General features: G+C 39.4%; 3 protein-coding genes, 1 long non-coding RNA gene and 1 other non-coding gene across 6 annotated transcripts; 2 read left to right on the forward strand and 3 right to left on the reverse strand.

Moving 5' to 3' along the window:
- The first annotated feature begins 39864 nt into the window (after positions 1–39864).
- Positions 39865–48468, forward strand: tbx3a (T-box transcription factor 3a). 2 transcript variants are annotated; one of them, XM_067484691.1, is made up of 7 exons: positions 39865–40992; positions 41991–42273; positions 42781–42927; positions 43837–43913; positions 44439–44596; positions 45092–45732; positions 46704–48468. In XM_067484691.1, exons 1-7 carry the CDS (start codon positions 40601–40603, stop codon positions 47148–47150), a joined length of 2145 nt encoding a protein of 714 aa, XP_067340792.1. In that variant the 5' UTR covers positions 39865–40600; the 3' UTR covers positions 47151–48468. The 2 variants fall into 2 exon arrangements, with proteins under 2 accessions (XP_067340792.1, XP_067340793.1); XM_067484692.1 differs by having other exon boundaries at positions 41991–42258.
- A 20370-nt stretch (positions 48469–68838) lies between these two features.
- On the forward strand, positions 68839–86693 carry tbx5a (T-box transcription factor 5a). The gene is made up of 9 exons (XM_067484920.1): positions 68839–69274; positions 69975–70147; positions 70786–70880; positions 72224–72343; positions 72989–73136; positions 78584–78736; positions 81495–81586; positions 82986–83218; positions 83527–86693. The coding sequence occupies exons 2-9, from the start codon at positions 70004–70006 to the stop codon at positions 84117–84119; spliced, it is 1578 nt and encodes a 525-aa protein (XP_067341021.1). The 5' UTR covers positions 68839–69274; positions 69975–70003; the 3' UTR covers positions 84120–86693.
- A 3525-nt stretch (positions 86694–90218) lies between these two features.
- On the reverse strand, positions 90219–105902 carry LOC137104238 (uncharacterized). The gene is made up of 3 exons (XR_010911650.1): positions 105789–105902; positions 90972–91183; positions 90219–90859 (listed from the first exon to the last, which is right to left on the reverse strand). It is a non-coding gene; the product is annotated as an uncharacterized lncRNA (long non-coding RNA).
- Positions 105903–114339: 8437 nt separating this feature from the next.
- Positions 114340–121199, reverse strand: ddx54 (DEAD (Asp-Glu-Ala-Asp) box polypeptide 54). The gene is made up of 20 exons (XM_067484713.1): positions 120919–121199; positions 119999–120125; positions 119848–119918; positions 119574–119762; positions 119357–119406; positions 119232–119273; positions 119022–119117; positions 118809–118930; positions 118551–118612; positions 118016–118147; positions 117724–117934; positions 117446–117577; positions 117106–117327; positions 116946–117019; positions 116648–116851; positions 115775–115923; positions 115562–115675; positions 115334–115444; positions 115140–115237; positions 114340–114952 (listed from the first exon to the last, which is right to left on the reverse strand). The coding sequence occupies exons 1-20, from the start codon at positions 121036–121038 to the stop codon at positions 114690–114692; spliced, it is 2589 nt and encodes an 862-aa protein (XP_067340814.1). The 5' UTR covers positions 121039–121199; the 3' UTR covers positions 114340–114689.
- trnac-gca (transfer RNA cysteine (anticodon GCA)) lies at positions 120705–120776 on the reverse strand. The gene has a single exon. It is a non-coding gene; the product is annotated as a tRNA-Cys (tRNA).
- Positions 121200–121896: the final 697 nt, after the last annotated feature.

Raw genomic sequence — 121896 nt, forward strand, 5'->3', positions numbered from 1 at the left:
TATTACTTTGCCCTGCGTTGATTGTTCCCTTGGAGTTTCCTCACAGAAGCTGAAAACGTGAAAATAATCCTTGCACATTCATACAATATTATATATTATTAGTTAATCTGTTAGATTAAAGAGATACTTTCTTAAATAAACAAGTCAATTTTGTCTCAACCTTAAAATATTTCATGTTAATGGATTTTTGTTTGTGGTGCTCCAAACACCAAACCATTTAAAGTAGAATTGGTTCCTGGTGCTGTAATTTTTCTTTGGTATAAAGTTTGTTCCAAAGAAAACTGAACAGTGAGATCAGTAACTGCCACTCTGATTCTTTAAATGTAATTTTTATGTTGTTTTTAAATGTTATGAAGGTCACTGATAAGAATATGTTCACACCTACTGCATTGAGTAGGAGATTGATCTCAAAGCCTGTCTATGTAAAGGTTATACATATTCATGGCTACATACCGGGGGAAATTAGAATATATGCTTTGCTTTTGTATTTAAATTTGGGAGAACTTATCTTTAAAGAAATAGTAGGATGAGAGAATATCAGAGTTAAACAGATGTGGCCATTTTACAGAAGCTCATCTTTTACAAAGCACTCCATTCCTCTCTGGCAGGATTGAGTTAACGTCCCTTCCCTCCCTCTCATCCCTCCCTTGCTCCTCCCGTTTCGCAGTGACTTGCTGGCTTGATTTATCTGATGGAAGGAATTCTGCACAGGGCTCTGGCTCTGGTGGTATCCCTATACTGTAACCTTTTCCCCCCGCCAGATGTTCCTCTCTCAAAACACGGTAATGTTCATCCTCAAATCCCCGTGCAAACATATCAAGTGGTCGCTACATGTTTACGTGGGCCATGGCCGACAGAAGTGACAGGAATGGTGACATGAGTTGCGGGGGGTTGGAGGGCAGACAAGGAGGGCAAAGAAAAGAGAAGCAGACAGACGGAGATGTCAGACACATGCTCACGCCAGCTGACGACACCAGGATGACCTGGAGGAGTAAGTGGAGATCGGGGGCAGAAAGGGGTTGATAACTCCCACAAATGTTGTAACGGGTGATACTTTGAGTTTGTTGGGATCTGAGTGCCTGAACTGATTTATCTTATCCTACATTTCTACACAGAAATTTCCTTTTATATGTTTGGATTCTGTGCTGTGCTTTGTGCTAAGTACTTTGAATTTCATTAACCTACACAAATAAAGTTTGATTGATCACTCTGCTCTGGAAAGATTTAAAATGAAAGTTCGGAGAGGCACATCGTCAAAAGTCAAAACTACAGAAAATCACTTCAAATTAAAAACTAAATATTTTCATAATAATAAACAAATTTAGTTTTCTCTTTAAAAAAACAAAAATCTTCTGAATCATATCTTGTTAAGTGTTCTTGACAGCAAGTGTACAGTTATGACCAGTATGGAGTTTAATGACTATTCAGTTCTCACTGGGAAGAGATTTAGAGTCAAATGTCAATAATGGATTAAAAAATCCAAAATTCAGCTTCAAGCCTTGGGAGGGGCTTGGGATTCAAATTTCAATGCACCAGACAAGGGTACAGACTGGGTTCCAGTCTCGCTTTTAGACCCAGCAGTACATTACAGTGATCTGCAGCACTACACAGCATTTGTGCAAAAGTGTTCAGACACGTGTGTATGTATGAGTTCTCTTTATCAAGAAAGCAACACACATCACCAGCAAGAGTAGAAAAGAACGATGGTGACAAAAGTGATGATAATGATTATGATGGGGGGTAAGCTATGTCAAGGCCCTGACAGCTTTGACCGCCTCAGCCAATATTTGTCACTTTCAGCGTGCATGAATTCTTGATTTGATGTGCCTTAATTGATTCAGCTGTGCCTGGCACTGCCTGACCCACCTCACTCCCCCCTCAGTCTCTTTCTTTAACTCTCTATTTTTCCATTTAATATCACAGAGAATATGGAGTCTAAGCAGAGCTAAATAAATGGATTGGAGAAAACAGAGCAGCTAGGGATGCTGCCCTCCCTGTGACCTCGTACATGGCACAATGAGCCTCAAATGGCAGACATGATGGAGGACCAAGCGCTTTAAAGTAAGACAGGCAGAGATAAAAACCAACAGGCCCCACGGATGATGAACGAGATTTCTAGCAGGAACAAGCCATCATGTAGCTACCATGACACCAGGGCTCTGGTGAACAGGCACAACACATGTCTCTAAAGGAGGGGAAAAATGGAAAAGGAAAAAAATTTGTCCAAGAGTTCAGCTGGGTGTTCGAATAGAAGGACTGTTGTATATTGTATATCTGGTGCCAGTTTTGAGTGTATTGTGCTAAATTGTTGAGATTAGCAATAGGATCCATTTACAATATCAGCACATCACATTATAATAGTCCATTAAAAATACATGTGTGCCCCAACCATAGATCCCACCCCCCCAATTCAGTTACGCATTATTTTTTCTAATCGGTTTTAAAGGTGTTTAGTTCCCAGGTTGGATTTTAAAATATCACCATCAGCTCTATGTGTCCCGTTACCATGGTGTTCAGACCAAGGTTAACCATTCTTTCTAGGTTTCTCACAATGTCTTTTTTCAGGCCTGCATTGTTGGAGGGTACATTTACCTTGGTTGTTCTCAAATAATCTATGACCACTACAGAGTGAAACAGCCAAAATTGATTTCCTCTTCCTTTATTGTAATGGCAGAAGTATGCAAGGTTGGAGTGGTTCCCACTAGAAGTGACGCCCTCCTCCTCTCCTTATCCTTGAGCCAAATGAATGGTGAGACAGAGAGTAGGACCGTGTACATGCATGTATGTGTGTGTACACGTCTTTCTATGGTTGTGTGGACAGTTTTTAGTTCTACACTATTGTTGTGTGGACAATCATTACCAGAGGGTGCATACATTGGGATTAGGCATTTAGTTTAGTTGTGATGGCTTAGGTTAGGATAAGGAACTAGGAAATACATCATGTCATTGAGTGCCCAACAAATTGTGTGTGAGAGAGAGGTGTGGTGGTGGTTGTCAGACTGTTTCTATGACAAGGAAAACTTTAACCTCATCATGTTGAAGTACTGCATAAAAACACCTTTGAACACTGGTGAGGATTACTTGGGGCACAAGGTACTTCAAAAAACATAGTGTAAGTGCTTTATACAGCACAACACCCATCCATTGTGCATGTGTTGAAAGCTGGTAAATTTTCCCCTAAGACCCCTTTGTACAGAGTGAAAAAGGTTGAATCTGCCCAGATGAGAGCCCCACCATACATGCAGAAACACCCCTAATAAATGTGAAGATGTTTGCATGCTTTTTACAGAAAGCATAATTCTACTTTAGCTGCCGTTTCATGTTGAAGTGATTCAAGTAATGTGAGATACCTTTAATCTCAAGGCAAGGTTCGATGTTTTATGATGAGTTGTGGGTAACACTCAAGTGGAGAAACAGAAGGAGCAGCCCTTTCTTTACAATAAAGCACAGAAGGCCTGTGCTGAACCTGTCAGCTTGAAATTTAAATGCATACTTGATTGCTTTTAAAGTGGGTGCCATTGATATCCTGCCATGATGTTAAGGCTTCACTGACAGGTGGTAAAAGCCAAAGAAAAACTTTGAGGCAAAGATCGGGAAGGTGTAATTGCAAAGGAACAAGTCACAGTTTTATTTAAAAAAAAAAAAAAAAAGGGGGGGGGGGGGCATTTTATGTTCCTGCCCCACTCTACTCCACCCCCGAGTGCATTATGTTACTGTGCTGATGTCACATTGATTATGCTGATCATAAACTCCCTTTGTTGGTCCCTGGCTGCCTCCTGTCAGTCATTCATCTGCAGGGATGAGCAGAAGTCACACTAAAAGCCATCTTTCCCATGTTTGCTGCATTTTCAGGTCATGTTGCAGATAATAGCAGTCCCACCGGTGGCCAAGGCGACTCCTCTTTTCCTTCTCACTGCAGTGTATTAATTGGTTTTTAATGTTTCCCCTTCTCTCCTGAAAGTTGTTGCATACCAACAAATCAACAACAATAAGGTTCTTTTTACTGTAGCAGAACACAGCAAAGACTAAAAGGGTACAGTCACTGAATAATCCATGTAGGATGCGTTGGAATGAAGGCTCCAAGGTGGTAACAGAAGAGTTGTAACAGGAGGCCATTTGGCTTTCTTTCTGCTTTGTCCCAAGTGTCCTCTGCTCCCAGCTGTGTGCATGTCGCAGAATGGGTCTCTGGTGTGAGCGATGATGGGGAGATGTAATACTGATCCATCTAATCCAGCTAAAGCGATGAAGCATTGTGACATGCCCTCATCCCTGAAGCCACAACTTCAGGCAAAATTTGAGTTTTTAACATTCATTATTAATCTACACAGTAATAAAGAATAGCTTCTCGTTTCTGCAAGCTTTTACATGAAATTTAACAATCCATTATGCCTGAATTTCAAGGAAACAGATCACATCTTATGCCTTTAACCATTATATTTTAAAGACATATGAAGGAAAATGTTTAATGTTTAGTCATAAATAGTTATTTTACTCTATAACATGCTAAAACAAAAAGTTTTTCAAAAAGTAAAAGGTTTTCAGAAAAAGCGTAAGAGCCCAGGGCATTCGCATAGACAAAGGCAACATCAGAAGAGTCATTGTTCATAAACTAGTTTACGCATGTCTGGAGGAATTAAAAGGTTTGCCACAAGGGTGCATACTTGGGCCTCGTCATCCCTGACTTTCATCGATATTCCTTCCTTCCGCTTTTCCAAGCCATAAACATAAGACCTAGCAACACTTTAAGAGGGTAATGTTGAAATCAAGGCAAAGAAAACGACAATATTAATGACAGGTAAATGGATGCAAGTAGTTTTGGACAAGCGCTGAAAGTTTTTCCAGAAAACTTTCCACTATTATCGTTGTGGTTGAAAGCTGCTGCCAAGATTGTTTGACGCTGCCCCACTAGCATAACAGGATTGGCTCTTGCATGTGTGAGCGATAATTTCTGATTCTGATCTGACATGCACAGCCGATGCTTCATATCTACAGAGGCTATGCAAGGGGCCGTGTTGAGTAGGAATGTCGTCCAAAGTATTTCTGACATTTAAAAGCAACATGGTGGAAAAGTGTTTGGCACTCCTACTTCACAGCTAGAAGCTGCCCTTTATGTGTGGAGTTTGTTCTTGGTGTAGCTGCGAGGGTTTCATCTGGGCACCTTCCCACAGTTCAAAGACATGCAGTTCGGTTAATAGGTGAATCTAAACTCTGTATAGGTGTAAATGTAAGTATGAAAGGTTGTGTGTCTCTCTATAAGTATGCCCTATGGTTTGACGGCGGTCTGTTCAGAGTGTACCCCTCTTCTCACCCAACCATAGCTATCAGCTCCAGCCCCCCTGCAACCCTTAACAGGATAAGGGCTACAGATATTGGATGAAAGAAAGTGTAACAGCCTTATTGAGAGTGTGGGATTGGATTTTATTGTTATGGAACCATTGTCAGCTTTTTCACAGCAGGGACTCCACCATGTATCTGGGAAACTGTTGTAAACATACTTCTATCTAAAACTCTAGGATTGAGATAAAAGACTAGTAACAAATGACGTGATAAATTCATTTGTCGCAGGCTTAAGCAAACCTTTGAAATTTCTGCTCAGTAGCCTGCAGCAGAAACGAGAGCTCACTCCTTAAGCTGTTAACCTACAACTTGCCACTGCATGTAACATGATTCGTACCCATAACATTCAAGGGAAGCAAAGGCGGAGGTAATCAGACGTAAGTATACTTACAATTCTGTAAAATAAAGAAGGTCATAACCTAACTACATGATTAGCAGACTTACTGTAAGTAATGACATTACACATTCAACTATATCTTTGATTCTCCGAGTTGACTTCCATCACTTGTCTCTTTTCGATTCTGACATTCAATGGCCTAACATGCAGTGGCAGATTAGAGTGTAGTGTGGTTTGCTTAGTTTGTATACTAAATATTTTTCCAAAATTATGCAAAATTGCAGAATAAAGCAGATTATCTATGTCCCCTAATTAACTAAAGTCCAATTAGCTTTGTACAGCATCATTGAAATTTTTTAACAAAGCTAAGAAGTTTATCAATTGCAGCACAAATAAGTTGTCAGATTTCATACTATTCATACTCATATGCAGTAACAATAACTATGTAGCGTATACATATCTGGCAAGTACAAGTTTGCAAATGCACACTCAAGCAGAACCATTGCATTCAGTGAGGAACGCACGGGGTGCAAGGGGGGTCATCAGTGAGTGTTTGGAGCTTGAGTTACAGGGCCAGCATCTGCCATCCGGCCATCAGGCCCTCATATCCATCACTGACCGATGGCGTGGTGCAGCCCGGCGTTTGTAAAAACACCCAGAGGAAATGGAGTCTCTGGGCCAGACAAGAATAAAATTAGCTTGATGACTAAGTTCCTCCTCAGGTCCCAACGGGAATAGAACTCTGCCATTTGTTTTCATTACTTCCCTTGGCTGTAGATGGGAGGACAACATGTGTGACTGTGTTTGTGTGCATGTATGTTTAGAGTAGAGGGTTTTTGTGTATGTCTGCGTCTGCTTCAATTCCTGACAAAAAAATTTAAAAATAAAAAATAAATAAAAAAAAGCACTGCACGAAAATTGCCATTTTGTCAGTTCCAGTACTGTATGGGTTTAATCAAACATATTCACTCGTAAAAACACCACTTCGATTCCAACCCTTCTACGTATATTTTTTTTGTTCAGTCTGTAGAGGTGACATTAGTGTTTGGAATTGTTCCACCACCCCTCATGACATACAATATTGGCTTTGGACCTTTTATTGCATTTGCCTCAGAATATCTAATAAACACACAAAGGTTATAAAAATTGATTTGCTCGCAAATGTGTTTTTATTCATTACCAATGCTATGACCTAAGCTAAGTTTTGCTGAATTAAATGTGCAACCATCTTATTTTGGGTGCTTGATATATATGTCATTAAAGAAAAACATGTGCTTTGTCGCTTATGGCCAAATATTAAGTCATGAAATTTCTAGAAAACTATCCTCCGTATACATCCTTACATTCCCAGAACATAATCAATTACACTTTAAAAGATTACTGGGCTTTCAAAGATTGAGACCATTCTGTTTATGCAGATCACTGAAACAGAGTGAAGACACAAATACAGTGTAGGTCCGGAAGTAAGAATGTTGTATTAGAATTATACTATATGAAAAATATATGTATAATATATACTATACTACATGACAAACTATGCACAAGTTTACAAACCTAAAACATTGGTTGGGGGCTAAACACCAACCTGTGCTATTTCAGTGTCAGCTCGCTCAATGGTGCAGAATAATTGGATTTGTTTGTAGTAAAAAAGCACAACACAGAATTCCAAAAAAGGAAGGAAGTAAATGTCCCTCTTTTGTTAACAGAGAAAATTCAACACTTCAGAAGTAATGCCAGCCATATTCAGTATTGTCAAGCTGTCACTGTGTGCCTCTAACTGTAATGTATTTACAAGTATATTTCTCTGCTTTGAATACTTTTCACTTGGTTCTCCTCTCTCTCTCTCGCTCTGTCTCTTTGAACACACACACACACACACACACACACACACACACACACACACACACACACGCGCGCACACACGCACACACGCACACACGCACACACGCACACACGCACACACGCACACACGCACACACGCACACACACACACACACACACACACACACACACAGACACAGACACAGACACAGACACACACACACACACACACACACACACACACACACACACACAGACACAGACACAGACACACACACACCTCAGATTAGTTCCAGCTTTTACCCAGGGTGCCTGTTAGAGCTGAAGTGAAGACATCTTGTACTTCTTTAAAGCATGTAGCATTAACACCTTTGCCCCCTGTGTAAAGCCTGAGTGCTGACCCACAGCAGAGAGTGAGAAGTACACAGCTCTTTGGGATCCAGCGGCGTGTAACTCCCTTACCATTGTGCAAATGTTGCTACAGCACGGAGCAGCAGTTTTCAGTCAAAGCTCCATAGAAAGGAACGTATCAGGAAGGACAATATTGGAGATGATGGAGTAAATGAAAGTGTGTGAATGTGTGCATGCATGTGTGTGTTCTTTGGGAAAAGGGCTGACTAAACAGATTGGTGAAGTAGGGGCCTTGAACCAGAAGTGTGATCCACTCACACGTGACACAACTACACATTTCTCTTTTTTGTTTTGTCATGGATTTTTCCATCTGTATCTTCTTTATATGAAGGCAGATTTTTTTTGTCTAGCAAGATTATTCTAGGGTTAGTTTATTCTACTGACAAATAAATAAATCTTACCATGGCTCTTTTTTTTTTAAACATTTTGGGTAAATTGCTCACTGTAATTTTTTCATTTATATCTGCATGATGATTTGAGATACATTTACCACCATGTATTCAGGTCCCAGCAAAAATCTAGAAGATGACTATTGCAGAAACTACCAAATAATGCCAAATTATTCACATGAGCAAATGCCACAAAGGAAAATTAGAAACCAGATAAATGTGTGATGCATTTAGAGTTTGAACAGAACACTTAACAAAATAATTATATCTATGTTTATTTTGACCACAGTATATTTAAATATGCAGTTATGATGACAGAAAGAACGCAAATTACAGATAAATTACACAATTACACTTTCGATAACCAAAACTGGCTCAGAAGGCAAAGGGATTTTCTCTGATAAATCTGCGTGTTGTGTCCTTGTGCTCCCATGAGTGGCTTGCACACCAGCAGTTAGGGGTCCTGTAAAATGCAGGTCAAGGCGAGTTTGTGTCAGACAACAAGAGAAAGAGTGAGAGTGGGGGGGTGGGGGGTTTCGCCAGTGACAAGGAAGTCAAATAAAGGGAAGAAAAGCTCCATTTCCCCAGCTAAATGTACCCTTGGGAGACGTAAGGGAGAGAGAGAGAGAGCAAGAATGAGAGAAAGGTTATGAACCAACAGTACTGGAGCAAGGCTCCAGATTTACAGCTACCAAGCCCTAAGAGCTCTGCCATGCTTATTTCTACAGCCAGTTAAAACAAATTGCAGCCATGTTTCAATCAACCACATCCTCTTCTTGCTCATCCGCTCCAAGCTTTTCGGTTGCTGTTTTTTTTTTTCTCTCAATTACTCCTGAATAAATACTTTCCTCTAGTGAGGCAATCTTCATCCACTGGAGAGTCACCACACACTACACACCCACACTCTCACCAACACTCAGTACTTGGTCTGGTCCCTCTTTTTTTTTTTTTTTCTCATTAGTCAGGTTAAACTTGGAAGTCCATACAAGTTTGCACTTTTGGTTTTACTTATTTGCACATTGCTCTTTTATGTTTTCATACTTTCAAAGAACAAAAAGATGCAGTTAGTTCTCTAGTTAGGTCTTGCTCTATGGAAGTATGGATCAGAGCACATAAAACAAATAAATGCTCCTTATTTTGTATGTTTGATTGCAAGTTGCCGTGGAAGCCTTTCGTAACGTGATACACTACAGAGCAGGGTGGGGGGAGAGGATGGTTAAGGGCAGGTATGGGGTCATAAGAGTGTCTTTTTCATGTTGCAGATTAGAAACAGATGTCTGTGGGATTACACCAACAGTGTCATCACTCAACCCACGTCTGTGGTAGACACACAGAAGGTTAGAGAAGTTTAACAGAGCTTTCAACCATCCACACAGCTAAAGGCTGAGCAAGAAATATCAGTGACTGATGTGAGGCCACAGTTAAAGAACCCTATTATGGAAAAAAAAAACTTGAAGTGTAAAAAAATATATTGAGTCTAAAGTCTTATTTTTGAACAATTTATTATGAACAAATCTTTCAATTGAACATGTCCTTCAAGTACCAATATAAAAACATGAACAGTGCAGATACACATGCATGGATGCATGCGCGCACACACGCACACACACACACACACACATTCCTTTAGGGACTACTGGAATGCATTTATTGTAAAGTAACGTGTGGAATGTGATGTACATGGATGTGTTTAGCCACTGAATACTGACGTATTGCTCTATGAAACTTAATCCTAATCTAAATTTGTACATTTTGTTATCATTTTTGCTGGTGGATCAGTTTGAAATATTGCCATGGAGGAATGGATTTAATTACAGCTCTGAAAAAGCATGTGAAAGATAAAGCTTTCTTTTTTAGACCACTGGGAGAACTGAGCCTGGCATAAGGTAGATGAATCACGTTCATGAATGAAAAGATCAAATTTGTTTGACCAACTAGTCAATCTCTATTTGATTAAAAAAAAACTCCAACTGGACCAAATACATCCCTTAATAACACAGTGACACAGATTTCTTTCATGAATAACAAATTCAAGTTTGATCAAAACACTCATGAAATGGACAGAATTAATTTCCTGCACCATGTACAATACTGCAGCTCATGCTACTTGCACATTTTTAGACAATAAAATATTGACAGGTTAACACAATCTAAGATTAATTAATTGTTTAATGTGAATAAGTAGCAATAAAAACCTAGTTTCATATTTTACGACAACATCATATTGGCAAGGATAATATCTTTTACAGTGTCAAGCCACTGATTGACATTTAGTGGTTAACACTGGTAACCTCTGGCACAACAGGTTTGCGTGGCTTTCAATAACTTCAGATAGCCATCAAACTTTTGGTACTATCTGATGATTTTACATTGCCATCTTTTTCAAAATTTTATGATTAAAAGTCCAAGTGCATCTCTCTCATGTGTCTACATATCTGCGCCCATATCTGCAAACCCACCCCCACCACTGACCTCAGTACCATGCACCTCCCAGGCCCTTGAAGTGGTCCTGGCCTGGAAGATAAATGAAGTGAGTGAGGAACTGCTGTCTACTGAGAGCTTATTGGAGCATCTTTGAAGGCTGATGTAGAGGACCAGTGGAGTTTAAGCATGAGAGGGCTGGAGAGATAGTTTTCCTGCAGCTTAAAGTGTGTGCGCACATGTGAATCTTTTTTCTTCATTACTTCATTTCACTAATGTGAAATAGGCAAATCAGCAGACTAGAACATACTGTGAGATCAGGCCTAGAGTTTGCTTCATAGAAACACAGTTTTCGTCTATTAACTTAACATTAGATCGCTATGGAAGTTGATAAATGTATCAGATATAAGACACAAGCAAAACATATCTGATTTCCCTTAATCACCACTTGTCCCCTGCAGGGCACTGAAGTGCACAATATGAAAAATGGCTCTAATACCATCAAATTAATATTTTAACATGCAGTAATTAGCAGGGGTAAGATATTTAAACTTCCTCATGACTGACTTATGAATATAAAATTAACATTTTATGTTTTCCCCTGAATAAAATAGATATGATAGTTTTTCTGCTGTGTTTACAAATATATGTAGGCATCATATAATATAGCAATAAAATAAGCTCCTTTAGTCTGTTGGCTGCTTTTGCTTTAAAATTTGCATTGGAATGATAGTTAACGTGTGCACCAATAGTGCTGAGTGTGACGTTAACCATTCACTCCATTAGCCATTATGCCTCTGATGTGCACCACCCCTGTGTGGCATTAGTAGGTGTGGTCCTATATGCCCAGAGAGTTCTAACATGCCATCTTGATCGCCATCTATAGCCCTCCCTTTCCCTCCTCAGATGGTGCATTAACGTCATTAGTATTGTTTTTATTTCATTTATTATTACTGCTCTAGCTGGGTTTTTTCTTACCTAGTGATCAGTAGTTTGCATTTGTTTATTGTCTTGGTTTGGTCGGAGAACAGCTGTAACAAGGCAACACATTTTCCCTATAGGATCAATAAAGTTCTTGAATCTTGAATCGAAGCTGTGTGATGTCAGCAGACTGATGCTGTGTGGTGTCTGTGCACTGGACAGAAGCCTAGAGTTTCCGTAGGAGATAGCTGTGAGGCCAAAATGTGGAAACCCACAGCGCTTATTGTTTCTGACAGGAACCACACTGGGGCTGTGAGTATGATCATAGCTGCTGAGAAAATCATCACATCACAATGTGCTTTTGTTATTTTGACCACTGCAACTAACTAGTGAAGCCTCCCAGCTTTTTTGTTTTGGTGGTGGTCAGAGGTCTTGACCAGATATCAAAAGTAACTGTGGATCAACTTAGGCTGTAGGCACTCATAAAGGATTTTGTAATATGAATATGGAGACAGCTTTTGAGGGCATTTTGAAATTTACAAAGAAAATAATAAATCTTATTCCATGAGGACCTCCTATACTTAAAAAACTGAAAATAATAATGACAGTGACTGTTGATTTCTGCCACTTGGGTTGAATCTGTCCGGTCATATATAAAAGGTGTTTGATATGATCAAACACAATAGTTCATTTGTTAACTTTCAACAATGCCAGATAATCAGAGCAAATCATTTGTCCCAACTAATGTGTGAAATATGTGTATGGTGTTAAAAGACCAATTAATTCTCAATGTAAGGATGTCAGACTGCACTCTCAGGGACCCCTGACAACCTAATGATGCCACAAGGATCATTACAGCTCCTACACTTACTTTTTATGTTAAAAAAAATTGCTCACATTACTGATCGTGGTTGCAACTGGATACTATCCAATAGATAAAGGAATATTTATTTTCCAATGACTATAAAAAAATATTTCAATTACAAGTTCATCGCATCCAACTCCGTCATACGCAAAGAAAACTACCAAGAATAGAACCTTTACCCGCGGGGTATATCAGGAAGAGGACTTGGAAGGACAGAAGTGACCTCGATGTGTGCATGTGTGCGTGTTTGGAGATCACAGAGTGTGGACAGTTGAGGTTCCAGTCAGTGTCTAAAGATGAGAGGAGATTTGAAGGTGCTGCTGCAGCTGAGAGACTGGCAGAGATTAAAGAACTTAAGATAAACAGATATTCAGAGGAGTTCAAAGACTACAATAAGGCAGTTTTGAGAGGATGTCTGAAGATTGACAAGCACAGCAGCACAAACTTGCAGCTCAACGTGCTATTTGGCTTATTTTACAGCAAGAAATACCCAAGGCTATGTGTTTCTGGGACAGTGTGACTTGGGCCATGGATCAAATCCACCCTTTTTTGTTGTGCCTCTTTACAATATTGTTTTCAATCGTAGATGCTAAAATATTTCAACCAAGATAGAATCTAGAAGTAGAATAAGAACAAAACCAATGTCATTGGCACAAGACAACCCAAGTGCTGTTCAGTATGACCTATATTTAGTTTCAAAAGGTAACTCTGTCCCCTCTTATCTCCTCCACTACATGGTGACTGCATGCAAGCCTTGAGTGCTTTCTGAGAACAGCTCTAGAACCCAAAGAGCCTACTCTTGAGTGTCTATCTCCATGCTCTTGACCTGGCAGTACAGCATGTAGATAGCCTTAACTATGGTTACTGATGCACAGAGACAAAGTTCACCTCTTAAAAACGCCTGTTAGAACTCTTCAAAATGTGCAGTAAAATGTACTTCCTGTTTTTCAAGTAGTTTGTTTTGGTTTCTGCTATTATTTGGGTCATGATTAATTTTTTCAGTGGATATAATAATTACACTAAAAAGGGAGTAGAACATATGCAGGTCAAGACAAAAAACTTTTAGAGAACACCATCAACATATCATACATGCATACCCTGTGACAGAGTAAGGTGGAGGGATCATGAGACACTGACACAAACTGATGTCATATTTTTAAGATGTTTTATACAGTCATTCATAATTTCAAAACAGCTGATACAGCATCATATTCTCTTCACATGCCATCTGTGTGGTAAAAGACTGAAGGGATGTAAAGAAGGGATCAGCCTTATTTAGCCATGTGTGAATGCTAAGAATCACCATGTGCAAACCTCCTACTGTACCTCAATAGATGAGGTTTTCCTAAAAATGAATTGGTAATATTACCAGGAGAATTATAGCTTGAGATAGACTAATGATAATGTAGCAAAACATATTGTAGAAACATGTCCTAACAGCAGTTATTGTCGCAGCAATATAAATTCCCTTCATTGCCCTAACCTGTACCGATATCATGGATTCATATTCCAAACCCTCTGACCTGCAATTATCCTTAATGAAACCAAGAAGACACACAGTCTTTGTAGTTCTATATGCCTCTTAATTGTGCGTGTACATGCATACATGTATGTTTTTCTACATCCTCTGCCTCCTCTCTTTTCTTTTTAGCTCCTCTATGTTACTTTTCAGCAATTGAAATCAAGGTAATGACTGGGCAAGGAAAAAGAATGTTCTTTCAATAGATAATTAGGGAGATTGGTTTACCAGGGCCACTCAAAGCCTATTCAGAGGGCTGAGGCCAGGCCTTGTTGTCTGTGAAGCCCAAAAAGCTCCCAAGAGAAGCATTCGCCTTGGCTTCATTTCTCAGAGCAGGTGCCTGGCAGGTAGTCAATGGAGAGGGCCAGTGGAGATATATAAGAGACCTATCCACTGGACATGGGGTCAACATCACAGGTCAGAGGTCATGAACAGAGGTCACAAGGTCAATGTTTAGCACACAGGACTGGCTAGATGACTGAAAATATAACCTGGACAGTTAGCCATCGCGTCTGTGGAGGGACTACTGTTGACTGGCCATCACTTTTCTTTAATCTTCGTCTGAACTTCTCACTTGGAAGTAACAGCATACCACATTAAAGGATCCACCTCATGGGCTTCAGCTGCCCATCCCAAAATTCTTTATTATCTAAAATGGACTAATTTATGTTTGTGTCCCACAGTCAAGTGTGTCACATTTTAGTAAAGACACAATGCTAAAAATATGATTTCTTTTTAAAAAACTCACAAGCTGAGGCATTAAAACCAGGGGCTGTTTTATAAATCCAAATTAATGTTTATTTTTGTTAACTTTCAATGTTAACTTATTAAATAAACTTAAGAATCAATCAATGATGGGTGCACTTAAAATCTTTGTCCTCACCATGGATTTTCTTATGATTACATCAGTTCTCACAGCTTCATAAGGGCTTTATTATTTTACATTAGATAAGAACTGGTGGTCCCAGTTCACATAAATCTGCTTAAGATTCCTTCGCATAACAAGATGGTTCAGGACTAGAGGTCAGAGGTGATGTGCACTCTAATTTCTACTTAAATCTCATTGTGGAGAAGTGATCTTTCACTGCCCACAAGTTAATTTTGACAGGGCCTAAGCTACCATGGATTCACACATGAGGGGATCAACCCCTCCACCTTCATAACCTGATCAGCCATCACCCCTGGACTTTAGCTACCTTGAGCTTGCTGCACCCCAAGGGAAACACTATATAAATGTTAATGCACTGGAAAAGTGCTACTGAAGGAGTCACCACCATCATACAAGAGGGGATCACATAGGGCTCTGTCACTCTAGTGGTGGTTCCTAGAAATGCAGCAGTGATTCAGGGTCACATCTCATGGAGCAGTGGTTCTGAGCTTCTGTGACAGGCAATAAAACTTTGGGTTAAGGAAATATGCTTCATCATCTGCACCCATGCAAAAGTAAATGTTGATTACAGAAGATACTACACCACACAGATATGTCACTAACCCCACTGTATGTTTTACAAACTGTTCAGGTATTTACGGCCTGTTGTGCATTAGCATTTGTGGCAATACGCACAGCAACATATCCAATATGCATGTCAATTTTTCTCTCTAATCAAATAGAAAGCCTGTGAAGTAAATATCTATTTTCTTAGAGCCAGGCTGTTTACAACACAAGGGAGCAGCTATATAAACAGTGTGTGGCAAATGAGGAATTTCTTTTAACATATCAGCCTGGCCAGCATATGCTAGATATAGGAAACCCATAGCTCCATATTGGCTGCAGAGGTCAAAGGCTAGGGAAGGTCAAAGGTGTCATCCTCCTTTCTCATCATGAAGTGCATTAACATCTTCTCCTTGTCCTGTCCTATCCAGATGGCTGACCAGGCCATCAGACATATGCCCTATTTTTAAAATATCTCAGTGATCCAAAATGCACCATCGAGAATAAATATGGCTCCATCTTTAGGACATCATATTTCAAAGGAATATGGTTATGGATACGGGTGGATCTAGGGTGTATAGGCCCTGGCTGTGTTAAGCATGCCTTGATTGATTCACTCCAGTTGTGACAGCTTGCTGTTTTCAGTTTTTAACTATGTAAGTTTACATTTATTTATAGAAAAATCATAATAGAAAAAAGTAGACAGTGACAAGAAAAATAGTGTTAGATTTGAGATTGCATGTAATAAGTGGAAAAAAAACCAAAATTTTCATCTTCATCACACAATTCAGGAAAAAAGAAAAATACGGTAAGAATAAACAAGTAAACATCAAAAGAAAGAAATTACCAAGAAAAAAAAATAGCTGAACTTTATCAAGATCATCACACTGGATGGAAATGTTAAGCATTTTTCAAACATGATACAGCACTACTGTTGAAATCAGCAGACTAGGCGTGACTGTTGCTGTTGGCAGCAGACCATGATCCATGTTCAGAGAAAGACAAGAAAACAGGTACAGCTCTCACCAGGAGGAAGTGACCTCAGTTGTGTGCCTAGGTAATTCAATTACAGTGTCTTGGAGAACATTTGTGGCACTCTTCCACTTTTTGTGTGAAAATGTCACATAACAGCCAAACCCATATGATTCATTTAGTAGAAAAGTTGTGCAGCTGGGTTGCTTTATAAACTGCCAGGAAAATTGTCCACATGTGATCATTTGTCTCCAGATTTCCCCAAAATAGGTCAATCAAAACTCATCATTGTCCTCCTTTAACCAATCAGCGCACCTCAACCACAGTTGATTCCACCTCTCAGAGGTTGTCAGTTTTACAGCACTGAAACACTCCCAGGCATGCTCACAGACAAACGAATGGAACCCCTCCAAGCCAAACAGAGCAATGCACCCTGCAGAGAGCTTTGGGTTGGCCCTCGTGCAGCTTTTCAGACATACAAACATTTATGTTTGCAGAGAGCAGCAGTGACTCATACACACATTTTCATACACCCATTCAAACACACACAAACACATACTGCACGTTATCCTGCCTAGAGACCTCTGACTTGAACCTGCTGCTCTCACTCAGCAACACATAAATCACTGGGCTCTCAGCGGCACTGCTGGCCCTCAGTGCCATGCTGAACTTGACTCCACGGGAATAAAAATCTGTAACTGGATACAAAAACTAATCCAGGCTAGAGACAATTGCTGGCATACAGAGGCCCTAGAGGTGCTGATACCCCCCTGTGACTATATGCCATCTCTGTCATGAGACCTCTGACTTCTGCACTAAGGCTACACAGGCCTGCTACTGGTCAGAGAACAGAGATGCAGGGAGAATGAACAAGGACGTGAGGGAATGAGGGTGATGAAGACATAACTTGTCAAGTCGTCCTCATCCTTGGTCTTACCATCTGTTTCCATACTCCCCCAACTCTGCATTAGACTAAAAAGACAAAGGCTTGTGACACTTGTTGTTTTATCCACTCTTTTTCTTTCACTCACTTCCCCTCTGTCTCACACACATGGGGTATCTTTTACTTGAGCATGTATCTCCACTTTTACACTTTTATTAGTTACTTTGCTGATTAGGATCATTCATACAAAAGTGTAATGTTTTGTTTTCTATTATGAAACAACTGTATAGAAAGCAGTAGCAATTACTGTAGCTTGACCTTGCCCTAGCTACAACATTATAACAATGTTGATATGTTGGTGCATCTACAACAAGAGTTCAAAAAAGATAGTATTTAATTACACTGAAAGAGGCTGTTTCAAAACAAGAACTTCTTCTTTTCCTTTCTGCTTTTCCTTTTCAGGGGTCGACAGAGAATAGTGTGCCTCCATCTAATCCTATCTTCTGCATCCTCAAAAAGAACTTTTTTTAATACTTGACAAACCTTTTGAATGCAGACACAGTATGTGTACACACACACACACACCTCATGTTTTCAAAGCACTGTAAAGATTATGGCAACAAGGGAACAAACAGTTGATTTGTACAGCATAATAGGTAAATTGTAGGTCCGTCATGTGACAATTTGCATTTGAAACACAAATGTCAACATAACAGCAATGCTTGGAATGGAAAGGACTGGTGAGTGTCTGGTGTGGTTTAGATGAGAAGAGTGAAAAGAGATCGTTTTTCTGAGACTCTTGATGTTTGGGCTGAGCCTTCTGCAGGTGTTGGCTTATGGAATGAAACATGGATGAAGAAAGGTGTCCATTTGATAACCACAGCTGCTCTCAGTGATTAATGAAAGATAGGGTGGCTGCCTTTGTTATGGTCCTAGAGATTTATGAGGCTATATTGAATTCCAAAATGTCATTTAGGCTTCTGAGTTTTTTTTTGTCGCCCTGTCTCTCGAGTTAAGCTGCTGACAAGCCTGCACAGCAAAGCAGCTTGTCCTGTACACCACTCCCTAACTGCCCTCCTGCAACATGCTCCAAGCCACCATCTCCTCCCCCTGGCCACAGCTCTGGGACTGTCACCAACTCCAGTTGTACAGGAATGCCTCTGTACTTCTCTGTCCTGATAGAGTGGCCACTGTCTAACTGATAACATCAGGCACCAGTACCTGCACAGCCAAGGGGCCCTGTGACACACTTTTATGGCTTAAGTATCTGGAACTAATATCTGCAACCATCAGCTCAGCCTCATCACATACTTACTCAGACAATTGGACGCTCTTTGAATCTGTGCTAACATACATGCAATTTGACCATTTATCCTACCTGACATTTTTGTGCAGACCTTGATACACACATTTATAATTTAATTATTATATCTTGAGGACAAATTCTGTTGTATTTGATTAGCTGCCAAATAATTATGGGTATTAAATTTTTCTATTCAGCATTCTAATCCAACAAGAAACTAACAAAGTACCGGAGTCACTGTCTGATATTATCATCACTAGATGACTTTACTAAACAATGTTCAGTTGATTCAGCGACAACTGACTTACAGAAAAATAAAATGTTCTTAATTTACTGTTACTTAATGATGTGTGTTTGCAATTTTTTAATCATGATTTTTATTGTTTAATTATTTAATATAATTTCTCTCCATCTCATGAGCTTGTCTGTGAAGGGTGTGCTGTGAGCCACGCTGTTCAGAGCTGTACACTTTTGGGGCTTTTCATTAGTACTGGACAGTCTGTACCAACACTGATTTAAGAATCTGCTCTGGGACAAACGTGGATGTGCGTGACATTTCACAACCTCTCTCCCAACTGTTTTTTTATTCACATGTTTGAGAGGGTTGTTTATAACTCTAATTTATATGGTGACTTTATTTGTGGAAGATGGACTCCACAATTCATGCCTATAAAGATAAGCCTGAGCGTTCCATACTTTCTTCTTTTACACAGTCGTTATACACAGAAGTTTTTAGAGAGAATGTAATTTTAGAATAGGCTTAGCTTTTGTGCATTCAGACAGATAAAAAGATGATAAAAGTGCTTTATCAGTAACTAAGCAATTTTAAAGCTACAGTTTAACTTGTATTGTGTTGTTAGGCTTATGCATCCAGTTAAAGACAAATGTTGTCTTAACCAACTGTCACTATACTGTCACTATTGTGGAGACACCACACATAGCCTTCACTCCTCTGTGACCCATGAAAAGGCAGCGGACGCCTTTTGATAGACAGCACCACTTCACTCTTTCACATTGATGGTCAGTCACACAAACAAAAAGAGGGATGAGATGAGTTTCTCAGGGGACTGAGGATAATAAAATCAGGGTGTCTGTGTGTCCTGAGCAGAGGCCATATTTGATGCTCTAACAGAATGAAGGTCTTTGGCGGCCCGGCCTGGCAGTCTTTTAGCTAAAGCAAGCAGATTTCTTTCAGGTCTGGCCACCTTGGCTGAAGAGCCATTACTCCCAGGCTTTTCTATACATTAACCATGCTACAGAAGCACAAGTGCATTACGGGCTGCCGCCCCAGCAAGACCCAATTGTACTCCCTCTTGTTACATATTACCCCAACAGAGCTTTTGATTTTATTTTCATTTTTTTTCTCCCCATGCCACTTATCCTCCTCCCCTCCCCGATCAGATTAGGATCGATTGCTGCGTGGCAGAGCTGGCCCAGACATGAGGACCAGAACAACGCTACAGCGTGATTGTGCTCCTTAGGCCCCGCCTTGGAGACTATTCAGGCGACTAAATAGAATGATTTGCCCTTAGATGTCAAATTTCCTTCGAGACAAGGATGTCAATACCAATTAGATTGTCTGCAGTTGCCTTAGTTACGCCAGCCTGCCCCACACCACCACCACCACCACCCCAGCCTTTTTCCCTCTAAAGATACACTCACTCTCTTAACATCTCTCTCACATCTCTTTTTTGTAGGCAGAGTGGTGGTCTCGGCACCAAGCCTTTAGCCTCAAATCAGTTTTATGACTGGCGCTGTGCAGACATTAAGCTAACTCCATTAGCCTCTCTGAAGGGGATGGCCTGAGGGGATACTGAGGGGCCAAAATGGGACTGTGTTTGTGCATATGTGTTCGTCTGTGTCCATGTGTGTAGCAAAAGGGTGAAAGGGTAACATTGTCTTACAGAGTCTTTTGGCATCTCCTTATAGGTGACCGTCTGCTGGTCTGAGGAGCCAAAAGCCCACTGGAGCAAGAACGTAAACAAGAAAGAGAAGTGGGCAGAAAATGGATTAATGAACAAATGTAATTAGGAGAAGGGGAGGATGGAGAGAGTGGGAGAAAGGACGCTGTCTCCACTTAGTATTGTGGCTCCTGCAGGCGCTTAAGTGCTAACATGACAAACAGATGTGGCCATGGCTAGCCAGAGAGAGGACTGCGCACTCTCTCTCAGAAACACACAAGTATAGAAATATGCCTATACATACAGATGCCACCTGTGTTTTGCGCTGATTCTCATCCTCACTTCATGCATAAGAAAGAAAATATAAACTCTTCTCTATAAACAACAAGTCCTAGAGCACATTAGGAATCATTACAGGTAGATTATGACTAAGAAGATTTCTATTACTAAAGTGCCATCCAGCTTGCTGTCAAAGATGTTATCTCAGTAGTCTTGAATTTGCTTGAAGGTCAAACGAAACTGGCATTTCTAAGTGAACAAACTAATAGATGAAGAAATTTATGCTACACACCACAGCCTATAACATTACATTTTTCTTTTAGCCTTTCGTCAATGAGGTTTGTCATACAAAATCTTTGCTATGTCTAGAATTCAGTATACAGGTAACTACTTAGCTTAAATTAATGTTCATTTAATAACATATTTTCTCAAACAAATTTTGTTAAATAATATGTATATGAATTAGGGGAAAAAATTGCGATGAAAGTTCTTTTTTTTTTTTTCCATTGTTATTGCTACAGGAATATGAAACCTTATACTTTCTTTTCCAGGTTTCAATCAGCATCTACAACATTAACTATTGCAACGGACTAAATCAATAACTTCCCAGAAAGCATCCAAATCAGTTCGAGATAAAGTAATCAGCTCTGTTTGCAGATCCCTACAATACATTTAAGCATTATCATGAGTATTGAGAATCGGTACAACTATAACCTTGCAATACGTTAAACATTGGTTCGAGATTTCAAGTAATACAATTTAACCTTAACCACTGGTTGAAAAGTCTGAGATACACAGGAAACATGACTTCACTACATGTAACACAAGCCAGTATTTCTAATGTTGTTCACATATCTTGCCTCAGTTTCCTGTCAAAGGTTCACTGTACACAACAGGCAGACACTGGCAATCTACTGGCAAGACCAGGGTTGAGAATGTTTTTAGTCTTTTTTTCCCCCTCTTTTCTAATGGCACACATCACCACACATTCAATTCAGGAGTGAGGTATGGAAACTTGTATTTTCAAGTTAGTTTAACCTTGCAGTGACACCTATTGCAGATGCTTTGAAATGGTTGAGAAGAATAGTTTCCGCATGGTGAGATCTGCAATTAGGCAGCACATCTGCACCAGTAGAAGCACACCAGCATCCTCTCAACCTCCAGATATGCCATTCTCAGAGGTTAGTGTTGGTTGGGTGCCAACACAAACAGTTTCCACTGCATAACTGTGAATAATTTTACGAGATGGATTTTAACTGGGCAATTTGATGGGTTTCATCTGTGAATATTGTGAAGATCACCATGCAGTTCACATCCTAATCAATAAGAAAGGGGACAGTTGAAGGGAGCAAGAGAGACAGGGACAGGAACAGGAGTTGCGAGGGGCTGAGAGAAGCGAGGAGACAAAGGATAAACAGAGAGAACGATGAAAGAAGGGGAGGAGGGATAGTGACAGCCATGAGACCAAAATTTACAACCAGATCATCAAGTAACCACTCCAATCACAATGGATCAAGCCATTAAATGTGCATTTCTTCTAAAGGACCTCCTGACTGACAACAACTACAGATCATGAGCTTGTATTGACGGCTGATGGAACACTATGCAGTCCCAAAGTCTGAGAAGTTCGCTGTTTGTCAGTTAATTCGGCACATGCGGTCAGGAAGAAAACAAATGTCTGGCCTCTCAACTTACGTCCGTCTCATTAAATGCAATGCAGTTATTTCAAGCTACAAGAATAATGTCTTGTGCTCTCAAGCTGGCATGTTTACCTTGCTCTGGTTTTTCTTGTGCTGAATAAGCACAGAATGTGACCATTAAATATATTGCTGATGGAGAGACAAGGGGAGAGAAACATCAATATTAAAGTGAACTGGAGTCACTGCCAGCTGTATTGCCTGATGGGCTGTCCCGGTGTGACATCAACAGGTAAGATAAAGAATATGAATTTACACACAACGTTAAGTTATGAATGACTTTGACTTAATGTTTACTTACAGTACATGTGAATCTACTAATGCTCTGTGAGATTAAATGTTGTAGTTTGAATCTTTTCAACATATGCTTATCTCCCTTAATCTGTTTCAAATTCAAAATAGGAAACAAACAGAACAGATTCACTTTCCCATTATCATTGCAATTAGACTAATGAAAAACAAAAAAAACAATGAAACAAAGAGACCTAAGGACATGGCATACTCCATAAAATCCTGCTTTCAGCACCTCAGAAATTAGACCTAGTCCAAGTCCCCCCAGAGGGGCCATACAAATCCCTACCATTGACCAGGTTCTGCCCTCTGCTTGCTATTGAATGATGCCCCAACTTCTTTGAAGTCCTTTGCCACAGCAAGACCAGCACCACTTCTCTATTCGAGACAAAATGTGAGTTGTCCCGACTTAGGACACCAGAAAGGAGAAGGAGTTTGTTCAAAGGAAATAGAGGGAAAAGGGGCCCACAACATTCAAAATAAGCCAGATGTTTGCATCCCATGCTAACATGTGGAGACATGCGTGGGCCTGCATTAATGAAGGTAGAGATCCATGTGGGTGGGGGGCTGATAAGCGAGGGGATGCTGCCTGATAGGTCGTGGCACATACACACGCTCTCCCGGTCACATGTGCTAGCAATAAGTTAGCCTCGCTGCCACTCTGGTCAGACAAACAGATGGAACTGGGCTGGGGCTTTTTTACGGAGACGGGAAATAGAATAAATAAGCCTGAAAAAAAAGAAAGAAAAAAAAAAGAAGTGTGCTCTACGGAAATGCTGCTGCTGGACTGCATCGTGGCTTTTTTGCTACACAACAGAAAAGATTTCAATTATTCCCTGGTCACACTAATGACTAACAAATGTATGAATAGCAGGTAGCGATGTGACAATTTGTATATATAGAACAATATGCTCTAAACTAAAAATATTTGAAAAAGCAAAAAGAAGCAAAAGAAACGTCATTTAATCTCGATATCAGTACTTTTAGATAAAAAAAAAATGCTGCACTTTTTAAATAGAAAATTACTATGAATCTCTTCATCTCCATGTCATTATGTAATAAATGAATTTTCCCATTTCATTGGACAACTTTCAATATTTAAGTCTCTCAATAAAAATGTCACATGCTGTAATAGAATATCTAAAATGTGCAGTATGTTTGTACACAGTATGTACAGTATAAAGAATACCATGTGTCATCAGTGCTCACTTTTAAAATTATACTTATATTTGGCTGTGGAGCAGTATAATTATAGGCACTTGTCAGTTACTATATAACTTACTGAGATATTGTTAAAAAGGAAAGCATATGACATGATAATGATATTTTCATGGGCATTAATTATGCGGATTTAAAATTCATTATGCTATTTGACCAAAAGAAGGGTGGCATCTCAGCAAAAGAAGTGTTCTACTTCATCTGAAAGGACAATTTGTGCCACTGCAGAACATTTTATTTTCTAATGTCCTATTAATATACAGTTATCTTTCCTCTCTGTTGTCTTGTCATGATGATATATCTATTCACTGTGGGACTAAATATTATTTAATAAAACACAATTACATAGGAAATTCAATGTCATTCAAAAGCTGCAAACATTAAAAGGATTCCGATTCCGAAGTTGCTTCTTTTGGTTCTAGTTTGGGTAGTACATGTGAATAAATGTCATTAAACTTCCTTTTTACTTCCATACATTTAAATATCTCTACATCTAGCTGAAAAATGCCTCCAGATGACATCAATCGGAGGAACCTTCAAGTTCCGATTATGCCATCTCGTCACTCTTACTATGGAGTTTGTAATCGTAGTCAACAATATCTGAACTCCTCTGGTTGATCTCCTCTGGAGGAGTTTTTTTTAGCTAGAAACAGACAAATATTTTAATATAGGGGAGTCAGAGGGAAGTTTAAAAGCATTAATGTGCATTCATAGCCTAAACTAAAGCCATAGAAAACAAGTTGAACATTTCTGAAGTCGCATTTTAGTTAGAAATATAACAAAAACGCTTTAGCTTCTACATTTTTTATGCCATTACTGGCATAGATAAAGTTATTTTCTGTCTGCATCTTTGTATACCTATCCAACTTTCTGCCCTGTTTGCTAAAACAGTTCATAAAATATCTAAAGCATTTGTGCAAGGTTCAACTCACAGAAATCAGGAGATTGATGAGCTGCTCGTGTGACAATGGCTTCTAGAGTTGTGGTTGGCAGAATGTTTGACTAATATCATATAAAGTGCATTTAAGAGATATTTTAGTGTAGGGAATCGATCGATTTTCAGAAGCGACAGTATGTACATTGTATTGTGACTCATGTCTTTGTCACGGCAGTATTGCTCCTGGGCATTCACTAAAGCATGCACAACATACAGTATGTCAAGGTTCTCCAGGTTGTGAACTGAAACGCAAATGGAAAAAGAGCGAATAAACCATGTGTAGATATTAGCATTACAAAAAATAAAAATAAAAGAAAGAACTGTATTATAGGTGAAAAAAGAAAAAAAAAAGAGTAGTGGGGAGAGAGTGAGGGTGAATGGAAATGTAAAGACTGCATGGTATGCTTTGGTGTGAACTGTAAATGAACCTCTAAACCCCAGTCTCAACCTGACAAAATCTGTTGTTTGCCTGACACAAATCCAGCGTGCATACTATGTTAAGATCACAATTACCTCTTTTTAAACTTTATAATAAATATCTCCCTCCTAGGAGAGGTTGTGGAAATATTAAAACAACACAAGTCTAAGAATCTTTATACACTAAATATTTCATCATCCTGCGTCTCTGATTGCATTGGGGAAACAACTTAGCATCACATGACTCTGATACTTGAATTATATGCTAAGGTTTCATACAAGAAGTGTTGACAATTTGAGATTAGGGTGAGCTTACTTTGGAAACAAGACATAAACAGTGAATGCCTATTGGTATGTAACTCAAAGGAGCATAATGTTCTATTCTTGGTTTGAACTTAGTGACCAATATATGCAGCAAAATTTTTTTTTTAAATAATAAAAAAAATATCAACACCTCTATAGTTTGTAACCACATCATTGGCTTCCTGTTCTCCCCTCAGCTGTCATCAGTGGCACACACATAGCATTAAAAGTGTGACTGAACTGCGGTAATGATAACCACAGTTGCATGGGTAGAATGGTATTTAAGCAGCCTAATGCCCTGTTTGTTTTTCTATGTGCTCTCCCAGAGGTGCTCTCAACCCAGTGAGAGTGTGTTGAGTGCTGGGATTGGTGTGTTTTTGTCTGTGTGTATGCTCAGAGACACTCCCTCTCCTAAGCTGGGCTCTCTGCGTGTCTCCCTCCTTTCCTTTCAGTCACTCACTTTCCCTCACTCACTCTTTTCTTTCCCTTATTACTTCCCCTCTGTGTGTCTGCTTGTTTCCTCCAACTCCTCCTCCTCCACTACTTTTCTTCTACCTCTCTCCTCCCACAGGGGCTGTATGCATTCCTGCCAGGAGGGGCGGAGGTGTCTGTGATCCATGCACGATAAGGACCAGGCCTCCCCTTACATGCTACCCTCCTTCGTGTTCACCCTCACCCCCTCCCTGGGAAAATGGGTGCAACCTCCTCTCTGGCAGGGCACCGGCTCCCCTTTGAGTGTGCTGCCAGCCGTGGCAGCAGAGACTTAACATGATTTGTTTGTCTGCTGCTGCGTGTTTGCACCAAACCCTAGCGCCAACCCCCACTACTCCTGCCAGAGAATCAGAGGGCTGGTTAGTTGGTACAGAGCTACACCCCTTTAACCCTCAGAAAGTGGGGGGGCAGAGGGTTAAAGGGGTGTTAAAGAGGGTGAGATGCCATGGGTGGGGGATGTAGGAAGAGATCAGTGTGAAAATAAGTTGGGAATATGACCCACAGGCTGGAAACATTCAACATTTCTCAAAAGTCAATCTTGTTGCAACTGGCTGAATTCAGCAAATATGAGATAACCAGAACACATACAAACAATAACGCAGAGAGAGAGAAAAAAATACAGCATCCCACTAATCTCTCCATTTGCAAGCATCATTTTCCCCCTATTTCTTTTTAATAATTGGCTTGCTTCCCAGTCCAGCAGCGGACACCAGGCACAGCAGCGTCTGCCCAGTCTGCCCAGTGTGCCCATTGATCTTTCACCAGCCCATAGAGTTGAAGCTGAAGGCATGAGTGAGAGGATGGAGGGGCAGACTGTCTTTTAATGGCAGCCCGCTGGAACCTACCTAGGATTGTTCCCAGTTTCCTCAGATTGTTTTTCATTTAGTCAGGGTGCAGCGCTGTGCCGCTCTGAGGAGGTGAGGTGGAGTGTCACAGACATTTAAGGGAGCATGTAACAGCTACAGTCAGGGTAGTTGGATACAATGGTAAAGCCGGGCTTGTTAGCATTTAGGTTTCCGTGTGTCACGGCGAGTGTGTGTTTTTAGTCTGGATGTTACTTTGAATGTATGGGTTGTGTGACATTTCTCTGGTACAGTATGTTTCTTCCTGTTGTAAAACACACATTAAATACACCCAACATTCAGAAGCTTGGTGGCAGAAAAATTGCACCTTAATAAATGGTTACTGTTTAATGGTTGAGCTAATCAAAACAGAGTTTTGTGGCATGTAAACTGACGTGATAGTTATTTGAATGTTTATATTTAATTGCGGAAATCAGACGTTTCTTGCCTAAAATACTGGCAATAAACTCTAAATAATTTAGTATAGGAGATACATTAAACTGTGCACTTGATAATATTTCTCTAAGGAATTTCAAACTATTAATCAAAACCATTTTACATAAAGAAAAAGTATCTAGAGCTCTTAACGCAAATCAAATTTCACTAAAGGGGCTAAAATTACCTTCATCAATTTGCATGAAACCCATGGCAGTGGTCAAGACATCCATGTGATATCCAATCAGACGGTCTGACCAGTATGTGGGTGTGGTCCATTGTATCCCCAACAGTATTCTATTGATCCGAGCTCCAACGCTGAGCTGCAGCAGTTGTGCAGGGCCTGAACTTGGTCATCCAACTGATATGTGATATTAGGATTTTTCTTCAAGGCAGCTCCAGTGGGATCTGGTCAGAGAGAAAGAGAGAGAGTGAAAAACAGACTTCAGATCAGCAGATCAATTTTCACTGGACCCTGAATATTTCATGTAGGGAGTCTTGCTGCAGACACACAGATGGGCTAAATAACTAGCCAACAACCATGTCCAGTCACAAACATCTGACTGTGCAGTCTTACAAAAATGCACACACACAGACACACACACACCCTAATAATGCTGGAAATATACACTTCTTTGAACAAAAATAAAATTAGTTGAGAAACATAATTTCTAACACACGAGTAAACCATACTGACTCAGAGTGCAAAGTGAAGTCATGTGTCCCAACATTAACAAAAACACTGACCCGAACCCATAACCCCCAAGACTAGAATTTCTGTGAGAAGATGTAGGATAGGCACACACACACACACACACACACTTCAACCCAAAGGTCTGGGTGGAAAGAATCATGTCTGGATCATGTTCATCATCCCAGTGAACATGTGGTCGATGAAAGGCTATGATACTAGTGGACACAACATGCTCAAAAAGCCCATTTCTACACACAGAAGAGATTTACCTACATAAGTTAAATTATTTGTTCATTTACATGTTTTATGGGTTCTTAGTCATCCCCACTAAATGGTGAAAGAGCATAACATTTTAGAACATAAATGCCAGATAATTCTAAAGATAAACTTAAATTATGCCCTGCATAAAATGGAGAGTAAATCTATCAAGAGCATCAGAGGCAAACAATGCAACAAGAAGACTTGCTCTCACAATAACCCACACCTGACCCCTAAACCTTCACCCACAGAAAGGATGTTTTCACCGAATGCCTTCAAATACTTTCCTCTCGGAAAGACATCAGTGAAACCAGAGCTTGTCAGGCACTGTATTTGTTTATTAAGTATGCTCTTGGACTGGCTTACTCCCAAGATGGCTGTAACTGAGAGATTTGTTCATGTAGGCATTAGGGCTGGCTATCAGTGGTGAATTATTTATTGAAAAAAAATCTTCCCTTCCTTGACGGATGAGAGAATATGTAGGGCTGCTTAGTGACTCTGCCATATATTAGAGGAATGATGAAAAACATTGTTCAGCATTGCTTACTTCCACTAAACAAGAAAAAAAAATTAACAAGGATATCGGTTATAAAAAAAAAACAACAACATAAAAACACTAGAAATACAATAACATGTCCAGAAAAAAAATTAACAACTGCCAATACTTCTACCATAGCAGAGCCATTGTTTGGCGTTTGATAATTCTGTGAAAAATATTTGAGTTAACACGTTTTAATTACAAAAATCGACTGCTACACTACAATTCCTATACAGTACCTATGCATCATTAGGCATCAATTATTTTTTGTCGTCCCACACAGCTCATTATCTCAAATCTCTGCCAGAGCGACATCAGGCTATCAGTGCCTCCTTACAATGTTCAACTAATAATTTTTTTTTTAAATACCATCTTGTAAAATAAATATGATAAACATATACTCCATTCCCACTGAGAGGATTTTAAGGGTTTTCAGAAGAAGAAGCAGTTACCGCAAAACGTGTTGATGCGACCTCCAACCAACATTTTTGGTGCCATAAGAAAATGCAACAAATAAAGATGCAGAGCTGGACAATGAGAAGCTCAGTTACCATTCATCTCCCTGCTGCCAGATGTAAATCAAATGATTTGTTCAGATCAGAATAAATCACATTTGGTAATTTTCTTTGCCTGCTTTATTATTTTAGTGTATGTAGACTGCAGCAGTGAAAGAAGGAGAGACAGGCAAAGGGGCCTGGCTATTGTCATTCAATGGTCCGAGCCATTTTGGAAATCACCGCTCTCGATTTGCTCCTGCTGCCTCCCTTTCTGTATTCCCTTATGGCTGCACTAGATGGAAGGCTTCCTTTTATAATTTCCAAGTTGCACAAAAGCTACCAACCCCCTGCTTGTCAGAATAACGTACATATGTCAAAGGTTGAATTGCAGGATTGAATGAGTCACTGAGAGAAGTATAAAAATGAGGGACAGGCAGTTCACATTTATCCATTAACTTTCAGTAGACAACAGGATGTGTCGATATTGATTAAACTATTTAAAGCCTTATTTAAAATTTCACAACAAAATACAAAATGCGTTCTCCCAAGATAATTTACAGCTGCAGATGTCTGCATATCGGTGTTTAAGCTAAAAGCCCCTCCATTACCAGCAAGACTAATAATTGTGATCTATGTCGGCTCACTCAGCAAATAATCAATCATGTTTATTTAGTGTTTAAACAAAGATTTTGCTCTGAATTTATAGAAAATAAAGGCCAACCATTGTAAGCCTACATTATGTTCAGAAAGTATTATCTGAAATAAACTATTTTATGGGATATAATGGTGATTAGGCTGACATACGGAGACTTTTATGTGCTTCAGATCTAATTGGAATAAAATCACTCTGGCCCAGTGACCCCAGCTCATCTAGACATTTGCATTGTCACACAAAGGGCCACTAAAAAGGGGGCGCATGACCTATTTTAGGACTAGGCCCATATTTCAAGTATAAGATAAACACAGCCATCAGTGAGTCAGCATTGTCAGGGGGAGACGAAAAAAAAAAAAAATACCACACAGAAAAAGAGAGGAGTGTGGAGAAGCTAAACAGATTTGAAACACAAGACAACTGCACAAACTAGAAAACTCTGCATGAAATCTAACATTCATGGAAGTGTTGAGCATGTGGATGCTGACAGCCTAATGTAACTTCAGACGTATTTTAGAACAACTTGCGTGTTCAGACTTTAATATGCAGAAATCAGGCAGAACCTCCACACTGTCAATCCTACATTAAGGACACTTGCCTGCCTGTTTTAGGGCAACAAAGTGGCCACTGATGTGATGCAGCAGAGTTAGAGAGTGTGCATGTAAATTGTGGCTGGGAGAGACAGAAGAGAAAAAGGAGAGAGAAAAATGGGTTTTTGCAGTAATTACCTGCATGTTTCTCTTTTTGACAAGTTTCACCCTCGTGAAATTTTATTAAGCAGTCTGTCAACTTAAGATTTGCTCAGATATAAAATTTAATCTGTGTGGCTTAATTTGTCAATTTTAATGTGTATTTTCACACTTAAAAGCTCAGATAATGGCATAACACTGCAAAAGTTCATTTGAAGAATTTCAAAATGCATTGATTGCATATGCATTTATTTTAATGCAACCATTATTAAGGAATCGTAACTTGAAATTTGGCCGCGTGTAGGACACTATACCAAACATGTACTAACATAAGTGTTTAACCTGTTGAAGCGTAATTTGTTGTCTGAAGGTGAACAACTATCAAGTGATGATGGGAAGATGAATGCACCTTGTAAGATGGTGCCTAAATAAAAGGAATGCTGTAGGACAGGAATGACTGTCAAGATCTCCAGGCTGAATACCATGAAGTAATGGATTAATGTAATGTAACAGAACACAGCAACAGGTTAAAAAGAAGTTGGATGTCCCCGTGTGTACTTGAGTGACATGAGACACTGCCCCAATGCAGCTTTATGAATTATTAAACCTTGGGGAGAACCTTACATAAAAACATCTACGACATACTTCTGTCTAAATAAGATGTCCTGCTGCATGTTCAAACCCCTCAGAAGGAGTTTTGGTGGAGAAATAACTTGTCATCTGGTTACAAATGTCCTTGAGCAGCCTCCCAAACTCGCAGCCACGACTTCAAACGCTCCTATTTACATGACCGGGAAGTATCCAGAGACGTGCGTGTGAGTGACTGGGGAATAAAAAGGATGAGCAGGCAGAGCTATCCACGCTGCTGCAACACATGGCTGCTGGATGCGAGTTGCCTGTAGTGTGTAGTTTGTGTGTGCCAGGCGCCGAGGAGAATAATCTGTTTACAGTGTGCGCGTTGATGGTCATTTTTATGATGTTGTTTAATCTACAGTGGAGGAGGGGGGGAGATGTCTAGCAGAGCCCCAGACAAGCTGGCTCCAGTGGCCATCTCTGTAGGCTATAGGCTCCTCTATTTGAGCAGAGAGACAGGTGTAAATCTCTCCTGCGATCTTTACTCTGCACTCTCTGCGACACTCACCTGAAGGTAAATAAATGGTTTATGACCAAGTAAATGAACCACCTCTATCGTTTTGTGCGCTTGTGCACAGGAAGAAAAAAGCCCCGGGCTCGTTGTCCTCATCCTGCACCGAGATGTACAGGGAAAAGACATAATCTATACACACACACACATACACACACACACACACACACACACACGTTAATGCATCAAGTTTAGAAAATAACCATTTTAAATTTTTAAGCAGAAGCTGACAATAAATTTACTTATAATGGAATAAATTAACCCACGAGACATTTACCTAATCGAAAAACAGTTTCTATTCCACTTTTTGTCACAATATTAAAAATAAGGGGTGGAGTTTAGAAAGTTTTAACATATAAATTATTTGTGCTTCTAAAACTGGTAGTGATATTTAAACTATGACCACACAGTGGTCAAACAAAGGGTTTAAGTGAATTTATTGTAAGTTTCTAATCAGCCCACTACCTACATATTTAATGTCGGATATGTTTTGGTTTTAATGTTATGATACCCAAAGGTAATCTCAGTGCAACATTGTCACACCCCACGTCACGCAAAGTGTGTGTGTGTTTGTAATGAGACCCGGAGAAAGAGGGAGGCTATTATACAGCAGTTCTGCAAAGTAGGTCTGTGCCACACTTGATTAAGGATTTTTCTCAAAAGATGGTTGCAGACATGAGATAATGAGGTCCTGTGATAACGCGGGTCTCCTTTAAGTTTTTCCCATGAATCGAGACTGTCGCCAGTCCACAAAACGACACTGTGTATCGGCACCACGCTACTCACTTCTCATTTGTCGAGTACAAAAGCTGATCCAGCCCAAATCCGCACTAACAAACCAGGGGCCGGGGGCAAATCATATAATGTTCAATCATATTCGCTTCTTCACTAATTAACTGGAATCGCACCTTATTCTTAAATACAGTGACCAATTGAACTGCCGTGTTTGCCAAAGGTCTCCGAGGCCACACTCGGTCGCCAGGAGCATTTGTGAAGGTCTGCAGCTTCACTATAGGCAATGGATCTTATTAGGTGGTTGACCTCAGCGAGGAATAGTTGCAGGCTTTTTCACTGTCCTGGGCTGGCAAGCTAAGAGTTTTACTAATCGGATTTTAATTGGTTGGTTGGGTGGTTGCTGCTTGTGTCTCATCCGTGTGTGCACCGCGATGAATTTGATGTTTATATATCCACAAAAATGCTGCGCATGGAAATAGAGTGGAGCGATGCAATGGGCATTTACGATCAGTCTTATTTTATGAGCGTTTATATCGACATAGAGCTTTATATACATTAGTAAAATCGACAGGTGTTGGCAGACTCAAGGTTTTCAAACATTAGTTTAGTCGATAAATTTGCAGTCAAGTTTAACAGTCTCACTCTGCAACCTGAAACGGCGTCTGTTGCACTTTAACATTTACAGATGACCAACATGAAGGTATAACAACGACCTAAATGACCAGCAGACACAAACCGCGCTCCACTGTGGGCCACGTAAACTTTTTTCTCCTCGGGAACGGGCCACTTTGTTGCATTAGTTTTTTGTAGAATCGTATATGTTAAGCCAACCAGGTTCAGCTTACGTTCACATAATCCCCCTCATTACCCCAAAACTGTCTTTATGTAAAACATCTGTAGGGACTTCAATAAATGAAAGCACAGCTCCTGACCGCATCCTACTTATTTTGATTTTCATGTGGTTTTCGTGTATTGTCTAACTTAGTAAATACGGCCTGTCTCATATTTCAAATGTCACAAGTCTCTGACGATTTGCAATTTGAACATGAAAAAGGCAGCAAAGGCAAACAGCTAGTTAAAAAAAGGGGGGGAAAAAAGGAAAAAAGGTGGCTCCTAAACTGTCTAACCTGAGTCATATTTAAGTCATAACAGATCTAAAGAAAGTTTTAATTCCACTTTGGCATAAATTTTAATATGGTCGACTTATAAAGTTTGACATGAAACTACACGTTATTCCAATAGAAAGCCATTTTTGGTCCTACAACCAGGAGTGGTTACAGTTTGTTTCCTGTGCTGCGGAATTACCGGGACTACTTTGAATTAGTGAAAAAGTTAGTAAAGAAACAGTTAGGTTTGCCCTTTTTTATGTGTAAACATTCTTAAACAAAATTTTACAGACACACACACACACACACAAGAATTAAAAAGAGATTATGTTAAGTGTTTTTTTTTTAAATATGAGAATTAGTGAAGAAATCAGACACACATTTTTGAGAGATTCAATTGAGCGCACTCATCTTTGCCGCATGAACTTCAAATTGTTGCTCTCGCTACTGACAAAACAGTTAATCCACCCAGAAACGAAAAAAAATTCAGCTATCATCAAAGATCTAACACCTGTTGCATTTATTATACTGTGTGCTTAACGGAAAACGACGTCTGAGCTAATAGAATATATATATTGAATTATAAATGAGTATATGAATGAATTTGGCAATTTCCATTTTGGAACAATTTTGTCATAAATACATTTCTTACATAAACCTAAAATAATTAGTTGTGTTTTCAAGAAAACTGGACTTTTTATTTTATGTGAGATACAATAAGATTCCCAAGAGTCCCAGCACTTTCTTAACCTACCACTTTACAAATTAGGTTAAATGGTAACAAGAAATGTCGATGCACTGCTCAAAAATGCATTAAACATATATGTCTGAGACTTTAATGCTGCAGTTGCTGCTTTAGCCAAACAGTAAAACAAAAATCAGTGGGATGAGGTGTAGAGAAATCTGCTCTGAAAAGGGAGGATTATGGGCTCATGCCTGCACACAGCACCTGTAGGGAGTGGCTGACGAATCCTTCTCAAAATAACCTAGACAACCTATCCCAGCAGGTCTGCAATGAGGTTCAACAGGAAAAATGACAGACCACCCGAGGCACAAACCCAGGAAGACCTGGCTTACCTTAAGGTGAACTGACACCTATAGGTGCGTTTTTACAAGGTCATTTAGGGATGATGTGCTCTACTGTCTATGTGGAATAAGTGTGCTGCAAAAGTTCTTAACTGCATTTAGGCAGCTCCCTTGAAGCCATAGTCCCAGCTATGATGTGGTATATTCGAGCATAACCACAATGTCTGAAACCTCCTTATTTCCTATGTCCATCATAATACTTAACATTGATTTACTTTAAAGGCTGGTTTTGCACTTGATCCATTTACCTCAATCACCACTCTTGGTAACAAAATGTCTGATTGTGCAGCAGAAAGACATAAAAGACATGTATTCAACCGTCCCGTCAGTGGAAATCAGTGCTGGTTTCTTTTACCCAGCCTTTCAGACTGCATGGCACTTGCTTTTCCGCCTATGGTTTTCCATTTCAAAGCCCTCTGTCTCCATGTAAATGCCAAAACACAGTAATCCAATCTGACCCCATTGCAAATTTTCCAGAAACTATTGGGGGGTAGTGGGGTTGACATGAGCCACGCACTTATCCCACTTAACCTCTAGAGAAAAGCCACCCTAACCCCTTAGACCAAAATTCCCTTGGTGGAGGAATGCACTGCTTTTTACCACTCTCCTCTTAAAAGCACTGGATCTTGAGGTTGGACTCAATAGCAAACCTTGTAACTTCATGAGACTGTAAAGTCAAAGCAGTACAAAGCCGATGCTGATGGTGAAGAAGCTAAATGGACAGCAGATACCCACATTAGAGCACCTCCCTGCCCACTGCACTGTGCAAACCTAAATACTTTCTGATTCAAACGCAAAAGAGGCCCAACTGATGCCTCTCGTGAACATAGCAGGAACATATTTATACTGTGCTAACTTGATGACAAATAACCTGAGGATTTTTCTGTTTTCCATTTGCTTTTGTTTGCTTTTTTTGCATGCAAAACTGGTTCCAGTAAGACTTTCAGTGCAAAGAATTTAAAGGGAAAGATGCTTATCTCTCATGTTGGTGGGTGGTGGCACGTAAGGCAAGCTAAAGACTTTTGACACATGGTCCACATCTGAGGCATTTACCATGAGCATCTTGATCACACAGCTTGTAGCTGCAGAGAAAGCCTGATGGCTGTTTATGGGGCTGAGCAAACAAATCTCGTGCATTATGCTCTACAGGTGATGCATGCCACTGGACTGGTTTGTTCTAATAGTGTTGTGTACAGTGCAGCTTTGAAAAGCAGCTGTTCAGTCCTTACTCTAGTCTACAGCAACAGGCGATAATGAGCATGACTTGTTCTACATGAAAAGTAACCATTACACGGGCATTCGATGGACTTTTGGCTAGACAATACAATGTAAACATATCCATCAAAAACAGACTCTTTTGACATTTGACATAATTATGGTTTTAACACCAAAATGTATTTAATCCAAATTTCCAGAATGTGAAAATATGAAGTAATTGTGCAGTAAACAGCATCATTTTACAACGTGCATCACCATCATCTGATCTAGTTAATTCACACATTGACGTGACACTGATTTGTATTTGCTTTCATATTAGGAATTAACCAGGTTGTTCTTTAAACTTTGTAACAAATTTTTTTTCTTCAATTTGTAGAAATTAAGATCGAGGGATTTGGAAACAAAATTGCTAGATAAAGATAATAGATCAAAAGCTAAATATGCCGTTATTTACATTTCATCTGCCTTCTCAGTAAGTCAGAAATCAGGAGCCTGCGTCACTTCTGATGAAAATCTTCAACCAAGCAGGCAAATGTAACCCTTCGTGCTGCTGCATTTTCTTTGTCAATTTGTAGTCAATGTGCTGCCATCAGTAAGCACATCCCCTAATTAACTAAAATTGTTTTTCCATCAATACCCATAACTGGCCAGTGCAGAAATTGATGAGAACAAGGGTTGACTGGACTAAAAATGCCTGACAGGGACAATTCATCGACATGTAAAGAGTTTATCATTCCTTCAACCAATTGACTAAAGTGTGTGATTGTGGAAAGTGCATTTTACAATATGCACCCTTTTTGGAAATATTGGTCCAATGGATCAATTTTATCCCCACCTAAATCTTTGAGGTAAATGATTTGCATAGAGAAAGTCATTGTGCTGTCAACTGAATATCTTCCCCTCCACTTCGTGTTAGGATGCCCATAATGAAGTTTGTGGTCATTAAAGTAGCTGAATATACTAATCTCGTGATGTTTCCTTTCCCCATCATGTCGTGTTAGGGCTGATGACTGTCCAGACAGACAGCTCCTCCATTCAGGAGTGGTGCCACCAAGTCTGTCCTTGCTTATCATTAACAATCTGCAAATAAACAGGACAGCATACATTACATCACTTGCAGCTCCATGATCAATTCCAGGAATGTCTTTGAAGCTTCGCTTAATGAACCTACACAGTACAGCTGCTGTGTGTAGTGAGGGCACTGGGGCTTCATTACCCGTGACCTTAATAGAGTTTTTCTTCATTGATAATATTAGGTGATTAGCAAAGGATGCAAATTAGAAAACTCAACAATTACACTGTGAACGAAGTTAGAATTGAAGCGACTGCAGAACCATACAACAAGCTGCTTCTCCACATAAATGCTTCATATGCTGCCTCAGCTTTGTAGCATGTTGTTTGAAGATAACTCCTGAAAATCATGTACACAGTTGTGCATGATGTTTTTATACAACTTCCAAACACAAGCCATCCATTTGCAGAAATCACCCACCCATGTGGAGTGAGACATTTTAGAGCCTGTCCAGTCAGATATACTGGCCCCTCTGATTTTGATATGCATGATCACTGTGGATGTATAAAAGAGAAGCGCTGACAAAGTTGGCTTCATCAATCAGTAGTGTCAGCTCAGACCTTTATATAGCCTCTTGGAGTCCCTAAGAGCCCTAACCCAGTAAAAGTTTATATAGTGTATTGACCATCTTCTACTTGCTTAGCTAATGAAGCCAGCTTGGCCACAGAGACTGAAAGGCTGCTGCAGTGTCAACACTGCTTCCTATTTGATGACACCTTCCACTAAATTGAAATGTGCTGCTAATGGGGATGAGTGTTTAAAGAAGAATAAGCCCCAGTAATTGACACAGACCTGACCTCACTTACACAAAGCATGGATAAACGCACCACGTAGACTGGTGGCAGGCAGCATCTTAATTTTGGGGCTTATGAGGCTGTACATAAAGGTTTAGCTACTGGCTGGAGCTAAAAGCTTGTCAACAGGTATAACATTTGTTATATCTAGCAAATCATGTTTCATGGAATGTACTGTATGTGCATATAGCCCATCACTGTGTGTATGCACGTGTACGTACACACACACACACGTTAGTTACAAAATAAAAGTAAATAAAGGCTTTATAATCAGTGTGGAAAGAAGTACAACACACTTTGCTTCAAATATTGAAAGGATAACTTTGAACATTTTGCAGCTGGAGTATATTGGTGTAGTGATGCAAACTACCGAAGCAACATTTTGTGACGAGTCGTTATAAGCCTGTTGCTTCTTTTGTGAGAATTGGCTCTACATGATCCTGCATAAGGACTTTGAGATCCTCCACAACCCTGGTCCCCGCCTGGATCCACGGAGACAGACAATTGACTGAGAATTGATGGTCAATGTTTGTCCAAGGCGGTCGAGTGGCCACGGCTCTCTAGTTTACTTGTGAAACTGATGTTAAACTGTGTGACTTTGTATAGTGTGGACATAATTTTAGATGCTATGCAGCGAACCAATATTTTAGCACCTAACAACAGTCACTGCACATTTTCACTTAAATGTTTAGCCGAGTATGAAATCAGTGCTATTTATTCACTATTCAACGTAAAGAAAAGTTGCGACTGACTCCACCCCAGACCTGCATAGGATTTTAATGATTATACTTTCAAGAGCTAAAACACAAAAACAATATTACTGTTGATTATCTGTAACACCTAGGCCTACTTGGTGTAGCCCGTGTAACTGTCACTTTATAAAGTGGGACTAAAGTTGAATGGTTTCCCAGAGACAGTTGTGTCGGGAAAGCGTGCTATATTTAACAGAATTGATTGGTATGATTCAAAACATGGTCGTTTTATTACAAGAATTGGTAACAGAATCAGCAGTGAACGTATCCTCATAGCTTCCACTCTGCAGCACAAGTGCGTGATCTACAACAACAGGGCTTTCATTCGGGTCAACTTTCAAGTCAAACAGAAAATATCCACTAGACTTAAAGATGGTCCGCCACCTATCCAAGAGACTTCATCAGCTTTGCATGTTTACATGTATTTCCACAGACATAAGAAACTTAACTCACTCCGACTCAAATCAATATTTTGGCTGGAGGGGAAAAGTGGAAATGAAGAGCCAATAGCCGAGAGTGCCTTAATGTACAAGAAGGCAATATAAAAATAAAACAAATAAACCATAAACTTTCAAAATATATATTTTAGTCATTACTTTTATTAACATTACATCGACTTATGATCGAGCGCCTCATCCAGTAACTCGGGAATATTTTTCCTGAGCTTTGATTTCAAAAGAGGCTGTGACAGGAAATGTTGGCTGCTCGGATGTTTTCCGGCGCTGTTAAATCTGTGAGAATCCACTAGAGCGAACTTAATTCTGTACGAAAAAAAATAATAATAATCTAAATATATAGATAGATAATTGTGAACGTCTGAAATCATATTCGCTATTTCACAAGCATAAGAATGCATCGGTGCTATGAGAAGGGAGGCAACAGCGCAACACATCCCAACACCTCGCCGACAAAGCGAGCCGGCTCTCCGGCTTGGCTTGTTGCTCTCTGTCGCCCTTCGCCGGCTCTCTCAGACCGAGCGATAGCGCAGCATCTATAACGATGTTGACATATTCACACTGACTGAGGTAGGGTGGTGTTTCACGGCAAAGTCCTTTTGAGTTTCCAAACACCTTTTTATAAGTCTGAAGTCTGTCCCCTCCACCCGACCTGTTAAAACCACGCCTATGCGGCCACACAATTGGTCCGAAAGCGTCAAAGAGCCAATCAAACGCAGCGCTGCTACACGTAACATGCAACACATCCATACAGTATGAAGCCCTATGGGCCACAGAGGCGCTAGGAAAATCACGGAGCTGGGACCTTACCACCTCTCTCTCTCTCTCGCTCGCTCTCTGGCCGTCAGCGGACTCCTTTCTCTGCACACGTCTTTCTCTGAAATGTGCGTGTGCGTGGAAGAGAGGAGGAATAAAGTGTGTGTGTGCGTGTGTGAGGGTGCATGTCCGGAGCAAGTAAAGGCAAAGGGGGGAGATCATTCGGCGCTATCGAAATATTTCAACACGTCGACCTCGCTGCAAGGACTGAAGCCAATAAGAGGGAACGCATTTTAACAGGAATGCCGATATTGTAAACAGCAGCAGAAGAGAAAGAATGCACTGCGGTCAATTAAGTGACTCACCCGAGCTGGTTTAATTCGACTAATGTCCGCAAGCCAGCGAGACACAGAAAGGTGTCCGACGAGCGTCAACATCTGAAGAAAATCGCTCTCGCAGGATTCTTGAAGATTTATGGACATTTTCTCATTTCTCTTCGCAGACTTTTGGTCAAAACGCAGCTAAAGACTGTTGAGGTGTCCCGGCAACTTGTGACAAATACGTTGATGCTTTTATCTGCAGAGTCGAAGGAGGACTTTGAAAATCCTTCCGACTTTACTTTTATTTTTCCTTTGATTTTGTTGTTATTTGCTCACGTTGTACACGGACTTCACTGTTAGAAATATTGTTTCACATCAAACCAGTCATCTACATTTGTTGCCTGCACTTGGATGAACTTCCTGATGAGAGATCCAGTCATACAAGGATCAAGTATGGCTTATCATCCGTTTATACCTCACCGGGGTCCGGAATTTGCCATGAGCGCAATGCTGGGTCACCAGCCTCCTTTCTTCCCGGCCCTGGCTCTCCCTCACAGCGGCTCTCTCTCTCTGCCGGGCGCCCTGGGAAAGCCGATCATGGACCAGCTGATGGGAGCCGCAGAAACCGGCCTCCACTTCTCCTCGCTGGGGCATCAAGCTGCTGCCGCCCACCTCAGGCCTCTCAAGACTCTGGAACCTGAGGAGGAGGTAGAGGACGACCCTAAAGTTCACCTGGAAGCCAAGGAGCTTTGGGAACTCTTCCACAAGAAAGGCACTGAGATGGTGATCACAAAATCCGGAAGGTGAAACATGTTTTTTGCGTAATTATTCCAAAAAATGTAGCATATTATCCAACATGCAGAACCCTCTTATGCACATAACTTATGATGGAGAGATTTGACATTATAGGCTACATACTGGCATCGGGTTAGATGTGTTTTCAAAATTCCTCTGGACAATATAATTATTGTCATGCAACACCCTCGAGCCTCTCTTAGCCTGATTTGAATGAATTCAATTTAAATTGCACATTAGAGCAAGTGTCCCGCAACTGCCGTGCAGACACATTACACGACATGTTCACTACAAAGTTAAAACAGGAAAATAATTTGTAAAATCTGTGATAAAGCTTCGGGTTCCTGTGTTCATTTTACAAACGCAGGAAAACATGTCTAATCACGGGAAATCAGTTGTTACCAGTTATTCTGTTAAATAAAAAAAAAAAACTAACCTGTACCCGTTGTAATATTAATAACAAACTTCTTATAAAACTGGCACGCTTAAAACAAAAGGCAAGCTTCATTTAAAACTACTGATAATTTTAATCTCCCGTTTTCAGAAGTTTTCGACAATTGGCAATATCAATATTTTAACTCTGGCCGTGTGGAGCTGCGATTAAATTATTTTCATTACCACTGTGACACTACACCAACATGGCTGCCGTGTCTGTCTGCAGGCCTTTCTGGGCATTAAAAATAGTATAGTATGGAGACATCATCCATGGCTCAGAGACTTTACGTGTCGTCTTAAGGCTAAATTAGGAATAGTTTATAGTGGACTTTTCTCCGGGCAGGTCATACACACTTATCTGTAGCAGATAAAATAGGATCAGGCTACAGGCAACTTCACTCGTTTAACTTATAACTGATGCAACACACTCAAAGATCTCGTCAAGATAAAATGCATATATGTGTGTGTATTCTGAACGTTGGAGTTTCTGCTTATTGTATTGAATATTTTACCCAGAGTTGCATTTGCCACCACACCGGAGCTTATCAAGCCTTGTTTTCCTTCGTCACAGGCGGATGTTCCCACCGTTCAAAGTGAGGTGCACTGGTCTGGACAAGAAGGCCAAATATATTCTCTTGATGGATATAGTTGCAGCAGACGACTGCAGGTACAAATTTCATAACTCCCGCTGGATGGTGGCAGGGAAGGCCGACCCCGAAATGCCAAAGAGGATGTACATTCACCCGGACAGTCCGGCTACTGGCGAACAGTGGATGTCAAAAGTCGTTAATTTTCACAAACTGAAGCTGACAAACAACATCTCCGACAAGCATGGATTTGTAAGTTCAACTAATGTATGTCAATTTTCCTATTTACCAATTTACCCTTTTAGTAGCCCATTTCCAAATAATTTACTTTGTGATGCTTTTTACTGTTTTATTTAATTTAAGAACAGGAAGTCACATTATATCAAGATTTATATTGTGAGGACATCCACGATTTGACACAATTGCAAATTCTATTTTAGATAATCTCATTTGTCACATATGTACAATTTTTATTAATGTTAAACAAGACAATTGTGCCTGATTCTATATTTTTCCCATTATGCCCGCATCTATCCATATTTGATCAGCGCTTTATTGAATTATTCAATTTATCCGCCAGAACTCATTCCCATCATGTTATGTAAAATATTTTAAGTGTTATTTACATAGCATTTACAGCTTTCATTACCTCACCGTGATGTGACTTCCTAAAAGTTAGCATTTTAAGTAAAACGTTGTAAATTAACGGTGCTGATCACAATTGTTGTGCAACATTATTAGGGCTCTAATTTTTGCACTTATTGTGTGTTGCAGACCATTCTTAACTCTATGCACAAATATCAGCCTCGTTTTCACATTGTGAGGGCCAACGATATTCTCAAACTCCCGTACAGTACCTTCAGGACTTACGTTTTTCCCGAAACGGATTTCATTGCCGTGACTGCTTATCAAAATGACAAGGTAAGCACAATCAGGCCAATTGCTCACAGGCTTAACGTTTTATCCTGGACATTTTCTCAAACAGAACTTGTGTGTCTCCTGCCTGTCAGACGCTGCCTGTCTCCCCTACTCTGCACCATTTTGTTATCATAAAATATGAAACAGGTCATATTTGTTTGAGTCTGAGTGCAGTATCATAGTGAGTGTGTAGGTGTGTGTGCGTTTGTGTGTGTGTGTGTGTGCGGTGGGGGTGGGGGGGGGGGTATGAGGTTGCGAGTAAAGTGCCATATTCACCAGCTTGTGGTGGGGAAGCAGTAATTCTGAGGAATGTTATACAGGTTATCTTCATTTTGTTTAATCACGTGGAAAGGATTTGGCACCGACCCAGAATCCCTCTCCTTTGTGGTTGTGTGCGCGCAGAACTAAAGGTTAGGGGGGGGGCGTTGAGAAATGGCAAAACGATGAGGCGCAACACTATGCGGTTGAACGAAGAAACAGAAAACAAGGGTCTTGCGTCAAACTGAACTGCATAGTAGTATTTTATTTTCTGTAGCACTCAAAAGCAGTGAGTATAAGCTCCCAGGCTCTTTGATGTCTTTTGGAAAACCATGGCATAGCCCCCCCCCCCCCCCCCCCCCCCCCCCCCTCCCCCTTACTATGTGTAACACTGCGGAAATTCAGAGAAAGTCGGCTTGAAGTAAAGTTATTCAAAAGTTAAACATGCAAATACATTTAATTTTGACTTAGCCTGTTGGGACAATAATGTAGGCAAGATCAGCCCCTGCTTCGGCGCTTTACTTGCTACTGTTTTTTGTTTACTTAAAAAATCCAAAACAAAACAAACAAAAAAAAAACAAACACGGAATGAGTAAAGCAAAAGTGAAAATTGGGTTGTTGTATTTTTACACGCAATTGTATTTATTATTTCAGATAACTCAGCTGAAAATTGACCATAATCCATTTGCCAAAGGATTCCGTGACACCGGCAATGGGAGACGGGAAAAAAGGTAAGACAGAGGGGAAAAGTGCAACCTTCAGATGTTTTAAGATTTATTCACTGAGGGACAGTGATCTGGGTGGATTAACCCCGTGCCAACGTTTGCACATTAACCCACAGGGAGCCTGGCTCTCAACAGTTTCTAATCAAATACCTTAATAAGATTGAGTTCACTATAATTCTTAGGTCTTTGTAGCTCTGTGTTGGACAAGAACCTGAACAACTTCTCTGCTCTCTATTCACTTCGCTGATTTATGTAATAAATGTTAAATTATTAGAATTATTTAATTTGGAAAAATAGTTGCTTGCACGTAAATTGGGCGATTTGATCTGCAAAGACAGAAAGACACACGGGCCTGCTAAAGCAGAAGCACAGGGTTTTTCTCACCTGCCGCACAGGTGAGGCAGCTCGAAAGTCTGGGCATCTGTATCTCGAGTCTCCAGCGCAAATGGGCTTTCACACTATTCACCGTGCTGCAAATATTGTTTCTGAGCTGTGACCACGACCAATTATAACCTGAGCACGTGTACACAGGAAACAGCTGGCTCTGCAATCCATGCGTTCATATGAGGAGCAGCAGAAAAAGGAGAATGGTGCTTCAGACGACTCCTCTGGAGAGCAGGCTTCCTTTAAGTGCTTCGGCCAGGCCTCGTCCCCTGCAGTGTCTACCGTGGGCCCCCCACACCTGAAAGGTAGGCTCACAGACCCCACATTTAGTTACTGGTCCAATCATACGTGTTTAAAAGCGGTAAAAATTATACCGTTTTTAATTATTATCATTATTTATTTTTACAAGGTATGTGTAATGTTTATATTATGAACTAATTTTATTAATGCAAAGTCGTTAGAGTGATAGAATAGCTTTTAAAATTGGCTAATTGTTCATATTCAGCCCATGCAGACCCTGAAAAGTGTCAGGGCAGTCCTCTTCATTGACTGAGATTTATAATGAAACATCACGCAAAAATGATTATAGTCCACTTACTAATTGATATGGTCAGTATCCACACAATAGCGTCATGTAGTCTACTAGCACACACACTCATTCACGTTATAGTGGCGAATATCTAATTGAAAAATGGTTTCTTATTCCACCTGCGAGAACTAAGTAAGACACGGCTGATAATGGATGTTATTTTCATGACTCAATGTGCAGAAAGGCAACTGATTTTCTCCTGCTTCTGCAGATTTCTGTGACAGCGATGAGGACAGCGATGATGAGAGCAAAGATGGACACAAAGACGGTCCAGACTCCAGCAAGATTTCCACTACTACAGAGGACGGGAAGGATCATGAGGCGAGCCCAGCTAAGGGGCACTCGTTTAGTAACAGTGACTCTGGCAGCAGGACCCGCGACAGCGGCCCTAGGACTGAGAAAAGCCAGGCAGACTCGCGACAGAGCCCCATTACCGTAATCTCCAGCACCACTCGCTCCGGAGAAGACCTCAAGAGTCCGAGCCTGGACCAGCCCAAAACGGATGAGTGCAGGTCAATAAGCAAGGACAGTTTCATGCCTTTGACTGTTCAGACTGACAGCGCGCACATAGGCCACAGCCACTTGCATAATTTTGGATTTCCAACAGGTCTAACAGGACAACAGTTTTTCAACCACTTAGGGAGTGCGCATCCGTTTCTCTTGCACCCCAGTCAGTTCAACATGGGAGGTGCATTCTCAAACATGGCCGCGGGCATGGGGCCACTATTGGCAGCTGTGTCAACGGGAGGGGTGAGCACCATGGACACGACGAGCATGGCATCTTCGCCGCAAAGCTTGACGGGAGCGCCAGGCCTGCCCTTTCATCTGCAGCAACATGTCTTGGCATCACAGGTAAAACCTGTTTTCTTGGGCCTTCACGGTCTCGTGTAACGCAAATATTAAGTTATACATTATTATACATATGAGGCCTCGTCTCATCGCACACTGAAATGTAATAAATGCTATTCTCACGTTCACGTGTGTGTTCAAACACAAAAGGGAAAAAGAGTTCGCGCGCACGTGCTTTTTTGTCCTTTTATTTGTTTTGTTCCTATGCCAAATATTCAGAGTAAAGTAAGGCAACTGCATACGCCTGACCAGGCCATTAGAGCTCACGTTTTATGATCTTGCTCTTTACATATTGGCCTGTTAATCGTTAAAGAAAACAGACGCTGAGAGACAGAGACCCCCTTGCAACACCTAGAGGTGTTAAGCAATCTTTTTCATATGAGCTCATCGAGTCTGGGTTTTAGAGCCACAATGGCAAACATAAAGACGCCACGTTCGTTCAGAGAGGAACACATTGTTTTATGAGACACAAACACATTTGTCTTTTTACATTTATTGCCAAAACACGCGTTTTCGCTCCAAATTCTCTTGCTTGATTGCATCATTTGACATTATTTTTTTATGTTTATTACAAAATCCTGAACAAACTCCAGAGCTGTTACCAAGCTGGGTGGTAAAGCTTTACTGCACATTATTCTAAGACTCTATTTGTTTAAACACATTGACAGATTGACACTACCTGAATAAGATTTTCACTTTTAACCACGTTTTGTTGTCCATAGCCGAAGTGTCATTAGCTGTACAGCCATATCGTAGACTATGACCCAAATCTTCATTTGTGTTTGAAGCAAATCAATTTGAAACATTCTTAGACATTTGTTCCACGATGTTAATCCATAGAAGAGCTACAGCAGGCTGGAAAAATATTTTTTGGTTTATTTATTTTCACATTTTTACAGTAGTATTTGTATTGCCTGATGGCAGTAGTAGTACCAGCCTCGTGGCTCACACACAGTCTCTAAATGTCTCCACAGGGCATTGCCATGTCTCCGTTCGGCAGTTTGTTTCCCTATCCGTACACGTACATGGCAGCAGCAGCGGCAGCCTCGTCTGCTGCTTCCTCTTCTGTTCATCGACACCCCTTCCTGAACGCAGTGCGCCCCCGACTCAGGTACAGCCCCTACTCCCTCCCCATGACGGTACCGGACAGCACCCTGCTCACCACCGCCACGTCCTCCATGACAGGCAGCGGGACCGAGCTGAAGGGGGACGGCATGGTTCCCGCTAGCCCCGTGCCGGCCGTCACCCTGGATTCCACATCGGAGGTGACCAGTCACTCGTCCGCCGTGTCCTCCGGCTCAGTGTCCTTGTCCCCAAAAACTTGCACAGAGAAGGACGCCGCCAATGAGCTGCAGAGCATCCAGCGTCTGGTCAGTGGACTTGACTCAAATCAGGACAGGCCACGGAGCGGGTCCCCCTAGGAGTCACCCCCTCCCCTTTTTTCTTTTTCTAAACACACCACCTGCTTCTTGTTTTGTTTATGTCACGAACAGTGAAAAGTTTTGACGGTGATGAAGACAGGAGGACAACCTCGTAGATTTATGCAGGTTTTAGAGAGAAAAAGACTACAAACATGAACTGTTGGACGTTTTAGTTTCTGAAATGCACTTTGGTTATTACACATCTGCTATGTATATTTTTTGTCTTTGTTAAGTTAAACAACACTTTTATCATGTCATTTGAATACCGTACAAGTATTGAAACTGAAACGTTGGCATGGGTGTGACTTGGGAGAAGTTGCTGCTGTGTCTTTTCTCCTAATTTTATAATACACGATGAGAACTGTGTTTTAATATGCACTCTGAATCGATTAGACTTATTTAAATTCACTAGCGCTCAACCTACCTTTTAAAGACTGCTGTATTTTGTTGTACAATAGCCTATTAGTTGACTGGCCAAAAGTTGCATGACCCCCTCAAACCCCAACGAATGTTATTTTTCATACTAAACAAATATAAATAACAGGTCCCTTTGCTTAAGTTTATTTGTAATCCGTTATATGAATTGAAAAACAAAACTTGTTTTTCTTAATTTCTTTGTAGAACCTGATCAGGCCTTTTGACACGACTGGTGCTCCGGGACAAAACCATTGCCCAAGCATGCGGAAATTATCCCAAAGGTCCAACAGGCAAAGGGAAGCAGACTTAAATATTAAAATTAAAAGGTAGTATTGATTATAGGTGTACATACGGATATATAAGATATTTATGTAATTATTTCATATTGTTATTGCGTGTACATACAACGGAGTAGTTCGTTTCTAGGGATCTGTTCTTAATTTATTGTCGATATACCTGTGTAAAGATAGTTTGTGGGCTTTTAGCCTTTTGTTGCCATTTGCATTTATACCCCTGTTCAAATACGGACTTTATTCCTCCCCAAATATCCACTGAGCTAGTTATTCACACTCATGTGCCATTGTATTTTCACTTGTTGTCCCCGTGTGTGGAGTGCTACTGTTTAAAACGAATGAAAAAGTGACAACGCACTGCACCAATGGCTTGAAAAAAAACTTTTTTGTAATGAGCAAAAGAAGTGTCGTTGACGTGTGACAAGTGGATTTCTTTTTCTGTTATTCAAATACTTTGCGAACCCGATCGTAAAAGTGCCGCATAATCGAAAATATGAAGGTTTATTTTGTGTTTCTTAAGTTGTCAATGGGTTATGTTGTATTGGAGTTTGTCTAGTTTACAACATCGACATTGTGTTCTTGGAAGTTTCAATAAAATATTGAGAATCCGTTTGATCCTAGTGTGATTTTAAATCTAAAATAGAGAAACTGACACCTTTATTCGTTTTAAAAGGAGGGAAATGTGTTGTAGATACGGGACAGTCTGGCATCAAAAACAAGCTAATCCGGCACTTTTTTTTGCTCCAGTTTGGAAGGTGCAGTTTTCTTCCACATCAGAGTAACTCTTAGAGATACATGTCTAGCCTATGTTCAAACAGTCCAACTGAGATGAGTCAGGGCGAAGACCACCTAAGTTCCACAGTCCCAGGATGCCTTCACCTGAACAGGACACTCGGCTCATTAGCGTCATTTTCATGTTAAGACATCTAGGCTATCACCTGTGTTGGAGGAGGAAGGCTGTGTTTTCTTTTGTTTGTTTTTAATCAGGATTTTATACTTACGAATCAATATTATCAATAGCCACTATTTACTTTGAGGTAACTTTTAGTCTCATCGACCAAAGACAGATTATCCACAACTTTCCCTTGTGTTGTGTTGTTTAGTGAAATTCATCAGGAGGCTACACGCAGTTTTCGGTAAGAGTGAAATTGACACAGCCTGTACCTAAGAGGCTACTCCTGGTAGTAAAAGGGAAATCTGGGAAGACTATGACATCTCTTGATTACCGTCTTTATTGCACCTCCAGTCATGAGTTTATCAACACCATATCTTTATTTGGATATTGTCTGGTTAATGTGTAGCGAGGCTGGCGCTAGTGAATAGGCGTAAACATGACACAATCTGTCTCAGTTGGTCTGTCTTATTGCTCACCTGGCGCCTTCGATAGACATATCTACCATTTTATTGCACGGAAGGCGACAATGCGTCTGTAATCGTAGCAAGATGCGACGCCCCCAAGCGGCTACAAGGCTGGTTTATTAACAGCCCGGTGATACAAAGCAAAGGCCACATCCAAGGCGAGAGCTCACTGAGGGGTAAAGATCAGCCTGGATGACTTGGACACACGACCAGTATAAACTCTGCTCATGTGCTGTGAACTGCGCGATGGTTCAAAGACCAACAAGCGTATTCAAAGTGGGACTGTTCTCACCTATGTTTAATGGGCTCATTTCAAAGGGCTGTACAAAATTATGACATAAAGGCATGGAATAATATTTTAAAGAAGAAACTCAAAATGTGCATTCTTTGCCATTTAAAAATACCCCGTCATCGCTGACAGTCTATTAAGTTTACAGAAAATTTTGTGAGGTGTTTTTTATAAAAAGAGCAAAAGTAATAAAACTGGGCTATTTCTTCTATTATAAATTAATCTGCATCTCTGAACGGAATTTGTGTCTTTGGTTACAGCTTGTGACAGATCTTTAATTTTGGGGGATATTTGAGACTTTACAATTTGACCCCAGTTTTCTCCTCCGGCCAGTAGTTCCGTCGATCTTAATAAAACATTAAATTTTTAAAATCCGAGGCTTACAGTCTCAATTTATGACAAGTCTGGTGATGCTTGACGATGTTTCCTGCTCTGGCCCAAAGTCAAGCGAGTCGATTTTGAAAGTTGCGTTTAGCGTCACTGGTTAATTTTAATCCAGTGTTTGTGACGTGTCCCTGGCGCCATCTAGTGCCTGAAAAATCATGAACGAAGGGACAAACTTTTGGGTTCTGGTCACTTTTTTCTCCCGTCAGTGACGCAAAATCTGTAAGGAGTCAATAAGTCACTCTTACAGTTTTCCAATACTTATCCAATAAAAACGGGCAAATTCAAATTCTTCAATCTATCATTCTGAGGTTGCTTTGGGTGAATAAAAGTTTGAAATGATCTAATGTGTTTGTATTGAAATACCTAAATATTTGTACAGCTTCAGTTAAAAATATTAATAGGAAAGAAAAAGAGAAACTGCTTTATCATCATCACCTTTAAGTTGCGGTCCTGGAATATGGATCAACATGATTTAAGAGGTTGTTTACTAGATCACAAATTACACTGAGGGAGAGTATGTTTAACTTATTTCAGTTTTGGTTTCCTTTTTATGTTGTTTTGTTTTTTTAAACTTGCCGTAAACATTTTTCAAATACACTAAAAACACATTGCATCCATTTTTCTTCGGAAGACACTGGGAAGGTAAAAACAATTTCTGTAATTCATGTCTTTTCATATTGGAATAATTACACATACATCATGCTGCAGAATAAACACGAGGAAAATAACACTCTATACAAATGAATATGGTCACCAAACAAACACACCTAATCCGGTTAACTCCTAGGTTATAAGTGTTTTGATTGGTACGTCCCTGTTTTAGGTGTTTGACCATGTAACAAATAAGACGTTGTTTTTAGGGGGACAACGCTTCTCTGTGGTCAGCTTTCAAGATACTTCAAAGGCAAATGTTCTTTAAAAGAAAAAAAAAAAGAAGTGGTAAAATTTCCCTTTTGTTTGTATTTCAATTCTTTCGAATAAAGCTAACAGTTTAATTATAATGACACTCGGCAGTATGAATTTGTTTTCAACATCTCTAATTTCATAAAAAGTAAAATAGTAAAATGGTACACTTGCATGCTGCAAAAAGTTGGTGGTACACTGAACAGTAAGTATGTTCAATATTTATTGAACAGTCAGTGACTGTATTAAAAACTGACAAAACCTTGGAACAGTTTAATGCAACTGGTAATTAGGATTTCTTTTGTCAAGAATTTCAATGAGAGCTTAATTTATAAATCGTTTCATTGTGGCAATACAATCACAGCATTACGTTTTTTTTCCTTTTTTTTATGAATGAAATACTCTGTGGGTGTGCCCGTCCTGTTTGAAGAGCACAAGTAGTCTGAACATCACAGTAATTGTACTATATGCCAGCTGGAAATGTACGTTTATGATATTACTGTAAATTTACACACACACACACACACACAAAGAATAGTGAGTCTGCTTAGATTTATGCACTTGTCTGCCAAGAAAAAATTCCTTTCCTTTCTTCAAACACCCGCTGGCATGCTTTCATGTGCATAAGAACTAAGAAACAGTTCGCTTAGAAAAATGTCAAGTTTTGGGAATATTTCCATAAATTCAGTTATCTGATTCAATTATCAATACTTCCTTTGTGCATTTCCAACATTATTAACATGCTTTGTGTAATACAAAATTGTTGAGGTTAATAAAAAAATTAAATAAACAACATGAATATATGTTATTTACTCTCCACAAACACCAAATTGTATGAACCTCAAACATGCTGGGATAAATGACAATGAAAAATAGTGGAAATTTATTGATCTCAGGCTAGAGATAAAGGGGGAGGGGGGGTACAGGAAAAATAAGAAATGCACAGCCAGACAAGAGGGATCGTGTTTTTTTCTTTGTTTGTTTGTTTTTTTTTTAATTGTATTAGTTTTCCTTTACAGGAAGGATGACTGCTTCTACTTCAGTCTGCTTTGTTAGTTGGGTGAAAGTCACTTTCATTTCCCCAACTTCGTCTTTTTATGATGTTGCAGTGCACTCTAGTGTCCAAATAACATTACTACAGTTAAACTGTGGCATCAGTATGACCTCCAGTCTTAAAGATTATTATTTGTCTCTCACTGAAGAAAATGAGCAGTGGAAGTACGGTTTCTTCATGTATATATGCTTTTTTCCATTAGTTATCGAAAAAGTCAATCACCACACAAAGAACAGTAGGGGCCTTAACACTTTTGATCTGTTTGAATATTTATTTTTAAACATTTACTGGATTATTAACTCTATTAAATTGTTAGGGTCAAAACCAAAACATTCAAACCTATTTACTGATGAAAAAAGTATGACCCACCACCATTTCTGGTCATCAAGAGGAAAAAATGAGTACATCTCTGCACACCTGAAAATGTGACAAGTGCATTGGAAGAAAAAACAGACCAAATACACTGTCCTGTTTTAGACTGTAGTCCATATTAAGTATCAGTTAATCAACTTTCTTCAGGAAAGTCCTCAAGTGTCTAGGAGTTCTTTATATTACATTTAATACATAATAAATGAATAATGGTCAGATTTATAATTGTGACTTTAATTGTTGGCAACGTCTTTTGGCAACTGTGATTCTACTTACAGAAAATTCACAGGTTTCCAAAAAAAAAAAAAAAGTGAGCAATGATGTCAAATAATGTAAAATGAAATTAAATAATCAGCATGCTCATGCCTGAGGAAAGACAGGGAAAAAAGGGGCCTGTGTGCCAGGGCTCTAACATCAAACAGGTGTTAATGAAACTTGAGGGCTCCCAAGAAGTTGTGGAATGAAAGCAGGATTTCTACCTGATCGTTTGTTTGAAAAGAACAAGCCCAGGAGGAGTAAATTAGCCTTTGTGTCAAGGGAAGTTGCACCTCAACATATCACATCAGCGGATAAAGTTACACTGTTGTTAGGATTTTGCAGCTCACTGACGTTCCCAACTGTCAGCCATGTAAACTCTCCCTTTCTGTTGCTGTCAGCCCTAATACTACTCCATTACGATGCGCCGCCCTGAAGCGGTCGAGCTGTGTTGTGGCTTGCTTAAGGACATGACCATACAAGAACCTGTTCACATCATACTGCAAAATGTGTGGGTGCCTTTTTTTTTTTTTCAACTGTGCCCTGACATGTCATTTATACTGCAAATTAGAATCAGATGCAAAATTATTTGCATCTGAGACTGTCATTTAAATGCAATGGGGGTCCAGACAAATCTTATTGGTTGGTTCACTTCAATAATTAATCCTGTGTTCTCGGTCCAAAACTTTGTACTTACAGAAGCAAAAGCATGGATGCTACTCAAAGAGTTTACTTCCATTACACTAAACAGTTAAAAATACCAAATGCCTGAAAATAAAGATTACAGTACCCACGTTAAACCTTTGTCAGGAGAGTTCAAAAATAATGCTTCAAAGCCTAAATTCAATATATGACACAGTTTGCAGTTTATCTTTACACAATGTATCTTAATGTGAAACATTACAAACAACCAAATATGGATCTATATCTCTGTCATTTTTTAAATTGTGTCGTTTTTTTATCCCAGGTACATTTTCTTCTTAAAAGATGTTAAATCTGCCAGTTGCTCCTTTCTGTTCTCCCCATTTGCACAAAGTGTGCAACAGATGCCCAAACGATTAAGATGACAATGTAAATGCCATATGATGAATCCTTCCAATAAATTCCACAATGTAGTAATTAACAGAAGTGACTGACAACAATTACAACAAGACTGTATCCTCCTGACAACATACTATGTAGCCTATAGCCAAAATGTGCGGAGTGCCAGCTGTATTAGAAAACCAGGCCACATGTGGTTTGCCGTGTGATGCATGATACATTGTTTGCACACGCAAAGCCACTGCTATTCTGTTGTCTTATGTTAAATGGGTTCTTTACATGCTCTTCACTCATTAAAGTTTCTTTAATAGCAGCCACAAAATCCCTCCTCTTGAGAGAAGATATTTAATCTCAACCATCAAGCTGGAAGTTTGAATGTGCTGTGGGGAAAAGGAGAAGACAGCCATCTCTCCCTCGCAGGCCTAATAGTCTCCACCATCAGCAGCACTTCATACACAACTGCTTGCTGGCAGATTAGAAGGAAGGCTTACCACAAACACAGACTGATGCACGCACCAGTTGACATGCCAGTGGAGTTTAAACCTCATGTGCGTGCTCCTTTGTTCATAGTATGCTGCAAATTATAATGTATACACACACACAGTAAGATGTCCTTTCACTGGGTACTGCAGCAATTCACAAAAACACACATTTCCTTTGTGCTGACTGTAGTTGGGTGTGCGATCGCAGCCTTGCTCACATCACACTTAGTTTTTTGTAAACTGATATCACTTTTCTATATAAAGAAATTTCTGGTTATGTTATGCACTCTCACCATTTACTTACAGGAAAGGAAGAATGCACATTTCCTTCAAGCAGTAAAAACACTACATGCATAGCCACACTCGTTAGATGAACAGAGGTGGAACCATTACAATCCCACTCCAAGACCAAGTCAATCCTGAACCTAAGCAACACAGGATATGTGCAGGTACTAACAACTGACCGAGTAGGTGGAACAAACAAACAAAATGTGGAGACACAGTGGCTCATTAGACTAAGACTTTGACTAAACTCACTAAATGAAGATAGTCCAATACTAGCCACCTATGACTGTAAAGAGATTTTGGAGCAACCCTCTAAAAATGTAAAAAATAAATCCATTAGAATATCGCCAAGAGAAAATAAATGTGCTGCTTTTTAAAAAAATATAGAAACCACATTTGTGTATTTGCACATTTTTCTACATTTGTTACTTTCACATTGTAAAGATGTTTTCATGTTTATTTCTACTTTCTTTTCACAATTACTCATTTCCATATTTATTTACTTCCATTTTTCCTTTTTCCAGTATTATAAAGAATGCTGTAGTGCACCTATCTGATGACCCACTGATGTTCTTGTTGGCTGAGAAGTCTTACCATGAAGGTCCTGATTACTTCTGTCGACTTTAGACTAAATTGATTGGTTGCACCAATACACAATGGTACAATACTTGAAGGGAGTCAGTGAAGTGGGTTCCTGTTCCTGTTCGAATCATGTGTCATTATTTGCTTTTCATACCATTTTACATTCATAGTGTACATTGAAAATTTACACATGACCTTCCACTAAGGGAAAGCCTACATGGAATCTTCTAAGATAACAGACAAAGACCAATCCCCAGAATTTAAAAACTGAATGCAGGGTTTTGTCAGAGGCTCCACTGCACAGAAAGTTACTTGACTGGTGAGTTAAACATTTAACTATGTGGGTCTGTGGGTTTCTGTGGTCTTGCTATATGTATGATGACTAAAACATTTGTCTGAAAAGCCCAAGTCGCAGCTGTCTTTATGATCAACATCACAAATGAAAATGGCAGGCAAACAAACTTCAAACCAACGCTACTTCTTTTTGAAAATGACTAGCTGCTCTTCATCTCTGTGGGTACTAGCTAATGTAAGACTGAAATTTCATCCACGTTTATGGTAAATATATGTAATCTAGTCTTTGAGGTCACAGCGATACTAGAGTAATTTTAGCATGTACTTTATTAAGCTCCAGTATGACATTTGTGTTAACAAACATGGATGTTATCAGTGCCTTGTGTATGGATGAAAACTAAAACATTTGATCATATAATAGCAATAACAATATGCTGCATGCCCCATTTCTCTCTTTAAATCCACAAAAACTGGAAAAACACACCCTCACTGTGGATAATGTCACTCACCGAAAGGTGCTTGTTTTATTTCAACACATGCTGCTATTAGAGCTAAAAACTACTTAACAAGAGACAGCCCATATCATTTATTTCCAAGTGGCTTATTAAAGACTTCTAGGAAGTTAAATTCGGAGTATAATCTTTTTTCGACATTTTTTTTATATTTCATGAGAATACATCAACTTAATTTTGGATTTAAACACTGTCTTCAATATAAATTACTGGATGATTAGGAAAGTATGTACAGTCCAAATACAAATATTGGTTCAGTCTCATTCAAAATATATATCAGCAATATTATCTGGGTTGTCAAAATTCAGATTTACAAATATTTGCAGTGTTAAGGGGCAGAGCACAGTCACTGCTTGTTTGTAATCAAGATTAAAGCAATTGTTCAAGCTGGTCTTAATAAAAACTACACTTTATACAAAATGATGTTGGTCACTGGTTTCCAGAATGTTTGTGAATGTTTCCACCCTGAACGCGACTACACTATGGGAATAGAAGACCATGATTCCCTGGTAAAAATGAAATTCAAAGTTCACCCGAGACATAAAATGTCAGTAGTCCATCAGTCAACTTGAATAGGAATCTATCAAAGTTAGTGTTTCAAAGAAAGTTATATTTTTTTCTCCACAATAGTCTGCAGCACAAAAAAATTAACTGTGTGTCAGTTTGTGAATGGAGTAAACTTGAAAGCAGTAACACTAGGCTTCTGTTGTCACTAAACGTCGACTGGAGTCAGATGTTCACAAACCTGCAGTCCAATCAATGAAACAAGAATGGAGGTATGATTTAGAACTTCCTTTATACCAAGGAAATCTTAGACCTACAATCAAGAGCTGCTGATTTACATGTAGCTGACATCATACTGTGGCTATTTTATCAACAGGATAAGGTCAGGGTGGATGTCTGCAAGCTGAAGCTCAGAAAGAGCTGGGTAATTCAGCAGGACAATGACCGTAAATATCAAAGCAGAATGACTTCAGAGACACAAAATCTGCCATTTGTAGTGGCCCAGCTACAGCCAAGAATTTAAGCTAATAGAAATGCTGTAGAATGACCTCAACATAGCCGTTCACAACAGACATCCTAAGAACAGATTGTTCTGTAAGGATGAATGGTCCAAAATTCCTCCTGAACACCGTGCAAGTCTAATCCACAGCTACAGGAAGAGATTGCTTGAGGTTATTGCTGCCAAAGGTGGTTTAACCAGTTATGAAAACACTGTTCCCATCACTTTTCCCACCTTCACTTTGTATGTTTAACTGCTGTGTTCAGTAAAGACATGAAAAATCATGACTGTTTGTGTTCTATCAGCATATTGTGTGAAATGTGTGGCTTTGGTGAAGATCATATCACATTTCATGACCAATTTATGCAGAAATCCAGGAAAATTGCTTTTTCATGCAAGTGCATCTTCAGCTCAGTGGTCCGACTATGGTGGAATGAGCTACCAAATTCTGCAAAATCAGCCGCCTCACTCCCAATAGTAAAAAAAGAACAGTTGAGAAGAGAATGATTCTTTAGCTTTTAATGGACCTAAATCTTAAAAAACAAAACAAAACACAAAACAACCAAAAACAGAAAATCTTGCGCTTTGGAAGCACCTCCCAAATGGCTAATGTAAATGTTATAAAAATTACTTGATATTTCAAAACCAGATTGAAAGATCCAGAACTATTCCTTAAATGCTTTATAATCCTATATAACAATAGTAACACTGTTCAATACTATGCTGTGATAATTTGACATTGTGTGATGGCTACAATTTTCCAATCCAATCCTGAATCAAATCTTGTTAAATTTACCTGCTCCAGTACAGGTGGACTATGGAGAATAGGTTAGACCTGCTAAAGTCAGCTTTATTGTACCAGGAAATCTGAATTGGGCTCAAAGGAGATTAACCCAATCAACCCACTTTTTGGTACAGGCCCAATGGACAGTATTTACAGTGATGTGATAACTAGAGCCGTTTAGTCTTCTGTCCAGTTTGATCTCGACTTGCATTGACATCATGCAGAGATAGGTAACAGCAGACTGCCTTGGCATTAAATAGGTTGCAGTTTTTGGAGCCAAATGCAGCAGTTGCTCTACACTGATTCCAAAACAAAAACAGACATTAATTACTTAAGTCCTATTCAGTGCCAAAGAAACCTTTGGTAAGTGGGATATGAAGATCAATGAAATACAACCTCAATTCCAAAAAAGTTGGGAAGATGTGTAAAACGTAAATAAGAACAGAATGCAATGATTTGCAAATCTCATCAATCCATTTTTATTTACAATATAACAAACATATCAGATGTTGAAATTGAGACACTTTGCAATTGCATGGAAAACATTAGCTCATTTTGAATTGGATGGCAGCAACACTCAAATTGATCAAAAATAAAAGAAAATCACAAACAAGTAATAAGAATGTGCTTTACACCATTTTACAAAATGAAGCATGTTTTAACTTGACAAAAAACACAAAAAGCAGAGCAACTGTCAAAGGGTGCACACACCCTCACTATCTGTCTGCAAAACTGTTTGACTAGTCCCAGTACTTAGACTTCCATTTCTTCTTTTTCCTTTCTTTTTCTTAAAATTTGTGAAATTGTTATGTATTACTAAGGAAGGAAACCAGTCTTCTGTTACTTTTGCTGGTGAACTGTGAGGTAGTTTTTTTTGTAGATATGCAGAATTTGCATTTGGTTTGTGTTTGTTAAATGGTGAAAAGTTCTATATTTTGTATGAGTGCTTAGTCATGTCATAGCATTTTGGGTAATTTGAGTCACTGAATTTGTTAAAATATAATTACAGAATGTGTTTTTCCTTTGTGTTTTTTGTGATTGGGATGTGTTCACTGCAATTGTGACTTGTTTTGAGTTTGTTTTGGACTGATTTGCTGTGGGAGTTTTTTTGTCAAAACTTGTCCTAATCTTAGATACACCCATGTAATATAATAGTGGCAGATAGTGCTGGTAAAATAATTTGATGTTGGATCAAAAGTATTTAATAATCATAAACCATTATGGCCACACCGTGTACTAACAGGCCTAACACAATCTGAACATCTTCAGGCGAACAACAACAAAAGGGTTCAGGCCTCACCTGAACCCCAGTCTTCTAATAACACTATATTTGTTCCTCTGGAGTCTTGCTTGCACAGCTGGGTGGTTGGGATTAGTTCTCATTAGCACATTTCACTAATGCTAGTAGTCAAACTGGCGCAGCTCGACCATGCTACGTTTTATTATGCAACAATATGGTTAAGAAAAGTCTATCTATCTACCAACTAAAGCACATGTTTAAGTCTTGTTGTGAGTGACGACCACTACATTCAGGCGGTGGAGTAAGCTGGACTCGTCCTCTCTGCTCAATTTGCCTAGTTTTCCAGCCACTGCATTGGCCCTATTACTGTCAGGCACCTCATAAAACATTGGGCTGCTTCATGATCATTTTAAACTGGTCCTCCCGTAATGTCACTTTTCGTTTCTTTGAGAAATCCAAATAGTCACATATCACTAATCTAAACTTCATGTCTTATAGTTGTCTAAACCTATGTTAAAGTCTTCGCAGTTTTGATCTGTCCCCACAGAAGCACTCTGAACCTAGAGAGGCTATTTTGTTTTAGAGCTTCTAGGGCATTTACTTTCCATCGATATTTTATATCAATATATCTGCTTAATATCAAATTCTGCCTCTTGCTGATTGGTCCTTCTCATATATTTTCAAGCTTTCTGATGTGCGGTTTCCTTTTGTGTCTATTGCTCTGTCTTCTGTTTCTCCTCTTCTTACTAAATAGTTTCTAGATCAAGAGCTTACACTACAATACTCTTATGGCCAGTTTTGCCTCAATTTCTTCCAAGGCAATTTCCTCTTGTCTCTCTTTAAGCTGGGTAATTTTCTCAATTTGCCACATTAACTTTTCTGAATCAGAAACCATTATGCTTACTTTCCATTTGTCAGTGCACAAAAGACTGAGCAGTTAAGGCTGTAATCACATTCAAAACTCAACCTCCAAACACACACTGCACAAACAGGCCCCAACAAGCCCAAACAGTATCATTAGAAAAGTTGGTTTACATTCACATCAACTGTTAACTTAATAATAAAAATGCAAGAACTAAAATTAATGCTTTACATACTTTTGGACTGCTTATAAGCATCCTGCAGCAAATGCATATGGCAAGTCTACTAATAGCCTGCCATCCACTATATATGAAGGTTTTTTGGCCAGAGAGCCAACTCATAGGGTGCACATCCTCCAAAACTGACAAAAAACTAAAAACTGTGCATTTTGTAGTTGTGTTTAAGGAATAGCTAGGACCATCACCATGTGTTTAAATGAGTACTGTAGGCCAAAGTCATTTTAGGATCAAATAAATCACAGGTGAATGACAAACCTCAATGTCCCACTAACTTCACATGGAAAGAAATTATCTGCAGTTCTGAAAACAATATTTTACGAAAAACGTACAGAGAAGACCATGGTGCTTTTGTGCTCAGTTATGTGAGCAGCACTAGTCATTATTGACACATTATTCAGAAACATAAAGGTCAACTTTAGGATTTTTGATATTTTCATGTTGCTTTTGAGTAAGATTAGTCTTGAAATATAACACTGTTAGTTGTCTGCGCACATGAATTTGTAAATAACGCAATTGTATATTGATTTCTTTCTCTTACCTTCATGATCAACCGGTCTTATAACAGCACTTCCCCTTGTGCAGAGCAACAGTGGTAGGCCTTCTCCCCACAGGAAACCAGTCCATGCTGCAAGTCAGAAATAATGTTTCCTCGTTACCAAGACATTTAAGTGTCACAATTATTCCTTTTAGTGTACATATATGGATGATGAGGGACAGCTGTGTAAATATTTTCTGGGGTTGATTTTTGACGTTATTTTGGTGTAAATATTATTCTCAGGTCAATTTACAGCCTAAGCGGCGTTGTCCAGCACTTTACCTGCAGCAGGTGTACAGCTGATTACACGGTGAAAGTACAAACATGTCTAGATAGCGTTTCTGATTTTACCATTTGATTTGCAGTCTGCCTCTTTAAAACGTTTTGCTTTAAAACAATTTGTAATATTTTGTCAGGAATGGCGAGGATAACTAGTACAGCTACAGCGTGCCTTTGCTAACATTGAATGACCCATGTTACACTGCTACCTTTATAACCTGTAGCCTTCTATTACACCTATTAAAAAAAATCAAGACAGTCAAAACGTAGCAAATCTGTTGCTAATTCTATTAAGATGATTCAAATTTTTAAACAAAGTAATCTGTCAAAAACAATGAAAAGCGTTGGATTTCTTTAAATACATTAACGCCTCCCCGTCCCTACTCAACACTTGGTGCATTCCCACAGGAACACCTGCATAAAAGGAAGTAAAGGGGTCGTGGATAGAGTGGGCTCCTAATACAGTAATAATTAACATTCATTCAAGAAGAGATTGAATGAGGAAAGAATTAAATATTTGGATTATAAAGAACCCTTCCTTTATTAGTATTGGCAATAGTCCCCTACGTGTTATTTGCAAGAAGCTGGACTGATATCAAGACTTTGTGGACGATGTGGTCACCACTAGGTGGCGGTAATGCTCCTAGCGGTAGTAGCTCGTCAATAAAATCAAAACAGAAGAAGAAGTCAAATTCGCCTTCTGGAGCTGATTACAGCCATCAGTTTAAAAAGGTAAGAGACTCACATAAACTGGTTCGATAAAATGCAAAAGACCAAATATGTGTCGTAATTTCTGATCTAAAAAAATGAAAACTGACCTCAAAGTATTCATGTTGAGAAACAATTGTGGCTTTCTTTATGTTTAATATATTTTAATGCGGTCTCCCTCCTCATGTTGTGCTTTCAGTTTTTAAGAAGTCCTGATCTTCCCACAACCTCCACATTCCAGTGAACATTTTTTTCTGCATACTGAATTTCCTGTATGTTTTTACCACAAGCATGTACTCAACGGGTTCGGATTCTTGACAGTTTTCAAAAAATCCAGGTGACGTGGGCGTCTTTGGAATAAGCCCAGTAGCCCCTCTTAGATACATTTCTCTCAAACACTATATGCTTCTGTTTGTCCTTTTTAAAGTTCCTTGTTCCACTTTTAAAATTGCTTGTTTAGCCTGTTAACAACTGCCTTACATGATTCATTCAGCTTGATGTTGGAATTAAATGAAAATAATCTCAGTACTACAACACTTAGTGTATCTTTAATAAGTTAACCTTGAGAAACTTGTCATCAGAAAAGAATATATTTATAAAAGTTTTACATTTTGCTATTTCACATTGGTACAATTTTCTATAATGAACATGTGCAATACTCCCCAAGCTCTAGTCCCTGATGTATTAAGGAAATTTGAAGACTGATGAACTCTTAACAATTCTTAGTTTCAGATTTTATTCTGTTTAAGGTTTAGAAAGGTTTGGCTTTTATCTACAATATGTTTCATCTTTTATTTTCCTGGTCATCTCTAGACACACCAAAGATGCAAAATGAGGCAAAGGAAATACCTAATTCACAATTTCAGAATTTGACAGAGTCATAAGTTGTGTATTTGACATGCCACGAGTTAAAGTTTCTTTGACCTCACTGAAGTGAGACATGATGGCCCACAGACCACCAGGGTCTCTGATGTGGCCATGGTTGGAGGAGACCACACCACATGATTCCCATGCTCATTACCTCAGCTTTCTAGGTGGCTTGGTGTCTGTGCTGGTGTCAGTGTCTCTGCTTGAATAAATGTTTGTGCTCATGACATGTTTCAGTGATAATCCTGTATATGGCCACCAGGTTTAAGGGCTTAATTTACTCTAACTGACTCATCAACGGACCTTACAGTGAAATTACAGTTTTGTAACTTGTATTTTATGTAACTATAAAGCCCTAGGCTTTCAAGGTTGTCTTCTTAGTTTTTTATTTTTGAGGTCATATTAAAATACAGCCCAGTATTCACTGCAAGCACTGCAACAATTATAGTCTTGAAATACAATATAAAACAAAACACTTCCCCATTACATTATTGTCATTAATAAACTATAACCCTCTATCAGCATGAATATATTTAATCTGTTTATGATTCAATAATTCAAACATAGAGACACTACATCCCCTATTACTATACATGTTATATTCTCTTTTATTTACGTTACTTACACCTTTAAAATTAATAAATTTTAAAAAAAGGTAACGCATTATTCAGAAAGTATTCAGAAAACTTAAATAAATCGACATGCAATTCTATACATTATTTAAATTGTAGTCGCTGCAGTGAGACATAATGTTATTGGTAAACAATTGGAAACCACTAGAGGGCAGCAGAGGACATAAGATGCTATAAATGCACACGTTTCACTTAAATGACTAGAAGATGAACTACATCCAGATGTTTGGGAATTTTGTTAATTTTTATAACCTAATTTGACAATATTGCTAAACAGGATGTTGTATTTGATTTCTTTTAAGCAGACCTGCTCAAACTGACAATTTATTTCCTAAAATTAATATTTGTCACCTCATATTGGTGTAAAAATTCCATGAATAATTCAGTTACGCTGTTGGCCACTAAAGTCTACACCTCAGCTGCACAGTCCTACCAAGACCTGTGAGGGGAGGAGGAGGATTGTGGAGGTATCCCAGGGAAACAGGGCGGTCGGTGGAGGTGGGGGTGGGGGGGGGTTGATCAGGAAGTTGGAATGTGGGTCCCTGTGTGTGATGTGATTGTTAGCAGAAACGTGTCAGCTCCAAGCCCACCGCCAACACCACCACCACCCCTGAGCACACAGCCCTGCTCAGGTTGTGAAAGTATAGCTCTGTATGTGAATATGCGTGTGCAACTGCTTACACACAATTTACCTCTTAGCCCCGCATTGCCATGGAGGCGCAGATACCTTATCATTGCTTGTTCTTAATGGAACAAGGGTAAACTCGCACACGAGGTCGCAGCTAAAAGCGGTGGGGGACTAAAAAGACAGCCAGCGACTCTGGGTGGAGGCCAGACCACAAGGCCCCTGTGTGACCATGGATGGTGAAACCATCCTGCAATAGGAGGCAGTTTATAACTCTCCATCTTTATTCTGAGAAACCGAAAGAGAGAGGAGGATGGCAGTGGCTCATTGGGAGTGGGCTCAACAATCACTAACAAATGAGGCTTCAATCACTATGCATTAGTTTCCTCTTATTATAATAAAAGCTACAGACTTGTCATGGTTTCTGTTGTCTTTGGCTTAAAAAGTAATTGTTATAAAGCTCAGTTTGGTGTTTCTAGTCAGATTAAATTGTGCAGTGCTGTCACTTCCTCTAAGAGGAGTTGTCATTTTAAACACAAAATGGTATGTGAGTGTCACTGCTGGCTGTTTGGATCTATTTTAGAGTGAGGGGTGGGGCTTTCAAGGTGCAGTTTGTAGAGAAGAATTCAGCTTCTATCATCTACCAACATTTGTCTGTTCATTTGACAGTGGAATGTTTGCTGAATATACAAACAGCCGAGAGCTAAGCATACATAAGAACTTTATCCACACAAGCATGAGTCATAATATTCCTTTGTTTATTCTTTAGAAGTTGGTCATTAAGGCCACTACATGCTTGTGTGAGACTCATTAATTCTATGTAGCTCGAATGAAAACCCACTGCAGACAGGAAGCAAATACATCTTCGTGTCAGGAATCCTGTATGTTAGCTTAACTAAGTTTATTAATATCAGGTTCGTATTTATTTTATCAAACTTAGGAGTTTTCACAGTTCCACCTGGAAGAGGGATGGCCAAACAAATGTGCTTTCTCTTCAGCTTTTGTTTTCCTTCGATCCTTAGCTCAGTATTCTGAGAGCCAAGCTGTGGATGGGTTTTCAGCCACAAACTTCACAGTTGGTCTCTGGTGCAGCACATCTGGGCAGACTCCCGTCCCTGATCCAGGATTCCTGGCTGGACTGGTGGTTAGCCACACCAGCACTTTTACCTGGCTGTCTGCTGAAGTCTCATCAGACTTTAAACAGCTCTAAACAAGCGTTAACATCAGACCACACACTTGATAGTGCTGGACAGCAAGGAGGTATGAAGTGTTTAACCTCTGTGAGTGTACGAGAGCGAGAACTTGCACACAGTTCAGCATTAAGTTCACAAGACAGTCACTGCTGTTGTCGTTCACTTGAAGTCATCTTTTTGTCACATTTTTTTTTTCTCAGGTGGTGCTTCAGACTAATGTAAATGCAGTTTTTTGCATTTTGTTATTTGCATCTAGATGAGTGGGATTTGTAGTTTTTCAAGAGGATGTTTGTGACTGTGTTTGTTCACTGACAATGTTTGTGACAAGGATTATGTTTTAGGAAATGAGATGTGGTGTGAGTGGACTTTAGACACTTTTTGCATGACGTTCCTTGACTTTAACGCTGCAGATTTACACTCTATGTCAAGAGCAGAGGTGAAGCTGTTTACATGCCACTGGTCTGTTGCTTACTGACTAATGTGCTTCATTTACATTTTGTGTCTCAATAGTGAAGTAGCAACATGTTTAGATGTATGCTTTTAGCAGTAAGGTCAGGTGTTGTATAAGCAGCATTTTGAGTGGCTTATAATGTTCTACCACAAAACAAATTTGATTAATAAATGTTGATGCTGGTCCCCCTTGTTATCCGTTTTATTAGTTGAGTTGTTTTGCTTTCCAACACCACTCAGTGTTCATCATAATATTTTGTTCTTGCCTAAACTTATACTGCAGTAGACTTTTGACTCAACTCAGATGTTGAATAAGTGAGAAAAACAATATACTTTATAATTATGTCCTGTCATTTTTAGACGTGTATTTATTAATTATATGTCTACCATTTCAAAATCATTCATTATTGTAAAATCTTTACAAAGGATGAAATTTGTTGCTGTCATTCATATTGTTAATTTAAAAATCCTTTATCAGTAGAAAAATGTAATTTCTACCTCTCTGGGAGCTGTCTAATAAAATAAAGTGATATACATTGTGTTTGTTTTATTGAAACGATTGTTTAACATGTGTTTTTCTATAATGGTGTTTATTGTTTTCTTGACACTTAAATTATAGATGATATCTAAGGAGCTTTATTTTAGACCTTCTGGTTTTTTGTTTTGTTTTGTTTTCTACAAACTATTAAAGGAGGGCACCGCAAAGTTGTTTAGTATTTTTGTCTCCAGATAACAGGTAGGCTATACACTGTCGCGCAAATAATCATAATATTTTATACCAAAGATGCAGTTTGAAACAGTAGTCTGAGTGAGTATATAGAGTTTAATATCTAATTATAGGCTTTTATTATATTTTATTTTGTACTTAACATTTTGTACTTAAGAGCCTTAATATCTGGGCTTATTTCAGATTAGACTGGCACGGAACAGTTTAATAATTTGGACTAACCCAGATTTCACGGTTTCCTTTTACACATTGATTATTCTTGGAAGGGATTTTTATTATTTTTATTGTGTAGATTTTAAATGCTGATGTTGTATTTAAGCATTAAAATAAAGAACCTTTCGAAATAAATCGATTCTGTTTATTTCTTGACTTTAAAAGAATATTATAAACTCTCTTCCCGTGTTTATTTAGCCGCCCAACTGCTTATATTTATTCGCATATATAATTAGTTCAATATTACGCTTCCTCGGATGTTTTTTTATTTATTTTTTTTGTAGATCCTGTAAGGTTGGACACACTGTTGTGGCAACAGACTGGTTGAGTAAAGCTTTTATCCTGCACCTCTACATCCCGTCATCTCTTGTGAAAATTCCCTTTAGCTGTTTTAAAAGCTCAAAATCTCGTGTTTCGAGCAGCTGAGTTTTGCCTTTCTTTTACCTCATTAAGTCTTCGATCAATTTGCACAAGGTCATTTCCCCTTCAACGGCTGAGGTTCGTTAGTGAAGTCTTTGCAGTTTCTTAATAAAAGCCAGTGAGCAGATTGTTTCTGTATTTGGCTATTATTTATCCACCTCAAACTGAGACAGACAAATACACCTCATACTTCCTAAATGAGTTCTCACACCACTGGTAGTTGGCAAAAACGGAACAATAAAAATGCAGATGGCGGTATAGGACAGTTCACATACATACATGTGATGGGCTATATATAGATAAACTACCTGACGTGTTGTAGACGTTTTATAGGGGGAGTGTTGTTATACCTTTACATTATATTGGCTTCACAGAGCAAGACTGGTGTTTTTAGCCATGAAACACGATGGTGAGCGTAATAAAAGCTATCATTTAGATAAAAGTGCAAAGTGTAGTTGTGTTGTTACACTAATTGAGAAGCCTGCCATGAGTCCCCCAGAGCTCTGTCTGCAGCTGTGCGCGCGACATGAGGAGGGGAAGAGAAACTTACTTATAGATTAGAAATTCAGCACAAAGACCAATGTTAAAAAACTATTTTAACATTGGTCTTATACATGATTGTATCTTCAGTTTCTTTAGCACCTCATTTAAACAAATCAACTTTTTTGATTAAAGGCATATAGTTCAACTACCACAGACAAAAACGTTTTCAGAAACCCACATTAAAAAAAAAAATATGTTGATCTCGTTTTAATTATTATTTCAAACTATAAATTAATTTGTCCAGAAGAAAGCTGACATGCACATGTTACACCCTATGCATCTTAAGAAACTTTGTTTTATACTAATAAATTTGTGTTTTATCCTAATAAAAGGAATAACAAATCCTGGACGTTTACTTAAACAACTCAGTCGCTGTTTTAGTAACAGAATAATAGTTCTGAATTAGTTCTGTTAACCGTTTTAGTGCAAACAAATAATGTTTTTACTGATAAGTGTATATTGTCGAAATAGTAGCAAAACAAGTAGTTTGGGTATGTCTCTGTGTCACAGCGACTCTTGGGGAAATGACTCCGTGGGCGCCTGCGTAACGAGATAACAGGCCAAAATGCAAATGGGACGTCTTATTGCTCGCACTGCAAAAACTGACAGCTGACAGCTCTGGCAAAATCTCATGATACTCCTGCGTTTCGGTGAAGTCAAAAGTTGTTCTTATAGGTTGTGATCAGTCTTTTGATTCGGTTTTGAGCTTGTTTCATGTGGATCAAGACAAACAAGCCAGAGTAAAAACCTTCCAGTGCAGCTGAAAGACAAAAATACATTTTAGCTACGTGAAACGAACGCACCATCATGAACGATTTAATGTTCTCTCTCTTTTTTTTTCTTTTTCAACTTTAAAAAGTGGCTATTTTTGCAGCTATCTCTTTGGCCTGAGTCGATAAGGTTAGATACGTGTATTTGGTGTGGTATCTGTAAGCAGACACACAGTGGAAACACAGCTCCATTTCAAATAATGTTTACACCAGGCCACTGGTATTTAAAATGTAATCTTCAGCAAATGAAAATGTGCTTTGACAGCCAGCTATGTGAGTAAGTCAAAAAGCCTCAAAACCAGGTTAAACAATTTCAGACCTTAGAAGACAGACTATTGTGGAAAATGGCTGTGATTTTTAATGTATTTATTTACTTTGTCAGAATCAGAAGTCCGGTGTTGTTAGAAACGTTTTGCGGTGTGCAGATTAAATCTATGTGAAGCCACAGGCCTAAAGACAGCCCACATCGACTGTTGGCCCACATTTGTTTGTTTTTTAATCGGGGGAAATCTATTGAGATCCAATCCTCTTGACTCGTTTTACCCCCATCCCCACTATAGATTTACTGTAAAAAAAACAAATGGACACAGTTTTTTTGTCACAACATTCATAAACAACCTGTTTTTTTTTTAAAATGACTTCATTTGTATTGTTAATTGCCCAGACAGGCAGAAACATATGGTCGATTAATCAGTTAATGATAATCGTTCCGCTGGTGAGGCGCAGAGACGTGTTGGACTACAATATGGTGATTGTGCTCCTGTCAATTTCAAATGGTGTTGTGCTTAATAAACCTGATTCCTGCATTGTTTGGAGGCATCGACTTTGGGCAAGAAAATGTTGCGCGTAATGGCGCATGAAGCAGCACGTATGAAATGGATTCCTTACATCAGACCTGGATTATGGAGAGGTTCAGAGCGGAAAAATTGGATGACCCGGGGTGGAGACCTGGAAGGAATTATTATTTAGGGTATAAACCAATGCTATGGCTGCACAGGCTGCCACCCCCCATGCCCATATCGCCCACACCCCCCGGCACTGCGTCGCGGACTCAGCTTCCGCTTCGCGTGGTTGGTCATTGATGCGCAGTGGTGGGGTGGAGAGGGAGTGCGCGCGAGAGAGAGTGGGAGACGTAGAATTGACAAGCCAGAGGCTGGGAGAGAGAGGAGGGACGAAGGAGGTGACGGACCTGCTCCTCTGGGATTCGGCTACAGCCTACTGCCAGGTGCTAGCAACTAGGTCGCCTCAGAAAACGGTCTGCAGCTTAAAAATGCAGAAGAAGGCACTATAGGAGCGTTTTGTAGCTGTCCCCGAGCTACGCGAGGATCTCCAAGGTCGCGGGTCCGCTTCCAGGAGAACTGGACTAAGTGTGAGACAAAGCGAGGATTCATGGAGATTTCGTGCAACTTCGCCGAGGCAAACGCGTGGATTATCTGATTGGAGACGGGCCACTGAGCATCCGAAGGACGGGACGGCGTTGTTCTGTTGTGCCCCGACGTGGTTTTGTTTTTAGGTAAGCTGACCCCGCTCTGATCCGGCTACGTGTATTCGCTGCTGGTGTAATTTCCCAGCGGTTCACGGCGTAGTTAAGGCTGCTCTGTGTTTCAGGGAATCTCTGCTCTCAAAAGAAGTGACACCGTTAGAGGAGAGTTGTTTTGGAGAGACACCAAGTGTGTGTTGTATTTGGCTCAGGGCATGTCGCGATGTCACAACAAAGCTCGTGTCTTTTGATTTCGGAGCATGAATAGGAAATAGCGTTTCCCAAAAGCGAGAGGCCTGCGCCAATGTTTAGCCTCGTTCTCTGCAAATGAGTAGTCACAGTTCTAATGTTTGGGGGGAACCTACCCACGGTGCATTTCCATTTTCATGGATTAAAAACTTTGTCGTTGTTATAAAACAGACCATATTTGTGACAAATATCAGCCATAAGCTACTACAACTTCAGTTTATTTTAACAATTTACATTACAGTTATTAACATCCTCCAATTTGAAATCAAGGTGCTGTATTCAACTTTCGTCTGTAGTCTGTTTTGATGTGAAATGCTTGTCTCCCTCAGCTGTTTTCTACTGCAAGGCGTTTATCGCATTGTATCGCAAAATAGTAAAAAGAATGTTGCCCGCTTGTAAACATAAACTTATTAAAGTCATTATGTATTATTGTTATTAAGCATGTCCCGTTCCGGACACTGACATTTCTGCTTGGATCTTCCAGCTGGGACGGTAGCTTTCGGAGCTCCGGTCATGGCGGACCAAGAAGAGACATTTAGCCTTCAAAATTCTCCTGGCGGCTCGGATTCAAGGGAAGTACAAACCGATAGTAAATCAGAGAAACAGACCGGGACCTCAAACAAATCCCCATCATCACAGACAACTTACATCCAGCAGGTCAGTAGGCCTCACTTTCACTGCAGGCTACCACTATGGTGTTGTTGATTTTGTGGTTGAAATATTCACAAAATTCTTAAATTAAGAAAACAAAGTGTCTTCTTGCGGCAGTACCACTTTTTTAAATTTCCATATGTAACTTTTTGGATGCAGTATTTAATCTGTGGTTTTGTCACCAAGATGATCCAAGTAACAGACAACAGACAAATGAGTTTGTGAATTCTAACAATAGAAAAACTTTCGGAACGTTTCTGTTTATTTCTAGCCAAGATTTAATGACAGTGAAACTCTGTAGGAGAATATAAACACTGTCACTGATACTCACTGCGGCTCTTTACGCTGTACTTTGTAGTTTAAGTGCGTAAAGCCCAGTCAGTTTGACTGCAGGGCAGTCAGATCTTCGGTTAAGTGGTTACACGAGAATTACAACGTCAATACATTATTTATTCGTTAGACTTGACTGAACAGCATATCAAAAAAATGTCTCCCATCAACCCATTTATAATTTAATCTTCAGCAGCTGGACACATGTTTTGAAAACTCCCAAAACTAGATTAAATTTGTGCATAACGCCTCTGCCGGAAACCTACAGGGCTTTGAACAAGGAACGTGTTTTTATGTTTAATGCTTTTTTTTAGGGAATGGAGGGAATAAAAGTCTACCTGCATGAGAGGGAACTCTGGATGAAGTTTCATGAAGTGGGGACAGAGATGATCATCACCAAAGCCGGAAGGTAAGATACCAAATTATAAATATCTTTATCATGAAATAATAAATGAAAACAAGGGTTTGACTGCACGTCTGTTTGCTGTTAGGCTCGACGCCCTATTGTATGACAGTGTATGACATTTATCTAGGCCTATTTGTGACTTAAAATCTAGACTTATGGGCCCGACTGGAATTTTTTCTTGCGTAGGGATTTGGAAATATACACTGCGAGGAGCAACAGAGAAAACACAGAGCATCTGGTGAACGATTTAGCGCTTAGTAACACCATGAGAGCGTAGCCTATATTTTAGTCTGGGTGGCCCTGCTGAGAAATGCAATACCATCGACCAGTCTGAGAGATTAAATGGGCAAAACTGTCGCCTGGTGCAAATACTGCTCACTGTACGTGTGTTTTACTTTTATGATCGGGAGAAATACATTTTAGGAGCATGTGCTCTACCATTTGCAGTCTCTTTGTATCTGCTGTGTGCGTAATTATATGCAGACTGTCTCCAGCAGACGCTGCGTACAACACGTTTACATGCAACATGTGGGCACCGTCTCGCTGTCATCTCCACAGTTGCCTTCAGACTGAATGCAATCAAAAAAGGCGCACGTCGGCTGAGTGTGAACCTGCATACCTGCAGAATTGCCTCGAGTGTCTGCTCATGTCAATCGCCCGCTTATCCACAAGTGTGTATTAAAAATGATGCATATTTATAATTTAACAGAGCTGTATATCATTGTGTTCCCCGATGGTGGAAGAAGGCAGTTGTTTTCCCACCGCTGCACAAAGTCTCCATTATGTTCCCGTCAGTCATTTCACTTCTGTTTTTGGCGTGAATTGACATAACACAGCATTCATCGTCGTCCTCAGCCCTTCCCTTAGACTCGCGAGATTGCTTCACACACATTATGTGTTTTTGTCCAATCTGACAGCTACCAAATGTCCCAATGAGATACTACACAAATCTGGCCCACGGTGGAAAAACATTTCATAACGCAGGTCTCACACAGACCTAGAGTCCTGACCCCAGAATAGTCTCTCCAAGCCAAATAAAGGTATTTATCTGACATTTTCAACCATCCGATCATCCAATATGATTTATTTTAGTTTCCAATTTGAATTCTTGCAATCAACAGTTTGGCTCTGAAAACACAAATTAGATGTTTTTTACGATTGTGTAGAAACACAATGGGATGGGAAAATGGACACAATGGGATGTAAATTCTGTTTATATTACTGCAACAGAAAACTATGACAATACACTAAAGTCTCTCTTGTGTGTGTGTGTGTGTGTGTGTGTGTGTCCCTTATTTTGACATAAATACTACACAGCGCTATAAAAAGTATTTTGTTCTTTGCAGGAGAATGTTTCCCAGCTTCAAAGTGAAAGTCACAGGATTAAACCCAAAAACTAAATATATTCTCCTGATGGATGTTGTTCCTGCGGACGACCACAGATACAAATTCGCCGACAATAAATGGTATGTAAGCTATAACACCAAAAAAAGAAATTTTCCTTGCAGAAACAATCGTTTCTTTAATTTTACGCGCAGAACTTGTGTCCACAATAAGGACCATTGTTTCGGGGGTCTCAGCTACTCTCTCTGGAATTTACTTAAACAGGAAATTTTTTATTGATGTCGTGATGTATAAGAATCGGAAGTGAACAAAATTATTGCTCCAGAATTATGAACTGCGTGTTTTCTAATGGTTGCCAAGAAATGCTGTCAGGGAGAAACGTCTCTGCCGGACTTGACTTTTTGGTGTTGAATGAATGTTTAATGACTTTTCCTACAGATACATCAGCCTATTTATGACCCGCCACAGGGCTTTCTTTTACAGTGGCGCGTAAACATATTTGTTTAGTGTCATTTCGGTTTCTCCAACCTTGGCTATGAAAGTCGTGTTTTGGCTCAGTGCCTTTCAGTGAGGAGATACGCAAAGAGAATATTCCTTTACCACTATTGCCGATTATGACTGTCCAAAGCGTGTCTTTGTTGGAAACACAGTTCAACTGTCAGTATCCCGGTGCCCTTTAAATACATTGCGTAAACGAGAACAATTAACATAATGAAAAATGTGGTCGGTACAAGTTGTCACAGTGTGACTGTGTTGCTGTGATTCAGGTCTGTGACTGGGAAGGCAGAGCCCGCTATGCCCGGGAGGCTCTACGTCCACCCGGACTCTCCCGCCACGGGAGCGCATTGGATGAGGCAACTCGTCTCCTTCCAGAAGCTGAAACTGACCAACAACCACTTGGACCCGTTCGGACACGTAGGTGCCTATAGGCCCATCATCACTACAGTTTCACCTCAGTTCTGTGTCTCGGTGAATGTATTAATAACCTTCCTCAGTGGCACTTCAGCAGCACGACGTTTCTGTATAGGCCCTGTGATCAGACTGTTTATTTTTTATTTTTTATGCTAAATGAATTAGTCAAAAATGTTTGCGCTCAAAGTTTTAAAACGATCAGACATTTTACTGCCCCTCCTCTACTTGCCTCTGAACAACTGTAACTTTACAGGATTAGGCTGAAGGCGGTCTGTTAAATTTATTTAAAGATCGAACACATAAAAAATACTGCACTTCTCCAGCGTTAGGCGCAAGGATATTATCCTTCTTCATAAACTTTTATCGGATCCTTAAAATTTGTTTATTCACTAGATAGTTTCTATTTAAAAGTAATACATACAATTTATTTTGTTCATCATTGTTGCTAAAAATATTTTTCTCAAACCTCCTATATTTTACATATTTTTGTGAAACAAATTCTGTCCACTTCTCTAATTTCTTTTAGAACCTAGTTTAGAGAATTTCATTAAAACTGTGAAACGGATTATAAATCATAGTGTTTTTCTTCTGAAGTAAAAAACAAAGAAAAAAAAATATTTTCACAGTCAAAAAATAATTACTTTAATTTCAGAAACTGTGGTCCAGTTTTATAAATCTCATGAAGAAAATGTGTTGTTCTTTGACGGTGACATGGAAAAGCTATGAATTAAACTGGCATACAATGGAATATGCTAGAAGACAAAATTGAAACAATCTGTCTAACCAAAAAAAGTGAAACAGCGCAGTATGTTAGGCCCACACAGAGTTTTGAAACAGCTCAGTGAATGATGCAGAGTCTATTTGTTTTAAAAGTACAGTTATGATCTTTTTTCCTCAAAAATCCACATTTTGCACAATAAAAAAAAAAAAAAACCTGCCCATAATTTTCATAAGTTTAAACTTCATTTTGAGAAAACCATAATTCCTACAACTGATAAAAGACTATCCTTTAAGACTCTTCACACCCTGCCAACATTGATGGTATAAATTGGTGGTTAAAACAAGATGCTGGAATGTTTTGGTCATTTTGGTTTATTAGACTGTAGCAGCCAAGACTGCGGGCATCCTGTAAGTCAGCTTTCATAAGTAAAGGGCAGCAGTTGGGAACTTTTAAGCAAAGAGAAAATAAGCAATTTCATCCCCACACAGCACCTTCTTTTCCCCCCTTACCAGTGAGGGGCTCAATGGTACCGATTTTCCTAACTTTAACTCCTCGTTATTCTGAACTCCCCTTCTGGCCCAGGGCTTTTGTGATTCCTGTCTCACTCGAAACAGAAAACAAAAACATCACCCACTTCACCAACGTGTTTCCATTCTACAAATTGGCTTGCTGGAAGCCGGTTTAATAACATTTTGAGTTGATGGGCACATAGAAGCCTAATTAGATGTCTCACTGTAGAAACAAAATAGACACAATTATTTTTCTTACTAGTAGTTGTTAAGGGGGAAAAAAATTATGAGCTTGGTAAAAAGGAATGACAATAACAGTCATGACAATAATATTATTAGGTAATAATAAAATAACGTTTTATCTGCCCCAGTGACTAAATAATAAACATATTCCATTAATCTGCTAATAACAATTGTTATGTTCCTAGTGCCAGTCTTTTACAATCTCCTGTATCATTAGCTCCAGTGACAATAAATCTAAAATAAGACTTAAGTTTTCAATTGTTCTGAAGCCAAGAATGAATATTTAGTCTTACACACACACACACACAAGCCACTATCTATCCACATGGCACCCATAGTGATTGTTGCCTTGCCAAAGCCCAGCTGGTGAAATCAAAGTGGAGCTCAGTCCGAAAATGAGTGGCGTTGTAAATTTTGGGTAAAAGTGCTTTTTTGATTAGTTGCAGTGGTTCCTGGCTCACCCTCTTTCATGCTAGGAGACAGCACCATGGGATTCATAAATGAAAAGTTGGTGGCTGGCCAGAAATATAGTCCGTCAACTTGTTGATCCAGCTGGTTTAAATACCCTGTAGATGCTTTATAATTACTAACAGTGTGATATGAGAGCATACCATTCTAACGTAGATTGGGCTAATTCAGGACGAGACTGGAGTGGTTACATTTCTCTAGAAACGTCTGGTAATTAGATGCAGATCAGTGGACTGAGCAGGGCCGAGTTCAGCAGCTCAGGCCTGGAGAGAGTAGAGGAGGCCTCAGTGTTTGTGTTCACTTACCCGTCTACTCTTAGCTCTGTTGTGTATGTGTGTGCGTGTCATTCAGACATCTGTGTTGGCAAATATTGTCTATGAAGTGGCTTAGTCGTGTTTGTTTAGTTTCTGCAACTTTTACTTTATTGATATTTTCAGGCAAAGTGCGTTGACATGAGTAGCAACAAGATACATTATTGTGTTTCAGTAATGTAAAGCATCTTATTTGCACATGTAGTCAATTTCATCATACTAAAGGTCAATCTCTCCAAATAGTTTTTCCATTGAATAATTTGCATCAGTTATAATGTGATTATGTAACTAAGCACATTTAATCAAATTCTTTTTGAGTAATTCTATGAGATGCCTCTCTATACTTTGATTCCACTACTTTGCAGAATATAAAAATTTAATATTTTTATTTCAGTATATCTGCATGAAAACTAGTTACTAGTGTTTTTTATTTACAATATATATAAAATAGGATTTGTTGCTCTCAAATTCCTTAAAGTGTGTGGTTTAAACTATTCAAATGGTGTGTATAATGTATAATTAATGCACTGGTGATAGTAATCCATTAGTATGATATATAGAAATATATATACCAACATAATATTGTTGAAAGGACCATTTTGCTTAATGAGTACTTGAGATATTTACCCATCTCTATAGCTATCCTAAACTTTTTTGTGCATAACTTTTACTTTACTTTTTAAGACAGTTTAGGATCAGAGTATGTCACCCACTCCACTAGAGTATTTTGTTCTTGTTATTATGGATTCAAGTTACCAAATTGGTGTTGTTTGTGTATTTGAATTCCTAAAAATTTGTCTCAGGTTTTAAATTGAGCTACAGTTTTGCTTTGCTCTCCCCCTCCACTGCCTGAATATTTCTCCGTGTTCTTCTTGCCCCCTCAATTTGCTCCTGCACTCGTCTCCCCATCTTCCCACACATGTTTTGGTGAGTGGGGTGGAGTGTGAGGATCACACTGTTTATATTTGAATGGCAGTGTACGATGAGCAATAGATGATGGTGTATAAAGCCTGTTAATCCCAAGGCTTGTGGAAACCCTCTGAAGTGGTGGAACTTGAAAGCAAAGGGCAGCGGCGTGAGACCCAAAGTGATCCCTCACTATCATTAAATACTATCATTCAGAGGCTGGGGGGCAGAGATACAGGGACCCAGGCTGGGCAGGGAGATGAGGCGTGTGCTGGGGCCCCAGTGGGTGGTCTACAGCTACACCCCTACCCCCACAAACGGCCTTCTAACACACATACTGGACTTTGGAAACCCACAGTCAGCAGGCCATGCTATTTTCCAGGGTGAAATGCAGTTAGAGTTTGCCTTGCAGCTTTTAATGAGTCTCAGTGGCAGACATTTTTAGGTTTCTGTGGCTGTATTGTGATGAATGGTGTGTTTGCATTGATGGGTTGGTTGTTGTGGTTTGTCCCAATCTTGGACATATCTCTGCAAACCTCAAATAAGCGAATAATGAATGCATGCATGGGAGAACACTTTGTTTAAGCTCATTCTTCTCTGCATTTCGCTCAGATAGTTTTGCAGGAGAAAAGCTCTTTAATAGAACGTTGAAGTCTAAAAAGACTCTGAGCAGAATGGTGGGGCTGCTTTCTGGTTGCTCGATGTTTTAAGAATAATGTTTCATTTGCACAGTGACATATGCTGCACAGGAACCAATGCAAACTAAAACAAATAGACTGGGATTAAAGTAGCATGGTTTAATTTCAATTATTTTCGGACTAATTAAACTATGCTCAACACAGGTCCCAAAAACCTCTACTTCATATATTTCATCCATGGTGGTTCCACTTCAGTTTATTCACCTGGTATTTATAGGGAGCAAGCTGGCAATCAAAACACATTTTACCTATTATCCAATTAACTAAGGAAATAAAGAAGTAAATATTCAGTTAAACTATTATGTAACAATGAATAACCATTGTTATCATCCTCCCAAAATTATTCAGTTTACTCTAGGACTTTGTTTTATGTCTGTGTAGTGTTTGATGCTCCCACAGGCACTGGAGGTCGGGGTGATCCCTTGTCTCTTCTTGTGCTGGCAGTGAAAGGCAGATACAAAAACAACCTTTAAGATAACAGATAAGAGGAATGCCTATGGGACAGAAAGGTGGGGTAGCAGGGTGTAAAAAGAAGTGGGGGCTAAGTGGAGGAACGAAAACAAAATTACTGTTTTAAATCTTTAGATGTTAATCATTTAGAAACAAAAACATTACTTTCTCAAGGCCAATCACTCCAATGGTCTATCCAGATAATTAAACTTAATCCATGCAGAATAGAGGGCCAAAATAGAGAAGTTCAAGGCTCAAGTTCAAGCCGTGTGAACAGAGTCATGTTGCAAAGCTAACCGCTGATAGCAGTCATCACCCAGCACAGACTAGGTTCTTCAAGTTAGATGGGCAACAACTGAGAGGACAAGTTTAAGGGCCCATCGTATAAATCTTCTGGGATCACTCATCTAATCTAGTAATTACAGTTACTAGGGGAACAGTATTGCAGAGAATTAGACCCCTGCTCAATGACACTCATGAGTTCCAATAATTTAGTTTTTCCTAACTCTTCAGGCTGCAATAGAACCATTCATACTAGAAAGTTCATAAGAGGCCTTGTACAAAAAGAAAATTGTCTTAGTCTAAATATATTAATAAAACAATAAAACTAATCTAGTTGTTACTTTTAAAGCAATGAAAGTTTAATCTTTGGTTAAACGTATAATTTGCCGAAAAATCTGTTATTGCAGCTTTGGACTGAATCTGTTTATTTTATTCGGAGCTCCTGAGGTTCTGTGAAATTAATGGATTATAATGGATCGCCTTAAGTAAAAGCTGCCAAGCTTTTCTTTCCGTCGCCTTTGTGTCTAATTCCTGGAGTCGTACAGAAATTAGACTAAGCCATTAATATTCTTCGCTTTTTTTATCCTTGTGAGGCATGCTGGCCTATAAATGGGCTTTGCACCCGCGTGTCTGTACAGTATGTATGAAAATGTAGTTTTTGGTCAAGATGTGAGCAATAATGAACAAGGCCTCCAAAAATAAACAGTTATCATGCATTCGGCTAAATTGATTTAGGTATTTTTGGTTTACATTCTCTAACCGCTGTAAAGCGAAACGTTGTCAAAGCAATGTTTGGTCTGCAGGTTTTGTTTCCTGAGAGGGGTTCTCATTAGTATCTAAATCTATTTCTTCTTTAAACCAGATCATCCTCAATTCGATGCACAAGTATCAACCGAGGATCCACATCGTGAAGGCGGATGAAAATAACGGCTTCGGCTCCAAAAACACGGCTTTCTGCACGCACGTTTTCACAGAGACAGCTTTCATCGCCGTCACGTCCTATCAGAACCACAAGGTAAAGTTTGCTACTCTTGTTTTTTGTTTGGTTTTTTTGGTTTCACTTGACTATGTGACGTAGTGGACAAGGTAAAAGCACAACCTGTAGGTAATTTCATTTTTAAAAAGATAAACGGGGCAAAACGTATAAATGCAAACATATTTAGGCCTATATCTCATAAATCTTTGTTTGTTTGTTTTTTGTTTTGTTTACATAAATCCAACCCTCTTAAAGTCTAAATTCCTCTTCAAACCAAAAAAACCCAAATAATTAATATGTGACTAGTAGAGCTCATCTACACGTGGCCCGGAGCCCTGGCAGCGAACTGGACAGGTCCGTGGGTCTGCAGGAGAAAGCATGAAAGGTCTGGATCTCACTGAGGCTGCAGGAAGCCGTGTCACTCTCAGCTGAAAGCTTCTATCACAATGAGTCACTGACAAATGAGGGAAAAACTTCAGATACCCGAGTAGACGACGTCTGACCCCAAGAGACTTTTTCCAAGTTACAGGCCCATAGTGCTTTGTAGAGTGAGGCAAGCTGCAGATAAACCTCTGGTGTGACTCACTACTTTAATAAAACCCCGATAATAATAAAAATAATATTAATAATAATCTGATGCGTGTTTGTCTCACTAAACAACAGTTAACTATGCAACTAAAGTTTTTCAGCGATGCAGCACTTTGAAATTGGGTTTATGCCGGTTGTTTGGGTTAAGTAGGTTTTTACTTGCGCTGCAACGTGCGGAGCAGCCCCTGCTAATTTGAAAAAAACCTTCGTAAGTTGTTGAAAGATGTGCATCTCTATTTCCCCGCATGTTACTAAGGGTGGTTAGGTTAAAAAAAAGGAACATTGTAAAACAAATGTTAAAAGTCGTTTAAATTATTTTTGCACACGCATTGTAAATATAATCTATATATTTACTGACGATTCAAATGCTAATTTGTTTGTTTCTCGCTTTAATAATAGTTAATAGTAATTATTAGTAAGTGATTCGTTTGGCTCTTTTTGCTTAAAAGGTGAAAACGCGGAAGATGTCATTATTTTCACAGAGCGTGATTTCCTCAGGCCGTGCACCCTCACTTTTTTTCAGAGTTGCGTGTTAACAATTGAGGAAAGAAGCAGAAATAAAACTCTGTATTTTCCTCGTCCACATTTCTAAGGGAGAAGATTCTTGGAAATACAGAAAATCTGTAAACTGCGTCTGTTTAACGTCACTTAACCATGCATGCCTATATGTTTTTAGTTTGGGGAATATGGGAGAAAGGGGCGAAAGCTCATAATGTCTCCGCAGCCAATCCGATTTCCCCTCTATTTCTGGGAACAGGAAGCACAAATGACTGACACTCTGTAGAAACCATTCATTATTTTCAAACATGTTATTGGGGGCTGAGATCGTAACCAGGGGCTAATTATTGGGGCTTTCCAGACCTGCAGAAAAACAAGCATTTCTGATTTCCAGGCACTTTACCACAACTGCATAATCAGTCTAACATCTGCCAGAGCAATGTGCACGTTCTGCAGGCATGTGTCCAGTTCACCTGTTAGACTCTTAGCTAATGAAGTCACTGGTTTCAACCTTTAGCTGTTACAGCTGTAATTAAAAACATTTTTTTAATATATCTGTATATTTTTTTGTTACTTCGTTATAAAAACTCTGTAGCCTATATTTAAGTTATATTTAATAAATCATATTTTAAACACTGCATGTCCTTAAACTAAAGGCATCTGGAAATATGTTTATGTAAACCTCAGTTATTTTAATGATCACTGTTTGAACATAGTCAAGTAAAACTGTTCAGCCTTTAAAGCTGTGAATGAATTTTGCTTGATTATTCTTCCAAATTATTTTGAAAATATTCATATTTTCTGCTCTCATGTGTTTTGCAAATAATTTTACTTTTCTGTAAACTAAACCTGGCTATCCCTTGGGAATGGGTAATTATTTGTGTAGCGGAGGGTACATAGTGCAACAGGACTCTAAACTATTTATTCCAAAGATGAAACAGTTTGCAATGCTCTGCCAGGCTGCATGTATTAACAAGAAGTTAGCGGAGTGTCACACAGGAGATTTTACAAGGTTTGGTGAAAGTGTCAGCCAGCGTGCAGACAAACCTCAAGCCTTGTCAGAAAGCAAGAAGCACACAAGAGCTGCCAACTACCTACCGGCCAGAAACCACTGCTCATGAGAGGGATATCCCTGGATTGACTCTAAACAGTTTGGGATTAACTTACTTTTTTGAGATTTTCAACATAAATCCTTCTTTTGTTTAATGTTTCTAAGTCCTTTTTCCCACAACACAAAATAACATAATAAATCACTTTATTTGCATCTGTCAATGTGCCAGACACCATCAAATGTAACATTATAAATTATGCAATAAAAAGGGTTTATTGATTGTATGTTGGCTAATTGTTCAGCATGGGATCCCCAAAAGAATTTTAGGTTAGGGAAATCGTGATCCTGGGAGAGCTGTGAGGAGCATGTAAGAAAAGTTCAAAGCTCAAAAAGAAGCTGTAATACGGTCATCATATTAACCTCAGGCTGAAGGGGGCTTGTCTGTTGTGAGGGTCTAGTATTTACAGAAATGTTTAAATGACAGCAATTTGGCGGCTTATATGTACATGTAAAAGTGAAACTTTAATGGGCTTATGAAATGTTTTAAAGTACTAGAAAGCTACATATTTTGTAATGACACAGCATGGAAAGCACAACAAATGGCTTTTATTGAACTATTTTTCTCTGTGTTACTTATGTCAAATGTACTTGCTGCTCCAGATAACTCAGCTGAAAATTGAAAACAACCCATTTGCAAAAGGATTTCGTGGAAGTGATGACATGGAACTGCACAGGATGTCCAGAATGCAAAGGTACACATTTTTTTTTAAATGTTCACTCTGAAGAGTGTACATATCTATATTATCCTAATAATATGTATTCATGTGTATATTTAATGATCCTGGGTTCTGATACATGGAAATGCTGACATTTGCTGACATGATCCTGCAGTTAGTCTGGGATTACTGACTTCCTCATCGCACTGTCACTTAACAAGCTCCACTTTAATCTTTCAATCACCCCAGTGCGAGCCAGCTATGAGCATTCTCAGTTAAATGTTATTTTCGGTGATGTAAGTGTAGTTCTTGATCTTCAGCCACTTTTCATGCTGAAGACTTTTATGGCTGATCTGGCAGTACCTCTGAAACACAACTGCAACATCTCTCTTCCACACAGCTCTACAAGGATGTTCCAACTGCTTATGTGTCTGCTTTGTCTGTGTGTGTGTGTGTGTGTGTGTGTGTGTGTGTGTGTGTGTGTGTGTACATTTATTCATGTTAAACTGGTGGTATCGCTTGGTCCAGCAGCCAAGGCAGTATATAGTTGCTCTCTCCCTCTCTGTTATTCTGTTATTCAGTCCAGATGATGGATGGAGCATGGGTTCATACTTTGTGGAAAACACTTTTTCAAAGGAGAAAATCTGGTTTTGAATCTCACAGCCCACCCACTCCCCCTCGGGCAGCTGATACAGACGTCTGTATTCAAATGTAGAAATCCCAAATCATAAAAAAAACTGGAAAAGCTGTTTGGCTTTTCCCCATGTGCTAAAATCCTACCTCCTTCTCGTAACCTTTACTTCGAGCCAAATCATAAAGGTCTTTTTAACTAAGCATTTCAGATTAAGGTCATGATTAATGCTGCAGGGTAAAGCCCTGTACTTTCAAGTATTTTTTTAAAAACATTACTGAGTTGATTGTTTTAGACACACATTAAGATATTTTAAGTAGGTGCGTGCCAGGAGATATTATAATGTTTTGAGTGATATGCATTTTACCTATCAAAATTTGCAAATATATAGAGTCTGTGGAGAGTCCAGACCACACTATCAATCTTATATGCCACTGTCCAATCCTGCAAGTCTGCTCTTGGTTACACTTTTGAAGGGAGAGCTTATTGGAAAACCAGGTCTGTGTTTCAACTGAAGCGATCCCTGAAATCAAAGAACCAAAAGTAGCGAAATGATCTATTGTTCGATCTTGTGGATTAATAGGAGTCAAAAATACACTGACATTTTCAGGAGTCAATCTCTGTGTGTGTCCTGTTGTTGATTGGGGAGATTTACTTTTTCATTAAACCGCTGATTTTGTTGTTTTTGCATTAATGTGTTCATACAAAACTCTATTATTAATAATCCCTACAACAACATATAAAATGCTTTAATATTTCTGGTCAGTTTACATAATTACTAACAACTGTAACTGTGCGTTGCAGTACCAAGGAGTATCCAGTGGTGCCTCGTAGTACAGTGCGACAGAGAGTGGGTTCCAGCCAGAGCCCATTCAGTGGAGAGGTTCAGGGCATGGGCACTCCCAACACCCTGAGCTCCCAGTACTCCCAGTGTGAGAATGGGGTCACAAGCACCTCACAGGACATGCTGCCTCAGTCAGGCTCCTACCCCCTGCCTCATGAGCACAGCCAGGAGTACCAGTGCATCAAGAGGAAAGGTAGGAGAGCTGAAAGGACTGAATCATACGGAGTTGGCTTACAAGGGGTTTTATCTAGTCGGGGGGAGGGAATTCACATGTTAAGAATTTCACATGGTTACCTTCTTTATTTGCTTTGGGGACACACTTTTTATGTAAATGTTTTTACTTTCATTGAGGTTTTATACAAATCGTGTTATCATAAATCACCTTTTTTTGAGTGAGAGCACATATTCATCATGATGTTAATTTGCTTCCCCTTGCCAGTTCATTTTGATCATTTTTAAAAAATTATTAACACTTTCATTTCTCTGTGGTTCTACTCGCAGTGGAGGATGACTGTCACTCGGGTGAGCACAGCTATAAGAAAGCCTATCTTGAGAGCTCGTCCAGTGAGGAGGATCATTACTATCGCCCTGCTGGCTACACCCAGAGCCTCGGGCTGGCCAGTGGGCCCTACCGCAGTGAATCCAGCCAACGGCAGGCCTGTATGTATGCCAGCGCCTCACAAGGTGCTGAGCCTGTTCCCAGTTTGGAGGACATCAGCTGCAACACTTGGGCCAGTGTCTCACCCTATGGCAGTTGCTCTGTCACCACCATGCAGCCCATGGAGCGGCTGCCCTACCAGCACTTCTCTGCTCACCTCGCCTCAGGGTCTCTGGTGTCCAGACTTGGCGGGGTGGCAGGCCATGCCTCTCCACAGCTGGGTGATGGCCACCACGCGGCCATGTACCAGAGCTCTTTGACCCATCAGACTCTGGGCCGCCAGTGCAGTCCTGGAGCTGGGATCCAGTCGCCAACAGCTGGCCTACCGGGAAACGAATACCTCTATACACACAACATACCGCGTACACTATCACCACACCAGTACCACACTGTACATAGTATCAGCATCATGCCAGAATGGAACGATAACAGCTAAAGGACTTTTTTCACTAAAATATAAATGGAAAAATAAAGGATGGACCAAAATGAGGCAAGCTTTGATGAATTTATGTTTCTTTAACCGTTATTTATTCAGGGTAGATTCACGGAGAGACCTCTCTATTCAGGAATGCCCTTGATCATATTCAAACAGTTACGCACACACACACACACCTAGAAGCTGCCCAATACAACCACAGTCTGATCCATGACCACATCTGGGGTTAAAGGCCGTACTCAAGGGCACCAAAAAGGTGTGAATGAGGGAGGAGACTGGCACTGCATCTTCGTTTGCCCCACCCAGATTTTTCAAGTGAATAAATCTGCAACCCTCTGGCCACAAGTTTGCTTCTCTAACCTTTAGGTCACCACTGCCTCCATTAATATATTTAGAGGATACATCATATTATGATCACTGACAGCAGTGGTCATTCAAAAGAAGGCAATGACAGCAGGACAGCAATCATCTCATCATTAAACTTGTTTTGATAGCATATGCACTTATAAAATTGTCTAACAAAATAACATTCAAATGAACAAAGAGAAACTGGACCACAAAGACTGATCATGTGCAGAGAAAGAGAACACAGTGGAAAATGGAGACACTGATCAGAGGAAAAATTGCTTTTGCCAACGATGCCCAGGTTGGTGATGTCTTGATGATGTTTTTTGGATGTCAACATTTCAAAGGCAAGGGAATACGAGTTCATCATTTTTCTCTTGTATGTATTTCTGTCTCAAAGTTGTGTAAAAAAAAAGATGTTTGTTTTCTGGGACATTAGCCTGGATTCTTATGTTCTTTTAAGCTTTTGTAGTTAACAACGTTCTTTTCAGTGAAATGCTATAAGTTGAAAACAAAGAATAAGCAGATGGGAGCTATTGTTGTGGCTCTTTGATGAATTTTCTTGCTTAGAACGGTTATTTGTTTCCTGTTGCTGTCTCAAATGTAATGTTGATGCCTTGAGTACTGTAGAAATCAGATGCAGGAGAGCACTTCAAGAATTTATTCGTGCAGAGATGCTTAGAGCAGATGCTCTCTCTTAGCATGCAAACAGGCAGCGGTGTTAAAATCAATCATACACAGTAAGGTAATGAAATCTAGAACGTGACAGCACAATAAAGAATAAAGTAATAACTGGATTTTAAAATTGAAGCTTATTTTTCAGTTATCCTCATGATCGGAGTCTACCAACAATAAGTTCAGGATGCCCTGCACTCTAATGTAGTGGAGTCGAGCTGTGATAACTCAGTCATATGCCATTAAACCTGCCTGTCCAACTCTCTATTAACGTTCAGGTATATTTGTACTGGTACAAAAAAGCACAATTACAAAATTGATAGTTTATTTATGGGTACTTTGTGATTCATGAATATATATTAGGACCAAAAGCCCCATTTAATAACTATACTACTAATATTTATTAACTATATCCACTGATCAATCACAAATGAACATATCAGTGAATTAGACACCAAGGCATCGGATGTCCATAAACATAGCTGTAGTGAATAGTCAAGAATTTACCGACAAATTGCAACTTTATAAGGTTGGGGGCTGTGGGTTTGACACCTTGTTGTGGAGTTCCCCTGCCCCCCACGGGGCTAAAATAACTTTAATGTGGCTTTATCTTATTCAGTGACTGCTATATAAAATTTAGTAGTTGACAAAGTGACTCGTTGTGAGAAGGCATCGCGTGTCCGTCACTGTTCTATTACACAGCTTTAATCAAACTATGATCATGACTATGATAATGATCCCACCATAGGAGACAGCAGGAGTATAAAAGTAATTACAGTAATTCGGTATCATATTTCCAGGTAATGTCACTAGTGAAATAAACTACAAAACAAATTAAAACAGCGTGTATGTTGCATCAGAGTAATCTTCAGTATAAAAGTCATATTTTGAGCGGTAGAGACTAACTAAAGCATTGCCATGTTACACTATAATTGGAAATAATTTGACAAAGGTTTTTGCATCTATAACACAAAAGAAACAGCCCTGTTAGTTTTATAGGAGCTTACTTAGTGTATTTTTGTGTAAGTTCTACCTTTGTGTTTTATGCAGTCTCATGTTGTACACTGGTGAAAGTGTGTAACCCTCAAAAAGTATTGTCCTCAAAATGGCACTTCTGTGATAATCAGACTAAGTCAACATGTAAAGTAGCATTTGGACACCGCTTAGAATGTAAATTTACTTGATAAACGGTAGGAGGAGTTCGTTTTCACCATATGAACGTCTTCTTGTTAAGCTAATGTTTTACATGGGGACAGAGGCAAATTCCTAAATTCTTGTAGTCAATATTATGTTATTTGTCAATAGTATTTATTTTTCAACTATGTAAATCAACTTTCTTCTGCATGTATTAAAGATAGATGGACCCATTTCTTTTTTATAACCTGTTTTTTTTATGATTGTTTATAGGATTTTCTAATCATGCTTATATAGAAAACAGGAGATTATCAGACAGGTGTCAAAAGGTGTCCAAGTACGACTGAAACAAGTGGATAACTTTGTAAATAAACATGTACATAACAGAATACTTGCAATAAATTTAAAACATAAATGTTAGTCTGTCTGTTGTTGCCGTATGTTTCCATCTTTGCTCCACCTTCAGCCTGAGCAGATGTCTTATGAGACGTCTAAAACAGTTTGTGTCTATAAATCAAATATTTACTTATGACACACAAGCATCCGGATGTGTGCCAACATCAGTTACATGCAGTTGCTTGCTGCGAGTAATTGTGCTACTGCCACATTTGTTTTCCAAGTCAGGTTGCATTTTTGCCAATAACCTACATTAAGTGGTAATGTCACTGCTTACGATGGCTGATGGAATATCTACCTACTGTGAGATCACTGAGTTATAGCCACTGTCAGTCTTTATACTGTTGTTTTAGAAAGCACTTTTCTTTAGGGAAACCTCTTGGGATCTTGGGATTCACTTTGTGGACATTGAATGGAACATCTTTTGGTTTTTTAGTAGGAGGGCAAATATTAGAGGATACTGAAGGATCACACTAGGCAGATGGGTCTGAGTCTTAATTAGGCACCGATTCACCACATCTGGAAGATGTTTGGATTGGCCCTTTTAACAACAGAAATGCACAGCTGTTACCACTAACATTAATGTTGAGTCCAGAACAAATTGAACAAAGACAAACAATAATCTCTTCAGATCTAACATTTAACAAACAGAGCCAGACCCTCAGGTTGCAGGTATGTCGTACAAGGAAGGTAGTAACATTTAAAAGTGTAAGAACTTTTCACTGTCATAAAGGGTGCAGCATTTGAAACTCTTGTCTCTGAAGCATGATAGTTACAATTGTGGTGTCCCGTTTTATACTCAATTTACTGTATCTGCTGCCTGCTGAAGAAAATATGAGGCTTCATGAAAATCTCTTTAATATCAACTCCTTTACCAGTGCTTAAATTCTACTATCCTCTTTCTATAGGTATTTTCGTGTAGTACTGGCAGGCTTGTGAACGTACGCGACTTGAGAGGGTGTGGTTGGATGTGACCCTAACCCACCTTGCTAAAGCCTGATTCATTTTTCCTACAGAATGTGGCAATAAACCCCACACACACAGCATTTACATCATCGTATCTGCTGTGAGAGTGCTTGGCTTATCAGTCAGAACAAACCCTGACTCAACCCCTTGCTCCTGTGCCTCCTTCCAACCATCCCATTCATATTCCTAAGGTGTCAAAAACTGGCACTTTGTCCAGTCCTTCAGCATTACAGGCTGACGCTAAAGGTTCCCTTTTGCATTGGTAAGAGACGTCCAGGGCTGTCAGCCAAGTACAATGGAAAACCTAGTATATAAATGAAATATTCCTTGTGGGAAGTAAATCATGGTGGTTGGTGTTTGAGTAGTTTCGCACTTTAATGATTATTGTTGCACATGCTTATTTAGAGTACATGTGTAATGTTTTCATTGTATTTGGGTATGTTTAGTTTTGAATTTATGTATTTTATCTTTTAACTTGTTTGTGTGTAATCCTAACCCAATTGCGTGTCGTGTGTGTGTGTGTGTGTGTGTGTGTGTGTGTGGACCAAAATGTAATGTTTTCACACCTGCGACGGAGCATTTTTTGGTAAAAGGTGCATCGAGCAGACACAATTATTGTGGCATCAAATAGGTGTGCTCCTGGGGCTGATGATAAATGGGACCTGTGGCATCTATATGAGACACGGAAGAAACCAAAAGCAGAAATATTTCACACTTAAAAAAGCAGCATCCTGTGTGCTGCTGGTCCACAGCCCCAACTATTGTGTGATGTTGCTACATGGGATTTGGTGGCCTGGCCTTTCCAGGGCAGGTATAAGCAAAGTGTAGCAGTGAGTGTTGAGTGACAGCTGGTGGCCCCAGCAATACAGTGTCAGTTTCTGTTGACAAACTTCTCAAATTATTAAATTTAACAAGATCTCAAATAACATCCTTCACAGCCCAATGCAGCCACCAGATTGATCACCTGAATAGTTCCTCCTTAAAACAATGGGATTCCTCAAGCCCGAAACTCAAGGATCTTGATGATCTTGATGTTATGTTTGTTCCTTCTCTCTCTTTACATCAGTACATTAAAGACATCACAAATTAGTTTCCTAATGTATGGCTGTTGGAGTGATTGTAATTCACATCTTTCTATTCTAGATTTTATTATTATTGTAATACTTTTTTCTCCTTACATTCTCTGTCCTTTTCTCCCCAGTGTTTCCTCATGTCCTCTTTTCTTTTCCTCGACTGTTGATGCCTTATTTTCAGGTTGTGAAATTTGTATTTCTCTCACTTCTGTTCAGGTTGTCCTTATCTTTGTTTCCACCCTTGTGTCTTTCTCTAATATGTTTGAATGGCAAAAGTGGGTTTTGCTTCTAGTCTGTAGTCTTTCCAGGTCTTTGTGGTGGATAGGAAGCCCTGTGGCTCAAGTCCTAACTGTTTGGCTGCATCTGGAAGTTGCACAATAGTTCAACATTTTCTTCATGTCTGATTATGAAGGATAGATTTGTCATCCTGATTGTCCACATTTTAATCTACTAAGTAGTTTTTTGTAAACACATCTATGCACTTCTGTCCATCATGGGACAGAGACCATGTTCTGTTGTTTTTGTAGGTTTCCTCTATTGTTTCTCCATAGCAGATGGTGTTGTATGCTGTACAGATTGTAAAACCACTTCAGATAAACTTGTGATTTATGATGTTGGGTTATGTAAATAAAGTTTGACTTTACTTGACATATGAAATTGCAAACCCTGCACTGTCTATTTCCCTCCCTCCTATTACTTGACCCTCACAGGCTCTCGGTTTCTCTCCTATTTGTCTTTCACTGTCTCTGCCCAGCCCTTTGCATCTCCTTTACTCCCTCATGATCCTGTTCCTGATTCTTCCAAATACCCCTCCACTCTCTCCACCACCCCATGGCCAAACATACTGACCTAGACTCCCCAGCCTCCTTTGATGTGAGCGATGTGACCCCTGTGCTCCAGATGCCCCTATACCGCCAGTCTTATCCTCACCGAGAGGCGGCACAGCCCACAGAAAGGGGCCAGTCATTAACCTCGTACAACCCGGGCCTCCCCTCCACTGCTTAAACACATGATGTATCACAACACCCACCCCAATGCATACCCCAGGATTCACCCAAACATGCATGTGTGGGCGAGGACTGATGATGCAATAGGCTCTTTAAACATTTAAAGAACAGGTCAGGTTTTCAAAGGGAGGAGCTGGAACCTTTGGCCACTGCTTCAGTTATCATGGTCAGTGGTTGGAAGTCTGGTGATATGTCAGAACGAAAACAAATGAATGTCTAATGAATGGAAAGTCAGGATGATGAATGAAACTTCTCACTGGTACACTGATGGTTTATTTGGATTATGAGTGTCTATCTCTGTCATGCCTGACCTGATAGGGTAAGAAAGGATGGAAAGAAACAATGCTTTTATCTAACTGACTGAACAGCATTAAATGTATGGAAAAAGCTCATGTTATAAAATCTGTTTATTGACCCATGTTGACATTTCAATGAGCAAAAGTACATTGAAGCAGCATTCCTCAATTTTCAGTAAACTCTACATCATTTAGTTACTTCAGCAGTGAGGAAAAACAAGTCATCTCAGAGTAATGATGAGTCATGGCCTCAGTCAACCTTAAATCTGAAACCTAAACAAATCACAGTCTGGGTGCCACGCATGACAAAGGAGAAGAGCAAAAGAACAAGAGCATTCCTAGGAGTAGAAAAACGAGGGAGAGGATTACTTTATTAAGATGTACTGAAACACAGATCACCACAGATGGATGAGCGCCAAAGAGGGTTTTCAGAGAATCAAATCCATCTCGTGCAGAAGTCCAAAACATTTCTTTAAAAAGTCAAACTGTTGCACATTAGGCTTTCATTAGAGACTGACCTTCTTTTGAAAACCCTTAGACAACAAGCTCAGAAATCTATGTGACAGGGCACAGTCTATGCTTATAAAGACAGGGAGAAAAAGGCTCAACGAGGTGAGCTCCCATAAAAACCACAGGAGAATGTGATTGTCCATGCAATTTCAATAAAGAGGCGCCAAACTGGGCCTCAGTCAACACAGCATCTGGACCATCCATATAAGGAGGCAAGTGCTAATATTGCTCTTGCTGGCAGATAAAATAAAGTCTAGTACCCAGTTCTTGGCATATTCCCAGGGCAGATGTTTGGTACCTGGCTTGAAGCTTGTTGTTCGATGGCAGTGGAGATCGACCTGGAATTAGGAGAGCCCTCCATCAGATAACACATTTTCTGGTTCATGTAAAAACATCCACCATATCAACAGAGACATGCATCACAGTGATGTGAAATCTGCATCTGTGCACCTCGGCCTTTTTTTGTCTCTGCAACCGACCACAGACAGGAGCGCTGAAATGGGAGCACAGACCCTTCCATCTCCCACCATTCAGTCTTTCAGCACCACTCCTGGCCAGACTCTTGGGAAGAGAGAGTGGGAGGAGGGTGGGGGGGGCCTCTGGGGGAGACAGACGGGTATGGTGCATTGTTGATAGAGTGAGAACCAGAGTGTGTCTCAAAGCTAGAAAGCAATGTAAAAGCTGTTAAGCTGTGTCCATACAGTAGCACAATTACTTTCAACAGGAAGTGTAACAAGTAACCTTGTGACAAGAAATTCTACTGGTCACACTGTGTTGTTGCGTTGCTTGTGCAGCACTGTTGTGTTCAGTCCTCTGGAGGACCCCTACCTTGTTCAGTGCTCAGTTCTTCTTTATTTTTCCTTGTTTTGACGGAGCATCTAAAATTACTGAGCAGGCTATGAAGTTAATTTTGTGTTGCAACAATGGATAAATACATCAAATTTGTGTCTGCACATAAAATAATTGTTTTATTCATGTAATTATTTTGTACAATGTCTGTAATCATCATTTTTTTGCTCAGCTACCAGGGTGCTAGATTTTGAACTTCTGATAAAAAGCAACATTACACTGCTCTCTTTGCAGATTTGCCCAACATTAGATTGTGGATTGAATTATTTTGTTAATGAAATGCATGGATCAAGATGTTTCTGCTTACACCCATTTGCTCATTTACAGTCTAAAAATATATTAAATAAAAACTTTCCGTACATTAATAGAATACTGAGAAGTGATGTGTGTTTCTGGGCCAAATCAATTTATAGTAACTGATGAGAAGTCTTTCCATAACAGGTAAATTATGACTCTGCAACAGTTGTTATCCTGAAACCCAGTTCAGCTGGATGAAATATGTGCTGTACCAACCATGCTATCCACTTCAGTGCAAACAACACATATCTATTCAGCACTTATGCAATGACATCTTGGAGACTCTTTTTAATCATAGCTTGCATTAATCAGGATTGGACTTTAACAATATGCTTTCATCAGCGAAACTGATTCAGTGCTCTGCGATGAAAACTGTTTTTTTAGGCTGCTCTCAACTTTGTAGTATGAATGGAAGATAAACAAAAGTTTGTGAAATTATAGTATTTGCTCAGTAAAATCATCATATCAGATTTGAATAGATGGTTAACTTTTGCAGAAGTCACAATCATCCTTGTCATGGGGAGACTGGGCGAGCAGACCATAAGTGTTTGAATGTCAAAGCTGAGCCCAGCTGGAAAATGGCCTCCAGCTGTCTCATCATTAGAGCTGATAAGGCATCGTGGCCAGGCTCCCTCCAGTTTGTGGGAATTACAGGTACAGACTCTGAGTAGAAAACGATTCTTTCTCTCATCCACCTGGGTAGCAGTTCCTCCATATGGAACACATTTAGACTCAGCCCTTTGAGATCTCTTGAATATGCTGTGGTGTTTCAATATAAACATCCCAACATCTCTTATCTACTTTGTCCTGGGAAGATCTTGTACAGAACAGAACAAATATAACATACTGAACCATTATACAAGAGGCCAAAAAATTTCACGAGATATTTCTATGAGCCATCATTTAGAAGATTAAAGTAGGGCGTATGTGTTTTTTTATCATCATAAATTTAAAGTACTTGCACATCTGACTACTTTAACTGACAGTTCTGATTTATTACAACATCAGTGTTATTTTTCAGGTTATTTTGCAGGTTAAACCACCATTTTCATCAGTAGTAATAACTTACATTTTGGATTTAGAAATCTCTGGAAAGATCAGGAAATTCTTCAAAGAGGCAGAGAATATGAGAAGTATGGTAAAGGAATGGCAACATTATTTCTTTTTACATCAAACACTGTTTACAGATTACCTTAGCTGTGACCCATCACACTTGCCACAGCTATCTGCATAGTTTGTCTGTGAAATCAGCATTTTAAAGATGGTTTCTCATTAAATTGTTGATTTGTTCACAAGCTCTCAGTTCACCAGATCGGTTGTGTTTATTACCACAAATAAAATGTTAGCATTATCTAAACAAAATTAAGACCCTAGGTAGAATAAAAGGGACTTTAATAGATTGTCTGAGTGTGTTTGTGGTTCATAAATCTCAAACAAATCCTGTGAGCAATTTTTCATTGGCTATGTACAGTTGCCTGTTTTCTGTTGCATAATAGGCGTTAAACCTATAGTATCACGAACAAGTTAGCCAAAACTATGAAATGATGAACTGATTACAAAAAACTGTATTTTGAATACTTTCTGATTTTACCTACTACACTTGGTGATTTAATTTAAACATGTCAGATGAAAACGGACCCATCCTAAATGTTCAAATTGATTAGGGCTCTTGTTGCATTAACCAGCACGACACAGTGGGCGTAAATAATCTGGCGTACAAAGCTGTCGATTGAGTAGCATTGCGGCATCGGTGTACCACACCCTTGTGCAAAAACCTGGCTGCAATTCATGCACTTGCTATGGGACACCTCTGCTGTGAGCACCACCATAGCTCTATAGGAATACACAACAGGGAACTCTGTCACCGCTGGGGAATCAATACTATACCTACAGCATAAATGAACCCAAGGGTAGTGAGGAAATAGCCCTGCCTGACCCCTCTAGGCCTTCAGAGACCGTGTGCCAACACAGCAGGTCAATATGTCTAGATGCAGCAGTATGGGGCCATCACATTTTGAGACAGTAGGTTGACTTTTCATGCGTACCACAGCCAGTCTACTGCCAGACATTTTATTAGAATAGCAATTATTAATTGTGTCAAATCTGTCAGATAATCAATTTTGGTTTGTTACAATTTACAAAATGTTGTAGTTCGTGCTTTGATTAATAACAAAAACGTTTTGCTTCAATATAATTAGGTTTTAATATTGCTAAGCCTGTAATTCTTACATTACAAGATGACAGAATTTCTCTTACAGAATTACTACAATTTTGCTTTGAAAACATGAAAAGAGCTGATTTGAGTTAAGAATATCAGTGATATCGACTCTTTCTATTAACACCAGTTTCAAATCAATAATTGTTATTCTCCAGAGACACTCTTAGCTGTTTGTGGCAGGGTATCGATCCCTCTAAATGCAGATGTCTGCAAGTTGCTCCTGGAGAGACACTGTGGCTTGTTTGTGTGCCAGTATACCCCCAGACATCCACCCCTTTTGCTCTTCTCTTTCACTCCGCATCTCTCTATCTCTCACCACACAGGCTAAGCAGCCACGGTAGCACCTCCACAGAGGCCAATGTGTGACTTGATGCCATCAATAAAACCATCATGTGAGATGGACTTCTATCGCGCCCTGAACTGTTAGTCAAGCCCTCCGCGATGAATCACCTTGATAGAAGCAGGCTCTTGAGGAGAAAATCACTCAATATCTCACTGGTAGGTTTTCCTGGATCCATACTAGTTCACGTTTCTGCCTCTTTCCTGTTTTTCTTTCTTTTTTTTCGTCTTTGTACGTTAGGTTTTCAGTCTTCTGGGTTAGTCAGCAACCTCACTCACCAGATGAAGTGTTACAGTGACCCATGAATGAATGACTGCAAAAAACTCAAACAGAGAGGACGTTCTAAAAAAAATGTTTTAAAAGTGTTTAGTTGCAATGGTGAGGGTAGAGGTGCATTGCACGATAAGTGAGGACTTGGAATCACCAAAGCCTTTTTGTGTCTGTGAATCAGCTGCTCGGTTTTTATCTTATCCCTGACAGGTTGTTTGGTTTCTGTAACAGCTTATTATCTACGCATGTGAAAAAAATCTCACTTTTGTAAATTCACCTTTGTCTGTGTGTGTGTGTGTATGAGAGAGGCAGAATCTGGGAGAGGCTGTGTTATCATGGTGGTCTTTTTCTTTCTCACACTTGAAACAACAAACTGGTTCTTTGGAAAGATAAAACCTTGATCCGTGCAACACCAACACCCCTCAGCACTTTTTGATGAGCAAGCATCCGGATGCCACTTTTTAAACTGTGTAATTCAAAGAACAATCCCACACATCTATTGTAGTCATTACGATTCCATTGTGCATTCAAAGCAAGTAGTTAAAAAGTGGCACAATGACAGTTAACGGTAACTATATGGAAGACACCCTATGGTCCTATATCTTAACAGAGCACCTTATCAAGATGGATGGCTCTGAAAGGACACTAAATTGCTAAACTTACTGATAGGACAAATGACAGACACCAGTCACGATAGCTAGTCTTTAAATACAGACCTAAACTATAACTGTAATCTCTGTTATTTAGTAGTACTGACCTTGGAGAGACATGAGCTACTAGTTAAAACAATCTAGGCGACCAAACACCCAAAGTGACTAATGAAGTATTTAAACAGAAATGTCAAAAATGAGGTCTTAGAAATGCCAAATCTTGGGATTTATTAGCTCCACTAATGTCATTACAGTCTGGAGAAAGGTATGATGTTTCAGAAATTCCCATCAGGGTTACTGCTATATCTATGTATATCCTTGCTGGTGTAGTTTATACAATCTTTTTTTCTCTCTCCTTTCAAGACCCAGACTGACGGTAACCTACTTCTGAAATTTTTGGGCTCTCAGGGAGCAAACCGCTGCGGCCGGCTTTGGTCCAGAATGTAGCTGAGATGAATGAGTGTGTGAAAGCACTCTCCCTCCACTCTGTTTATTGGAGGCTCACACTTTGCTAGTGTGTGTGTGTGTGTGTGTGTGTGTGTGTGTGCGCGCACAGTCATTGTATAAACTTAACCAGAGGGACCCCAAGACTGGAGGAGATAAAGACCTCTCCGAAAAATGTAAACACTCTGTGAAGTGGCGAGTGGGGCAGCTGTAGTTGAACACACACACATTTAGAGAAATGCAATCCCAAGGTCAAGGTTAAGCGGTACACTCTTTCAAGATTCACTTTCCCTCTTGACCTCTCTAACTTACTGCTGGCTCTGCTCTGGAGTGAAACATGGGCCATTTTGACAAAAGAAAAGGCTGTGAGAATGTGGAGGGTTGCTGTTACAGAACTGTGGAACTACAGGCACATTGTGCACAAATTTGGGATTAAGAGTGACTACTGTATAACAACATCAAGAAACAGGAAAGCACATATTTAGACCAATAATACAAACAACCGTATATTTTACTTGCAAGTGGGAAAAATGGGGAATTAGACAAATTAGTCGTTATTTAAAGTAATGGCATCAAAACTGGAGGTATAGATTATTAGAAACTAAAATATTAAAATTGTTGCTTCACGTTTTTGAAGGCTCAAAGAACAATGAGATGCTAATTTGAACATTTCCACAAGGTTTTCTTGATGTGCTCCTTATCATACTGGTCTTTTAAAGATCTGCTTCTGATCTAAAGCCCAGTTCATGTCCAATGCAATTGATGGGGGTTGCAAAGTTCAAAAGTCTGAAAGCTACGATGAGGCTACAGAGCTCTGAGTAAATTAAATCAATTGAGGTTCCTAAATGTTACAGTGTTTTGAGTTCATGAATTTGTCCTGTGTTTTCATATTTATTTGATGAACTGTGTTGTAGGGACATCAGCACAAAGAGAGAAGACAAAAATGAATCCACCAAAAAAAGTTTTCCACAGTTACTGTCTAGACTAATTTTCACCAAACACTTCACAGTTCACAAGGTCAGTATTAGAATGAAAGTCATGTAATATTCTGTACTAACTGTATTCCAGACCAGGTGAATGTGTGGTGGTCAAAAATGGCAGAGAACAGCAGCCACCTGGTTTAATGATATAATGATTCCTCAAGCATCACTTTAACTCTGAAAACCGAACATTTGTCAATGGATCCTCTTTCAAAGATTAAGCTAATGAGGGTTTTTGTTTGTTTTTTTCACAAACAAATCCAACATGCAGTACCGATCTATTCTGCATTCACACTTTTGGCTAATTTTGAGCCAGGTTTAAAATCAGCTTCATGTACAGATTCTGCCAAAATGTACCAAGAACAAACATTTCACATATGTGCTTTTTTCTACAATAGCAGTTAAAAGCAAGTGAATAAAAACTAATTAAAGGGTATTAAAAGGCTATGAAATAATCGTCTGGGGGGCTGTAACTCAGTTGGCAAGTCAGTTGTCCATGGACAACAGGTTCCGTGGTTTGATTCCCGGCCCCTCCTGACTGCTTGTCAAAGTGGGAAGATATACACAATAATACCAACCCAAACTTTCAAGTGCTGCATAGGTGTGCTATTGCCAGGGGGATGTTTGTGTGCACAAAGAAAACACACTTAACAAGTACTTAACAAAGTACGCTGTGCACAGCGAGAGTGAAAAATGAGAGGGGCTGGAAGGAACTGCTGGTAATCTTTGCTTGAGTCCATCTTTATTATCTCAGTCAATGGACAGAAGTGGATCTTGAGGTAAAAATACACAAGCCTGCTTCTCATCAATGTGATGCTCTTATCTGACGTTTGAAATACATTCAGCAGGATGAGCGAGTGCGTAATATATGGAGCCATGGCTGAGATAAGTCTACTGCATTTGTACTGTAAATGTATCTGCGTCCTTTGCAGTTTAACTAATGATACACGTTCTATCTCTCAGGAGTGAAACTCAAATTGCAAATCTGTAGATGATACAACTCAAAAAATAAGTTGTTGATGTTGTTTTTATGTTTACATAGAATAAATGTTTGTACATGATAAGAGGCAATTTATCTCTTTTTATTGCTGTTTTTTGCTACTCTGCGCTGTAAAAATTAGGACAAACACAGATGGTTCATGATTTATAAAGTTCAATTCCTAACTGGCAGACAAAGTGAAAGGGGTTATAACAACTATCTCCATCTCTGAAATGCAACAGATATCAATCCAACACAGGGAAGAGATGGGAAAGTACATTAGCTGTGTTTCAGAATGACAAGGTGAGAAAATTTTGCTTACAATCTACAATAGTTCCACTCTAGTGAGCTATTGATTTTGTTCCCAGTTTTTCTAAGGCTCTGGACACTCTGCGGTCTTTGGTGGCACTCCTTAGTTCTCCTCTGGGATGCAGGATGAAAGGACACCGCTACTGAACAAGTAACTCAAATGTGTGGTGAATCGTTCAGGGAAACACCTCCAGAGATGACTGCCCTTGTTTTTAAACTGAGACAATGGTCCTCTTTGTTTGCTGTCTCATCCCTAAACTGTCCAGGGATGCAAACATTTGCTTTGAGTCAGTGAAGTGCAAAGAGAAAGAAACAAGGACTTGAGGGAGGAAAATGAAAAATGCAATAAGTGCCCCTTGTGCATCTACACAGACATACATCAGGAAGAGTCAGTGACACGCAAAGAAAGGTAAAGCAAGAAAAGCAGAGAGGAACTGGAGTTTGAATCCTCGCACCACAGCATGTCACAACACAACAACTTGGAAACATTAGTGACAAAAGTACTTAAGCTCCCTGAAAGTTACAGTACAAAAAAGTTTTTGTTATTTTTTTAAAGCACTAGTTTTTTAATGTAAATAAATTTGTTCAGAATTTTCAATAAACTGCATGAAAGTAGTTGGTGCACAGTTTTAGTCATGTATCATGGTGGTGCCGTCACCTGAACCTAAACTTGTTTTATAGATGTTTACACTGACATCATATCTTCCCATGTAGCAGTACTTGTAATAGTTTTGTTTCATTTTAGCTAAATTGTAGGGGTGGAACAATGAGTCACAAGTTAACAGACATGATCAGTGGTTTTCAGTACTCAACAGATCCCAGCGAACGAAAAGCCGCAGCAGTAGCAGCAGCGAAGGCATTAAGACAGCAGGCAGGCAGGCAGACGGGCAGGCGGCAGATAAAGAGTACTCTATTAGTCTCGGCTCATTGTGCCACTATGATTTCTTTCTACTTCCTAATTGGCTGGCTTCTGTAGGCTTGGCGGCCATATTTCAGTTTAAAGGCGAAAGCTCCGTGGGTCACAGGAATAAAGGGGCCCATTTGACAGGTCAGCAGGCTGATGTCTATGGCATAGTCTTAGGTCAAAGGTCAAACTAACATCAAGATAGGCCGTGGCAGTGCGGGTCAGCTCCTGCACTGGAGAGCCCAATAAGTAAGTCGGCAGACTGACTGGAATGTTGTATCTTAGCATTTTTCAAGGAATACCTTTGCAAAGACAATATGGTAAAAAAAAAAAAAAAAGCTGCTTAGTATAAGCCACAGTGTGAACTTATAGTATGTGATTTCTGTGATAGCATTTAGGCAATAGGCAGTTTTGGAAGAGCCAAATTAAAAAATGACTGATTTTACCTTAGATGTTATAAAGAAGTTCTGACAATTGGTAACAATGTTATGAAGTGATAATTAAATATTGAACGTTTTAGAAATTAAACTAAAACATTCATAATCAGCCTAAACATCTGCACTAAGTAAAGGTTTAATGATTGAGCCTTCAGTGTTATTGCCAGAGCTTTACTCTTAATCCAATAGCTACTGGCTGGTAGGAAAGATTAGTGTTTAGGATCACATAAGCAAAACACACACCTTCACACACAAACACACACACAAGCCTCTGTAACAACAACTCTGCAGGGTGCTGATAAGTTGTTTACTATTCGGTTTGGTTAATCTAATTATAAAAGTTGGATTTGCAGATGTAAAATGCTATTTTTATTAGACATGAGATTCAAGTGAGAAATACTGAATTTAAATAATTTTAAAGAAAATAACTTGTTTTTTTATTTTACTTTTTATTCCACATATTATAGGAGTACAGAAATACAAAAATAACTAAAGTAATCCAATTATGAGTAATCCGTAAATTGCAGTATTTAGAAGGCTTAAGTAAATGACAACAGTGTTGGGATTGGTTTGTACAACAGATCACATTGGAACCAGCACCCTCCTTACTCAATTAGCATTAATTTTCACCTCCAGGAGATGAGTATCTAAAAAACACGCAATTCACCATCCACATTTTTACACACCCACATATACATGTGCACAAACACACAAGTGCAGGACAGTCTGCCTGGCACCAGACAGCAGTGTACAGCCAAATGAGATGTGTGAGAGCCCCCTGCTGCCAAGAGGCGGACAGGAAGAAGAAACAAACCCTCTCTAATGGAGACATGACATGCTCAGTGGGGCAGAAACTCAAACAAACGATTAATGGGCCATAGAGCCTTCAGTACAGCAGCAGAATACCCCCCCTGTCTGTGGATCTGGCCAAGGGGGTCCAACATTTCAAGACCCAGGCCTCTACCCGGAGGTGACATGTTTCTGCTGCCCCCTTCCTCTACTTCTACCACGATCTCTAAATTAAATGGACAACACAACATCAATTTCATAAACATCTCAGAAGAAGCTCGTGTACCACAGGAGAGTGATTTAGTCCTAAATCAAACTGACTCCTCCATTTTTACTTTCCGCTCTCAATCTATTACTATTGCAATATTTTAAGCTTAACATCAAGACATGTTTGAGTATTTTACAGCTATTGTAGGCAAATATCCAACTTATCAAAGTATGAGTTGAATGCAAAGTTTGTGAGCAAGAGCAGAAAAGTTCTGTCCCTATCTAGACAAGACAAGGGAACTGTGATTATGTCTTCTGGTAAAGAGCAGCTCAGCCCTGTTTGGATCCCAGTGCAGACAGTGACCTAACAACAGTGGCACAGCATCAAGTGAGACAACAGAGCCTGGGAAAAGCTAGAGAGCAAAAGGTGCAAATCCCCCAAAGCTATTTTATCAGTATGATAAAAGATATCAATAATGAGTCAGTGACAGAAATGCTCTGTGGTGGAAGCTGTTGTGTAATTGTTTTGTAACTTCGTCCAATTGAAGTCAAAAAGTGGGGGTCTTCCACTATGATGGGACCACTAAGGTTCATCCAGTCAAGAAGCTGGTGCTGTCTCCTTCTTTGTCGTTTCTTCCATCTCCTCCAAAAGAGAGGGGAAGAAGGGAACCCCCTTATGTTCATGTGTTTTGATTAGCAGGTAATGATCTTTGATCTAATGCGCTGACTGGGAAAGTGCGGCTCCCATTGAAATCCGGTGGATGCTTGGCCGACCTGGAGCCAGTGTCACTTCTCGTTAGGGCCTGCAGCTCCATGACCTCCCCGTTGCCAGTTCCAGCCCCTGTCCTCTCAGCATGAGCACCCTGCGTAATGATATCAATAGCAGCAGGGGTGCAATGAATACAAATCCGCGTGCAGAATGTTTGGACAAGAATTCGCTCCCAGTCCTCCCTCCTCCTGTTGCCCCACTCACTAGCCTCTATCCAGCCTCTATCCCCCACACAAAAAGCTAAGTTAGGCTGTGGTCTGCATGGTAGATTTCACATAAAATAGTTGCATACTACAAAGAACAAATACCACTGCTGAAACTGTATTCTTTAAAAAATGTACTAGACGGTCTGAAAAATAAAAGTGAATCACACTGGGCATAAACATCAGCGTGTGAAAATATGTGCAACTACACTGAATTGTTTAAATGTATTCATGCATGCAACTACATTCATTCAAGCTGCAAAATATATAATGATTGTTACATGCTTAATTGAAAGAATACAGTTGTTCATTTAATTGAAATAGGCCAGGTCGCACAGTCTGATGTTCATCACATGATGGCAAAGTTTACATGTGATGCTAAAACATTTATTAATCAATATGTTAAAATTACTCAAATAAGTAAATTTCAGGGTTCCCAAGTTGTTAGAGTTTCATTGCAGCAAAACTATATTTTACTACTCTATATTATATCATTAAACACACAACCAACTTTAAAAGTAAATAACGACTACGTTTTGTGACCAGGTCCACGGTCATTCCCTATCGAACACACCAGTGTTGGAGCGAATATGGCAACCACCCGATTTCCGTCTCTGGTATTGACACAGTCGTTTAAAGCAGCCTGCCACCAGTGCCCATAACAAAGGTATGTTCATGAAACCAGCAAAAATTAGCTTCTAATAAATCTGGAAGGAAATAACCAATGCATTTCTTTTCTGAATGAACAAGACTGGACAGAGCTATAAAATCCCCTCTGTGAGACCTGTTTGTTTTCAATTACTGCAGCACAATGCAGCCACACTGTGAATGTGCATACATGTGCTGCAGCCATGTGCCTCTCTGCAAGGACTGCATGCCATGTGCACACACCCTGTGCACACAGAGTCCTCTCTACTTCACTTGCCTGATTCATTTCATTACTGCTGTCTGAACACACCACTGGTTTGTCTACAAAGTTTCTAGTTAAATGGTTCAGTGTTCACATGCAGCAATGGCAAGAAAACTGTTCAAGATGCCTTAGTTTTATTTATCAGTTTGGAAAAAAAGCATAAATAAAGCAGAGGAATTAATTAAAAATTCAGCGGTTGCCAAAATACACCGTATCATAAAAGTTCTAAAAACCTTCAATTAAATTATGAAACTTTTAAATTTGGTCTAATTTTAATTTCTTGGCTAAAATAACACACACATATATATATATATATATATATATATATATATATATATATATGTGTGTGTGTGTGTGTGTGTGTGTGTGTGTTTTGTAGGACATTTGTAGGACATTAATTAGTTTACAATTAAAGTTAAATTAGTTAAACTTATATATAAATTTCTCAAGTTGTCAAATCGTTCCTACTGTATATCAAACCAGTATGTGCAAGAAGAGTAAGTGCTTCTTGTTGCTGACCAGCCTCCAAGAAGATGTAAAGGCCTGTCCCCTGAACATTTTGCTGCTGTGCTGTAACAGTTTTCTGTGGTGGGTCACTCGGCCCCTCAAACCCATTGGGCAAGAAAAAGAACCTAATGAGAGTTGACCCGGACCAGAAGAGCAGGTTGGACACTCCTTCACTACTCTTTATTTCAAGCGTGGTTCAGATCATCTTGTAACACAGATATGACATGTACTGTGTGGCATGTTCATTGCCACAGCTTGACAGAAGTTTTGTTGCCTGTGGTCTGTCATCACTGAGGATGACACTGTTTAAAACCTGTTAACTGTAAACACACAAGAGCACATGCTGTCAATCTGTGGTGCAAGAAGGAAATTATTAACTTCTTGCAGGAAGTATGACTTGCTGCACAGTGACTTCCTTCTACATCTTTCCTTAAATGCTCTGTGTGAAAATACATTTTGTGAGAGATTACATGTTGTATAAATCTGTTTGTATTAATATAAATTTGGATTTTAATTAAGCTTCTTAGATTTATAAAATGTTCTGATATTAGATCCAACTTACATTTGAGACCACAGATCAGACACATATGGGCTGTGTTGAATATTTAATCGTGTAGTTGCTTTAAAAAAAAGCATGACATTTACATTAGTGTGAGAAGTCCCATCTCTGCTAACGCAACACTCAAGGAATCTTTGTATTAAACACTTTTTTTTATTCCACTACATATCAAATGCATTAGCATTAATGTAACTACAGGAAATTAAATATTAATGTGAACTCATAGAAGCTTCCTGAGGTCAAGAAAGTGTCTTTTTACGGCTTTTCTACAAGTGCACGGATTTATTGAAAATATTTTGTTATTTTATATGCAATGATGACAAAATACTCATCACATCTAGATTATTTCTTCATAACATCATGTCCTTAATGTTTGATAATGTAATGAAAAGTGAAATGGCATCCAACTACTTCCAGACTAAATGAGAGCAAAGATTAAGATAAATAGCTACATCTGGCTCTCTCTTCAAACTCTAAAGGAAGTCGAGATAACCAAGCAGGGTCTGGTTATTCATCACCATCCAGACATGTGCCTGTATACAACTGTAGCAGCTTAGAAAAACAGACCGACGGAAACTCACCAGCCATGCACACTCAAAACCAGCACCTGACTTTGGGTCCTCTTAAAAAAAAACATTCATAGAGTTTTACTGTAGAGGAGGGAAAGGAAAAGCAATGGATTGACAGCTGGGCCAGAAGGGCACCTGGTTAATGTCACCTTTCATCCAAGCCCTTAGTGCCCCACACATCCTTTTGCATCCTTTGCTCTTTTTCTCTCCACTCTGTCTCTCTAGGGAGCAACTTTTCCTACAGATCCTGACTGACATAAACCCCAGAGCCTCATACCCCAAACAGAATTCGCTGCAGACCCCGGGCTGCATGCCTTCAGTCTGCTTCATCTATCTCTTTTTTTCCACGATTTCCAGCCCCTTAGCCATCGTTCCCTTTGTTCTTGTAGTCGATCGATGCACCATAACTCAACTGGCCTCTGGTGTTTGATGTCTGAGCTCTGGATATCATTTCATTTTCTTTGTTGAACCAGTGAACCACACTGATAATACTATGTCTCGTGAGCACAGACGTGCAAATGATGTGTACATGCACACACACACATAGACACACAAACACATATGTATATGCATACATGTAATAATAACACAACAGGTTGAGACAGAGTCACTTTTAGAAACAGTATGCCAGGAAACAGCAGGAGATATGACAAAAATTGTTTGGATTGGATCAATTTGAGCAGACTTTTTTAAAAAACAAACGATAAGTGGAAGTTCTGCATGTATTAATCCTCTGACTACTACACAGAAAAATATGCTCGTTACAAATAAAAATCTGGCTGCAAAGGGACAGTGCTAGGAATACCAGACAAAAACCTGCATTCCCTAAATCTTTTATTGGTTTTTCAGTGGAATAATGCTCTTTTGCAGGAACACTCTGCATCCCTGTCACATACAGCAGATACACACAACGCATCCCAACCGCAATTTGATCTGATCCATTGCTCACCTCAGCATGGAGCAAAGCAGAAAGGGCAATTGGTAATTCACTTGTTTATAAGACTGAACCTGCAAATTTCGATTTTTCTTCACACCTGGCCAACCAAAACTCACATCGCCAACTTTTTAGTTTGTTTCACTTGCTTAAAACAGACAATACATAACATGATAAAAAGATGAAACAGGAGGTCTAAGTAATGCTCAGGGAGAATTTTTTGCATAGATTTGCACAAAGTACAGTACAGTTAACCTGCATTATTTTTACATTTTTTGCAAGAGGACTTGGGTGTTTCTTTTAAATGACTTTAAAACAGCAACTTTGAAACTAAATTAGAATAGACATAATTAAAAATAAACTAGTTAATTGTAAATAAACTACTTCTTTCCTCAGTTTTATTGCCTCCTGTCAATGACCCCAAAACAATTGGCCCCATTTTCATTGGCCCGTAAATTAGTGTCCTGATCACAGTACAAGACGTCCAGAAGAAACATCTTGCTAGACATCTTGAGCATTGCCTTATAATATTCTGCTAAAAAGGTCGTAGAAAATGAATTATATGTAGCTACAATCAAGGCTAATAAATGTTGAACTGTGGGTGGTCAGTGGTAAACTTTATCCTTATCCAGTGGGGAGGAAAAGGGATTGTTACTCACTGTGGGTTGAAATAAAAAGAGAAATTGAAGCTAAAATGTCAAACCTAAAATGAATTTAAGGGTTTCTTTGGACTTTACGGCTGTGAGCCCGATCAATAAGCAGTCAGGTTGCAGTACACTTCATTTTGATTAGATCAAAGATGTCATAATCCCATTTGTTGTGTGTTGGAAGCTATTTCCCATCATACTACACATTTATTAGGTACAAGGTGTAATTTAATAGAAATCAATAATCTATGCAACTCCTACCCCAGCTCCTTTGCCTTGAAGCAGGCTGAGTTACCAAACCGTAGCAGTGAGAAATCTGATTTGACCTATCATGTCATGAGATAGAGGAGTGTGTTCAGGTGCAATGAGCTGGGAGGGAGTGCAGTTGTCATGTTCCCTAAAGTGTAGCAGGATGTATTGCTGGCAGAAGCCGCAGGGGAGATCCAGAGTCTCTCCTGAACACTCATAGCCTCATGAAAGAATGATGGTTGATTACCTGCAGGAGACGAGCTTCACGGGTCCTCCAGAGTCACAGGATACCACTTTAGCTAAAGATGACCCAAAATCCGACTTTGACGTGGTTCTTCATTGAGGGTTTTTTTTTTTTTGAATGATCCTAAAAAGAAGACCACACACACATTTAAATGAACTCATATTACTTTGATTTCTTGCCTCAAATAATTTTAAACCCATTTTTACATGTATGATCGGAACGCTTTGAAGTAGTGAATATGTGTTTAATTTCAAAATCATTTCTTCTGCTTCAAGATTTGACACATTTTGTAGTATACAAAATGTGTATATGTAAAGCAGCAAATAAAATCATCATGAAATAAAAGGCTGTTTTTGAGTGCAACCAGATATTATCTTCATCAGCAACTTCACTTCATTATTCATGAATCTACATATAAATATGAAGGTTAGTGAAACTGATAATGCTACACCAGTCATTATTATTGTTTACCTTCAAAGTCTCTAAACGGTGCTACCTTATAGTGATTTTATTAGTTTAAAGCACAGTCGTTTCACAGTTTCATTGTATATTCTTTAGACTTAAGGACCTATACCCTATTTTGTGCCACAGTCCCACTCTACAGGAGAACAAGGTCCAGATGGCCTGGGGGCCCCACCAGTTTCCAACACCAGCCACTCTGCTTATCGGCAAGTTCACTTCACTTCAAGGAACCACTGACAGCTCTGTTAATTAGCACCTTTACCCCTTTTTTTCCAGACACGAACAGCAATAAGACATATTAACTTTGCGTCTTTAGTTTGCTTGGTAATTGGCTTGTCTTTAATACTTTATCGTGTAAAAATCTCAAAAAAAGATCACTGTGATAAAAGATGAACTCGTATAGAACAGAACATTTCTCAGTTTCAGGCCAGAATTAACTGGACAGTGGATGTTTAAAAACATCAACACTGAAACGAAATCATCACCTCTTTATCCTCAACATTAACAATAATACGACTGCAGGAAATAATACTAACAGTGACCCAATGCAGACAATAAAAATCCAAAGCTGAGTCATTATAAATGTATCATCTCATCATTATCATCACCAGTGCCACCTTCTATGCAGCACCACAGAACAAAACATCCAAAATAAGTCAGATTTCTTTGTTTAAGACCGAATGCTATAAAACACAGTTCACAGCGTAGTGGCATTACTCCAGGGTCAGTCCTGGGCCCTTGGCCTCTACCCTTAGCGGAACTGAGTTCCTGACCTGTTGGCCATTTGTCCGAAGTGCTGGTTGGACCCTGGACAGCCTTCAGAGGAGAAAGATCAACATGGGGCTTTGATCTGCTGTTACCATGGATTGGGAGTAATGAAAGTACCCCTGCTTAATTACAGTGGGGTTCAAATGGCTAATAAATAAGCATACACACCAGGTAAAGGCGAATAGTTGAGATCTCAGAAGTCTCCTACTGTAATTGTTGACAGAGCAAAAGAAATTATCACATGAATATTATACTACATTAAATGCATATAAATCAAATGTATTTCCTCCCAACTGAATAAAATTTCTATATATGAAAGAACGATGAAAAGCATGTGATCAGTTCATTTTTCTTTTGTTAATGAGGAATGCTTTAGCTCACTAACACTCTATCAGAGTCTTCTTGACAATGAATGACCTCAACATAAATTGGTCATTTATATAAAAGATAAATAAAAAGAGCTGGTCGTACATCTAATCCTCCTGTGTGTTTGAAGTGGCTGGCTGAGGGTGGGACAAAGGATGTTGATTGATACCCACTTGGCCTATAGGGGTACGATGAGGTTTCTCTAGAAGGTCATGTCCTGTCTCGCCCTTGTCCACTGCACACTTCCACAACATATCCGGGGTCTCGGCCCTCCAAACTAGCTGATGAACAAGCCAAGAACACGCACACACATACACACACACACATACACACACACACAAACTCTGTACCCTTTTGGCGCCATGCTGCGGTGGTGGTCAGGGCCCTGCGTGCCATCCGGGGTCTGGTGTAGGGGCTGAGGGGAGGAACTGGCGGGAGAGAGTTGAAAAAATAGTTTTCAACCAATCACAAGCTGCAACACTCCTTATGGAAAAGGTTACAGCACTTCTCCTTCCCCCTCCCCAGTCACGGTAACTGTAATTTTTAGCCATTTTATCTTTCACATTTACTGGCCAACCCAGATGTGAAGTAGATAACCTGTTCGCTTTGCACCTGGCTGCATATATAATCACTCAATCCTACACAGTGTCACTGAAAATGAGTTGCCACTTTGCAAAGTTGCTTGATATTGCTAACTTTGAGTGAGTGATCCCTAATGATGGGCACCCATGACTCTAAATGTATTTTCAACGCACGCAAAAACCTCCAGAACTCAACTCACCATGATGGGAAGCCCAAAGATGTTCACTGGGTTTCAGGCCTCTTCTGTCTGACACTGAACAATGGCTATAGCGCCATCTTTTGGCAGCTAAATCAAATGCAGCAATCAATTAAGAATCTGACTAAAGCTCTTCTTAAACAATTTAATAATAATATTTTTTGTAATAATAAGCACTACAAAGTTATATAATAATAGGCAATTTTAACAATATATAAACGATTATGTTAAAAGTAAAGCAAAGTGTTCAGTAGGATTTCGTTTAATTCTTTTAAAGAAACACCCAACTATGGGGCCATTTTCTAATGTATTAAATTCATCCTCATAACTATTAAATACATTTAAATACTGTATATAAATGTTCTGTTCTCAATGAAATTGTTAAACATAAGTCAATAAAACATGTACATACATGTTTTAAAGCACGCTGAAATATTCCTAGATATGACTACGTAAAATAATTGTTTGACGTAGCAAACTTCTCTGACTTAACAGGTCGTGTCATCTTGTTATCCAGGGTTTGTCTTAAGCGTTCTACTACTGCAGTGTCCAGTGATTATTTTGAGTTTCTGTGTTTCTCTGATCCTGGAGAAGACAAATGAAGTGTGTAGCCACAGAGAGACAGAGCGTACACAGAGGGTGAAAAGAGAGTCTGGGAAAACATTCCTTAGACAAGGAAAGAAGAGAAGGCTAGAAAGAGAAAATCGGAAAGTTGTGGAATTAACATTTTTCAATATATTTAGATATCAAACAAACATTTTCAACCTCAGTTAAGATGCACTTACATTACTTTAACAAGAATGACCATAAAAAGCTAAATACAATTGTATACTTTATATGTCCTGTTATTCATATGGTGCTTCACTGCTGTAGTACAAATACCTAAACTAAAGCTGATTGATTTTGTAATTGTGGTACATGGTACATATTCTCACTTCCACTGCCTGTGCATATCTAAATAAGTACAACTATTTCAGCTTTACACTGAAATCGCATTAATCCAAGGCGCAGTATTGTCATGTTCACAGTCAAAGCAAAACACAGCTGCTCCTGCTGGTCATCAATTATGTAATGAAAGAACAAATGAGAAAGGAGAGATAGATCAACCTTGAGAAGGGGAGGAGAACATGTTAGAGATGTCAAAATTACTATAAAACAACAAATTGTACTTAGTGTGAGGCTGAATTATTGGTGTAAGAACCGGTATGTTGGAGAGACACGTATTCAAAGTGTTCAATAAGGCCAAGGGTCGCTTTAGGAAGCCGGGGTCGGATCTGTGCCAAAGAGGGGCCGAAGGTGTTGACTAGATGCAAACGAGTTGGCCCCATCAAGGAACGACAGTGAAGCTGATAACCCACTTTCCACCCACACAGAGAGCACCTCTTTATAAGGGCTTACTGCATGGGCCCCAGGCACCTGAATATCCCCAAAAATAACCCTCTCTGAATCCAGTGGGCCGGGGCTTCATGCCAGCATTTTCCTTTTAACAGCACAACACTGGAAGGTCTCTGTTGTGCAAGTACTCATTTATACTTACAAACAAATCTTCCCCGTTATTGCAGGTTTTCTTAATTGTGGAGAAATTTCATGGATTAGAAAATAATTTAGATCGGGAGCTGGATTGTTAGCAAATATATAGATCAAATCAGTTTTCAACTTTCAAGAAACTTTGGTTACTGTCCTGTTTAGTTAGATGTTTAACCAACTGTAGTATAATTACGTGCAGCCCCAGTTGTGGGTCCATTTTCCTTTTTTAGAATCAATCCTGATAACCTCTAAATATAGTAGGAGAGTGTAGGTTAGAGGTGCAAAACAGAACAAAAGAGTGCTTTTGCGTGCTGACTGTTATGGACATTCATGGCACACAGGCAAGCAGCAGAAGCACTGTCTTGCAGCTTTAGACATAATAATCCCTGCTGAAAAGCCTCTTTCCTTTCTCAGAGGGTGCATCTAGATTTACAGCTTGACAGCAGCAACAGATCATAGCAGTGACACAGCTCGCTGGCAATGAAAGATGTTATTTACGTTTTAATTGGCAGATGGTGGTTTTCTTTATTTAATCAGGATTGTATACTTGAAAATGTAAGATGGAGATTATAATGAGACAGCAGCATATTTATGTCACACGCCTGTAAATCACTTTTAAACTAACGGGACGTTGCTGACTTATTAAAATTGTTATTACTGTGGTGTGGAAAAATTACTTTCTTTGCATTTCAACCTTCTGCTAAACCTTTTTATTAATCAGAAAATAATGGCTAATGAGAAAGTCACTTAAATCAAAGCTGGCTTGTTTTAAAGGAAAACAAATATCAGAAGTTCAGTAATAGATCTCAAAATGCATATTTTCAAGTCACAGTGGGTTAAGATTTTAACTGCCATTTCTGAATTTCTGCTTGAGACACTTCATCATAGAAATTTCAAAGGGATCCAGATTGGTGTGATCATTTTTCCAAGCTGGTTCCTATTCAGTTTACTTTGAATGGCCTACAGCCAACACAACCCCGGCAGACATTTCTATTTCTAATTAGGACATTTCTGGCAGTCCTAGTGACTATAGTCCTTCCCTTCTGATTAAGCTAATTTAAGGTTCCCTTTAAGCATCTGCATTGGCAGCTTGTTCCAAACATCTCATGAGATGCCTGTTTCCAAAACAAAACCACAACACTGTAATTATATTACATAACAATAACCCAAGTTACCAGAGTTTGACTCAACAACATCTCAGCTCCACCCAGTCTGAGAAAGCAACACTGTGTGAGCTTAAAAAAAAAAGGGGGGGGGGGGGGGGACAAAAGGAAATCCCATTGATTGTTTTCAACTGTTTTCAACAACTTATTGAGTTGTCCGCAGTTTTCTACGTAGGGGAATGAAATTGCTGAGGCGAGAGCAGCTAATGTCAATCATGTTGACCCTGTCATTCCCCAAGTGGCCTTTTGCCTCGTAAGCGATAGCCTGAGAAAGGGAAACAATCTTATCATCTGAGGAGCATATACAGAGAAGACAGGAGGAAAGAGGAGAGCCAGACTTCAGGGACGGCTCCTCGGTAATGAACAAAACACACACACACACCTGCGAACAGATAATTGGTTTGATAATAGTTTTAGACTGGTGAATATGTATAATGGACATGCTCATGATTGCTTACATATCATAGTTATCCATTGGACTCAGTATGTTCTTGCTTAATATTTTCACATATATTTAACACTACAGTTTTGTCCTCTACATTGGAGACAGATAGTAGTATCAACCCAAGTGGTTCAGGCTGAGAGCAGATTAACTCTTAACCATGTAGATCAAATCCAAATGACTGATGAGTGTGTCTAGCTGTGTCTATATGACATTGGCATTCATGGTCTATTTGATGAGGATCACTGTTAGATTCAACATTGCTTTGTTAAACTAAATTGCAGAAAGTCTTCAGCTGATTTTGATCTAACAGCTGTAAAAGGAAACATTTCTGAAAAAAATTAAACCTGAGAGACAAAGGAAACAGTGTAGTAAAATTCAGGTTGATTCTGGAATACAAGAAAAGTCATGTGTGAGAAGCACACATTATGTAAGCGCAAGTATATTTCCATCGGTTGTTGAAATGAAATAAAAAACAGCAAAGAAAATCAGTGGGACATGGTGTGGGTTAGCTGAAAAAAAGAAAGACCAGCAATGACATATTTTAATTTCAGGCCTGTCAGATTGTGGACAGAGGTTAGACAATGTCCTCTAATGTGAGACACACATACATAAGAACAGCCAAGCATTTATATCCCACTGTCATGAGAGCAGCAGTACTCTGATGCTCAGGCTCTTCAGCATATCTCAAGTGGATGCTGTGTCAGTCCTGGGAACCCTAAACCAAGATAAAGCTGCCGTTCCTGACGACTGGAGAGCTGCTGCACTAGAGAGTGCTGGGATGGGGAGAGGGGCCATCAGATAGACAACACGGTTGGTGGGGGGGGTTCGCCGAGGATGGGATATGAGGTAAAGGCAGACTGTAGCTCGGTATCTGTGCACGGGGATTAACTGATATCACAGGCATCATAGGCTCCTTCACTTTAGCTTGTTCTGGTTCCAGCTAGTTCGGGGACAGACGGTACAAATGTCCTATCAGGATGATATTCTCCACAAATAACTGTTGTATGTTCAAGTGTGTATTTCAACAATCAGTTGACATATAACACAGAAAGGTCTGTTCCTAGCAATCATCCCACAAGTATCAGAATTAGTCAACTGGACATTTTTGTTTTGATAAAGTTAAGTGTGTTCCTCACTTGTCTGTCTTTCCTTATGACTTTTGTCTCTATCTCATAATACAGTGTCTTTATTGGTGATTGGTTAGCGCAGCTGAAACACAATGACAACTTTAAGATAACTATATTCTAACTAGATACTATATAAAGGTAATACTCATTCCAAAATTACTGCATCTATGAAGAGTAGATAAACCGCATGAATTGATCATCATACAATCATTTAAACATGGTATACATATATATTACAAATCTCACTGAATAGATTGGACAATGCTGAGAACAATGAAAGTAACTATAATAGATTGTTGAGTAAGTTTATAGCATTAAAACTCTAAATGCATTTTTTTTAATATTATACATGAAGAAAGATATTTTGTTTAGCCTTCTAGAAAATATAATATTTATAGTACATATATCTACATTTTGAAATACTTATCTGTGGAATGTAGTGTATGTATATACATGCAAACACATGTTTAATACATGTGAAATGTCATATAATTACTTTATATATTACATATTCTCTAAAAACTGCACAAGTAAAATTTTTCCTTTTAGTGTTTGGTCATATATTTCTGTGTTTGTGCCATTAATGCTGTACTGCGCGTATTTCTTTATTTTTATTAGATGTACATTGTTTTTTCTATATATAAGTTAATACGTTGAGGCTGATATTTACTGCCAACATTTGCTTTAGCCCCTAGACAGACTAGTTAGTTTGTTTTATGGATGGATGTTATGTGAAACACCAACCTGCTATGAAATATGACAGTGCAGCTGGTGTGTATCCCGTGACCATCTCCATGGTGACTCTGCTGTGTTTGGACCAAATACATTACCCTCCTACCACACATTTTCTTCCATCTTTAGCAGCATTCACACAGATGACTGGAAGCCACAAATCTTCATGGAAGAGCCTCAGCCCAGGAGTATCTGCAGCCATGAGTAACCTATGATAGTATATATGCATATCATCTTTAAAGAAAACGTCCAGTACTGTAACCACATCCAGATGGACTGGGCCACTCGTATCCCTCGCTTCCAGTGATGTAGTGCTGCTCTGTCGTCTGAGGATGCTGTGCATGTGGTCACGTTTTGCACCTTTTCAACAGCTGAAGGAATGAGAAAGTTTTTTTCTTTGCTGGATGATAGACTGCTGTATCTTCTGCAGGAAATAAATTACATAATCATTTGACATATGGCCAGAAAAAAGCAATTGAATATGATGCTTCTCAGATGTGGCACAGCCAGTGCATTATTGATGACAGATAAATCTAGTATAATACTGTCAATATGTTAAAGCCCAAGATTAACATTTAAACAGATCTTTAACAAACAATGTACGAAATGTCTCAGTGCACCTAACAATTTACTCTGCATTAATCTTCAATTTAAGTTGAGTGTGGTTTGTACAACACTCAGTGCAGTATTTGCCTTTTAAAATTAAATTTTTTTTAGTTATTATAAAAATGAACAATATACTGATGGACTGTGTGAATGTTCATGCCTTTTCAAAGTTTTTACAAACATTAAAATGAAATCATCATCCAGCAAGTTAATAAGAAGATGAGAAGAAAAATGAGAAGCTGGATATTTTGCACTGTGCAGTCGCCTTAAAGAAACAAATGAACTATGGTTTTGTGCACAGAAACTCCCCCTCACACACCCATACACAATCCAGTACCTCATTTTTCATTCACTGGAGCAGACTGGGTGTAATCCAGACTTTACGCCATTAGAAGCAATAACCTTTTGACAAATAAGACAGGGTAAGAAGTCACGCTGAACGGGCTTTCAAAAACTGTGGTTATCCTGACTTTTATTAAAATAGTAAAATCTACAAAAGCAGTTCAGAAGTCAGAACACAGTTCCTCTGATGACAGACACTCAATGTCAGTGTCAACTGCAAATAAAGACATGACACGGATAATTGTCTCACTGATATTTGTATTTTGCTACCCATTAATATTTATAGATGTACATACTGAAAAGCATTTAAGCACATGCCAAGCACACTTAAAGACAATCCCATTCACTGGATCCTTCTTTTATGTAATGTGACAAATACAGAGTTCAGTAGGTGATGAGGGAAAAAGATGAAGTGCATCTCTGTTAATGCTTTCTTCAGCTCTTTTCCTCTTTCAATCCACATTTTTTAAGGCACAATGAAGCTGTTGAGGTGGACTCAATTGGTGTTAATCAGCTTCTCGTGATGGCCTCAGCCCCTTCACTCACACAGAATCCGCCTTCTAGGATTGTTCTCCCTCTCCGTCCTCCTCACAGTTTCTTCCTCATCTTGCCCTTCTTTTGGCTGCCCCGTCCAAACCCTGACTTCTTAACATTCCTGAGCATCTGCCGGTTCTTGAAACGGAGCTTCTGCAGCCCTCCACCCTGCAAGAACTGATGCTTCTCCTTTTTCTTGCGCTGCTTCAGGATCTGCTCTTTCGTCTTCAGTTCTGAGCGTATCTGCCGGCCTCCAGGTGTCTGCTGCGGTCTTACTGGGCTCTGGAAGTTAGGACCTCGCCTACCACAGCCACGACCTGAGAGATGACACAGAAAGGAGGATTCAAAACATAAACACTTCATATCTGCTAAGATAAGCTGTAGATAATCTTACATTTAGCAGATATGCAAGTGATATCAATATTCAAACTATTGAAGCCTGAAGCTCTAAAAACATCTATGATGTGTAAACGATTACAGTTCTGACTAAAACTGCTCTTCTACCTCCTGCTGGCTTCCTTCCTCCCACTCTTCCTCCTGTTTCTCCATCTGAGCCTGATCCTGCATCATCAATCCTGTATTTTTTCTTCCACTCCTCATAACTGAAATGTTGTTAAGGTCAGACACCTCCACGACCGCAATATCGGCAGAGCAAGAAAGAATAGCAGATCCAACAGCAGTAACACAAAATAGGATACAAGTTCTTCTTGTTCTTTTTGTTGCTGATGACCTGGCCACCATCCGTTCTGATTTTCTTCTTCTGATCTTCTTGTCCGGTTTCTCTCACAAAGCGCTTTCTCTTACGGTCCCTACAAATGACAGAGAGACATTAAATTATCGTATGAACTGGTAAATTCAGAAGTAGCTCAGAAGGTGTAAGAAAGAGCAAGAGATCGAGGATGGATCACTGAATTTAAAAATTTTACCATTTCATTATTTTATTGTGCTGGCTGAACCGGTCTCCCTCATCTCCCATCAGGTCCAGGACAGCTGACGAGGCCTGCTGTTCAAATGGACTGGCCTCCCCACTGAGACTTAACCTAACACCACACAGAACATGAGTCATAAATTTTTTTTAAAAAATTGTTATTTTTAAAACAACTGCTTTTTAAAACAAATGTTACTGTTGCATGTCTCACCCTCTCTCAGAGTCGAAGTCTTTAGGTCTGTATGGGACGTAATATTCCTCATCTTTACCAGTCCGTCTGCTTTTCTTGTTCTTTGGCCGTTCTTCCCCATTGTCCTGTAGGCCTCTCTTTTTTCCACCTACCACTACAGAGAACACCTCCTGGTGGAAACATGAAAAATGACATGTCAGTGTGTTGTGTACAAAAAATACGATTCTGCACTCTAAAATTTTGGAAATTTTTTTTTTTATTAAATAACGTATTAATTAAAATAAAAAATTTTAATATTTTTTCTAGAATCTTAGTTGTGTGGGAGAGAGGCAATAAAATTAGTGTCTCTGATTGGACAAAATAAGATCCATGAAGACATGTACTGTACCTTCTAATTTTCTATTCCTACATTTAAAACACAAAAGTATCGTAGAAAACAATCACCAAATTAATTCATAACAAAGTCTTTAGTTGCAGCCCTTAAGGATAACTTCAGTCATTTTTTTATTTAATCGTATAATCCCTATACAGGCACTTAAACCAATAATGACTTGCCTCTACTCATGATTGGTGCCCGTCAGTCAGGTTTGGATGAAAGTCACATTTTAGATGAAACCAAGCATTTTGGAATCGGGAAATTCAGGGTGCAAATTGAGGGACATTACCCATCAATATAGGCAAATTACATGAGGATTGTTGAAAAGATGATTCAATAACAAAAATAAATAAATAAATCAAAACATATCCACTAGCGTCTTTTTGGGCTAGAAAGAATTTTGCCATCTGGTCTATATAATTAGTGCCTTACAAGGATGCTCAAGGTAAAAAAAAACAAAAAAAAAACCCACTATAAATAATTAGTGCAATTGTCAAGAGGCTGTGACAGCTTCTTACCCTCAGATCATCCTCCTTGTCAGGAGTAAGGATGGATCCATCATTGACATCGGAGGACCTGACGGGCTGGTGAAAGTGGCTTTCTGTAGCTAGGTCCGCTCTATGCTTGCTAAATTTGTCCATAAGCTTTGTATCCTTGGACCGTTTGGCCCGCATCACCTCGCTGGCTGATGTTTTACTGTTGGAGTTGATTTCAAAAATGGTCTACAACAGGACAAAATTAGAGATTTTTATGATTTAATACATCAGGAAACCAGCAGGAAATTACAGCACTATGGAGGTACTACATTAAACTGACTGATTTAGATTTGTAGCCCTTGATGGCATCGACTATTTGAAGGCGCTCCAGTTCCATTTTCTCCAAACCCGACCCTGAAAAAAGACACAATTGCATGCTATTACATCTACAGTCAGAGCTTCCCCGTTTTTTATATTAACGCATATTCTTTCAAACGGACCTAGTAACGGATGGACAGCCATGCTGGACAGATCTGTGTTTTTGACTCGTCTAATGGACTCTGCTGAGGGGTTTGGTCGAGACTTAAGGTACTGTTTGTAGGCATTCTCTGAGACACGATGCAGGTTTTGCAAGTCCAGGGAATTTCCATGGGCCGTGACCAGATGAGAACCTTCATCATCCAGGATACTCTGAGGGACCCGACCAAACACTCCATCTGAATCTGAAAGAAAGGGGAGGTTTGGGTAGAAGATAATGGTAAACATGACAGATAAATAGATAGATAAATAGACAAATTTGTAGTTCAGTTTCAAACCTCACCACCATTGTGCTAAGCCTACCTTGTGTGTGTTCAGGGGTGGCAAGCTGAACTGGCCTCCCAAGGAAGAGGTGAAGGTCATAGACAAGAGGCATTTCATCTGAACAGACCAAACTATAGGTTGTACCACTGCGTCCCGCACGTCCCACACGGCCTGGTGAAAAAAAAAAAAAGACAAGGGACCATCAAAAGCCGGTTAATCCTCATTTATCATATCGACGTAATCACTTAATTCCAGTATTTAAAACATTTTTAACTAGAGTCAAATAACGATAAGAATTCTGCATTTAAGCCACTCACCAACTCTGTGTAAAAAGAGTTTGGCCTTAGAGGGAAAGTTGTAGTTGATGACATTGTCCAGCAGAGGGATGTCTATACCACGAGCAGCAACATCAGTCACAAGAAGCACCATGGCTTTTCGATGCACAAATTTCCCAATGTTGATCTTTCTAGCAGTCTGGTCAAGGGAGCTGTAAATGTAGGCACACTCCAAACCTTCTGAAGAAAGTAGCTGGAGGAAAAAAAAAAACTTTGTGGGAAGATTGTATTTACTGGGAATGTGCAAAGGAAAATTCTGCTGGTTGCATCTCACCTCCTTGAGGTACTCTACATGGTGTTTGGTGGCTGCAAAGACCACTGTCTGCTCCTGAGGCTTCACCACATTCCTTAAGAGATGAAGCAGCATTGCTGGTTTGTCATCTACACGCAGATGGAAAAATGACAGCTGAAAGAAGAGAGGAGAAAACATATTTAAAAAGGTTGGACAGATAAGAAGTAAGTATTTTCATGCACATTTATATGTTATTTATGGGTAAAGATACACAAAGTTTTGTTTAAAACTGTCTTATAGTAATAATATAAGTTTAAAGCTGCTTTGAAAAAATACAGCGGTTATCATGTAGTGTCAGCACTGAACAAAAGCCTTCAATTTATTTTTAACTCACCAGTTACATATTATTATAATCAATTCCAATGGCCTAAATCATCCTGTAACTGATTTATTATAATGAAAGCGTTTAATTTAAAAATGAAAAGTATTTTCTCTAAGAACAACCCTGAATTAAAAACAATGATAATAAACATAATCATGTTACACTTTCACGTTACAAATGTGGTTGTCTGTCTACCTTGATCTGGTCGCTCAGCTTTGAGTCCACATCCAAACGAATCAGCACTGGTTCTGTTAGACCTGGAAAAAATAAAAATAAAAAAGTAAATTTTGGTAATATTTTGCTTATGAATAAAGTATCTATCGAATGTGGGCCTTGAGCCCAGACGCAAAGATGAATCCAAGATGCAGAGTAAGACACATTGAAGAACTTTTTGGTTGCAAGTAAAAAAAGATCTGACAACAGGGATGATTAAAGAAAACTGTTTAGTCTTACCAGCTCTGGCAAACTCCACCAGCAGCTTGGGAAGAGTGGCAGAGAACAACAGAGTCTGTCTTGTGTCTGGAAGTCTCCGAATAATCTCCTGAAGCTGTTCGGCAAAACCCATTTCAAACAACCTGAGTGCAGAAGAAATGCACACACATTAGAACACAGGTAAATCCAAGCTATGAAATAGAACAAGTGTAAATGCACAGTTCCACCTCTCACCTGTCAGCCTCATCAAACACCACATAATCCACACTATGCAACTTCAGGTTCATCTCTTTGACAACATGCATGAGACGACCAGGGGTCCCGATGATTCTGCAGGGAAATGCAAAAGATCAAGATATAAGGATGCAGCTCACAGACTCAGCAGAAACTGCAATTATCTGTTAGTACCAAATAAAATAATAATAAAAAAAACAAAACATTTACATGTCAGGGTTTTCATGAAGAGCAGCAAACTGATCATCCATTCTGCAAAAGGGCAAAGATGTTTACATTCACTGGAATGTTAAAAGGACAGGTAACCTATTTCAGATTATTAAAGAGTCACACACCTGTCTCCACCAAGAATCAAAGCAGTCTTAAGGCCAGTGAATTTCCCCAACTATAATAAACAACACCAAAGTGAGGGATCAAATAAAATCAAAAACTACAATGAATAATTATCACAGAGGACCAATACACAGTATGTAAAACTACAAAGATGTACTATGAATTGCAGTGCGATGTTGACCAAAACCACAAAAACACTGGTCAGCTAAATCATCCAACCTCTTTTGTGAACTTCATGGTCTGCAGGGCCAGCTCTCTGGTGGGCGTCAGGATGAGAGCCCTGGCTCCTGTTTGGGCTTGAGGGGCCTTCAGCTTCTCAAACATGGGCACCAGGAAGGCAGCTGTCTTCCCACTGCCAGTCCTAGCCATGGCTACTACATCCTTTCCATCCAAAATCACTGGGATAGTCTAAAGTGTAGAAGAGAAAGGTTTAGCATCAAATATTTTCATACGTCAGATTGTGTGATCCTGATTTAAAAATGCAATGACGTACCTTTCTTTGGATTGGAGTTGGGACTTTGTAACCCTTCTTCATGACCCCTTTATATACTGGGTAACTGAGACCTAAAATCATACATATTGTAGTCAGTGTCAAAAACTGTGGGTCACACTCAAATGGAAATATACATTCAAGCAGCTCTAACCCATGGACTGAAAGCCTCCAGACTTCTTCTTCTTCTTGTTTTGAGCTCTGACTAGCTCCCTGGTGTCAGGCTCCACGTCAGAAAGGCAGTCTGATGAGGCAGGGAACCGCGGCAGTTTCCTTCCAGGCTATGACACAAATAAGAATAAAACTTGCTTGTTAACAATAGAGAAATCCATCCATCATCAGTAACTGCTAATCCTGTTTAGGGTCACAGGGGGCCTGGAGCCCAGCTGTCATAGGGCACGATGTGGGGTACACCCCGGATAGCATTAGGTGCTTTAACATAATTGGTAAAATAGCGAATATTTCCTGCAATTTTAGTTAAACTATAATGACATTTTATACAACGTTTTATATGGGTGATTAAACTACCGAAGTCACATAGAATGTACACTCACTGGCCACTTTATTAGGTACACCTGTACAACCTAATGCAATCCAATATAGAGGCTCTGCCATGAATTCTATTTTTACAGTGTTCTAATTTCTCAGTCAGAAACTGTCAGAAAGGTGATAATTCGACTCTCTGTTCATTAATGAGGTCGAAGTGGTTAGTGGAGTCGAAATGAAGTGCCACCCTATTTAAAATGTACGAGGTTGACATTAGAACATTAGAAACACCGTGTTTTTATATAACATTATCGTTAGTTTCTGTCCAAATTAACGGTTGAATACGTACTTGGAGATCTTTTTAACATATAGGCAGGGGGCATCCGGATTTGAACCGGAGACCTCTTGATCTGCAGTCAAATGCTCTACCACTGAGCTATACCCCCAATCGGCTACATCTCTTGGCGAGGGCTACACTTGTTGGACAGAGAATGTCACTTGTCATGTATAATACACATCAATAAACTAAATGTCACTTTAGAGATAAGCCGCTGGCTAAATATGTGGTTTTAAGTAACAGTTTCTTACAAAATCATCGTCGCGATTTTCGGCAGCCAGCTCAAAGTCTCCGCTGTCAGAGTCAGCCTCCGGCTCTCTGTTGGCTGTGTGCCTCTTCTTCTTCGTCAGTTTCTTCTTTCTCTGGGCCATCCTGTAGCTTTAATGTTCTTTGTCCTTTGGTAGTCGAGAAAAATACAGATTATGAAATAAAACAAGCCATTTCAACAGACAACAACACAGCAAGCAGACATGTTGGAAACACGTGTAAGCGGCTGCTGTTGCTTCTTCTTCTTCGTTTTCTTTTTCTTCTTCTTCTTCCCCTGTTGTGTTTGCCGGTTGTTCATCAGAGGCTCAACACCACCACCTATTGCTATAGAGTATGAGTTACGGCCATAATTCCGTGTACGTCATTCCATCTTTAGTGACTATGAGTAATTATTGTGTGTTTTCTGCTATCTCCAACTTCTTATCTAGTTTTACAAGCTAGTTTATGATATCTTCATAAAGTGATAATAAAGACTCAGGATGATGTACTGCACTTTATACAAATAGTGCAGCAGCTAAATCTAACTGTGTGACAAAATTATATTTGTTTTATTTCTGCTCCCCTCAAAGCCTTAATTAATATTATTAATTCATGAAGGGCAATAGTTTTGTTCTAATCTGTAATCCTCAATGAGCAAGAAGCACCGGAGCACTAATCTGTAAATCAGCGTTCTGAACTGTAGATTCTGGTAATCTCCGAAAATATGCTCTAAACTCATGTGGCCACTTATTTTCAGTGGTGGAGTGATGACCAGAAAAAAAGATTTTATCATCATAATTTAGCAAAACAATACCCAGGTCTCGCTGTTTCAGTGCTACCCTGCAAAATAATATTAAGGTCATAAGGTTAAGCATCTTGCAAAAAATAATAAAAGTTATGTAGATTTGGAAAAATGAAAATATGATATAATAATAAATTGAACTACATGTAGTATACTGTATATCTCAACTTAAGGATGTTGT

The sequence above is a fragment of the Channa argus genome, chromosome 18 (assembly GCF_033026475.1).
Source record: "Channa argus isolate prfri chromosome 18, Channa argus male v1.0, whole genome shotgun sequence".
Classification (NCBI taxonomy): Eukaryota; Metazoa; Chordata; class Actinopteri; order Anabantiformes; family Channidae; genus Channa; species Channa argus.

Coding starts and splice junctions, on each gene's coding strand:
- tbx3a (XM_067484691.1), top strand. CDS start 40,601: ATGAACTTCCTGATGAGAGATCCAGTCATACAAGGATCAAGTATGGCT. Junction 40,993..41,990: donor GTGATCACAAAATCCGGAAG/GTGAAACATGTT, acceptor CCTTCGTCACAG/GCGGATGTTCCCACCGTTCA. Junction 45,733..46,703: donor AACATGTCTTGGCATCACAG/GTAAAACCTGTT, acceptor ATGTCTCCACAG/GGCATTGCCATGTCTCCGTT.
- tbx5a (XM_067484920.1), top strand. CDS start 70,004: ATGGCGGACCAAGAAGAGACATTTAGCCTTCAAAATTCTCCTGGCGGC. Junction 70,881..72,223: donor ATCATCACCAAAGCCGGAAG/GTAAGATACCAA, acceptor TGTTCTTTGCAG/GAGAATGTTTCCCAGCTTCA. Junction 73,137..78,583: donor ACTTGGACCCGTTCGGACAC/GTAGGTGCCTAT, acceptor TCTTTAAACCAG/ATCATCCTCAATTCGATGCA.
- ddx54 (XM_067484713.1), bottom strand. CDS start 121,038: ATGGCCCAGAGAAAGAAGAAACTGACGAAGAAGAAGAGGCACACAGCC. Junction 117,020..117,105: donor GGCTGTCCATCCGTTACTAG/GTCCGTTTGAAA, acceptor GTCTTTTTTCAG/GGTCGGGTTTGGAGAAAATG. Junction 115,238..115,333: donor AAAAAGAACAAGAAGAACTT/GTATCCTATTTT, acceptor ACAACATTTCAG/TTATGAGGAGTGGAAGAAAA.